A 137,098-nucleotide genomic window follows, 5' to 3' on the forward strand; every position below is an offset into this window, starting at 1 on the left:
TGAAGGAAACGTAATATCCCACTTCATGTTAACAAACCATGTGTTAAATATTCATTTTCAAGCACAAACAGTGGATAAAGTAACACTTAAATACTTTCTAACACTTTCGTAATTTAAATACTCAAACTCTCAGCCATTGTAATAGTGATGGCATCCTTAGAAAGCACCACTTACTGCCCATGCATTGAACACATAGTAAAACAATTCACAATATTGGCTTGTCATTTTATTTGCTTAATCGGAATAAAAAGTGAATTATACAGTCCTTTCTGAGTTTGTTACTATATTTCGGTTACAGGGTTAAAACAAGGGTAAACAAAAGTAAAAATGAACAATAACACGGACCAGAAACCTGCGTAACCAGATAGCACTGGACCGTCTGTAAGATGTCTTCTTAAGATCTGGAAAACACCTGCTGTGTAAAAACATCTGATAAACGTCTTAGAAAGAGCAGTCTTGCATACATTCTAAATCATTAACATCTTACAGACATCATCTAAATGTCAAAATGACATCTGACGTCTCCGAGACGTCAAAAAATGAGCAAACAATGTATTGCAGATGTAAATGCAGACATCAAAGAGATGTCAGCCAGATGTATGTGTGCTATCAGTGCATGTGAAGTTGTCATTAGGTGAATTAAAGATTTGAAGTCAACATCGATTAGTAACATTTAGGGCCCTATGTTAGCGATCTAAGCGCATGTTCTAAAGCGCATGGCGCCGAGTGTACAATAGGGCCCATAATGTGAAAACAAGACAAAACTGTAGGACATGACAAAATGAGTGGCCTATGAAAAGTGGACATTCCATATCTGACAAACGCGTCTAAGATGGTTTGAAAACATTTGCCGAAATAGCTATTGGTTAGCCAAGTTATTGGTTACTACACATAGTATTACAAAAGTATTTTAAAATATTTTTATGGAAATAATGCCTTTCCAAAGTAATTTCTGACTCTCTTTAATAAAAAACTGAAATAAGTCTCTAAACCTTTGGGGGGTTATTGAAAGGTTTTCCTAACTTAGGTAGAATTTGAGCTGCCGGGTAAATATCAGTTTGATGTAATTTGACATTAAAGGGAAACTTCACCCAAAAATAAAAAGTCTGTCATCATTTACTCACCTTCGAGTTGTTCCAAATCTGTATAAATGTATTTGTTCTCATGTACACAGAGAAAGATATTTGGAAGAATGCTTGTAACCAAACTGATTTCCCCTCCATTGACTACCATAGTAGGAAAATATAGTCAGAAGTGCCCCAGAACTGTGTTCAACAGAAAAAAAACGATAAAGTAATTTTTTCTACTATGGTAGTCAATGGTGGACAAGAACTGTTTGGTTACAAGCATTCTTCCAAATATCTTTCACTGTGTTCATCAGAACAAAGATATTTATACAGATTTGGAACAACCTGAATTTGAGTAAATGATGACAGAATGTTCATTTTTGGGTGAAGTGTCCGTTTATCCCACAGGAGGAAATGTAAATAAAGTAATATACAGAGCCAAAAGTTATGGATTCTCTGACTGAAGACATAGTGACTTCCAAGAGATTGTTCACCCAAAAATGAAAATTCTGTCATGAATTAGTCATCCTCAAGTTGTTCCAAACTTGTATACATTTCTTTGTTCAAACAGTTTTGTGGCACCTTTGACTACCATTTAATTGTTTTTAGTATGGTTGGTCAATGGTGCCACAGAAATGTCAATTTCTAACATTTCTCTAAACATCTTTGTAATCAGCCAAACAAATTCATACAGATTTTGAACTCTTTGGTTCAGTATTTCAAGACAGAATTTTCCAATTTGGCTAAGCTATTTGTTATTTTGACAAACCTTATTTAGTATTACATGGCAGTTGTGTTATATGCATTACAACTATGAAAAAGGACATATGCATATATGAATACTTAAAGAAACAGAGATGCATATTTGAATACACAATTTCCATGCCGGTAATGCCATAGACGTATTACGCTACACTGGAATATGCTATAGATAAGATATTCCTCTAACATAATCGATTGTCTATTGTGGCAGTGTAAGAGAAATGAATAATGCTACAGTAATGCTAAGATTGCTCAGTAATGTCAAATGACTACGGATCCATAGAACAATAGAAATCAAAACATTTCCATATCAAACTCCTGGTAAAAGTGCAATATTGGTTACACCCAAACGTTAAAAAACGTGCTCCTGGTAAATGGATCATGCTCAAAATCGCATGGAAATAAAAGCTCCTGAGTAAAACTGAAATGTCGGACCAGTCACGAGCCTTTACTCTGTTGGCTCCGGAGCTGAGGGTTGCGTAACAGCAGTCTGAACGCTGTCTAGCAGGAAGGCGGTGGATGAGTCGAGCGCTGCCGCGTCTTCTGAGACACTGTCTGAGAGAAAGGCGTCCAGGCAGGTGTTGGCTTGGGCTTCCCGGTCTGGTCCAGCCAGGCTGGGGGAGGCCATGGGGGTGAGGAGCACGGAGGTGGGACAGTCAGAGGAGACGTACCTGGCCAGCGCCTGCAGCTGCTCGGACTGCGGCGAGGTGTCCATGCTGAGGCTCTGACGCAGACCCGAGAGGTTCTGGCGCAGCTCCTCCATGCTGAGCCTCAGCTGGTCACGATCTTGCAGTAGCTTCTCCTTCTCGCTCACCTGACGAACCCGGAGTTAGTGTAAGCTATAGCATTTCAAAGAAATAGATTTCTGCCAGCCGCACAATAAAAAGGATATACGATTTTCAAATAAATTGTTATATAGTTAAATATTATTTTACAAACTTATCGCAATTAGCATATTACATATTTAGCAAGTTGTTGCATTTTCGATGTTCTTTTTCCTTATTCTTTCTATGGATCTGAAATAACATTTAAAAAAATGAATGTTGATTCTAGGCCATTTTAACCCATTTGTCCAGTTTAAATGTATATTTGATGAAAGACTGAACTGACATAGAATTATAATTCAACTTTATGTTTTAAGTACTAGCTGTACACAATGCACATTTCGATGAATATTAAGCCAAAAATGCGTCACCTTTGATAAGGTTTGCACGATTTTAAAATAATACCAGTCCTAAAATACAACATAATAAAAGTGTACCTGAAGTATACTTATAATATTTCCACTTTCAACACAATCAAATGTACTTAAGTATAACTTTAGTTGGACCTCGGCACTAGTTCTGCACAATTAAAGTGCATCAAGTCCAAAATAAGTTCCGATTTAGCAGACTTTAAGTATACCGATTCAGTATACCAACAGTATGATCACAGGGTTTGCACTGAGTATATAAATATGCAATTGGTTTGCAGTATACTTAGCATGAACTCAGCCTAAATGTATTTCAAATACATTTTAGCATATTTATTTTCACTAGGGTTGTTATGTACTAATGGAACAATATGTATTTTCACAGCAAAACGTTCATGCAATACGTTGATTTCATACAGCATTTGTTCTGCACAGCGGTGCATGAAGTCTAACACACTTCTCATGTCTACGGTGGAAACCGAGGATAACGGACATGACACCATTCACAGGTGTCCTTCACGTAAATTTCTCTAAATTCAATATCAGTTGATATTCTCTGGATACTGTAAGTAACACAAATACAGTCAAAAGTTTGGAAACGCTCGACTGAAATGTTTCTGATGACCTTAAAAATATTTTAATCTCAAGGTGTATGTTTAATTGTCTGAGATGACTTTTGTAGACAAAAGTTGTTTCAACCTATCAATTTATTTCATTAGAAAAAGGAAAAAGTTTGGGCGACTTAGACCAAACAAAGAGAAAGAGTGCTTCCATACTCTTTAAAAACTTTTGAGTTTGTACTGTAAATAACATTTTAATGCAAAAATCCTAAAAAAGCATCTTGTGACTTATCTGATTAGAATAATAAATAAGCTCTTGCTTAACATCTTTTAAATAAAAAATATCATAAATAATAAACACACGTACCAGTTTTTTTATGTCTCCCTCCAGCCTGTAGATGCAGTCGAGCTTCCTCTTGCGACAGCGCTGCGCGGCTACGCGGTTCTTACTGCGCCGTCTCACGTCCTGAACATACTCCAGCTGTTCTGGGGTCAGCTGTTGCTGTTTCAACATCTGCAGGAACGCTCTGCGGGTCATGCTTGAAATTTGCTCCACGGGGAACGGCAGATCCACCTGGAAAGAAGACAATGTTGTCAACACATACAGCAGAGGATTCCATCTGTTTCTAAAGACAGACAAATTGCTGAAACGTTTAACTCATGCAAGTCAGGAAATAAGTATATATTATATAAATACATTGTTCTAGTTGTGTTTTCAATGCATCAGTGAGTGCTAGCACGCACACCTCTTGTATCTGTCCGTTGGTGTCACACTGCACACTATCTCCATCCGACTCGCACTCAGAGTTCTCCCTCGAGTTAATGGGGGATATGCAGGAACTGTCTCCAGTGTCCTCTTTGGACAGACTATCTCCTCCCGACATCTGCCCTACGTTGGAGCTCAGGTCCCTCAGGAAAGGACAGTCATCGGGCGCAGCACCCAGATCCAAATGCTTCAACCAGTGGAAGTCCGAGCTGTTCCCTGCGGCCGACTGCTCGATGGAGTCCAAAGGTAGCTGCTCGGTCAGCGAAGAGCTCAAATCGGGCCAAAAGCCCTTGGCGAGATGCTCGGCCACTTCCCTCTCCACCGTGCTCCGTTCGACGACGCTGTCTTTAGGGCAGAGATCTGAGAATGCCTGTTCAGTCGTATCGAAGACCTGGTTGTTGCCAATGCCGCTTAGGTTTCCAGCGTTGGCAATGCTGTCCAACACATTTCTTGACTCTGTAGAATTGAGGGGACAGAGATGGCTGCAGTCAGCAGGTGGAATCAGGTCCCTTTCATGTTGGTCGAAGTGGCCCTCTGTGATGTTGGGTACGTTGAGGTCTTTATCGGTGGAGGGCTCAGTAGAAACACAATGCACATCCATTGCTAGTTCTTCCTCCATTGTTAGAATGTCTCCGCCACAGCGGGCTGAAGCAGAATGAAGTTTCTCATTGTCGCCGGTGCCGGACATGGACAGGAACGGACAAAGTTCAGCCTGAGCCACGGAGGCAGAGGGTAACTGAGGGCCACAGTTCTGCAAGCAAAACTGATCCTGTCCTGAGCCGATGTGGTACGAAGTGCTTTTCGTGTACAGAGGTGATAAATCTAACTGCGTTTCTTTGTCACGTGAGACATCTGGGGGACAATCTGTAGAAGGCGTTGCGCATGGAGCTTCTGCATCTTGAGGTACGTTATCTTTTCCGGTATCAGAGTTTTGGTCACCAGTTAGGATGTAGTTCCCACAAGCGGCTTGAGATTTTTCATGCGATGAGTTATTCTCATCATTTGGCTTAACTTCTTGTGCGGTCGTTCCACCATCTGACAGCTTTGGGATGAGGAACTCAAAGCAGGCTTTATCCAGGTTGCGGAATCCCAGAAGTTTAGCGCATCTGTGAATCTCCAGGATGTTCTCTTTAGTAAAGTGAAGCTTTGCCGTGTAAGCAAACTGCAGCAGAGGCTCAAATCCTTCCACGGTGACCTTAAAAGATTAATGATGTTTTCATAATTGTTGCATGACAACATTATTCACGTTTTGTGGTTATTGTTGTAACCTATTTAATGTGAATCGAAATGGTGCTCACAACCCATTTTACAGCGGTGTGCTACAACAACAACCCAATTTAAGAGGCACTTTGATAGGGACGAAAAGGACAAGTAGCTCAAACTTGAGAGCATCTCAATAAATTCTTTGCTCTTTTTGCTATTACCTTTATTTGTTAAAGGGATAATTCACGCAAAAATTATTATTCTATCATCCGTTATTTGCCCTCTTGTCATTTCAAACCTGTATGACTTTCCGCAGAACACAAAAAAAGGTATTTTGAAGAATGTTGGTAACCAAACAACGGCGGTACCCATTGTATAGACACAAAACCAATGCAAGTCATTGGTTGCCGCCGTGGCGCGATTATCGACCAACATATTTTGCATTACCTTAACAATAATCCTGGACAAACATTTAACTTTTAATAATAGGGCTGAACCATATCGAAGACAAACGTGACATGTGATACCTTGCTAAATAATGCGATTTGCAATCAGATAATGCTTTAGGTTTGTAAAATCAATTTAAATAATAAGAAATGATATACCCAACATCCATGTTTCATATTTTGTCTGAAAAAATGAAAAGTAAGGAGTCTTGGTTTGCTATTGCAGTACATACAAAATCTGCCAATATTGTGGCAAACCATTGTTATATGCACATTTTGATTATTTCGATACATCATGGCATGCAGCAATACTTTGTACTCATGTGAAGCACTGAATAGCACACAGTACGACTGGAAATGTGAATTAAAAAAACAACAAGGATTACTTTTGATTCTGACCTCAATTTTCTTGTACATAACAGCATTTTCTAAATGCTTTTATCAAAATAAGCATCATATGATCGCTCAATCGATTCTTAAAAGCGTGCAGGTTCAAGCCATCCACCCTATAAAGCATTACCTCGACTGGTAGGCTGACAGTGATGTTTGGTCGGCTGTGGTTCGCCAATCTGGTGTAAAAATAGTCGCTGCAGGAAGCCAACACCGAAGAGTGAGCACGAAAGCTTCTGCTCTCCACTTCCACCTTCAAGTCACACAAGATCCCCTTCTGCCTCAGCTCGTCCAGCGAGCGGAGAACATGATGGCTGTGTACAGCAGACTCAAAGGTGAAGACAGAGGTCCGGGGGCCATCCACAGACATGACGCAGAAGATAAGCTACAAAATAATAAACAGAAACTGAATCTATTAGCGCATTACATCTGGGTGGAGGAACATTATATTGTTGTCATGTAATTTAGGTTATACTGTCCTTGTTACAATGTAATTACACATTTAAGTAATGAGTATAATATGAAGAGTTTGTTTCCAAAATGAGATCAATCATGTTTTTATGATGTAATCTTGCTTTTATTGTGTTTTATTGTATTAGTAAGCTGTATTTCTTGAGTTTATATGGCTGTATAACTGTAGTTTGATTGATATTTATTGGAATGCACAATAAAAAAATGATGGGTTATCTCATTTTGGAACCAAACTCTTCATATATATAATAATACTGTATATGAACTTGTTATACACATTTTTAACGTTTGTTAAAATACTGTAGATCCAAGGGAAATGATTTGTGGATGTCACATTAAACTACAACTAGTGTTTCTCTAACATTTATTCATTTAAAACATAATGCGTCCCTAAATATAAATAAGCCAAATAATAACACTTTCGAAGACTTAAATAACACACTTTTAATAACCCACACTGAGCATGCCTCTGCAATTGTATACATAATACAAATGTCATGTTTTTGGTTGATAGTTAAACTCTGTGGCATATGTGATATCACTGTTTCATAACAGGGAACAGATTTGCTGGACTCAACATGAGCGTTGAGCAACTCTGTGCAAGCATTTGCTTTTGAGATGATGTCATGAACAGTCAAAAACCTACAATAACGATCACACATAGAAACCTATTGATGTGGCACAACTCTGTCCATTTAAACCGCATAACAGAACAAAAGGAGGACCGGACACTGTGTCATGGGAAACTTGACATTGCAGAACGTATGTGAACACAATCATGTCTGTATGCTACTGTAGGCTGTAATATAAAACCAACCTGACATATCACCGGAGATCACAGGCCGTCAAAAATCCCGCCGCTGCCCATCACCTGTTCCCAATGACAGGAACATCAAAGAAAAGTTTGATGGCGAAGAGGCTCCATACGTGACCGTAAGTCGCCTGTCATGTGACTGCACAGTACTGCCGCAGCAGAGATTCTGACGACACTGCGCGACACGCAACGCACTGCGTCATGCGACGGACGCCCACACGCCCACTTTTAACTCCGCAGCAAAAGTTGCTCAACCCCGCACGGGCTTCAAAATAAAAGTTGGTCAGCGCCATGCAATTATTTAAAAGGTGAATTTCTGGGACTCCCTACAGCGATGAGAAGTATATTGCATTGAAATCGCATTGAGCTAGTTAAGTTTGTACGATGGGTAAATACATCATACGCAAAGCAGGATCGTTTGAACCTTGACCTTCAAATAAATCCCTCTAATAATAATGCATTGAAAACATCGCGCATAACTGAGCAATGTCTGAGTATACTGTAATTTGTTGAATTTTTAGCAGAATACCTTATCTATATAGAAAATGTTTAAGATTAAGAATTATTTCCACAAACAACACAACAATGAAACTTTTATTAAGCAATACAGAATATAAACATTTCTGCAGTGTTCCTAACTTACAATATTAACCATTGTTACAATCATAGTTGAACTATATGATAAAAGTGTGGTTATTAAAACAGCAATAGAATTGAATTTTATTATTACTATAATAAAAAAACATTGTTCATTTTTAAAAAGCATGTTAAGTGATATGATAAGAGAAAGAAGCACTATAATAAACAGACCCAAAACTGATAGAAAAGACCTTTCTTTGTATCCGATTCACTTTTGAGGGAACCATAAATGTCTAAAACCTGAATAGGAACCCTGTTTTACCCTTCAATCTGGCATGGTTTTCCAGAAAGCAACATATTCATATTTAAACATAAGAGCAAATCTTTGCCACCAATGAGAGATGGTTAAAAGAGTCTCCAACTATTTTGAGTTTATTCCAACAGAACCCTGTCACAGTGCATGAAATGGCTTGTGTGTGAAGCTCTTTGGAGATGTGTTTGTCTGTACGTGTTCTAGTTTACAAAATGTGACTTTCACAGTAGGTGCATTTGTGCAGCTTCTCTTTCAGTGTGTTGTTAATGCTTCATGTGGGTCTAAGGACAGTTCGAATACTCGAATACCATAACCAAACATTATAATTTCTACAGACACAGACATACACTTGAAACGTCTCAGTCACGAGTAAGATGATAATACATCTAATGTATTGTAAATGTCTGAACCGGCAAGTAATTATAAGTAATGCAAGATACTGGCAATATGTTTTTAAAAACCATAATAAATATACAGATCCAAGTCCAATTGCCAATGTATTGCACTTTTATGTGTTAGACACTAGAACGGACATTAGAAAAAAGGTTGGATGAGAAAATGTGACAACCTTACACTTTCTTGAAGCTTTGGCTGTCTCTGTAACTAGCTTGAGTGTTTTTCCACAGTCCAGCAGCTGCACTGAGCACTCCTTCAACGGTGTGTGAAGTCCTTTAGAAACTTCAAATGGGCTTTCATTTTATGTAGAAGGAGTCCACCTTCAACTCTTGCAATGTCTAGTCTGCGATTCTCGTGGTGAGACATGGAGAGAGGACCCAGGTGCAGACAGCGGGTAAGGGGTTAACATTTTAATAAATAATAAAACAGACCCACGTGGGGGTAACAGAACAAAACAGGGATACAATAACATGACTAAAACTAACTACACATAAACAAGACTTAAATTAACTTTTGACATGAACTACAAATAACTAAACTGAAAAGACATGAACTCACCAAGCAAACCACAATGAACCAGCACAAGACAGAAGACACAAGGGCATTAAATAAGGGACCAAATCAAGAGGGAAACAGGTGTAGGGCATTAATCAATAACGAGGGTAACGAGAGGATGGGAACAAAGACGAGACCAGAGAGAGTGTCTCTAAGACCATAATAATTACCTCTCTCCACATTAAACATGAGGTTCTGTCATGATCCTGCCACTACACTAACGAGAAACATGACATGATGCAGCAGAATCATGACATGTACAAACACTTGAAATGTTGGGGTATAAAGCAGAATCACTGCACACAGTGCACAGTGGCTGAATCCAGAGACTCCTGCACTGGGCATTGGTCAACATTTTGACATGCATCCCCGTGATTTGGCCCAAATACACAGAAAAGAGATGAAATGAACACGTCTCTTTAAGAAATTAAGATATTATTACAATGCGGCACAAATAATCAATAAAGAAATAATTCAGATTAGTTTTAGTTTTACTGTATATACCCTTAAGATAACCATGGTTTATTATAGTAAAAGTGCAGACATGTTTTGGATACTATAGTTAAACCATGAGAGTATAACATTACATGTATGAGGATGATCAATTATAATCTGGAGCTCCACTTCTTCCTTGTGGTTGAACTTGTCTTCAATGGCAGATACCGTTCTGGATATAATCAAAGTCGTGTTTGGGTCTCTCCCACAGTCTATGGGTCTCAAGTTATATCTCAAAACGTATTTTCTTCCAATCATATAGGCTACTTAATATTATGAATATCTGTGTGATATTTACTATAAAAAGTGGAGCCAACTTTAAAGCAGCATCGAGTTAAAAAGTAATTATTTTTGCTCGTTTTATTATAATAATAAACAATATTTCTCACGTGTAAGTTACTTACACAGAGAGCTTGGGGTTTATTGCAAAGCTTTTATTTTGAAACTCTTTTCAATTTTAATTCACTTTAACGTTTTATTATCGCTGTTGTTCTTATTTAGTGGTATTTAATATTAGCGTTGAACAGTAACATATATGATCCAATATACTGTATAAGAATAATAACGCCTAGCAGTATTAGGTTAGGCGTTTTAGCTAACCTTTATTTTGAAAAATATAAATGATTCGCTCCACATCTTACCTTCTATCTAAATTCACCTTAAAGTTTTATTTATATATTTTAGTACTGTCGTGTGATCCACAAAACTATATAAAAATGTAGTGTATTCAATTATATTTTGTAATATTTTATTATTTGATGTCGAAAGTGCTGGCATGAAATTACACGACGCTGTCATTGGACGGAGCAAGACTCGCCTCTTCTTTAAACCCTTGAAAGTTGCTTTTGACTGCAGTGTGCAGTTCGGTTAGCCAGCGTTTATACGTTTTCGGTCTTGCTGTTTGTAAACATTAAAGGCAGTTAAGTATAGTTTCTATATAGTTCATAGATTTGATTGTGCTCAGTAATGTCGGTATACAGACCGCTGGTGTGTTTGCTTAAGCACGGGACAAAACTAAGAATCTGCAGGACAGTCACTACCTGGTCACCTGTAGGAGCTGCTTTCAATGCCAAAGTCCAGAGGAGACTAGACCTCTTCCAACAAAATGTGGTACGGGAATAAATCCACAACATCTATCTGTTTGATATCACCTTAAAAGAATAATAATGGTTTCCATTAGGAAGACCAGTATAGTTACCATTTAACAAATACGATTTCCATTATAGCCATTAAATCAATTAGGATGTTTAGCAGAGATTCAATGTTTAAGCATTGATGATGACATACACTGTACATGTGTTATATTGTATGATGTGTGTGCTGATCTCTCAGGGGTTGTTCGGCATCCCGGAGCTCAGCTCGGTGGATGGGTTTGAGGTGGTCCAGGACAGAGCCCTGCAGGAGACCGAGCAGTTGGTGCAGAAAGCCTGCAGCTGCCCTCCAGGAGTAGATACCGTGGAGACATTTGACAAACTATCTGACAGCCTGTGCAGAGTGGCAGACCTCGTAAACAAACTTACAGATATTCACATATTTCTAAGATATTATTAGAGCTCTCTTTAAACTTGAAGGCTGTATGATTTCAATTTAACAATATAACATGCTTTTTTAAATGTTTAGGCAGACTTCATCAAAGTGGCACACCCTGACCCATCATACAGAGAGGCTGCAGAGAAGACTTGTATAAACATCGGTACTATGGTGGAGAGGTGGGTGGAATTTATATGCAACAGCCTTAGATAGACAGTTCACCAAAACTGAGGAAGGCTGTCATCATTTATTCACTTGTGTGGTTCAAAACATGTATATGACTCCTGCTGTGTTACAAAAGAAGATAGTTTGAGAAATGTCTCTGTGGCTTTGACTTCCATTCAATGCGAGTCAATGGGCCCAATGTTGTTTGGTTACCAACATTCATCAAAATATCTTCTTTTGTGTTCTGCAGAAGAAAGAACATCATACAGGTTTGAAATGACATGAGGGAGAATCATTGAGCAAAGAATATTCATCATTGATCAAAGAATATTCATCATTAATCAAAGAATATTCATCTTTGGGTGAACTTTCCCTTTAAATCGGGAAGGTTTTTTAAGAAAGTTGATGTTTGCATCTCTTTGTCCTGTAGGCTCAATACAAATGTTGAATTGTGTAAGAGTCTGAAAGACCTTTTGGATAATGAAGATGTTATGGCCAAGCTGGACCCAGAAACAAGGTTTGGTCTCATTATTTTGTTTATGACGCACCTTAATGTGTTACCCACTCTGATCCTGAATTTAGGGTTTCACATAAAACAATAAACATTAATGTGTCACATGCTGGCAATGTGTGTCACAATGACATTCTGAGCTTTCATGTGTTTTTGTTTCATTGATACAGAAGAGTAGCTGAACTGTTCATGTTTGACTTTGAGATAAGTGGAATCCATCTGGATGAAAAAAAGGTCAGATTATTTGTATTCACGCATTTTGATTTATCCTGATTCACAGAGAATGAAAATAAGGTTGTCCCTGAATTTTAAAAGACACAGAGAAATGCATCTTCACGCATGACTTTTTCCTTTACAGAGGAAAGAAGCAGTGAACCTTAATGTTAAGCTGTTGGATCTGAGCAATCAGTTTCTCATGGGCTGTCACATGCCAAACAGAATAGAGAAGCAAGTTCTTCCCGAACACATTCACCAACACTTCACCAAGGAGGGCAAATTCATTCAGATCGGAGGCCTGCATGCTGATGTCCCAGATGACCTGGTACAGTATATCACTTGTGTCATATACAGTGCAACAGTTGACTTTATTTAAGACTTACTTACTAAATACATGGAAGCCCTCCCCTTAAAGAGATCTAAAGAACACAAAAGAAGATATTTTGAAGAATTTTGGTTGGCCAACAACACTGGCCCCCATAGACCTCCATTGTATGGACACAAAACCATTTCTCAAAATATCTTCTTTTGTGTTCCACAGAAGAACAAGTCTGAATTCATTTTTATTTTCGTTTGAATCTCTTTTCAGGAATCAGTTTATTTTCTGTGTAATGTCAAGGGAATTCCTGGTTTGTGCGCATTTGTTTCAGGTCAGAGAGGTTGCGTATAAAATTTTCCTGTACCCCAATGCAAATGTGATGCACATACTTGAAGAGCTCCTGGCATCCAGAGATAAACTCGCTCGATTGGTCGGTTATGAATCCTACGCATATAGAGCATTAAAGGGAACCATGGCTAAAAGCCCAGGTAAAAAGTTATATTTTCATGGTATCTAATCTTTTTACATTTTCAATGGAAGTGTGTCATTTCTGTACCACTAGCATCACCAAAAGAAAAATAATTTAAATAATTGAATACATGTAAAACTTCTTTAGACAGAGTTTTTTAAAGGCCTTGCTTTTTTGTGTTTCCACAGAGGCAGTTATGAACTTCTTACAGCTGATCACAGACAAGCTCTCGGACAGGTTAACTCTCTCTTCATTAATCGTCATTTGGATTATTTAGATCATAAAATAAATACACGCTGTGCTCCATTTGTGTTTTATTAAAGATTGAACCTTGTTTATGTACTGCATTATTTCCACATTTTATTATAGTGGATGTCATTTTGTCTTTCACCACTAGATGTCGTTGTCTAATTTAGGAACTAATTTTTTTTCTAATGATGTATTAAAGCTGTTTGTATTTTTTTTAAGGACAGAATGGATGTGAAAATGTTGACATTTCGGAAGAAAATGTGATGTCATGATTTTGGAGTCAGTTTTGCTTGCTTTTTTCCCATATATTGTCGTCCACATCTCAAGACTGATTCTCTTTGAAACTATTATATCCACAGTGATGGAGCGAGTTAGTATTTGCAAACATGGAGCAGATGCTGATATTACCTTCAGTTTAGGTTTAGGTTAACACCAAACTTTGATTTTGGTTAGAATGTTTATGAAATTAAAATTAATTTGTTAGACCATTAAAGACATTGTCTGATTTGCTTTAGGACGAAAAAGGATTTTGAAATGATGAAGGACATGAAGGCAAAACTCAACCCCAGGAATCCAGTAAGCCTCATTATATCTGACAACGTTATGTTTCGAATGTAAAAAATGCACAGTTTTAAAAAGGATACTTTTTTTATTAGATTACTTAATCTCAAATTGTTCCAATCTGTATAAATATCTTTATTTTGTTGAACTCAAAGAAAGATATTCAAATAGTGTTAGTAACTGAGATTTCTGGCACACCATGGACTACCATTAAATGGTTCAAAATTATTCAAAATATTTTCATTTCAACAGAACAAAAAAAATATACAATAATTCCTTCTACTATGGTGCCCCAGAAATCTCAGTTGGTAACATTCTTCCAAATATCTTTCTTTGTGTTCAACCAAACAAAGAAATGTATGCAGGTTTGGAACAACTAGAGAGTGAGCAATTCATGGGCTACTATCCATTTAATAATTGTGTATTAGGTAGAAAATAATGAAAAGGTTTGCTTTGTAGGATTTAATGCCATGGGATCATCCGTACTTCAGTGGCGTGATTCGTGCTGAAAGGTAAGAGACATGAAGCGAAGTGTGCAATTGGAAATATTATATTTATCATAGGATGACTTATGTTAAAAACTGTAAATTAGAAATAAATACTGAAGCTAGGTTTTCACAGGCTGGGTCACATTTTTCCTCCACCGAGAGAGAATAATCAAACTGTACATATACAACAGATTGACAGAAACCCTACAGGGCCGCTCGCTTTATTAATATGTGGTATGTTTATGTTTTGTCTCGGCAGGTTCAACATCGAGCCAAGTCTGTACAGTCCGTATTTCTCGCTGGGAGCGTGTATGGAAGGTCTGAACAGTGTTTTTACACATTTGTACGGTGTGTCGCTGATGGCTGAGCAGCCCGGCGCAGGGGAGGTATGGAGCGAAGACATACGCAAGCTGGTGAGTCCCGCTCAACATTTGATTATTAACCCTTAAATCACCCATAATCCTCTAAGCTTCGAATGAGAGCTCATTTTATGGCCCCAGGATGATTTGAGATCACTTCCTTCCGAATTTCACATGCCATTTTGAATTGCACCCTCAGGCTGTGGTGCACGAAACAGAGGGGTTGCTGGGATACATTTACTGTGACTTCTTCTACAGACCGGACAAACCTCCCCAGGTAGCTTCTCAATTATTTTACTTTATGCATTTATAACGAGATTTTGGGTGAGGAATACTATTTTAAGCATTAGTTACGTTATTGTGTTCTCCTTCAGGACTGTCATTTCACCATCCGCGGCGGGAGACGCTTGGACGATGGGCAGTATCAGCTGCCAGTGGTTGTTCTGATGCTAAACCTCCCTCACCCTACTCGCTCCGCTCCAACGCTTCTCAGCCCGGGCATGATGGAGAACCTCTTCCACGAGATGGGCCACGCCATGCACTCCATGTTGGGACGCACACGCTACCAACACGTGACGGGTACAGCTGTGACCACAAAGTCAACCATGTATATCGGCAATGTTTCGTTTCGGTCCTTAGTTTTCAGATCAGGGGAAAACTTGGGATTATTAGGGAGCCGCTAGTCAGGAGATATTCATAAAGTTATTGATGCATCTCTCTTATGTCTGGAATGCTTTATTTTGGTTTAGGAACACGATGCGCAACCGATTTCGCGGAGGTACCTTCTATTTTAATGGAGTACTTTGCCACAGATTATCGTGTGATCAACCAGTTTGCTCGTCACTATCAGACAGGACAGGTATTGCGATGCTTATTTACTAGCAATGTAATTGCGGAAGCTTGCTATTTATTATGTTTTTGTATCATTTCTCAGCCTTTACCACAGAGCATGGTGGCCCGCCTTTGTGAGTCCAAGAAGGTCTGTGGAGCTGCAGACATTCAACTTCAGGTACAAAAAGCAGAGTGTATGTATGAACTTCTTTCTTCCGCAGACCACAAAAGAAGATATTTTGAAGAATGTTTGTTTTGTGATTATACATTTACATTTAGTCATTTAGCAGACGCTTTTATCCAAAGCGACTTACAGAGAGTTCAGGAAGCAATAAGCGATATGTCATACAAAGAGCGATAGTACAATAGGTGCTAATACAAAGTTACTAGTTTCAACAAAAGCTAGACCGCTACCTGTTGGGAGAAGAGGGTTAGTGTACTTTTTTTTCATTTGTCTGTCAAGTATTCGCCAAAGAGATGGGTTTAAGTCGTTTTTTGAAGGTTGTGAGATATGTGTGTGGTTGACCGGACCGCATTGGGAAGAATGTTCCACCAGGAAGGAGTTGTGAATGATGGGGTGTAGGAGGGTGTGAAAGTATGCCGGCGCAGATCCAGTTATAGTCCTGTATGCAAACAAGAGTGACTTGAATCTGATACAGGCTTCAACCGGTAGCCAGTGGATCGAGATGAAAAGGGACGTCACATGAGCCCTTTTGTGCTGTTGGAAGATGAGGCGTACTGCTGCGTTTTGAACCAGCTGAAGTGGTTTGATAGCCTTTGCAGGAAGACCAGCAAGGAGAGCATTGCATTAGAATTGAATGAGTACAGCAATTGTTTGGTTACTAACATTCTTCAAAATATCTTCATTTGTGTTCTGCGGAAGAAAGAAAGTCATACAGGTTTGAAATGACAAGAGGGGCTTATACTGATAGTTTTCGTATTTTTTTATAATTATAATAAGTTTATCAGTATTGGCCATCATAAAAACAGTATAAACCAAGTACATTTCTAATTTATATATTTTTTTAAACTAGAAACTTTAGGTTTCACAAATAAAATCAGGCATAATAAGTACAATATGGAATATATCAGCCTTATAACCGTCTCATAATTATTTATACATTTATAATTTGGTACAAATGTTAGATATCACTTCAGTAAAAAATATGTGAGTTTTAATTTGCTTCCATTATTGTCAGTTTAGGCTGTTACTAATAATTCAACAACAAACAGCAATGTTATAGTTTAATTTATGTTGCACACAGCTTATATGTATTTGTAAATAATAAGCACGCATTTCTGTTTTCATAGGTTTTCTATGCGGTCCTGGATCAAGTTTATCACGGAAAGCCAGAAAATCAATCAACAACAGATATTTTGATAGACATGCAAAAGAAGTATTATGGTCTACCGTACATTACCAATACAGTAAGTGTTCTTAAATGATATCACTAAAACTTTAAGACTTCATATATTTCATAATACTTTTCTTTGATGGAAAGTGTATGGAGTTTTTCCACTCATTTCTAATGATTTATTAGTTAACAACTATCATCCACAAATGTTCAAAATGCACATCGAAGAGTACATGATGTAGGTGGTCTGGTGAGCAGAAATAAAGTGAATCATTGCAGTCGTTCAAGTTAATGAATGTTTGGGAATCGTTTCTCGGCTAATCCTTAATAACATCGTATAAGACTTTGTAAAGTACAAAAACACATCAACAAACCGAGGTAGTTAAGTTTGTTGGCGCTTTCCTGTACCGTAGTGTTATACAGTACGTAATTCACAGACGCTACACTGTTACAGGATTATAATGCTTTTCTCCTCCTCCCGTCCCTGCTTGGGGAGCTCTTCCAAAATAACAAAGCAGAGATATACTTTAAAGAATCGCTCCTCGGGGGAAATATTTGAAACTCTTCTTTCATGAAACGTTTTCTGAGGCAGAAAAATGTTTTCCTCAGTTCTTTCGCAGCTGTAGAGATGGCCGTTTGGGAGCTGGAGCGGTTTATTTCAGAATGGCCTTCATAAACCATTCCTCCTGGCCTGTAATTATGTGGAGCCAGTGGGAATCAAGCCTCCCCGACTCCAAATACTCCCCCTCTCTTTAATTGCTTCAGTTGTAATGCCTTTACCATCCTCTAAATCACCCCTCCATCCTGCCAACCTCCCACTTTTGATCCATTATAGCTCCGTCTCACGGGAACTCGGCTAATAGTGTTCGTGTGTGTCTTTCATTCCTGTAGGAGGCAAATTTGAGTGACAACTATAGAACTGAAATCTTTCTTAAAACAGTTTTTCACATGCAACTCTAATTTATTTTCTATTCATGTATAAAAGCTGTTTTAACTTTTTTAAAGTACAGAATGGATGTGAAATGTTGACATTTCGGAAGAAAATGTTGGCCTGTCAGTTTTGCTCGCTTTTTTCCATATTTTATCGTCCACATCTCAAGACTGATTGTCTTTGAAACTATTATATCAACAGTTAGTATTTGCAATTATTCAGCTTTTGTTGGCATTTCTTCGGTTTACAGAGACATTTAATAGTGTTTTGGTAGATAATGTCAACCGTTAAAAACATGGAGCAGATGTTGCTGATATTAGGGAGCATTCATTGGCTCTCAGCGTTACATTCCTCTGGTCGTACAGATGCATGATGGGACACCAAAGATGCTCTCCTTTTGCTCGGACATACTTGTTTATTAATATCGTTTATGGTTATGGTGTAACTCATGTCTTATTGTTTGTGTTACAGTCAGAAATAATACTGTAAATCACGTGTTGTTTGTTTAGCAGCATTCTTCCAAATAACAAAGAAATTCATTGAGGTTTGGAATGACATGAGGGTGAACAAATAATGGGTAAACCAACCCTTTAAAAATACAATGCAGTTACAGTGATGTCCAAAGGAAAGCATGGTTATACCATAGTACACTACTTTAAGTACGTATTGTTAATGTGAGGCTTTCATGAATCCTTTTCTAAGTGAACAGTTCTTGTTAATGTACATTGTGATGTATCTTGAGGCCAGTCAGCAGTTGAAAAATGTCCCGAACTCATTTAGCAGATTTAAGGTGAGTGTTGTTAGTATAGTAGCTGCTGTGCTTGGCTCATGTTTAACGTTCAGATGTTACGGCTCACAGAAAGAGAGCCTTACGGCTTATTGAAGACATTGGGGACCATTTGGGACCTGTCACGCTGCTACTGCGGGCTGGATCTGGATCGGAGTTATCCAGCTATAATGCAATATCCCCATACTGCTTGTTTAATCAACCCGGCTGTCTTTAGCAATCCTATACGGAACATAGATCTATAGGAGAGACCAAAGTAGATCTCAGGAAACACGTTTACTAATATTTAATTAATTATTATAATAAATAAATAGCTTGCATTAATAAATATAAGCGAGAGAGAGAGATGGTTTCAAGTCAGATTTGGATGTGTGTATCGTGGCATCAGGAGCACCATTGCTCAACACCAGATACCACTTATCACCCCAAAATATTTTTTTATGAACTATCCCTTTAAATTATTGGAACGGTAGTGATCTGAAATGTCATATCTGTTGTGAAAGCTAAAACGTTTTTTTTTTTTCATTATGATTGTTTAATGCCTAGCTAAGGCGATTCAGCATTGGCTGTGGCATTTAGTTCTGATTTAAACTGATATTATCTCATGCCAACAGGCTTTGTCGCCCCTATTTACTAGTGTTTTACGTGCAGTTCACTTGGTTTATTTCCTGCAGGGAGAAGGGTCCACGGGCATCTAAGCACGTATCTGTTTCACAACGTTGTGTTTGAACCACTTGGCTCTTTAAACATGATTCAAGTCTTTGTTTATAATCCAAAATATTTCCTGACTCGCATCCACCTAAAATATCACCTCTGTCTTTAATTTTCCTCAGAGGAAAGCCGCCCCAGGAAAAAGGGTGACTTGTTTTATAAACTAGGAAATGAATTGTACAAATGATAAACATTTCAAACAACCCCCTACTCCAAGTATTAAACTTAACCGTGTAACTGTGTCACAGATGTTACGTTTACCTGAAATTTTGGTTATTTGTTTTTCTTGAAATATTATCTTGAATGTTGTTGACCTGAAGTCATATTCTGGCATATTCCCGTACCTTGACTAACATTATACTGGCACCTGCACCTGTCTCTGCAGGCCTGGCAGCTGAGGTTCAGTCATCTCATCGGATACGGGGCCAAATATTACTCGTACCTGATGTCACGTGCCGTGGCCTCCATGGTGTGGAAGCAGTGTTTCTACAAAGACCCCTTAAACAGGTTTGTGAGATCAAGATGCGTGTGTTTTCATTCTCGGTATCACCCTGAAGTCACGTGACAAAACACATTTATCCCAAACCTTACTGCCTGTCAGAGGAAGCATATGAAAGAAATCCATGAAACATGATTTGCATTTGCTTGTCAGTGGCTGGTGGCATTTCATTTTTATTGAAGTTAGCGGACAATGTGTGTTTTAACATTTTATTAAACGTTTTATAATGGTTTCAAGCATTTAAAATGTAATTAAAATACTTTAAATATTTATCATTTTAATGTTCATTATTATTTATGAATAATACTTTGACATAAATTGATGTTTACTGTGTTCAAGACTCGAGAGTTTATTACAATGACATTTATACTCCAGCAACCGTTAACATTAGTCAGTTAATATAGAGTAAGTTAATAGTGAGTTTTGTCAATGTTTGTTATGCTATGTTTTTAAACATGTAAACTAGGTTTTTAAGTGCACTAGAATAGTCAATGGATTAAACCAACAAAGCTTTAATTGAGATGTTATGGTGTGTTTAAAAACACTTCATATCTAAACTACTCCTGTGGTTTTCTTTCCAAGCTCTCGCTTTTGTTTAGACAGTTTTGGACATGCCAAGCCGTTCGAGAAGGTTTATGGTTTGTGGGAACGATGCTGGTAGTGTAAAGTAAACCTGTGTCTGCTCACGCTGTTGCAGGGAAACCGGAGAGCGTTACCGCAGAGAGATGCTGGCGCACGGAGGAGCGAAAGAGCCCATGCTGATGGTGGAAGGTAAGCAAACAATCTGCTTTAAAATTAAGGATGCGTGGAGTTCAGGAGGAGACATAAGTCTGTTATAGGAGAGGATAAAGATTATGTTGGTGAAACTGAACTCTCCTGTTTACATTTTAAAAACACGTTCCTGGTCTTATTGGGAATGATATATCAGCGTACGACAAAAATATTCTTTGTGTGTGAACTTAACTTTTGGCCTCCATGAATCGACCGAGAATACTCAAGAGTGAGCGCAAGAAACGTTGCAATACTTTCCATTTTGGAACGGTAAACCCACATTTCATCTAGTCAGTTTCCTGATGGATTACATCACCATTCTTTCATTTCTTCATCATCTTAGACTTCAACTTTTATATGAGTATGTCCACTTGGGTTCCCACACTATTGAAAATATATATTTTTATAAATCAATTAAAATGTTGACCTAAATATTAATTGAAAAATACAATTATGAAACTGAAAAGTACAGTAAAATTGAACGAAATATAAAGTCGACCTAAATGGCAATAATAAAACATTCAACCTAAAGTCTCCAAATCGAATTATTAGTTCATGAGCATCAGTTTTATTTTAGTCATTCATTTCACTACGATTTCAATTTTCAATATGGCATTACTCAGTATTAATCATATCAAGGTTTTATTTTCACAGAATGTTTTTTTCATTATTAAGGAAGATTTTGTGCTGAAAATATTAAATAAATAAAAAAAGCTTTAAGCTGGGTTTTTACAGACTATGTTACAAATAAGTGACACACAACAATTAAAAAGCACACAACTAAATTGTCAAATGCTAAACATGAAAAATGTAAGCAAATTCAAAATATGAATAAACTCCAGTACTCGGAGTGCCTCCGTCCACCCTCTGTTCCTCTGTGCCGGGCTTCAAGAACAGGCCCGGTGGAACAGGAGTCGCCCAAGAGACGCCCTCCTCACTCGGACCTGGTCGGCTCCCAGACCTCCGGTGCTGAAAAGTTCAGACTGGATTAGATGGCGTAGTGTAGAAAGGGATGTATCGGCTATTTTAACTGAGGCCCTGTGTTCTCCAGCCACGGGGGCACAGAGACGTCTTTCATAACCCTCGGCTTTCCCAGGGACTTTTACTTAAGCACCAAAGGACCGAGTGAAAGATAATAGCACACTCGAGCACCTGGATGATGAGATATCAGCACTTCGAGACAGGAGCTGGGAGGTTTCCGATGTAAAGTTTAATTCGATTGGGTGTTAAGGTAAACACAGTTAAGTAATGTAAACACTCCAAACGTGTTTGTCAGCATGACTCAGATGATGTTGTAAATGACACGGAGGTTGATCGAACTGCTCGATCCCGGGCATTTGGGCGAACAATTGAATCAGCAAGTTTACATGTTTTTCACGGGTTTCATAAGTGCAGATAAAGCAATAACGTTTCAAAAACGTCCTCGTAAATCTTCGAAACGTTCTGCTTTTGAGGGCCTTTTACATAGTCAGCAATGAAATAATTTCAGCCTTCGGGTAGATCAGAAGGTTATTGGTTGCAACTCGTAACATGTTTCAAATAGTTACAAATGCAGGCACAGAGTTACCAGAAAATCTCTTCAGCTGTCGGCAAGGCGGCTGTAATTATCCTCTTAATCTTTAAATGTTGCTCAACCCATTGAAGCCCTGGCTGAATGAGAAGAAAAGAAACCCGAAAACCAAGACCTTCTTACTAAAACCTGTGAAATGAACGATCTCCATTGCATAATCATGATTTGATATATTTTATAGTTTAATGCACATTGTTCATTTGACCTCTCGGTTACCCTCCTTACGAGAAACCCAAAGCAGAACAACCCGAGTCGTGTTTCACCATGTCTGGCTTTGCCTGCATAACCGCACGGCTTCAAGGTGTGGCGTGTACGGCAGGAGCCAAGGAACGGTGTTTAAACTAGGATTAATCGAGGCGAGATGAGCACGGTTCACTTTGATGTCGACTATTTCATCCTCCTCCAATCAAAGTCTTCAGCTCTTTCGTCCAATCAAAGAGCCCGTTCTCATCCTCTTGTGTTCTGCCGATAAATGAACGGCAGGCGTTTGAAAAGAAATTTAGGCTATAGTTTCTGTGGTTGAATTTCAGTTGAAAGCACACACAGCTGGGTTAGTAAGGGAAACTTGTACCAAAATCTCTTTTGGTTTGTCATAAATATAGAATGCAGCTGTGTTCACGGATAGAATATTCACTCCATCCGTCTCTGTGTTTTCCCTGGCTGATGTTTGATGTTGCTCTGGTATAATTATTGTTCCTCTATGGTTGGGTTAGAAAATAATGGAGGGTTTGTACATTATGAGTTGACCTTAAAGGTATAGTTCACCCAGAAAATAAAGTCTGTCATTAATTTCTCACCCTCTAGTTGTTCCAAATCTGTGTGCATTTGTTTGTCCGGTTTGAAACCAAAGAAAGATATTAGGAAGAATGGTAAAAACTGACAGTTCTAGGGCATCATTGACTTCCACAGTAGAATTCATTTTTTGTTTGTTTGTTTGTTCTGTTCAACACAAAAATATATTTTGAGGAATGTAGAGAAATGGACAATTCTGGGGCACCATTGACTGCCATTTTGTGTTTTAACAATGTTAGTCGATGGTGCCCCAGAACTTGGTTGTTAACATTCTAACAAATATCTTTCTCTGTGTTCAACCAACCAAAGACATTTACACAGTTTTGGAACAACTTGAGGACGAGTAACTCAAAACAGAATAAAAATGTTGGGGTGAACAATGCCTTTAAGAAGAAAGAAAGAAAGAAAGTCATGCAGGTTTGACATGACAAGAGGGGGAGTAAATCTCTTTTAGAGTGATTTCAGGAAATTGCAGTCATTATGGAAAGTGCTTGTGAAGCTTCAGACGTCTTGAAAGTTTTGTTCAGTCTGCTGCGACCCACTCTAAGATTAGAGCCACAAAAGGTATTTTCGGTACGTTCACGAAATGCCCTCATGCCTTGAAACCATAACAAACTGTCTGCATGTCACCTTCACGTCTGAATAAAGCAGATCAGAGAGCAGCATGTGTGTGGCTATTTTGACAGTCATTTAATACTGATTCATTTACAACCTGCTGCTTTTTCAAAATGATCTCTTATTTCGCTACGGGATCCCAACTGAGACAGTTGCTAAATCAGTTGTTAAAGCAATAATCCCCGCGAGGCAGTGGATTACAGTGCATTTTATAACAGTTTAGGGCATGGTAAATGCACTGTAAGCCACTGCTTCACGGGGATTATTGCTTTTATAAAAGTGTTATTCCATATGTGTAGCAAGGTTTCATAAAATGAAGTATATGAAATGATTTGTAAGCTATGTCTGGAGTTTCCAAAGAAGGGGTCGGGACCCCGGGGGGGGGGGGGGGGGGGTTTGGGTTCGCAAGATGATTTCCAGACAAAAAATGTTCTATTATTAGGAATTTCGTATATGAGTAATAAGTGTAACAAAACATAGTAGTTAAGTTAAAAATAAAGCCATGCAAATAGCCTTTGGAATGTACTCCCCCTCGATCGTGACCCCTGAGGGGATTGCGTCGCATTAGCAAGTGCATTAGGTTAGGTGCAGCAAGTCAATTTACAGCACCATGTCAAACATTCCCTGTGCACACGGATTATTTTTCAGGCTTTAAATTCAGGATATTTTAATTTGTCAAAATGAAATGTTGGTTAATATCAACTAAAGACAATGCAGGGAGGGCGGAGAAGCGCCGCAGACAGAAAGGACGGCGTCCGTTTGCATAAAGAGGACATCCATTAGCACTCGAATCAGTTTGATGAAATTTGACCATCTCTAGTAATAGTTCATGGTTTATGTATAACAACAAGTAAAATAATGAGTTAATAAGTATAAAGTCATATGACGTTAGACTGTGTTCTTTTGTGTTTGGATAGACCTAATTAGCGCATGTGCACTGTTGCGCGCAATGTTAGTATATTTTAGCCACCTCCGAGGATAGTGGGGGTCTCGAGTCCCTGGCATTGTTATTTTGGGGGTCGCGGGCTGAAAAGTTTGGGAACCCCTGGGCTATATGGTGCAGTCAACTGTTATAAATCAGGGTATTTTATAACGGCTGAACTCCGCTCAGCCAATCAGAATCAGGGACCAGAACTGACCGTCTTATTATTGGCCTTTTTGTAGTCTTTGTCAGACAGTACAGTGAAGAGAGACAGGAAACGATGGGATGAGAGGATGCGGGAAAGGAGCCACTGGACCACTGGCGCTGACAGCTAAATCCGTTCAAAACTAAAACTTTTTACACCTAGAAGTTTAACTAAGCACATTCACTGCGTATTTTTGGTTTATTCAAAGTTTATTTTTAAGCAAGGAAACTTTATTTTGGATATGCTTTTTGGTGCGAAGTAGACTTTGACAGGGTGATCATTGTCTTATTTCACCACACCATTCTACAAAAACATAAAATGCAGTATGCGAACATGAAATATTGAATTAAAAACGTGTATTAGCGTGTACAGTAGAAACGGCACAAAACATTTTCCCGGGTCGGCCATTATACAGTGTTGCTGTGGACAAAGGTCATTATTTCTAGTTTAATAAGTCAGGATTATTTTATAATAATTTTTGAGTTTGTTGCGTTTTTAGTTTGTTACTTGACTAGTGTGTAAAGCCCTTGCTGTGGACTTGGACTCCTTTGTGTGTGTGTGTGTTGGAGGTGACCCATACAGGAAATGGGGGAAGGGAGGAGGGACTATTTACATTGGCAGCTCTACAAGGGGAAATGAGCGGACTTCAAAGCATCAGTGTGGAGGAAGTGTAAAATGAGCCCGCGCAGTTTAGCAACAAACACCAACTGTTGACTGAACTGCACAGATGATACGTTTCAGTGTGTGGAATATCATAGTGTTATTTTAAAATCTGATCCGGAGAAAAATTACACCTACTCACTTTCCTGACAGAAAAGTGGAGTAAATACAAGTGGTCCTACATCCTAAACTACACATTTTAATATAAAAAAAAACGTGAAATCTAAATTGGTCCATGTGTTTGAGTCTATCTAGGGTGAATTCAGGTTGATTGGTACACATTTTGACAATTATATCAATGTCAAAAAGTGTCTCAAACAACCAGAATTCACCCTACTAACACACACACATATATATATATATATATATACACACACAGTATATACTGCGTATGTATATAGTGTACAGCCATTACTATTATACTCTTAAAAATAAAGGTGCTTAATATTTTCTTCACAGTGATGCAATAGTAGAACAATTTTTGGTTCCACAAAGAACCAGTCAGTCAAGAGTTTCTGGAACCATTTCTTTCTTACCTTTTTATTATCTGAATAAATTTTTTTTTGTCAGAAATACCCTTTTCTGTATGGAACCATTAAGACAAAAAATGTTCTTCTATGGCATCGTGAAGCATCTTTATTGTTAAGAGTGTACACTGAAAGAAATAACTTCTAGAATTGATATCATCCTCAAGTACAACTTACTAACCAGGGGTGTGTTTCCAGAACACCGATATAACTCGCTGGTTAACCACCTTAGTACGATGCATCATTGGGTAAATAAGCCATGTAGTTACGACTGTTTCCTGAAGCCATAGTAACTCTGTTGGAGATCCATTTTTTTAACCAAGTCGGTTCAGCAATCTAGTTGATGACATCACAAAGGTGGTGGAGTAATGAGGTCTACCAATAATTACGTTCAGATCGGATTAATGTCAAATTCTTGCTGTGAATAACATGCATTGCATTTAAGGACTACTTTTGTTATATTATTTTTTTATCTGTTGATTTATTTCCCGATATTTCATTCATTTATAAGTGTCCTCCTACATCATTCTGCCCAGGGATTCCCCAGGGTCCTAGAGCACAAAGAGCATGAGCCTGCGCAGTTGTCAAAAACAGAGCTTCTATTTTCTTGACAAACTAAAAGATGTCAAATTTAATTTGTATATATTTAGAATGATGGGAATGGAAGGCGCTGCATGTTGCTTGCTTACAAAAGCTTGATGCATGTAAGTCTACATGTCATAATAATAAGGAACGATGCTTCTTACCGCAGCTCTAGACCTGTAGTTCCAAGTTGCTGCTTGCGACTGATCTTTTGGGGAAATTTACTTTAATCGCTGAACTATAACGTTTTTGGGAAACGCACCCCAGAATAAAGTACATTTTACTTGTTAAAATACATTTAGTTTTTGTTAAAACACAAAAATGTTGTTACTTGCAGGAAACAAAAAATGTTTTAAAACTCAAACTTCACAGATCACTTACTTTCATATTGATGAGACTGGTGGTCTCTGTACTGGCATTAGCACAGTTACTGCAAGTGAAATAACACACTTCATGACTAATATTATGTCTCCCTCTGCCTAGTCAAGCACCGCTCTTCTGAACAACAGTAACAACTTAAAATACCCAAACTTAAAAATAATACCCAAACTCTCCAAAAAATACGAAACAAGTCTTTCATTGTTACTGAAAATTAATCTCCTAATGCAGTCAGATACAAAGTATGCTGGGAACTACAGATCAACTCCCAATGTAGTATCTACAACAATTATTTATGTAATCTCAACACAAAATAAATAAGTATACTTAATTTGACCCAATTTAATGGGCTCCAACCAAATAATTAAAATCTTAAGAAACAAAATTAGTGATTTTATTCCCAAGATTTTGACATTATTGTAACTCATTTGTTTTGTTAAGAAAAGGAACATAATTATATTAAGTATATTAAAAAGAAAATCATAAAATCTAATAAGGCACATTATGATTTGGGCACAAAAACTGAAAGATAAATGTTCTAATGTTTTCCAATGTACATTTTCGAATACTTTGCACTGCGTTTGGTGTAGACCTGGGGCCCGTTTCAGAAAGGAGGTTTAGTGAAAACTCGGTATAATAACCGAGAAATGAGGGAAAATCTGGGTTTTCCGTTTCAGAAAGTGAGATATGTCAAAAGAGAGAAAGCGGGGCCGTTTCTAAAAGAGTGCAAACTAATACTCATCCATGGTTACTTTGTGAACCTAGTATGGTCAGGAGCAGGTTTTCTTTCAATTTCTTTCGATCTCATCCCCCTTTTTAAAGCGCAAGTGGTGTGTATTCATTAATACAGTCACTCATTTCACACATTTGGATCACACAGAGACCATTACAGTGACTAATCCACTGTATGCAGAGCGAAAAAAGCGGCCGCCATTTTGCTTTTTTTGGTGGCATTGCCATGGTGAATCGTGATATCGGAGCTCCATTGATCACGGCTCGTCGTAGTTGTGGCGGAAGCGCTTGACTCAAGATAAGTCAACCACGAGTTGAGGGACTAAAGCAATAAATGATTCGTTTTAAACTTGTGAGCGTGGAGTTACTGAATTTAATAGCCTTGTGTGCAGGACACTGACATATTGCCATATACTCCTCCACATCTCTCACTCTGTCCTGTCAAATAAAAGCTCCTAATATCATTTACGTCATAATTTAACATAGAAAAACTAGTACTGTTGTAAAGCTGTCAAACATCTTAAAATATATTTCACAGTGCTTAAACTTGAGCGTGTGAGGTACAGTAACTGCTGGAATTCACCGCTCTTGTTTCATGTTCAGGCATGTTGCAGAAAAGACCCTCCATAGAGGACTTTGTGAACGCACTCATCTCTGACCTGGAGCCTGACTTTGAAACCTTCATCATGGACTCAGAGGGCTGAACTGCTGTTGAAGGATGGGCTGTGGATTTCTCATGTTGGGCGGTGCAGAACCTTAAAAGACTGAACGAAGTGATTAATGTCCATGTGTTAAGAAAGGAATTGAATGGAATTGAATGTCCACGATTTCAGAAAACCAATGGGGGACATGTCTGGGGCTCACATTTAATAGCCAAGTCATAAGAAATTCTATTAGCCTATTATTAGAACTATTAAGGCTTTTTAACACCGTGGTGTTTTTCATGATAAAATATTACAGCAACATTGTAGTAACGACCATAGAAAGGAAGAATTACTAAAAGATTCCGATGAAATTGTAATTCTTGGTTTCCAGCTGCATCAAGAATGACCATATGTGTACATATGACAAGGTTTGTACAGTAAAAACTCTGAAACAAAAATGTTATACAATATTTTGTAGGGGATTACCGTTATTAGAGACCAAGGGCATCAACATTTTTATTTCTTAAATAAAGTACCAATACTTCAAGAAAGTTTGTAACATTTTATTTACAAATTGGATGACTGAATTCCTCTTGTAATGAGTTTATCAGACATCATCATCATCATCAAACGCAAGTGAAGGCACAAAATGAACTGGAATATCTACATTACAAAAATATCGTCCTTCTATTTTCTATAATACAATATCTACAAACACAGGAATGTAGTGCACAGACCACTTCAACTTCTACCCACAGTATTACCTTAACTTCCTATCCACCTCAACAGGTAGTCAATGCAAGGATTTATTAACTATAGAGACTGGTTACCCTTCTTCTTTCACCGAAACAGATTCTCCCTCGGCTTCGCAGAGCTGTTTTATCTTGTGTGGTTTTATTTACACTTATTAATGAAGTCTCTTTAAACTGTGAGCTGTAGAAAGATTTGTGTGCGTGTGGGCCGATGTAATCGCAGTTGGGATCTTCCTTTGCTCTTTTTACCTCCAGAGCGTCTCTCTGGGAGACCAACGGCAGGTGAGATAAAGCTAGGTCATCCTGAAGCAAGACAAAAAGACAGGGCATGAACAAACACGTAAATCGCTTGGCATTGGATCAATGGGAGTATATCAAAACGTGTCTGTGAATTTAATTGAACAGGATCAAGGTTTGTAATGAACTGCTCGGCTTGCCAGATTTAAAGAAAGGACTCGCACAGTAAATGTAACTGTCACCCTTGACTTAATCCCTCATCTTTATGTAGCTCTTACAATGAAGACATTTAGCAGAATGTTTTTTTGTGTCTTTTAAGAGAAAAGGGCCAAACAGCTTTGGAACAACATGAGGAATAGTAAATAATGCAAGTTGTAGGGTTAAAGTTCAATAATAAATCATAAATAAATCATTTGTTTGAATGATCATTTTTTATTGTTCTTCGATAGCTCAGGAGATTTGAGTCCTTAGTTGCATTTAATTTAAGTATCAGATGTTTCTCATAGAATAATTTGGATTTGGGTAAATTAGATGAGAAATGTTGAAATTATAATCATATTTAGTCTCATTGATGTTTGATAGCATGCATGACAAATCTGGGCTCAGTTTGTGACGTGCGAGATCTCTTCTGAAACTCTTATGGAGACATTTGTGAGTTTTCTTGGTCTTTTTCTCAGGAGAACAAACTGAGATGCAAGAGAGAAGAGTTATCGTCATCTTATTTCAAAGCTCTTTTACTTGATAAATGAACATACGCCTTCATTTTCCAGCTGAACAATAAAGAAAAGGCGTGACTTTACGAGCGTTTCACACCAGCAAAGTGTTTGATACAGTCAAAAGGCTCTTTTAAGTGTTTCTGAGGAAAATGTATTTGCTTCTTTCATGTTCGCCATTTCACTATAATGCTTTTGTGTGGTGTGTTTACACACACCGCCCTTGACTCTTGATGCCATTCATTCATTTGCTTTAGTCATTTGCAAATCATTGAGAGCTCCTCTAAAAAAAAAACGCAGTCGCACATGTTTTTCTTTTGTTAGAGTAAACAAAGATCTCTTTAATTTTCTCGTTTTCACTTACTATATTGACAAATATTTAAGCCAGGGGTCGGTAATTTGAACCCGTGACCACGCCTTACTTTCATACTGTAGTTGTACTTGCCTTCAGTTTTGGATGGCTGTTGTCTGTGATAGAAGCCGACTGTTTGACCCGTCCTCAGGAATCTTTGACGCCTGACCTGAGGTTGGCAGGTCTCGTTCCTCTCTCTCTTCACAGGAGGAAGGTCTCTGTGAGCTGGACTGGAGATGGTCAGGTGCGCATTCCAGATCTGGTTGACTGGTCCCCAGTCTGTCGGGAAAAAACATTGTATTATCTGTATATATTCCACAGCAATTTTATATTAAAATAATTGACATGATTAAAGCAGCCGTTTGAGATAAGGTAGAGTCGGCCGATCTTTATCACGAATCACCAATCTTTTTGATTGAGAATACACAAAAAACTGTTCTTGAGAAAGTAGGCTACATAAACATTTGTGTTTTATTAATATGTTAAACTAGCTTTTATTTTTAGGGTTTTAGTTTCTATGTTCAAAATTTTCATTACTTATTTGTTTATTGTAATGTTGTTCTATAAGATTAATTTATTATATTTGTTCATATTTCTTTATTTTAGTGCATTAAACTCATTTCTGAGGCAAAATGTTAATTTAAAATGTTTTTCCAATAACTTTTAGGATACTTTTTTATTTTGATTTGATAAACAGACTTGCTTTCTGAGTTTTAATTTTAGTAAACCTCAATAGCCTTGAGGTAAGTAGCTTTTGGTTAGAATTTCGTTCAAAATCATTCTGCTCTATAAATACGTGAAGTGAAATGCAATTGTGTGTTTTAAACAGAGATGGCGATAGAGAGGCAAGTTACAGATTGCAGAATGCAACACATGTTTTACCCATATTTAACATGATTAAAATTTGTCTTTTAAACTTGAATTCGTATGTTATGTAAAAAGCTACAATGCAGCTAAATTGATGATTACGATTGATACAATAAACTGGTGTAATCCCTGGTTATACATACGGTGTGATATTCTTCTATAACCTACAGTAAGCACGACTGACCAATCAAAAATCAACTATTCCCAGCCTCGAGGTTACTATTAACAACTGCAGTTTTCATGTTAACTTTTATACGGAGCTAAGCGTCCCATTTAAAGACCCACCCTTCATTGAGACTGTTTTGAGAATGAAAAGATTCCTGTTCTCGAGCACAGCCCTGGCTCAAGGTATCATCAGAGCACATTGAGGGAATCAGGTGTACAGGACCTGCAAATGAAAACAAAAAAAGAATTGTTTAATAGACATATTTGGACTCCAGAAAGGAAACAAGATTCCTCACTCCACTCCAACAATGTATCAGTGCGTTAGTGGCACTTCTGAGATGTGTGTGAAGCTCACCGCAGGTCTGTCCTGAACTGTGATGACAGTGACAACAAGGCCGCTGGGAGAATTCCAGAACTCTCCGATCGAGACAAGACAACTCCGACCCGACACACGGACCCTCGTGAGACCTCAAAGACACTGAGAAAAAGACACGCAGATAAAGCATTATAGCTCAGACCCTAAATTCTAGATTCCTAGATTCAATGTTCATGTCATTCCAAACCTGTATAAATGCTGTCATCAGTTGCTCAGCCTCATTTTATACCTCTATGAATAACTTTGTTCAGATGAACACAAAGATATTTAGAACATTGTTAGCTGTTTTCAAATTTGTGACATGACAGACTGCCATAGTAGGAAGAATTAAATGGAACTCAAAGGTGCTCTATAGAACTATTTGTGTTTGGAAATACCAACTTCAAAATGTCTCAATATGTGTTCAAGAGAATATACAATATTTTTCCTACTATGGTAGTGGATGATGTCCCCGAACTGAAAATTGCTAACAGTGTTTAACAGAACAAAGAAAGGTATATAGGTTTGAAACCTATAGGGCGAGTCAACGAAGATCCTAAAGATCCTATCCTAAGAATTTGTATTTTTGAGCGAACTATCCCTTTAAGCATTTGACATGATTTATGATACGAAAAACCAGGAGAAGGGAAGTGAATTACCAGGTTTTTTCTCCAGCAGCTGTCTCTTACAATAGATGACACAGAGGATGAAAAGAGCCAGGATGACGGTGGCCAGAGCGCTGCAGATGACCGCAGCCAAAGCCATGTCCCTCGGGCTGGTCACTGTGGTCTGCAGAGGCACCAGGTTCACTCGCCCACTGCCTGATAACACAGTAGAAAGGAAGTGATGTCACTACTTACAGTACTTCGCCCCATGATGTTCCCAAATCATGCATCTGTCTAATCCTCCAAAAAAAGGAGTCTTCGCTTCTCACTCATCTCCCATTGCTGCGGTATACGTTCAGCGACCTGTTCCGAAGAAAACTGGGTTTAAATAGAAGGAATGTCCCGGAGGTGAAGGGCGCATTCCCGGCCTGCCGATAATTTTTCACCTCTTCACCCCGGGCCAGTCGAGCCTGCGCTTGCCAGTCTCGTGAGCCCATTATTTGGGGCCAGATCAAGGCTGCGGGGAGTCACTGCTATATGTTTGAAGTTCGGCTGGGGAATGTGTAATCGGTCTGTGAAACCAGCTGCCGTGTTCCGAAGGCACCAAGGGAGCTCTGATGTCACTGTCTAGCGAAACCCTCCCTGCCCTAAAGACAGCCGTGATCTGCGAAAAAAATCCAGTGACTATCGAGTGACTGATATAGCCTGAAGAAGGGGTTTCACAACTGGTGTTCTAATGACACCGGCAATTTTCAAGATAATTAGGGTTATCACGCTACTATTGAGTACATCAATGCATCAGTCACGTACGACTGGAACAAAATGGTCACGTGACCTGCTCACGAGTTTGTGAAAACAATTTCTAGGATGCTCTCATCTTAGCTACGCATTTTCTCGTTGTACGTGCAACCCCAGGGGTTCGAACCCATGACCTTGAGCTAGAGGCTGGTAAACATTAACAGGTAGTTGAGCAGTAAAAAACGACTGCAAACTTACAAGATAAACAGGGGAAATATGTCATTTTACGGCATATTTCTGGTGCCCCAGCTGCCAGAAAAGTTCATTTTTTACTACTATTGAAATACTTCTGAAAATTGCAGTTCAACCAACCAGCTTTATGGGCAACCATTACAAATATGAGCGCATTATGAGATAAAGCCTCCAGATATTTTGTTTCATGTGGAAATATTAACTTTATATAAATAACTTAAATATGAACCAGATATTTGCTTAACATCTTTTCATTGCATGAACACAAGCCTTTTTTATTTGCTCAATGGTAAATTAATCATTAAGTAAATATAGGCTGGGCCTTCACATATCCAAGAACTCTTTATGTGAACATCAGTAAGGACTTTTCTCTGTTATGTGTGTTTGTTCGTTCCATGTGAAGACAAACAATTATTACAACCGTGCTTGAGGCTTTTATCATTCAGCTCCATGACATTTAGAGTTTATTTCGAGTGCTTCTTGTCTTTCATAAATACTTGGAGATCATTTGTCGAATCAACTCTTTCTTCTCTTGTCCTTATAGGCTCCTCTACCATAACTGTCTTGTACAAAGCATCAACCGTATACATGCATGTGCTAGTCGAATTACAGAAGAACTGTCATACAAATTCTTCACATACGCTACAGAGTTTGCTCATTAAACCTCTGTCTACAGAGTTCTGTGTCTTTGCCAGCAAATCTGAGGCAGCTGTGTGCCGTTCTCCTGCCCTCTCTCTCCATCCCCAAACTCTTATCTGCAGCCCACAGCTGCAGCAAACACAGACAAAGAGCGGCTCATAGAAAAGATCTCACCTGCTGATACTATCACTGCGCTGAGCTCTGTGAGCCAACACACTGCTCTCTTTGATATATGCGCCTGCTTGTTGACTTTAGAGAATGCCAAACTCACACACATGGCCTTGAGCCCAGAGAGCATGGGGGTGGACAGTCTAGAGAATTGTGATAGTGTACAGCCTCAACAAAAACAATTGTTTCCCAAAACTGTAGTTTAGATTTCAACATGCACTGCCAACATCATAACCGACCATATCACAATTATATAGCTATCAATTTTATGTGACGGAAAACAACTTTGTTGTCTTTATTATAAAATAACAACAAAGTTAATTATATCATCTAAATTTAAGAGAATAGCAAAGTCCACGTTTCTTTTATAACAATCGAAAATGGAGTACCGATATACTGTAGTTGGGATCACTTTAAAAGGATTTTTTCCCAGCTGGTGAACGATAAAATCAAATCATTTCAAATTTAAAGTCTTTGCACATTTAAAATGTGAAATTTCAGCCACGCAAGCTTGGAAAAAACATAACAATGTACATTGGTGTGGACACTTATATATAGTTTTTGTTATGGTTATATTTAAATATAAATATAGGGCTGTCAAACGATAAATTGCAATTAATCGCATCCAGAATTAAAATTTGTGTTTACGTAATGTGTGTCTATGTACTATGGTGTATTTACTATTGTGTATTTATAAACACAAAAGCATACATATATAGGCATACTGTATATATTTTGGAAATGTTTAGATGTATTTACTTGCAGTATATTTACCAATAATTGAAATTATGTTTAAACATTTATTATTTTTTATATTTTTCTTAAACATATGCATGTATGTGTTTATTAACAAAAAAGTACACAGAGGTATACACACATTTTTATTCTGAACGCGATTAAACGTTTGACAGCCCTAATTTACAATTTACACAGCAAAAGATGTGAGATGCCAACCTGATCTCAATGGAATTCGTAACTATTTTACAAGACGGCTAATTCCTGTGAAATTAGAATTATTAGATAAAGCAATAATGAAGCCCCTCCCCTAACCCCACCCCTGAACCTAATCGTCACTAGCATGAAAGCAAATCTTCCTAAAACATTCAAATAATCTAATCAGGTGGTACGAACTCATATGAATTAGCCACCTCGTAAAATAGTTACGTATTCCTGTGAGATTGTGTTGGAGGCGCAACGGTCAAACATGACTGTCCAGCACATGTTTACATAGAAAAACGATGTAAAAGTGACTATAAATGAAAAACACATTCTGTGTGAACGGCCCTATTGGTTACATTACCCGAACAGGAGAGTTCATAGAAAATAAGTTATTTTACTAAATGCTAACAAAGACGTTTGATCAACTGTTCAAAAGACAGAAAATGTGTGTTTAACAAACAAGGTCAAGTTTGATTTTAAGTTGACTTTTAAGGTATTACCTGTTTTAAGCAGAACTTTAAGCAGAAGAAGTTTTGTGGAGTGTTTTAGCAGAACCACCCATAACTATATATATATCAATATTTGATATGCTTTCCTTTCAGACTGGGCTGTAGTTAAAGACACAGTATCTCTCTGGTGCACCAGCAAACCACATCAGTTTCTGTTTGAAAAGACGGTTTCACGTTTACTTTTTAATATGGTTCACAGCTGGTGTGAACGTGATCTCTTCTAAATCATGAAACACTTTTTATGACATATAAATTGCATCTCCGCATGTTTGCTGACACACTTCAAGCATAATTGTACGTACAATTCTTAACAGATCTACCTGTATTTCTACCACAAGTAATTTGTGAAAAGAGACCAGACTCGTTTTTCTAACCAGGCAAACAAATCACGAGTTTGTGAAGTTTTGCAGAAGCAAAAGCGCCGTCTTACATTACTCCCAGTCATTACACATCAAGCAGCCGCCCGGCTCTCATGTGACCTCTTTATAAACTGGCTTCACATCACTTCAGATGCTAAGATGGGACAGCTGTGGGAAGCCTTGCCAAATATTTAAAGACATCCTATGACAAGAAGAGACAGCAGCAGATGAAATACATTAAAGCAGCTACAGGAATCCATTAAATGCTCTGTTTTCCCCTTGCTCTCAGGATGAGCCAAGAAGACCAGAGTGTTTTTGGATTTATGGTCCCATCTAAAGTCACACTTCCTCGCACAGCTGCGTGTTTGCCCCGGGCCGACGCAAGGTCTATTACTGAGATCTAGAGTGTTCACTACCCTCACAAAATGGGAGACGAACGGTTTGGAGTATAAACATGGCAGTGGGGCGTCATGCACCTTTTTTTGGAGAGGGCAGTCACTCTTTGTCATTATCTTGGGTTTACCCGGAGATAATATTTTTTTACATGCACAGGTCAACTTGAACCTTGACAGGACTTATTCATTTATTTTCTTTCTTGACGAAGCCGTGTTGCATCTGGCTCTAACTCTACCCAACATACAACTGCCAAATCCACACAAGCAGTCACTGATGCACTCACTCTCCGTTTGTTAGCGCCTGAAGACAGGTTCTGCAGAACCGTACTCAATGACGGGTAAAATGAGCACATTTAGCAGCCCTAAATGCTAGAGAACAATTCACTGCTTTGTGGAGCACTGCCTATGAGTTTCAAATGCTCTGTTATTTTTGTGGAAGAGCGAAACAGTGTTTCGGATAGTTAAACAGAAAATTGTTTCTAACCAACGCCCGTGTCTTGACTTAGAAAAGGAAGCATTTCTGTGAATGCAAAACAATGCAAATTTCTAGCACTCGCACTACATGTTTCTTGTCCTCTGACTTGTCAACAATTCGGTCTTTGGGTCAGGAAGATGTCACCACCAACCACGAAAAAACTTTTCTCATAAATTCACGCGATGAACGAGTTGACTTGATCAACCTTGGAAATCAGCGACAGCAACATTCGGATGAAAGTTGCATAATGTGAGCGTGCCTTAAAGTCTCCATGAAATCAAAAAAGAAGATATTTTAAACAAGCAGTGTTTATTTATCTGTGTAGGTCATGCATTATTTAAAATGTATGTTCTCTAATAATCTTTAATCACATAAATGTACTTCTAAACCAGTGTTTCTCAACTGATGGGTCGTGGAGTATTGAGTCAAAGAAACAACATCAACACGTAATTTTTTTTTTTTTCTGATGTTAGACTTTTATTTTGAAAGTCTTGTGTGTAAGCTGTTTAAGTAGAGTGCCTGAGAAAAACGTGCTGTAATAATATTTTTTAGGTTCACTATTGTTTAAGACAGCCTTTACCAAAGCTCAAATGAAAAAAACAAATGAAACCACTAGACATTATGGTTCACCCAAAAGTGAGAATTCTATCATCCTTTACTCGCCCTCTTGTCATTTCAAACCTGTATGACTTTCTTTTTTCCACAGAACACAAAAGAAGATATTTTGAAGAATGTTGGTAACCAAACAACATTGACCCTTATTGACTTCTATTGTATAGTCACAAAACCACTGAGACATTTCTCAAAATATCTCATTTTGTGATCACGTAAGAAAGAGTCATATACATGTTTGAAGTATGAAAAAATGATGTAGGTTTAGTAAATAGGAACTTACAGTGCGGTTCATATGGTGGTGGTGGGTCTCCACAAGGTATACACTCCATATCTTGAAATCCACTTAACTTTGTCTTCCTGTAAAATCTGTAAGACCAAAAGCAGTAATGATGTAATGTAGGACAATTCAGTTGTATTCATTAAAATGTAGGAAATGTTTCATTAGTTACTTAGGCCTACAGTGTTTTTTCTGAAACAGGTGTAGATGAACTTTGAAGGTGAAAACTTGCTCTTAGCAAGTCGAACCGTGCCAAAGCACTTAATGAGGGGTAATCAAACGTTATTAAGAAACCTGACTGGTGAGAGCGGGATGCTGCTCTGGGCTAACTAGATCACTCTCGCAGTGTTTGAGAGAAAACCTGACATTTTTCAGAATCATGCTATTGTCTGACATGCCACAGCATGACTTGGCCTAACTAAAGGTCTTTAGTTTGTTGACGCTAGCAGCTAGCCGTGAGTGTACATCGGTTGTACACTCGTTTTTGTGATGCATCATGGGATTGAATGAGTGCACTCAATAACGTCCACTGTGAATTCAGACACCACTAAAAATGGATGTCCCCTCAAATAGTGCACTATATTAGGGTATAGGGGCATCATCATCAGACTCTTCGTAAAAAAGACAAAAAGTGTTTACTCGTCAGCAGTGTTGGGTGTAACTAGTTACTAAGTAATATAATTACTTGTCCCTTGAAAGATTTAAGTAAATTATTACTCATATTTTTTGTAAATAAATTCGCATTATCTGACACTACCGTAACAAAACTAAATTAAATCTGAACTGGGCATATGTAATGTACATTTTGATCATGTCTATGCCATAAAAATGAAAGAAATGGACTGTTTTCAAGCATCCGAAGCACATGATAGCTTTGTGTGAGATGCTGATCAAAATGTTTTTGTTATTCTGTAATTATACGAGTTGTTCATTTCAAAATGTGAATTATTCTCATTCATTGCAATTGAATGTAAAAGAGCGAACTGTACCTTTAAAAATACTTACTGCAAGTTATTCTATGGTCTGTGGTTGGGTACACAGATAGTTTACCCATTTAATCAAGTCTACTTTTTGTTTTTGAAATCTTAAGTGACTCTCAAGCATGTGGTCTCTGACCCATCTTCCGTCTGACTCACCCGGGCAAGCAGTCTCCGCACACAGCATTGTTTGTGATGGAGCAGTTGCCCTTCTGGAAGCGGTTGAGAAGTGAACAGTCTAGACAGGGTTTGCATTTCTGCAGGCTGCGGTCCTCTTTGAAGCGACTGGCTCTGCAGGGCACACATTGGGCATCCTCTCCATAGCCAAAGCCACATTCCTGCAGGGATTAAGGGAAGATATCTCACTGGCGAGGAACAGAAGGGCGAGCAGGGCGAAATAAAAGCACCAATGTGGACTAACAAGAGGCCGAGATGAAATAATGATCCCAGTGTGTGTGTGAGATCCCCCTGCTGAACAAAGGCCAAGCTTCTTTTGAGGGAGTCTATCTTACACTGGCAATAATCTCTCTGACTCTCACGGGATCAATGGACAGCCTTCTGCTCCGGGCCCCGAAGGACTCCGCATTTGAATGAGAAAGGCCCACGGGGAAGCCCATTGTTGGTTTATTGGGAGTTTATTGCGGAGGTTTTGTCAGGCCTCTCTTTGCCTAAAGTGTGGGGAGGGTTATTGGTATTGAGAGATTTTGGCATGTGTTACACACTTTGAAACCTCTTCAAAAGTGAATGATTTTCGTGTGTGTGTATGGCCTTAAAATATGCTTGAGTTCAAACTCAAGCAAGCTTTCGGAGGCAAAATCTGAGATGAAACGAAAATATTAGGTGATGAAAACTAGATGAGGGGTCTTCAGAAGGGGTCTGTTACCCACAGGGTGTCCACAATGGCATTGCAGGGGGTGCCTATATATTATTTTATTTGAAACTATTGTTTAGTAAAAATATTATAAAATAAATAATAGTATAAGTAAATAAAATACAAATACCTTTCAGGCAAATCTAAAGTTAAAAAGCTTCAGCTTGTTTTGTAGCTAAACATTTTTTTGTTCCTTCCAAACTGAAAGATAATATTGAAATAATTATAAGCATAAATAAACAAAGAAGTTAATACAATTACATTTATAAATAAAATGTATTCTAATATGATACTGTCCTCATGCAAGGATTTATATTAAAATTCAGATAAAATGGGAAATGATTTTAGGCATTTATTGCAGTAAGGATGCGCTTTGTTGGGCCTAAATTCTTCAAGAAAATAATGAATTATTTGATTATTTTGGTTATGGGGAGCATGACTCATATGTGTACGTGTATGACAGGTTTGTGTACACACATCCAAAAGCATGTAAAGGATACTCAAGGAATGTTACTATTCTCACCCATCCTTAAATAACACAGGAACACACCCTAGGCCAGTGTTGCCAGATTGGGTGGACAATTTCCAGCCCAAAGGCTCGCTAGAACCCACTCCAACACAAAACAGCCCAAATGTTAACTGCCAAAATAATGTGATGGAAATTTAGTCAATCCGTGATGATAATGACCATTTTATATCCTTAAAACGAAGTATGACAAGATGACAAAATATAATAAAAACCAGGAAAACAGATCGGATCAAACATAGCAAATGCATTAAAGAGAGTTAGAAAATATGACTTAACGTTAATATGTCCAGAAACCACTTCGAAGCGACGATCAAGAAATGAGCCAATAACTTCGAGTCGTCTATCATCACATGTGTAATCCACATTGAGTTATTTTTCCATTGCAGTGCAACATAGAGTATATTTTGGGCCACTTTGGCATTACGATCGCTTCAGTATACAAAATCTTGTCCTTTATCGCGCCAAAACCCCGTCACTCATGAGTCATCACATCTCAACGCAGGCAGAATGATTGACAGGTAACCCTATCCCAGATCTGATTGGTTAAACAGAACCATTAAGGGCTGTGTTAAGGAATAATGTGTTTATGACTGCACTACACATTCTTTTTGAACGTTTTGACATCATTTGACTTAATAAAACCAACGAAAAGACCAGCTGTTTGAGCGGGTTTTTAATTTCATAAGCAGCCTTGATTTTGTAAACCCGCCCAATGCATTTTTCTCCGGTTTTACCCATGCAAAAGAAGCCCAATCTGGCAAGGCATTGTTCCCTAAATACTGTCCTATGTTATATCAATAAATGGTGTAAAACAGTGACGTTTTGTGTAATTATATGGGACCTATTCCACATGCACAGCCAACACAAGGCAAGGACGCCAAAAGCAAACGTCAATGAGTGCACTTGCTCTTTTAGCCGACTGAAGGACTGTAACTATTTGGTATTTGCTAAATGGCTAGCTACAAAACACAGACATTTTGCTTACAAATGATATTGAGGTAACAATGCCTTGGGCAGTGTTGCCATTTTGGGCTTCTTTTGAACGGGTTAGAACAGAGAAAATGCATTGGGCTTAAGAAATTGAAAACCCGCCCAAGCAGCTGGCCTTTTCTTTGCTTTTATTTAGTCACGTTATGTCAAAACGTTCAAAAAAGACTGTGTATTGCAGTCATCAGGTCAGGGATAGGGAGACCTGTCAATAACATTCTGCTGGAAGGGTTTTCAAATGGCTTTCCGATGATTTTCTGTTCAAACAAAACAACATATGTTAGGCATGTTCGTAAAACATGTTGGACTTTGATGTTTCGGCACATTGAGTTGGACATTAAGAAGAGAAATGTAAGCAAACGTTTTTTTCAGGCCACAAGATCTAAATGAAATCTAAAGTACCACTTAATCAGCTTCATCAGAACAGCGTTTTCCCCTGCAGGTCCACAAACATCAATAAACAATACCAGTTATTTCAAAACCACTGACGTAATCGATCTTGAAAATGGCTGTTTTTAATCCTTTTCATGTTGTTATAGTTCATGGGACCCGTGCATCTAGCACAGATATGTTTTCACTGAGGTAAATATCACAAACCATACTTGAAGCTGTATTGAATTATGCATTATGCACCATTCCAACTGAATCCACCGATAGTGAAAACAGGCATCAGTTTAGTTGTGTGTGTCTAGCATTTGAAACACCAAAAAAACACGTGTGATGTCCTGCCTAACCTTCCGTCTTCATTTAAAGGCATAATTCATCCAAAAAATACAATTCTGTCATTATTTATTCACCTTCATGACATTTAAAATCTGTAAAACACAAAAGAAGATATTTTGAGAAATGTCTTAGTGGTTTTGTGTCCATACAACGGAAGTCAAGGGGCCCCAGTGTTGTTTGGTTATTAACATTCTTCAAAATATCTTAATTTGTGTTCTTAAGAAAAAAGAAAGTCATACAGGTTTAAAATGACATAAGAGCGAGTAAAAGGATTTCAATTTTTGGGTGAACTGTCCCTCTCCCTGCAAAAATACATTAAGGTCTGTGTCAGAAAAGTTGAACATCAACAGGTAAACGTGAACATCTATTTTTGTGTGCAAAGAAAGAAATAATACAATAATAGTTTGATTTCATTTTTGGGCGAACTGTCCCTTTAAGACTGTTTCGGCCTAGTCAATTGAGTGTTTGATCTTTTTTTTTTTAGCCTCGAGTTGAGAAAAATCGGAGAAATAAGAAACATTTCACAGAAATAAATCATGCAGCCTAGTGCGCTTTACAAACCTTTACAAAAATAACCATGTTTTAACTAAAAACCATAGTGACCACAAATTAACTATGGTTTGACTGCAGCAACCATAGTTTAACAATGATATTTGTAGTAAAACTTTGGTTTTACAAATAGCAACCATTATGCAAAAATAGCATAGTTCCTACATTTTAAGATAATATTCGTCATTTAAGTAACAGTGGAATCTTTAAGCGTGATCCATTAAACAAACACATTGCTTCAAACGATCACATCACCAGCCCATTCATTGCAACACAGCAGCGTAATGCAGAGAAAAGCGAGCGGACCTCTGTGGTTTGATACCACTTGGCGCATTTTTCCCCCAGCCGCCCCATCCCCAGCAGGGCCGCTGTTCCGCGCTTGCATTTCCAGCACACTGAGCTGGATTAGAGAGAGGCTCATATATCATTAACTTGGAGATGGGCTTCAAACAGGGGCCTTCTTTCTACGCCGCGATCCTGTTTCCCACACGCAGCAGCACAAAAACACACACTGCGGGCATGGATTACTGGCCTGCGTGAGAGCAGGAATGACAGGAGCTCTCCACAAAGCTTGGCCCCGGGATCAGAGGTTTTCAGCCACTTAGAGAATGGCGACTTGGCTCTCTCAACACAGACCTTCCAAAGACTGCAAGTAGGGTGCCCGAACAGAATGACAGCTGTTGTCTGCCCGCACACCAAATAAGGCTTTTCTATCCAGCAGGGCAAAATGGGTTGGAGGGATGGCGAATAAAAGAGGTTTGGTCATTGAAGTTAGTTCACACAAAGCGCTGGGCATAAGGATATCTCAAGTACGAATCTGGCTTGCAACATTTTCTGATTTGAACAGCAAAACACAACCTAAACTATATTTGTTTGCAAAGACCTTTCTCTAACATGCTCTGAAATCTCTCTGAAGATCAGATTTGTGTGCGAATGCCAAGCAAAACAGCAAGAGGGATGTGATAGAGGATGAAGATGGATGAAACAAGCATGTTCAGACACACCAATGTTTTGAAGTCGTCTTATTCTACTAAAGTTCCCTGAACCATCTTGTCAATTAACTGAACTTTGGTTTATTTTATCTAAGCAAATAGTGAAAGTTTAACTTGATCTATTGGGAACAATTTGGGGGGAATCCTACAAACCGTCCCAAGAACATCTCTCACCACGCATTGCATTACCACAATGCCAAAATCATGGCATGGCATGATTTCGCTACTTTCAAGTGAAATTCACACTTTAAGTCATCAAAAACCTTTTGCATCAATATTTCAAACATAAAACTGCAGGTTACTTTGTGTATTTATATCTACGTGGGTTGAAGTGGACAATCAAAATGACAGTTTCTGAGAAATCATCACCGAAAGTTCAATTTATTCATCATTTTTATAAAATAACCGTTGTGAATCAGGGTAAAGTAATCCAGGGTAAAGTAATCCAGGACCAGCTCGATAGATAATATTTGTCTATTTTCAACCTTGAAATTTACGAATTGCAGCTTTTACATATTTAAATGTTTATATCTCCATACTAAAAACAAATCGGGGCCAAGGGGAGCACTGCCCCCCAGATTTTTCTTGGGCTCCTGCACAAATATCTAGCTATCAATTAAAATAATGATACATACTTATTTGTATTACCTCTTTAATAGCACTGTCAATTTAATCACAGGGAAATGTAAAAATGATGCATGCAATGGACTAGTACTGGGCCTGGACCTGGAATAAAGCAACATCTCCTAAAGACTTCTCGTTTAGCCTGACAGCACAAATGCAATCCATGACGTTAAGCACTCAGGAATGCGAAATGCTTACAAAGTCTGTTTTGAAGTATCTGCACATTTGCATGGGGTACATTTGTTGAGATGGTTCATGGTCCTTGTTTATTCCCCATTGCTGTCATGATAATTCTGTCCCTGACAGGATATTTTAACAAATAATTACAAAACACCTATTAACTAATCTAACTTTATCCCAGCCTCTTCAGTAGGAGGTTGTGGAGGTTGTAGAAGCTGTTTGACTAGTCAAGGTTCGCCAAGAATCATCAAAAAAAGCCTCATTTGATCTGTTCTTTTGCTCTTACAGAACAAACAACCGTCTGGAAGAACTTCTGAAGTGTCAGGCACTAAAAACAAAAGTGTTCAGGTGTGAGGATAGAATGAATCTTGCACATAGAGATAACAAACACAATCCTTCTCTAGATCTCATCACTGGTTCACACTTGATATTGTCCTTGGCTAAAGCGCACAGGGTAAAACCACGAGCACTTGAATGGAAAAAGAAGGCAATCATTCACTGTGGCCTCAGGCTTAATAGCCTTAATTGGCCCAAAACATCTAATGCATTGAAGCGTTAAACCAATAGTGTGTGTTTACACCGAAACACGCAACATGAAAGTCATCCAACGAAAAAATCATGTGCGCTACGAGTGTTCACATCCACCTCTCTCGTACCTGCATTTGCACGACCATGAACTGTGTAATGATCTCCAGACTGAGGCTTTGCAGACCTCTGCTTAGATTTGTATGATAAAAACGAATTCTTAACATACGATAGATACGAGGCCCAGCAATTCTCATGGGTGGTAAAGTCTCAAAAAAGAGTGACATTTGGGTGTAACTGATTAAAGCGTGGCCAGTGCGCTACAAAGAATAACAGTGGTTTAGCCCCTCTCTTTATGAAAAGAAGGAAGCAATAAATAATTGCTTAGGACAAGCTATTCAAAACATTGGCATTCTGACTCTATTGGTGAACTCAGAAGACGTACTTTGCTTTTGGCCGGTTTGGGCTAGAAATGAAACACTGTAACTGATGGTCGATGGGAACCTTTCTATCCGCTCCAAATGTGATCACACGCGTGGTTAAAACTGTCGTTTTTTAAAACAGCTTAGGACCGTCTAAATGTATTTGCACATTAATCGCAGACTGTGGTTGCGGACTGGTAAAGAAAGAGATTAGGAGGTCGTAGGTTGAGATGAAAGGGAACTACTTAAAAGAAGCACAAAGCTACAGATCTATTTATATATAATTCTCGATTTTAGGAATAAAAATGTTTACAAGCGCATCATTACTTTGAATACTAGTGCAGTATTGGCCAAACCTTTGACAACTCTTGTCCAGCATCACATTGCCGACAGGGAACGCAGTTTCCAAACGTATCCTTGTATTCCTGTTCCCTGCAACCTCTTCTCTCCTCGGCTCCTACAGCAAACTGAGAGGCACATGAGAAAAACACGTTTCAATACTTCAAGAGGTTTTTTTAAGTGTGTAATTTTTAAGGGTGCAATACTAAAACTTAAGTGTACATTTATATCATAAAACACCTGTTACCTACGTTTTTGTGACAATGTTGAAGAGTTCGCATGAGGCTTTAATGTAAATTAAACGTACCATAGCACAAAATGCAAAGACAAGTATCCTTTGAAGTGGAAACCCGCAGAGAATTACAGCCCGGAGCATATTGAAAGGTCTTTCCCACATACACTGCAAAAGCAGAAATACTTTGATGAAGTAAATGTAGGATGCAATTTTGCTTTTAGGGGGAATGGGGAAACAATAAAATGCGTTTTGCGTTGTTGGGCTACATAACATATATATATATATATATATATATATATATATATATATATATATATATATATATATATATATATACAGGCCTTTATATATAATATATGTTACATTTTGTATATATTTATCAATGGTTGATATTGTAAAACTATTTTTCTGTTATTTTTTACTGTTTAATAGTCTTCCAGTATACTGGTAGATTTTTTTATTAAATAATATGAGCAAATGTTATATAATATAACAAAGTAAAACGATTAAAAATAGAATCATGACAATAATTAAACAATGATTAGGCTAAATACAACTTAACATACAAAATTCGTGTTTGATATATTGTGCATTTAATACATACCTCTTCCCCACTATAAGTAAATGTTTATAAAAAATGACAACACCGTAGTGTATCACATGATAACATATTGACTTACGTATCCTACGATATTTAATAGAAGTCTTTGTATTTCTAGATATTTATTTGACGCACTAACTTTATATTCACGTAAACGTAAAACGCTCTTACCCAGTATGACAGTGCCGCTCCGTTTTCTAGACGTGTAGAGAGAGAGAGCCCTTCACAGGATGTGATCCAGTGCGCTCACTGCAGAGGTCTGAACCCGCCCTGAGTCCGGCACAACACTAAACAGCCCAGATCAAAGGCAAAGGGATGGCTACGATCTGATGCCTGTAATCTGATCTCCGATCAGCATGTACATCAAAGCTTCAGCCACGTCCTGGACTAAGCGCTTTAAACGTGTGTCTTTACTTACTTGCGTCCTTCCATATTGTAATCCGAATACCTGCACATGCACGAGCTCCTGTGACTACAGGAAAAGTACAACGACATGATCCCGAAACGGAACTTCGCAAACATGGAGCCCTGGAAGTTTCGTCTTGTGAGATCCGAATCCGATCTCTCCCCACTGTTGCGCTCGTTTGATGTAGGATTCCCTTTCATCCCGAAGACGTCAACTCGTGCGCAGGGATTGGTCGGATTGCGTGTATTCAATTATCTATTTGTTTACTTTCATATTTAGTTGCCTTCTTATTTATATTATTGCTGATTTTGTTGTTACTATTATATTGTATCTATTCTTTTCATTCATTTGTCAGACTTTTTAGAATTATGTAACTAAAAAAGCCTGCTTGCAGACGGGATTAACATTATTACACTGTTATTAAAGTCACCATGGCTTCAAACAGGAAAACTCTTAAGTGTTTTATACAGTGTTGCAGTGATTATATAAATGATAAAAATGTATCCGTGCACACCATTTTTTAAATTCATCTTAAATGAAAACGTAACCCCTCCCAACAACAACGCTTCACGATATGACGTCAGCAACAAAAAAGAGGTAGGATTTATACTGACTGTCCATTGGCCAGGCATTTTTTGCCCTGCCCTCCAGGCCAAATTTGCAAAATAAATCCCGACATTTTTTTCTTATTTCAGGAGCCGTTTCACTAGGATACACGATACGGAAAATAAATCAATCGCAACTATCGTTTCATGGCGATATCGTCATAAATCAGGAAACGTTTGTTTGCTTGTCTTTTGAATGAAAGTCCATAGTCTATTTTTAAGAGTATTTACTTATGCTTGTGTTTTTGGTGCATTAAACAAATAGCGTCTTGTATTTTGGCCATTAGTTTAAAATAGCCTTTTAGAGATATTTTAAACTAAACTTGTGTTTGTTTGTTTGTTTAAAAGCTATAGTGGAGAAAAACATTTCAAGCAATACATTTAATGAGGTCTGCGTTTAGTGATAAAACAGTAAATAGTTTTACATCCTGTTGCTAGAGTTTATCCTGTTAGTTCTGGGTAAAAGTCTGCATGTTTGTTTCTACACTGGTTTGATGTGGTGTAATATTTTGTGTGACAAATGTGCACCATCTAACATGCAAGATTCAAGCCCAGTTAAACGTGTATTTTTACGGATCAACACTGTTGAGCATTGCAGTTGCCTTTGAATCAACTTTATCTATTATTAATTCAAACTGGCCAATCTAATTGATCTGAACCTAACGCCAGTCAGCACTTTGTTCGATGAAAGATGCACGAGTGTCATCTAGTGTCCATTGTAAGGCATTACAGCAAAATATTTCACGGTAGTCATGCATTTATTCAGTCCTTTTTTCTTCAGGAGCATCATATTAAACATGTTTGTGTTATAATTGTAAATCCCATCGTAAATACATATGTATGACGTATGGGTGTTCGGCCTATTCAATGTCAGTGTCAGTTCATTTAACTCTGAACTCATGTTTGAAACTTGTAAGTGAATCAACACCAGAAATCACTAAATGTTGCTGTGAATTGTGCAGCATTATAGTTTCAAACAATATAAAAACGTATTGAAATCGTGTCAGATTGAACCACATTTGCCCCGATGATGTCGCAGTACTGTCGCTTTAAGAAGGCAGATTTGCTGAAACAGACGATGCAGTGATGGAACGGTGACTAGTAAATAAAAGACTGCCATGAGTTAATGAATATTGAGAGATCTACATTTACGTAAGGCACTGCACGAGTCTGCTGTGCCATAAACAACATCCCTACAAAACAGATACCGTAGCGGAAACCCGAGAGAGTGTAGTGTAGGCTATATTCTGCGGACCTAAGGGAAGTCACTTTAACCATCAGCGTGTAGGACTGTCCTGAGGAACTGCGGCAATGGATTTACACGGTGAGACCAGAAGTATTTCTGGAATAGATTACGTTCAATGTCATTGCTGTACTTTAAATAGGTTTGCATGATTTCAGACTTTTGCGAGAAAGTAAAACAATTATTGGTGCAATATAGGTTGTGTGACGTAATCCGATAATTCCAATACGCTGCGTCATAACATAACTGTTCAAACTAAATATACGGCATATGTTATTTTTTTCATTCATTTTGTCGTGTTGTGACGACATTATTCTGTGCGTACTACACGCGAAGGCCTTTATCGCAGACACCTGCTCACGCGATCCCTTCAACGATTATGTTTGTAGTTGTGTATTCGTATTATATAAATAATCTTATAAATAATCATTTAACTTCAACCTTTTCGTGTCAGTGACTACACAAATCATTATGGCTAGTGGACATTGTGTAAACTACGAGGGTGCACATTGACCTAATATTTGATTATATCAATTCATTCTGACAAACATCAGTCAAATATTTATATTGATGTTTTGAATTAGTGGCAGAACATTACATAGCGGTAAACTCCGTCAGAGCACTACATCTCCCAGCATGCAGCGCGTTCTCTCAAGTTCACCCAAAAGCCCTGCAGCCTACCGCGACATTATTTCCAACGTTGCGTTTTAGAGAGTGTCAACATAGATGTAGCTGTCCTTCTGACATTCTTCTGCTTTCTTTTTTTGCAGAATTAAAACACCGTAATACTACATCTTTGGGACAAGGATTTGTCTTAAAGCAGCGAGGCATAAATTAAACCGCATCGATCCCTCTCAGGAGGAGGCGGGTCCAAGAGCAAAACACGGCCGCATAACGCTTATAACTCGCAGGATGGGATGATTCTCTGAGTCTGTAGCCAAAGGGGTTTTACTAAACCGGTTTTAGATTTTGCTCCACAAGATAACGGCACGAGTTATGACAGAATGATTCATTCAGAGGAGTGATCGAGTGAATGTCGGCGCACGCAAATCAACGTAGTTTGGATGAAAAGCAATGGCAACAAATCACGACCCATGGTAAGTTTTGAATAAATTATTTTTAAGTTCATTAAAAAAATGACTCGAATAAGTAATTACTGGTAGATGTCTCTTATGACGGCACAGGTCTATGTATTGAGAAAAAGAACACATTCAAGGAGACATCTATTATGTACCAAATCAGATGTGTTCCCTTTGAGAGACACGAGTGTGTCACTAGATAGTGTGCGTGGTCCATATAGTGCCCCACCCTAACGCAAAGAATATGATCCAGTCAATGTCCCTGTGGACTTTCATTGGTTGCATGACAACAGGTCAAGATCTAAAACTAGAGATGTGTCCCTGCTAGTGTTCGTGTGGTGCACTTATGTCATTTTGCCTGGTGTGTAAAACAAACACGCCTCAGACTGCAGGCCTTTAACCCCGGCTTAGAAGATAGATTGTTGATCAGATCAGACAGTTCCTAACAGGTGTAATTTGATTTTTAGCTGCAGAGGCAATGACGGGGCAGGATCCAGTCAACACTACAAAAATCAAAAGCTTCATAGTGGACAATGAAAGAGAAAGAGTAGAGAGAAATCTTTGCACTGTAATAGTTGCATGTTGAATCGGACAGACACCGCTTCAGTGATGCTGGTGTGATTCTGTCATTTAAAACGTGAAAATCAAAAGGACCACTGAAAGTATAGATGTGAAGGTTTTGACGGATGTCTAACATATCTGCGTGATTTTAGGTTGCCATGGGTGATAGTCTGTCATGACTATCTAGGCAAAAGGGTCTTCCAGGTTTCCCCACCTACAGTAATCAGAGACATCAAAACCCTCATCTACGAAGAAGCAGACTACCCTGTGTCTGAACAACAGCTGTTTCATAACGGGAAACTGGTAAGAGCTTCACAAATTTTCAAATGAATGATGTTTATGATTTTGTTCAGGTTACACTGCAGTTGATATTGACGTCGTGAAACAAGTCTATGTGTTGTCCGTCCTAGTTTGACATTTCTATACATATGAAGAGCATTACGTAACACAAGCATCGTCATGTGATCATAATCACAAAGATTTATAATTCACACAAAGATTAGTTTCCAGTGTATCGTTGTGCATATTCAGCAATTTTCACAGAGTTTTCTTGTTGATACAATTTCCTGTATTTAAAATTGTCATCTAAAGTTTACTATTTGTAGTAAAAATTGTAAATCAAAGTTTGTTTGTGAAAATAAAGATGATTGAGTAGGTTATTTCATGGGTTAAATCTCATAAAAACTGTTAAAACATCAGTGTCACATTTAGACCAAAGAATATATTTCTTAGTCTAGTTTGAGGATTCGTTTTGCATTGCCACTTTTAATAGCCTACGATTTAAACCAATATGAACTGCATACATAATTTAAAAACAAAAGTAGGAGTAGAATGCAAATATATATAGTATACAATGGCCCTTTATTTCTAGAAAGTATCATTTATTTTTATTTCCTATGAATTAACCCTAAAGTTAGAAGGGCCAAACAGTTTTTTACATGGTAACAAAACCCTCATGGATTATGGGTGTTGTTTGCTGATGCTGTGGGCAAGGATAGATTTGTTCTGAAAGTCTTTCTACCAGTCAACCGGATGTGTTTCTTTAATTTGTAAAATGCTTTATTTCAAGATCCGCGCTGGTTTTAAAATGATTTATTTCATCTCCTTGATGTATTGTTTTTGTAAATAAGGTTGTTGAACCATTAGTGAGGTGAAACATTTGGATTCCGTGTAGATAAATATATTGATCTGGAAATAATAACAAGATGGTAAATGGAAGCTGCAGCATTATGCACTGCTTGGAGTCAGAATAAATTGACCCCAATGAGGTTTTCACTTTTCCATTCTCAGGTCAGGCTTCTTTCTTAGCTTGAAGGGGGAAGCGGTTATGAGTGAAGAGAGCAGGTGTGAGCTCTATGCTCTTGTATAAGTATGTCAGATTCAGAAAATAGCCTTGAGGGGACCAGCTCTCAGATCTCACCCTGACGTCCATACTGTACAACGCCAAATGATTGGACTGTTAATGTACACTTAGACATGTGCCAGCATTATGTGCTTATTTCAGATTGATCTGCTTATTAAACAATCTGTCTTTGTATTATCTGTCATCTTGGCGTGTGTCCAGCGTCTCTCATAAGTTTGGGAATTTTTAGCTTTTGGTGATATTTGCTGTGACAAGTTGGTTTATGCCAAATATCATCCAAAGGCATTCCTTTATAATTGGAGATAAACTTTATGAATAATGCATTTCAGCAAAAGCCATATTCATTTTTATTCGCTTAACTTTAAGCAGGTTGAGTTTCTAAGCAAATAATCATTAACGCCACAGCATATTTGTGCCAAATGTGTCTAAATTTCAACCAAATGTGCCTCTTTATGTGATTTATGTGACTTTTGATTTCTACACATGTTTCCACTCCTGGTCAACATTTATTGTAAATTTAAAAAGAAGTTTACTGTATATATTTCATACAATCATTCACATTATATAATTTAATAAAGCATGTATTATTATCATTTTAAATATGATTACCTTGAGATTAATTGTAGTTTGTGACATCACTGGGCAATGCCACAAAACACAGGTTAACTATCAAAACATCCCCATATTAACTTCATAACAATATTCTCAAATAGGTAAGTTTACCCCAAATGTGCTTACTATGCTGTATGTCCTTTTATTGTTTTTACTCAATATTCTTTACACCAATGAATGTTTAAAGTATATGAATTTGTTGGGAAAATCATAGTTTGTATTGAAATCAGACTTTGAAGGTACATGAGAGGGATGAGCTTCAGATGCGGTGGTCTAATTTGTCACGTACAGTACTGCTTTCGGCCAACCTCTGACACATCTCCAGAGTGTGTAAGCAGAAACTGAATCCACATCCATCAGCTGAAGACAGCAGTCTCTGCTCCTGCTGGCATGGTCCTGAACCTGTATTATCACTCCTTTAATCAACCAGAAATGGCGATATACTGTATATAACAACAATAGCAACAATTCTTTTTGTGGCAGTTGTTATTAAATCATAGTTGAGCGAACATGCAATTCACACTGAAAACACAATGAACATTGTAGTATGTCCTGAATGCACGCACACACACTGTATTGAACAAACTAATTTATCAGCCTGTCATCTTATTCAGGGCCAACTGTCAGTGAATTTCAGACGCAGGCTTGCAAGGTTTATTAATTATTTGTTTTTTGCATCCTGTGATAGGTTCACGATGCCGTTGAGATTGGAAATTTGGTGCCACACGGGAGCCATGAAATAATCATGACACTGCATGGACGAGGCCCGAGAGGCGGAGGTGAGACATTATATGCAACATTCCCAGTTGCTTTGTGTTGGGGTGCTTGTAGAATAAACCAGTCGGTTATTACGTGTATGAAAAGGTGTAACGTTTTATTCATCTGTACCAGAGATGGGGACAAGTCACATATGGTCAAGTCCAAGCAAGTCTCAAGTCTTAACCATCAAGTCTCGAGTCAAATCTCAAGTCACAGTTTAGATAAATCAAGCAAGTCAAGTCTAGGGTTCACCCTAAGCAAGTCAAGTCGAGTCCTGATAAGTTTCAAGTCAAGTCGCAGTACTAAATAAACAGGTCAATTTTTTCAATACATGTTTATTTTTGCACAGAAAAGATGAACTAATATACATACATTATGTATCTTATTCACATTGCTATATATGAATTATAAGCATATCTGTGTAACATTAATATTTGAAAATAAAAGTGTTGCTTACACAAAAGAAATCCAGTCTGAAATGTGTAAAACAATCAATTCAATTTAATTTAAATGGTCTAAAACATGTTGCATTTACAGAAAATAAGTTGTGAACGATGGGGCCGCATAATAATCCCTCCATGGCTGAACACACGCTCGACAGGTGCGCTTGAGGCAGGCACAGCTAATACCCTCATTGCTATTTGGAACAGTGAAGGCTTTGCCTCCTTGTTCATTCCCCAAAACAAAAGGCAGTTCTGGCCATTGCAATTGTCCAGGTAACGGTTGAGCTGGGCAGCAGGGCTGGAATGAGGGGATTTCTTCAGCTTTTTGTGGTATACGAACAGCCCAGTTTCATCGGCTTTGATTTGCCCTTCTTCATCCCCATGACCTGTCTGTTCCATATCGGTATGGTCTGTCTCCTGGAGAATCAGATCTAAAACACACAAAAATTACAAATTAAATTACAAATAAACCTACACATATTCTATAGCTGCATGTATCTGGATACATTGAGAATCAGGATGTTTTTTTCATGACTCCGCCACAATTCTAAATAGACGATTAAACTAAATTTCATTTAATGTTCTGACAAAATGTTAATTCTCTCTTTTAGAGTTTTGTGTGGAATTATTTCGCAGGAAAATCATTTGTGTTGTTAAATATCTGCACATTGGCTAATCAGAAAAGTTAACTAGCACACATTAGCCTGGCCATCACGTTAGCCAGATATCAGAACAGTCTTATATGATAACTAATTCATGTTAAATAACGTTGGCATTATGGCTTTATTGAATGAAAATGTATTTAACCTACCTAATTTAAGCTACGATGTGCTTCTTCATGTTGGACGGGGAGTTTTTGAATGCCAATATTTCAGTGACTCTCGGTACGAATAACAGGCATGTAATCCGGTAGGATGAATTTTCTGTCGAATGTATGAAAATATTTCTTGCAAATACGGCCACGCGTGTGTCACATTATCTTCGTCACCACCACCAAGTTCACCAAGTACCCCACTGTAGTCGGGATGCCCGTCAGTGGAAACGTTAGAGGCAGAACCTACAGCAGGTGCTCCACGATGGCAAGGCATCAATAATGTGACACGCCCGGACAAGCAGGACTTCTTCTTCGTGCTTGGCGGTTGACATGACTTCGAACAGGCAATACGTCACGTCACCAACATACATTTCTTCTAATTTGAAGTAACGAGTAACGAAGATGGTTAGGAGAAATGTATCGGAGTAAAAGTACAGGATTTAATTCGGAAATGTAGTGGAGTAAAAGTGAAAGTTGTCAGAAAAATAAATAACGAAGTAAAGTACAGATATGTGAAAATTCTACTTAAGTACAGTATTTGTACTTCGTTACATTACAACACTGCTAATTCCATTACTTTATATTAAAAGTTCAAGTCACTTGCTCTCAAGTCAAAGTCAAGTCAAGTCATTTTCTAACTTTAATCAAGCAAGTCGCGAGTCCTGAAAATTGTGATTCATGTGACTCGAGTCCCCCACCTCTGATCTGTACCGTTTCAGTCTAGAAATGTGTATGATCCATGTTGCTTTGCACTGTTATTTGCTCTCTTGCAGGAAGGTTTGGTCAGACTACACCACCTCTGGTTGATTTTCTAAAAGATATTCTGAGAAGATATCCAGAGGGTGGACAGATTCTTAAAGTAAGTGTTGGTGGTGATGAAATTCAGAAGTTATTGGCTTATCATATTGTTCTTATCAGGTGTGACGTTATTGAAATATTTCCCTCTATTCAGATATTAAAATAGGCCCGGCACATGGCCCTGGTATGTTGTTATGGTTTGGACATCAGATGTATGGAGTGACATGAAGTCAGCCATTGCAATCCTGACAGTAAGATTCAGAGCAGAGGCATCTTATATCACCCAGAAGTGGTTTTCTAGGGCTATAAATATTTAATTACTTGTTATTTTATTACATTAAACATTTAAGGAAAACCAGTGTAAAGTAGCCCAGATGAGCGGTCCAATATCTCTCCAGATATGTGTTAATTGTTGAGGAATACCAGACTGCCGACTGGCACACGATCAGAATCAAGTGTTCAAAAGAGCCACTAAGCTAGGAGTTAGCGTCACTTCTTACAGGATTGAAAAAAGAAATGTAGAGGCACTTTTGTCAACTAAAGAAACTATAGAACGCTGTTTACGGTATATTTGGGTCACGTTTGCATTGCATTGTTCTTCATCCTCTAAACACGTGTCTAAACACATTCTGCTAGTTGTGAAGGATCTGACCTGAAGCAATGTCTGATGTGTCTGTCGAGTAGGAGCTGATTCAGAATGCAGAGGATGCTGGGGCCACAGAGGTTAAGTTTCTATATGATGAGACTGAGTATGGAGTGGAATCACTGTGGTCACATGATATGGCTCAGTACCAGGGTAATACAAATACCACATGCTTATCTATTGAACCAAAATATCCCTTAATTGTTATACTTAAATTGTATTTATAATAATAATAAAATAAATAAACTTGTAACATTGAGAGATTTTAATTAGGAATAAACACGTTCTGTAACATGTTAAGATAAGGTTGTATTTGTTAAGAATTAGTTAATGCATTAACTTACATGAACTAAAAATGAACAATACTTCTACAACATCTATTAATATTAGATCATGTTAATTTCACCATTTACTTATACATGTTTAAAATCAAATCACTTTTAACATTAGTTAATGCAAAATTTACTAACATGAATAATTGAATTGACATTAATTATTATTAACAAAGATTAATAAATGCTATGCAAGTTACAAATATATATATATATGTATATATATTTTCTTAGGGACAGCACTGTATGTCTATAATGATGCCGTCTTCACGCCTGTGGACTGGAACGGTATTCAGGAGATAGCACGAAGCAGAAAAAGAGAAGACCCTCTTAAAGTGGGGAGATTTGGTATTGGATTTAACTCAGTCTACCACATTACAGGTGAGATTACTACAGCGTCAATAATTTTCTTTTACTGAATACATTCAAATGTATTATGGACTTGACCGGAAAAATACAGACCAAAAGACATTTACTCACCCTCATGCCATCTCAGATGTATATGACTTCCATTCTTCAGTTAAACATAATTTTATATACTGAAAATCCATCATTTTACCGTCTTTAATAGTACTCAAAACAGTGAGGCTGTCTGAATCTATCAATAAAGTAATCCAGTAACTCAGTGGGTTAATAAATGTAAACGCACAGAACTAATTTTAGAATTCAGTATCAATACTTTATTTTCTCATTGTCTCAATGCAGGACATATTTATGTTTTGCTTTATTAAAAAGTTGCCGTCTTTTTGCAGATGTTCCTAGCATATTCAGCGGGGATCAAATTGCGATGCTGGACCCTCATCAGATGTTGTTTGGAGTTCATGAGTCTGGCCAGTGCTGGAATTTGAAATCAGATATAAAGGAAATAATCGAGCTGAATGATCAGTTTGCCCCTTATTTTGGACTTCTCGGCAGCTCAGAGAAAACCATTAAAGATGGCAATTTTCCAGGAACCCTTTTTCGTTTTCCACTCCGAATGAAACCATCTCAATTGAGTCACAACATATACAACAAAGAGAAGGTTCTGGAACTTTTTGAATCCTTCAAAGTGGACGCAGACACTGTGTTGCTCTTCCTCAAGAGTGTCCAGAAGGTCTCGCTGCACGTACGTGAATCAGACGGAACCGAGCGGATGCTCTTCCAGGTCACGGCAAGCAATAGCCAAGAAGATAAGATGGAGCGGCCCAACTCTCTAAAGACCCTCGGGCAGGCTATAGATAGCTTCAGCAATGGCGTATTGAGCAGTTCAGTCACCTGCGCCACCTACCAACTCTCCATCGAACTGCAGGATGAGACTACAAAGGAGACCAAGAAGACCACCTGGTTGGTGTGTAATGGTGTGGGAGGGCGAGGCATGTGCGGTGAACTGGATTCTCTCGCTGATGATCTCAAGTTCATCCCAACCATTGGTATTGCCTTGCCCCTCACCCTTATTGATGAAGACAAGGGGGCAACTTCCAGCTTCTCAGGGCGTGCTTTCTGCTTCCTCCCGCTTCCCCTCGGAGAAGAAAGTATGACAGGATTACCTGTCCATGTGAGCGGCTTTTTCGGACTGACGGACAACCGGAGGAGCATCAAATGGCGGGAGGTGGACCAGTGGAGGGACCCAGCTGCTCTTTGGAATGAGCTTCTAATAGTCACAGTCATCCCAAGGGCTTACTTCACACTGATCATGGAGACAATCAAGCGAATCCAAAATAAGAAGGACCAAGATTTCCCGCTTTCACCCAGAGGTATTTACAGGGCCTGGCCTGATCCGAATAGAATACGATCACGCTGGAAACCAATTCTGGAACCGCTCTTCAACGACTTGCTCCGACAGCAGGTCATTTATTCACACAACGCCAGCTGGGTCCAGTTGGATGAAGCAGTGTTCTCAGGGCTGGACACCAGCATGGTCGCTACAGAAACAGTTATTAAATACCTCCAGAGCTCAGGGATGATGCTGGCCCAGGTGCCAGCCTACATCGATGCAGTACTTACAATGTTCGTCACCAAACCGAGGAGCCTGAAGAGAGTCACCCCCGCTTTTGTGCGTCAGACTTTGAGGAAATCTCGCCATAAAGGGTCATCCGATGAAAAGCTTCTCCTGCTGGAGTTTATTCTTAGTGATGCTTGCTACAATGACCTAATTGGACTGGAACTTCTGCCTTTGCAGGATGAGACATTTACAGTGTTCTCCTCTTCTGTGAATGACAAAGATGCAGTGTACATCGCATCACAGGAGTTCCCGAGGTGTGGAGTTTAATATTTACATTGACATTCTTGGTAATTGGTGGTGGTATGGTTCATTGATGATATTATGTTACTGTTCACAGGGGTGGGCAAAATTGAGAACTTTTACAGGTTTTGTCAAATATCTTCAAATTCTAACATTAATTTTAACACTAACTTGAGAAGAAAAATGAAAGATATTAAAAATTACAAATCTGTCATCATTAATTCACCCTCATGTGGTTCATGTTGTAAATGACTAGGGATGCACCAGTATCGGTATCGGGCCCGATACCAAGCTCATGTACTCGTACTCGTAAAAATTCCCCGATACCAATTGACAGAACGATCCAGTGCACACAGAGACACCTGCCGTAGCAGACATAATGTCATAGAGTGTTCACACCTAAATCGCGCTATTCGTGTGTAGTTGGACGCTTGAACATTTTGAGTTTACTCGCTTCATTCGCGCGTGGAATTCACTTCATTCGCGTCATGGGAGGGGCTTCTGGCAGGCGGCTCCAGTCTTGTTGCGAAATGGCGGACATGGATTTTGTTGAGCAGGTAGCTGCGCATAATGTGCTATGGAAGGCTGAAGATAGACGTAGACTTGTTCGCCGCCGTGTCTGGGTCCATCAGATCATTCAGAGGCGCAGTCCTTCATTTTTGTTTCAGATTTCTGCCACCACTCGCTATGTCATAATCACAAAGTTCAGGTTTTTCAACTCGCGAACGCTCAATTTGCGCCGCCTCATTCGCGTGAATCGCACCGCAAGTAGGTCTATCGCGTCTTTGCATTGACTTAACATGTAAATCACTCTCTCTTAACGCTTCATTTATGCTTAGCTGTGTGGAAATATTTCAAAATCAATGATGACGACCCACGCATGGCAATCTGCACCCTTATGTCCTTGGTTTTGCCCTTTGGAGGTTATTGGACACTTTGAATTTTTGGCTTTGGAATTTTTTGATAAGCACATAAGATTGATTTAATTTTTCATAATATGAGTTGAAGTTGTTAAAAATAAAGATGCTGATATGTTCATTAGTCTCATTGTGTTGTTCTTAGAAAATTGCCACAGACAAATCGGTATCGGTGCATCCCTATAAATGACTTTTACAGTACTTCTGTGGAAAACAAAAGCATTTTGAGAAATGTCTTTTTGTGTCCATACAATAGAAGTCAATAGGGGTGAGTGTTGTTTGGTTACCAAAATGTCGTCTTTTGTGTTCTGCAGAAGAAAGAAAGAATGTTTATATTTTATTTTTGGGTGAACTGTCCCTTTAAGCATTTAAGCATGGCTACAATCTGCAGGAAGTTTGATTATAATAGTAAAAAATCATTATATTCTGAAGTGAAGATATAATTACTTGACAGGCGAAATAACCCAAGAGACTGAGTTTTAAAAATGTTAAAAATAATAATAAAAAAGACACATTGTGAATTTATATAATCTCTAATTTATCATGGTTCATGCGTCCTCTTAAGTATGTAACTGCATTTTATATTCATTTATAAGTGTTACATTTTTCATTTTTCTTACTAGATCACTTTATCCTGGACTGGAGGGCAGATTTGTCCTGGAAAGCATTCCCTCACATGTCATGACTAGCCTGAAGGAAGCAGCTAAAAGCAGAGGTAGGTAATCACCTGACGCTCAGAATCCTACTCAGGATTGATAGAGCATCTGCTCTCAATGACCTTCTGTGGTGAAACTTTATTTAGTTTATGCATATTTTGCTGCAGGGAATCAGTCTTTTTCATTTCACGCTTGTTTAATTCTGTCAGACTCTTGAGTTACACATTCTCATATTTAACCCAGTGTATGCCAACAATTGGTTGGTCAATGCTGACAAACACATGTGCACATTCCTGTTGAAGACATTGCAGGATCAAATGTGTTTGAATTACATTTAAGATTTGGTAGATGCTTATCCATAAGATTCCAAAGCATTCAGTGTATGTATTTGATCAGGTTGTGTATTCTCTTACAATCAAAACCAATGCTTTGACACGACAAACACTATGCTTTAGGTCTAGATATGTTTTTAATATTTGCCTTATTCAAGCCATACACATAAATATGTTACATAAACTAGACTCTCATTGTTTGCATGATTTGCTTTATATTTAGTTAATTTATTTTAACTTTTTCCACCTTTTATCCTGATTTTTCTAAATTTGAATTCCAGTTCAACAATATCTTTGGGGTTGTTCAGGTAAGAACACCATGTGTCACCTAATCTGTGTAAAACTAAGGCTGTCAAGATCATACTTTTTCAATACTAACATCTCTTTATGTACATAACCCATTAATATTAAAAACAATAGATACTGATTGCTTGAGTAGTTTAAATGCTTGAGTGATAAGCACATAGATGTGTGAGATACACAACTATTGTTATACTGTAGATAGTTGCGTATCTCTCATAACTATCTAAACCAACTAGTTATCTACTAACATATCCATATTCTTAATATGCACAAAATTTTTTATAATTTTATTATGTAATCAACCAATTTATTCCTTGTGGTAATGAAAAAAACTATTCAGTCTAAAAGATAGACATAAATACACACATGATCATGTATGCACAAATGTTTATTAACTTGATATTTGTTTTTTCCTGTTTTGGAATAAGAGCGCTATTTATGTATTTGATCAACTTCTAATTAGCATTTTTTGAGTACTTCTAACATGAGCCATTTCAGCACCCACAATTTCGTGCATGCGTTGTTGTGTTTTATTTATTTTGTGAACATTGACTGTTTGTGGTAGCTGTTAGTGTATTCTCTTTTTGTCTAAAATGATGTAATTTCAAGTTTTGTGTTTTTAGGGAGGCCCTGCACTCAGGTTCAAGTGTTAACCTCGGAGAGATCGGCTCGCCTGATCAAAGAAGTCCTTACTACAGCCTGGCCCACTAGAGATTTTGCTGTACAGTGGTACCCTGGTGATCAAGAGAAGAAGCACCCCACAGTATCTTGGCTCAGAATGGTTTGGAAACATCTGTACATAAACTTTGCTGAGGACCTTGGTGTCTTTGAAGATATGCCTTTAATTCCGAATGTGCCACTCACTGACAACTTGGATTCCTTAGAGCTGCTGCGCCTCAAAACTCCATCTCCCATCATTCTTGTAAATGAGGAGGAGGGCCCTCCCTCTGAACATTTACTTGAAGTTATAAAGCTGGGATGTGTTATTTTGAAGCAGCTTGATCCCTGTTTGCAGCATCCGCTTCTGAAAAATTACATTCATCCATCATCCCCAAGCAACCTACTGCAGATTATGGAGAGGTTTTCATCCCAGAGATTATCCAGCCAGGTTTCTTCTTTGTCTGTCAAACAAAAGATTGCCCTCAGAAGCTTTTTAGCTGGTCTTACGGATGTCACAGAAAAAGAGAAACGCATCATTCAAGACCTTCCAATTTTTAACAAGATTGGGCAGAAGTCAAAGACCGACCCTTCACTATTTACTTCATTGAAAGGAGCCAGGGTATTACATTATACTGCCAAGCATCCACTAGATGTCAAATTGTCTATAAATGTAGTTGACAGCAGTGATGAGGCAACAATCCGCCTGATAAAGCTGTTGAATATTGAGCAGGTCAAAAGCACTGAATGTCTGAAAGTGATTATTCAAGACGTTGAGAGGGGATTCTACACCAAAGAGGAAGTGTACAAAATCATGCTCTGGGCTCTTACTAATTTGTCTTTCCTAAAGAATGAAAACAAGGCAGTAATAAATTGGCTTTCTTCTTTGAAGTTTATTCACAGCTCTTCAGAAAAACCTGGTTCACCAACAGACTTTTTCGATCCTGAGCTGGAGATTTTGCAGAACCTCTTCTTCATGGAGGAGGAGACGAGATTTCCCCCAAAAGACTATACATCATCTCCTGATGTCCTTCATTCTCTGAGACAACTGGGGTTAAAAAACGAGGTGCAGCTCAGTGAAAAAGATGTTCTTCAGGTTGCCAGAAAAATTGAAGAAATGCAAGGGAATGACAAACCAGAATGGGATCCCATTATAATGAAGACAAAAACACTCCTTACTATTCTGAACAAACAGACAAAGTTAGTGAAGTCCTCAGAGGTTCAGACAAACCTGCAAAAATTAAAATGGGTCCCCGTTTGCAAAGACAGACCTTTAAACTACCCAAAGTCACTTGCTTGGAGAGGCGATTCCTGTAATATTTCATCTCTTTCTGAAATGTGTGATATTTCTCACGCCGTACTTGTTGGTTCTTCGGTTGCCTTGGTGGAACGTACCTCTGCTGGCATGAAAAAATCCTTAAAGTTATCACTAGAGCCTCATGTTGATCAAGTTCTCCAGCATTTGAAGGCAGTAAATGACTGGCACAGATCGCAAGCATTCACCACTGAGGACTGGTATCAATTTCAGCAGATATTGTTTGAAATTTATGAATTTATGCAAGCTCATTTGGAGGATGCAAGAGAAGCAATGAAGTCTCTGCCCTTTGATTGGGTTTGGACTGGGAAAACATTCGCTTCCCCTGGACAAACGGTTTTAAAGCCCATACCAGATTTGGACCTCCAGCCGTACTTGTACTCTTTACCAAAGACCATCGCTAAATTCCGCAAGCTTTTTAAGTTCTGCGGCTCTGTTGAAGAAGTGGATTCCAGCCATGTGTTTGAAGTGGTCAAAACAATCAGACAAAGGTGTGAGCAAGAGATGACAAAACTGGAGAGCAAACATAATCTCCTACTTTTGATAAACATTTTACGATGGCTTTACAACAGTCAGATATCTGTAGATACTGACATGCATTTGCCCATTCTTTACCACAAAGATCCAAGCAAACTGGTTATGAAACCCATCCACGAATGCACGTACTGTGATATCAAAGTAGAAGACTTGAATGACTTGCTAGATGATGTTTCAGAGCCCATCATCCTTGTCCATGATGATATTCCAATGAAAACAGCTGAATGGTTGAAAGTCCCATGTTTGAGCACAAGATTGATAAACCCAGAAAACCTTGGATTTGAACAGTCAGGTCAAAGAGAGCCTCTAACGGTTAGAATAAAGAACATTTTAGAGGAGTATCCATCGGTTGCAGATATCTTCAAAGAGCTTTTGCAGAATGCTGATGATGCAAATGCCACCGAGTGTAGTTTCCTGATTGACACACGAAAGAACCTTGAAATCCGAGAGAATCTACTTGACCCTGGTATGATTGTTTGTCATGGCCCAGCTTTGTGGTCCTTCAACAATTCCGTTTTTTCTGATACAGACTTCCTCAATATAACCAGGCTGGGTGGCTCTATAAAAAGATGTGAAGCGGACAAAGTTGGCAAATTCGGTCTGGGGTTCAACTCTGTTTATCATGTCACTGATATACCCATTATCATGAGCAGAGAATTTATGATCATGTTTGATCCTAACATCAATCACATCGGTAAACACATCAGAGACAAATCCAACCCCGGCATCAAAATCAACTGGAGCAAACAACAGAAACGACTAAGAAAGTTTCCTAACCAGTTCAAACCTTTCATCAATGTATTTAATTGTCAGCTCCCCCTGTCACTGGAGTCCCCTTACAAGTATGATGGTACCCTCTTTAGACTCCCTTTCAGAACTGAGCAGGAAGCATCATTAAGTGAAATCAGCAGCATTTACTACAACACCACTGACATCTACTCACTTGTAGATGAATTCAGCATCTGTGGGCATCGTCTCATTCTGTTCACACAACATGTTGGAACAATGGTCTTGAAATATCTGAAATGTGAGGAGCCAAACCCTGCAGCGGCACAGGATGTTGTCACGATAAACAAAAGTGTGTGGTCCTCCAAAGCATCATACGGTCCACTGAGTATTCTGAAATCTGCTGCCAAACTCATGAAAAAAGTAGCAGGGACAAACCGTGTGCCATCTGAGGTTCCAAAGTCTGGCTGCATTATCAGAATCGTAGTGGAAGAGTTTCACAATATCTTTAGACGAATCGTGGATCTCCACTCACCACTTTTCAGAGGTTCTGAAGAGGATCCATCGTCCTACTTTGAAATGGCAACTAAAGGCAATCAAACCAAGAGACTTACAGATGACATGCCACAGAAGGGAGTAGAAAATACCAGCTGGCTTATCTGCTCATGCATGGACGTGACAGAAGCTCTAAAGTTCTCCTTAAGTGATAGCGGGAAACGCCTTGGTCTCGTACCTTGTGGAGGTGTAGCTGTGTTGCTTACCGAAGAAGACAACAGAAAATGGACTGTAAAGACAAGTGCAACAGCAATTGGTGAAGTGTTCTGCTACTTACCCCTTAGAATCAAAACTGGCTTGCCCGTCCACATCAACGGTTGCTTTGCTGTCACATCAAATCGCAAAGAGATCTGGAAGACAGACACAAAGGGACAATGGAACTCTATTTTTATGAGACATGTGATTGTTCAAGCATACTTGGCTGCCCTTAACATGCTGAGGTCAATGGCAGAAAGTGGAGAACTATTAGACTACAACTATTATGCAGCATGGCCTGACCCTGGGGTTGTCCACGATGACTTCAATTTGATTTGCCAGGGAGTTTATCAAGAAATAGCTAAAGGCGACGATGATCATGCAAAAGTATTTTCCGATGGGAATACCTGGGTGTCAATCAAGAATGTTCGCTTTTTGGATGATTCTTTGCTTTGCAGACCAGACATCGGATCTGCTGCCTTCAAGATATTCTTGAAATATCTCAAAAAGTGTGGTTCCCATGAATTCTGTGCCGTTGATTTACCAGACTGGGTCAAGGAAGGCTTTGATGATTCTGGTTGTAAAGGGAAATTAATGGAGAACACCCTGACAGAGACACAGTTCTTCACAGATGTTTTCTTCCCTCATATCCAAGACATAGACAAGGAACTGCGTGACCCTCTAATGTATTATGTCCTCAATGAAAAACTAGAGGATTTTGCATCTATACTGAGGGAAACCCCATGCATTCCATGTTCAGGACCCTCACAGAAGCTTGTTGTGCCTTCTCGACTCATTCATCCTGAGGGCAGAGTAGCAAAGCTGTATAACAGTGAAGATGGAAGGTTCCCTGAAGGAAGTCTGAAAGACTATGTCAATCCAGTATGCCTAGTCAAGTTATTGCAGCTGGGTATGGTCAAGGATGACCTGTCAGAGGAAGATTTGATTGAACGTGCTGAGTCTGTATTGGCTCTGAATGAAAATGACCACACAATTGCGTGCCACAGGAGCAGCATCATCCTTAGTCTCATCGATGAAAAGCTTAAAATGAGAGATCCAGCAGCAAATCAATATCTTGTCAAATTACAAATTATAAAGTTTCTTCCCTTTTTGACCAAACCTGCTGGATTTTCACTTCCATGGCATGGAAACAATTTTCCCCAGTCCACCATGTTCTCTGCAAAAGAGCTTTTTACAACAGACCATCAGGACACTGTTTGCTTAATGAAGCCCATCCTCAATGAAAATTCCCCGTCTTTCAAAGGATGTGGCCCTATCTCACTGGCTGTGAAAGACTTTCTTGGATTGATAAAAAAGCCATCTGTTGCCTTAGTCATCAGCCAGCTGAAAGAGCTCTCTAAATCCTTTGATGGTGTTACATTGTATCAGGAGAACATAACAAATGCATGTTACAAATATCTCCACGAAGAGTTGCTACAGTCTGATGCGGCGAACGAGGAAATCATGGAGGAGCTGAAAACATTTAGCTCAATTCTAGTGGAGAATACATATGTTGAGCCATCCAAAGTGGCATTTCATTTAAACTTTGATGCTGCACCATATCTTTACCAGCTTCCTAACAAGTACAGAAATAGTTGTCGGGAACTCTTTGAAAATGTGGGAGTTCGGGGGAGCTTCACTGTTGAAACATTCTCAGATGTTTTACAACAGATTAAGAATGAATGTGGAAGAAAGACCCTAACCGAAGAGAACTTTCAGCTGTGTCGTAGAATCATTAGCGAGGGCATATGGAGCTTGATCCGGGACAAAAGTCAGGAATTCTGCCAAAGCAACTATGGGGAGATACTCCTTTCTGACAGCGATTTTACACTACAGCCGTCCAAATCCCTTTGCTATAATGACTGTCCTTGGATTAAAGTCAGAGACACAACTGTTAAATACTGTCACAGTGATATTCCAAGAGAGGTGGCAGTAAAGTTGGGGACAATTCCAAAAAGACACAAAGCCTTAGAAAGATATGCCTCCAACATCTGCTTTACTACCCTTGGGAGTGAATTTGGTCAAAAGGAGAAGCTCACAAGCAGAATCAAAAGTATACTCAATGCATATCCATCAGAAAAGGAAATGCTGAAAGAGCTCCTGCAAAATGCAGATGATGCAAAAGCCACAGAAATATACTTTGTGTTTGATCCCAGGAACCATCCAACAGATAGAATCTTTGATGACAAATGGGTGCCCATGCAAGGCCCATCACTCTGTGTGTACAACAATCAACCATTTACAGAAGATGATATAAGAGGGATCCAGAATCTTGGAAGAGGCACCAAAGAGGCAAACCCGGGAAAAACGGGGCAATATGGCATTGGGTTTAACTCTGTGTATCACATTACTGACTGTCCTTCCTTTATCTCAAATAATGACATTCTTTGCATCTTTGATCCTCATGCACGTTTTGCACCCGGAGCAACATCTGTCAGTCCTGGAAGAATGTTTAGAGATTTAGATTCAGACTTCAGATCACAATTTTCTGATGTATTAAGCTTATACCTAGGGAATCATTTCAAGCTGGAACGCAGCACAATGTTCAGGTTTCCAATACGAACCACAGAAATGGCCAAAATCTCAGAGATCAGCTCAGTACCAGCTTCAGACAGAATGGTTCAAAATTTTCTCGATAAAATCAGAACGGATGGTGCAGAACTTCTCATGTTTTTGAATCACATGGAGAAAATTTCTATATGTGAAATTGAGAATGGGTCTGGGGATTTAAAAACTCTTTATTCTGTCAGAGCAAAAATCACAGATGGGGATCGCTTGAAGCGAAAACAATTTCACAGCTCCGTTATAGACAGCGTTACCAAGAAAAAACAGCTGGCCCAAATTCCTATCCAACAGATTACGTACACGATGGACATAGAGGATACAGATGGAAATTCCACAACATGGATGATATGTAACAGATCTGGATTTTCTGACATGGAGAAGGTCACGAAGAGTGTAATTTCAGCGCACAAAAATGAGGATATAACACTTTATCCACGTGGTGGTGTTGCAGCATGCACCAGCCATAACTACAAAAAGCCTCACAGAGCCTTCTGTTTCCTTCCTCTGTCTCTGGAAACAGGCCTGCCATTCCATGTAAATGGCCACTTTGCTTTAGATTCTGCAAGAAGAAATCTGTGGAGGGATGACAATGGAGTTGGAGTGAGGAGTGACTGGAACAATAACCTGATGAAAGCACTAATTGCTCCAGCATGCGTAGAGCTGTTAATTCAGTTGAAACGTCAGCTATTTCCAGGCCCAGACCCCACAATGACAATATTTCAAGGAATGTCAATTCATGTTGTCAAGGATATTTTGAGAAAATTCTTGTCCTTCTTTCCAGTGAACAGACTTGAGATTCAACCAGATTGGTATTGTTTGGTAAGAGCAATCTACAAATGCATTCATTTAGAACTGAAAAGACTACTCCCTGTTTTAAGAGCACCCCACATCGATAATACAGATATTCATTCTGCAATTTACATCTCCTGGGTGAACACATCTAACTCAAGCAAAGGTCAGGCATTCTTTGACAACTTACTGCAGGATGAGTTGCAGCATCTTAAAAACACAGAGTATAACATAATAACACGGAAATCTGTGGCAGAAAATGTTTACAGATTGAAGGCCATGCTCCTGGATGTTGGATTCAACTTAATCCACAGCTGTGACGAAACAGCCAGTCTGTACTTCTGTCTGGAAGATGCCGGGATTCTGATCAACTATGTGTCACCAGAGGATGTTCGCAGGTTCCTTTTGACATTCTCACTCCCAGACACATCTTGCAAAGTTGGAAAATTACCTTGTCGGCTGCAGCAGTCTAATTTCAAGCTATTCCATGGTCTTAAACTGCTTGTTGATTTCTGTTTCAAAGATGTGGAGGAAAATGACATTAACATAGAAGGGTTGCCACTGCTGATGACAATGGACAACATTTTGCAAGTGTTTGACTCCAGACATCCAACTTTTCTGACCAATCATCATGAACTCATTTCACCGAGGAAAGAGCTTTTCATGCATACCTTATACCTGAGGTACAGCAAAATCCTTCTGAAAGCAGGTGTGGCAAAGATTTTTGACATAAGCAGTTTTGGAGAACTGCTAGGATCTGTTCTTCCCAGAGAGTGCAGAACAAAGATGTCAGTCAAATGGAAAGAGGGGTGTCCTACTGAATCCTGGCTTAAGAGTGTATGGCACTTCATCAGTGAACAACTTTCATCCAAAGACGAAGAGGCAGACATCAGGTCTAAATTTGAGACAGTTCTAGACATCTTGAAAGATTGGGCACTTCTTCCAGGAATCAAATTCATGGTTTCAGGGAACAAATTAGTTGTGCCAGAGTATGATGTTTTGTTACCCCCAAGTCTAATCTTTGCAGCCATCTTCCCAAATGGGCAAAATGACAAAGTATTTCACACTCTCATGAGGGGAGGATGCTTTCAGTTGGCTGTAAATAAACTGTGCGCCAAAGAGAGTCCTGTCTTTCCACTTTTATCTCAGCATACTGCTAATATAGACAATCCGTCCAGTGTACTCCGAGCACTTGAGTACATGATCCAGATATCAGCTTTCAAAACAGGAAGCTTGACAGACAAAGACTTTGAAGCACTTTTGTTGTACTTCAACTGCAATCTGACAAATTTGACTCAAGATGATGTTCAGAGTTTAAAACTGTTGCCTTGTTACAAAGCTGTCAGTGGCCGATACATTTGCCTTTCAAACTTCAGGGCATGCCATGTTCTAACAAAAAGCCTTCCCTCTGCCGACATTGAAAAGTGGGCACACAATACATCTTCAGCCTTTCTTTCTGACAACCCACAGCTCAAAGAACTCCACAGCTTTCTTGGCTGCACACCAATTGATGACCTTGAGGTTTACCTGAATCATGTTTTACCAAAATTTGACATTTTGTCACATGATGCCAAAATCCAGCATGTTATCTTTCTGAAGGAGAGGTTGTTGGCAATGGAAGAGTCAAGTTGCATCAAGGATCAACTCTATGAAAAACTAGAGAGTTTGTCTTTCATTTTTGACTCCAACAATAGGCTAAAACCCGCCAAAGCCTTCTTCGATCAAACAGTTAAAGTGTTTGAGGTGATGCTCCCACCAAAATCTTTCATCCCCAAGGATTTTTTCAAAAAAATTGAGCAAGTATCAAAGCCAAAACAAGGGACAACTTATCTATCCTCATGGGTAACATTCTTACGCAACATTGGTTTAAAACATGTTCTGTCTCAACAGCAAGTTTTACAGTTTGCAAAAGAGATCAGCATCAAAGCTCACACAGAGAACTGGTCCAAAGAAAAAGTTCAGACTATTGTTGATATTCTCCTGAATCACATTTTCAATGAAAGAACAGATATGTTTGATGGAACATTCCTCAAAGAACTCTCTATGATACCATTCCTATGTCCAGAACGAGCTCCAGCTGAACTTGTTCGCCTCCATTGTCAGTACCAGGAAATTAATGGAAATCTCCCTCTAATTCGTTTCAATGGGTCTCAAGTAAATCCAAAATTCAAACAAACCGATATCATGCAGTTGTTGTGGACATCCTGCCCTATTCTACCAGAGAGGGCCACCCCAGCAAGCATAAAAGACCAAGAAGGTAATACACTTACCGGCCAAGAGCAACTTGATCTCATTTTGACCATGTTAAATGTCAATGTGGATCCTCCACTGGAAAAAGTCATTAGCAGTTGCAAAAACATATGCAGCATAACTAACATGGATGATGACACAGTTAAAACACGAAACAAAGTCTTAAGGAGCATTTATGAATTTCTAAACGCAGATAAACGTGAATTTCGTTTTCAGTTACGAGGAGTGGCCTTTGTTATGGTGGAGGAGGGTTGGAAACTCCTCAAACCAGAGGAGGTTGTCATTAATTTGGACAATGAATCTGACTTTAAACCCTACTTGTACAAACTTCCTCTTGAGCTTGGTACATTCCACCAACTATTCAAACTGTTGGGAACTGAGGATGTTGTCTCAACTAAACAATACATTGAAGTTTTGGGTCGAATATATAGAAATTCTGAAGGAAAGCAGCTTGACCCCAATGAAATGAGAACTGTAAAAAGAACAGTGTCTGGGCTATTTAAAAGTCTCCAGAATGATCCGGTACAGGTCCGAAAAGACCTTGAGAATCTCAGAGATTTTACATTTTACCTTCCAAGTCATGATGGACGCTTGGCTAAATCAAACACGTTAGTCTTTGATGATGCACCGCATTATAAGAGTCGAATTCATGGTAATGTTGGTGTCCAGATGCTAGTTGACATGAGTCAGTGTTACCTCGGCAAAGACCATGCCTTTCACACAAAGCTGATCATGTTGCTTCCACAGAAACTGAGACCCAGGCTTCTGAGTGGTATCCTTGAAGAACAACTTGACGAAGATTCTCCAAGAATGTGCCAATTCGGTGCTCTCTGCTCACTTCAGGGCCGGCTTCAACTGCTCCTGTCATCAGAGCAGTTTATTACTGGACTAATTCGGATCATGAAACATGAGAATGAGAATGCATACATGGTGAATGAGGAAAAAGCAATACGATTATGCAAAGCTCTGTGTGAGGGCTTAAAGGTGTCTTGTTTTGAGAAACTACAGACAACATTGCGAGTAAAAGGCTGTAGCCCGATTCCCCACAGCCGTAGTGAAACTCTTGCCTTTCTTAAAAGGTACGGAACAGCAGTCATTCATCTCTACATTCAGCATTCTGACAGCAAAGACATTAATTTTCTTCTCGCTTTGGCAATGACTCTAAAGTCAGCTACAGACAACCTAATATCTGACACCTCCTATCTTATTGCTATGTTGGGTTGCAATGACATCTACAGAATAACAGAGAAACTGGACAATCTTGGTGTCAAGTATGACACAACCGAGCCCTCAAAGCTGGAACTTCCACTTCCTGGTACACCCATACCTGGAGAGATTCATCATTTACTTCTCATGGACCCCATGAATGTTTTCTACCCTGGAGAATATGTTGGTTACCTGGTAGATTCAGAGGGAGGTGATATTTTAGGCTCCTATCAGCCAACCTACACATACGCAATCATTGTTCAAGAGGTAGACCGAGAAGAAGACAATCCAAGCGTCCTTGGAAAATGCTTCCAAATTGACATTGGTTACAGTGAGTACAAAATTGTCAGCTCTCTTGATTTGTACAAGTTTTCCAGACAAGATGATAGCACCAATATTCGAGATGGCACACCAACTCCAACAAGCCCCTCAGAGAGTCATTCTCCTAGTGCCAGAATGGTACCTCCCATATTTCCAGGCAAGGAAAATCGCAGAGCTCCACCAGCAGAGTCGGCCCCCAAAAAGATAAAACTCAATGCACTACCTGGAATACTTAAAGAAGTTACTTCGGTCATAGAACAAGCTTGGAAACTTCAGGAAACCGAACGCAAGAAGATTATCCGGCGCTTGTATTTAAAATGGCACCCTGACAAAAATGCTGAGAATCTTGACATTGCCACAGAAGTCTTCAAGCACCTGCAAAATGAGATCAACCGGATGGAGAAGCAAACGCAGGCAGAACAGGCTGCAGATCGGGGATCAAGGAGACCTTTCTCTGCATCTTCCACTCGATTCCAGTCAGAGAAATTCTCATTTCAGCGATTCTACACATCATGGAACCAAGAAGCAACAAGCCATAAGTCGGAAAAGCAGCATTTCCGAGAGAAGTTTACTAGCTATGCAGGAACATCTCACTCGAATCGCTTCTTTGTACCACCGTCATTCAAATCTGTTGGGAACCCTGTGGAAGCTCGTCGGTGGCTCAGACAAGCCAGAGCCAACTTTTCTGCAGCGAGAAATGACCTTCACAAAAATGCAAACGAATGGGTGTGTTTTAAGTGCTATCTGGCAACAAAGCTTGCATTAATTGCTGCAGATTATGCAGTTCGAGGGAAATCAGACAAAGATGTGAAGCCCACAGCACTTGCACAGAAGGTGGAGGAGTACAACACCCAACTAACAGGACTGGCAAAGGATGTGCACATTTTGGAGGGATATGGTGTGGACAGTTTGAGAACACGCTACCCTGACCTTCTACCCTTTCCTCAGATTCCCAATGACAGATTTACTTCAGAAGTAGCCATGAGAGTGATGGAATGTACAGCTCGGATAATCATCAAACTTGAGACGTTTGTCCAACAAAAAATCTGAACTGTTTCCATTAGACCATGCAAAACACAGGGGAACCAACCAGTACATATTCAAATAGACTTTTTAGGGAAAAATCAAAAGCATATCTAGCTAGCTTTTTTTTAAGAGCGCCCTGATGCTGTGACTCATGCTTATTGTGTCCATAGTTGCTGTATTTCTTTGAAATACCGCCTGAGCCTGTATGTAATATATTACTTATCCAGCGATACCTTTATTATTTTAAATATGTTGATTATTGTTGTTCCTTTATTCATAATGAAAACCAAATGCTGCTTTTTTATCTTTTCTAGAAAAGTATTTTTCCTGCCGTAGTCAATGACAGCATTGTGATTTATTAGCACGAGTTTGCACTGCACTTTTATGTAAATATCAAAAAATTAAAGGTGTTGTGTTGTAATGACAGGTTAATCCTAAAAGGTCCATTATGGAGCCTGTATCAGTCATTTGCCCGTAGATCATTCTAAAATGAAAACATAAGGTTGTATTATGCAATGAAATCAATAACAACATAAATCCCTTGACTGCTGACAAGACAATTTTACGTATCACTGCATTATCAAGACATTAAAGCAGTGAAATGAAAATACTCTTTTTAAAAATGAATTACATCCTATGATGTAATGTTACAGTGAGTTCATAACTGTTTACCAGTTGGTTTATTTGTCACATCTATATTGTGACAGAATTTTTATTTTTAAATTTCACATCTTTGTCTCGGCTAAACGATCAATTGTTGATTATTGTGTAGGGCGCAAATAGCGCCACCATTTTATATCATGTTAAAAATGTTACCATTTTAAATGTTTTAGGTACCTTCCTGTTTACTGCTGTGGCTATACACACACATCATACATAGTTCTTTAGGAACACATCAAATGTGTACTTTCTGTTATGGACGATGGAAACCTCTTGTCTTCTACTACTGAGAGTTTTTGCATGAAATTCTCAGAAACGTGTGTAAGAGGAAGCTCATACTCATGGTGCTCAATGTCAATAATGTTTTTCATCTGTTTTCTTTATTTAACTGTAAGAAACACTGTAATTAAACACTGGATACTAAATTGTTTTAACAAATAGCTTTCGTGTCATCTCATTACAGCTTTGTTTATGACTCACAACTTGTGTTTGTGTTTTTAATGCTATTGAAATATTCCAATATTGTGCCAGATATGTGAATTTCAGTATTGAAGTGAAAGCTGAATGGTTTAGGTATAGAGGTGAAATTATGGCGAACTAATCCAACAAACAGCAACATCTTGAAGACTAGTTCCCAACTTAACAAATATCTAACAAAGCAATCAAACAAGTTTGTTGTGAATTAGCCGGTCATCCAGATTTTAAATGTTGTAATTATTTTCATTGGCTCTTATAACATTGAAGCATTTGAGTTGGGATGTGGAAAACAAAATGTAGCTACTTTATACCATGCATGCTTGGTAATTAAATGATAACTTCATCTTTGACTGCAAAGCTTTAAAATACAGCACGTACTGCAGAATACTCCTCTTCAAATATATACATAGAAAAGAAAACACAAAAGCCAATGTTTCAAGCTGCCATAAAGATTGCTTGGTATTAAAGTTAAAAGATGACATGCCAAATGTATAGATCCTTATGCATAGTTAAAATTTCAACAGTGCAGAATATAACAGAACTTTTATAAATTCAGTACTGTAAACCATTTACAAAATGGTCATGTATGTTTCTCCAATTCCTTATGCAGAACATGGTAACTCAAATACACCTTTGATTTTGGCACAAACACATAGCAGTTATCATCTTTGACAAACAAAATGACAATGACTTTCCTGTTTTGTGTTTTTTAACAACAACTAGCCTATATATTAAACACTTTTATTGCACCTTAGAAATTATATTGCATAGGATGTAAGCTGGTGACCAGCCCCTTTACTGCCCAGCCTAATAAAAGATCTCTACTATAAAATAACTTTGTTCCACATACCATATAAACAACAGAGCGTACACTGTGTTGAATTGTGGAGATTTCTTCCTTGCCCAGAAACACTGTTTCAAGTAAGATATCAGACAACATCTCCTGAAGCTATGGCTGACTTGGTTCTTTCGATGTTTTGGCCAGACACACATTCAGCAGTCCTGATGTTCACTACATGTAGAGGAGACTCCCGCTCTAGAGAGAAAGAGCTTTCCACTGGGGCAAACGCACACCTCAAACATGTTATACATTCCCTGAGACTCGCCTGAAGTCCTGGCTTCACCCACAGGTAAGGTGGGCATGCGGACAGATTCAGCATCAAGAACCAGCTGAAACACCACAGAGCAAATAATCAAGTACACCTTAATAATATAGTACCTGAGAGAAACATTTACAGTACACTTAAAACCTTAATAATGTTGCCAGAATATATTAGTGATAATATCTGATATGTTTACTCACCAGGCCTGCAGATGAATGTAGCACAATATCAAAATGTGCGGCCACATCAACATTACCAGCCAAGGCTTTGACATGAACCCCTTTGGGTGCATCCATGCTGAGAGAGCGTGTCGGAGACTCCAGTCTTAAAACGATAGGAATGTATGTTATTGCACATTGAAATGCACTGTTAGACCACAGGATGGATATAAAAACCATTCAATCAAATACTGTTTAATTCACACAGGTATTGAATAACAAAATGGATGACTGTGATGTGAATCATTAGAGACTGTGCACACAGCTTCTTAAAGCCCTGTTGGGAACTTCTATCAAAGTTATTTACAGAATACACTCAGCGCACCCATTACTTTTTTAACTGGCTGACATTTTAAACAAAAATGCTTTAAAGGGATAGTTCATTCAAAAATGAAAAATCTGTCATTATTTACTCTCCCTCAGGTTGATTCAAACCTGTATAAATGTAAAGATATACCGACTCTCCCATCCTCAATACAAGATCTTGGTGGAAAATGTATGTAACTCTGGATGGGAATAAATGTTGTGACATTGCAGGACCTTATCGAAACGATGCCAAAGTGAATGCATGCCGTAATCAAAGCTAAAGGCGGTCCAACGAAATATTAAGACTTTTTGGAAGAATGTTCCAATGTTGAGGCATATCATCCACTACTAGTAGGAAAAATAATATTGTATTTTTTTGTTTTGTTGAACACATAATGAGATATTTTGGAGAATTTAGGAAAACAAACAGTTCTCGGGCACCTTTGACTATACCATTGAATTATTCTTATTGTATTCGATGATGTCCCGGAACTGATCATTACAAACATTCCTCCAAATATCTTCCTATGTGTTCGTCGTAAAAAAGTCCTTTATACAGGTGAGCAAATGATGACAGAATTAAAATTTTTGGATTAACTTTAAAGGAAATCCTTAAATAAACCACAGAACAGATGTTTTTGTGATGTGGCGGCAAGTTGAGCACCACAAAAATGGCAAAAATAAAGAGAACATTTACATATATCTAAACTACTTATATGGAAGACATGTACTGTACAGTGTGTGCGTTACTGAGAGTACAATTAATTAATTTATTATATAGCCACAGAAAAATTAAGAGAGCATTTCAATTGGATATTTTCATTTCATTGTATATTATTATTTTATCATTCATTCTTTTTCTCATTTGTATTGTTTAAGCCTATGTTGGGTGCTACAGTCTCCACAGGTAGATATTTGTCTCATAAGGTCTCTATCTCAAGGTTCTTAATGTTAATCTTCGCTGTATTTGTCTTGTATAACAATACATGTTGAATCTGTTTCTAGTCACACAAAGTCAGATTGAGCATTGAAGTGTAAGAAAGATTATTCAATAATCTCTGTTTATTTATTCAATTGTTACTTCATCTCCTGCTTTCTGTTCTTGTCTGTAGGATCTACAGACTCATTGTCATAGATGGATTTACTTATCACATACCTTAATTCTTTATTAAGTACTGCTTTGACCAGAGGAGTCCTAACAGATTGCTCAAACAGCGCCCCTTCTGCACCTGTGCACACAATAACAGATTCCTAAAATGACATGGTGTGGTACAATACAGCACATTAAAGGTGTTATGTCCCATCAACCGAATTTTGCACATGCTTTTGTTAAAAGCGTTTAACAATGCATTACAAGGTATATACCGTATAAGGTTCTACCAATTGGGCATTTTTGTATGAGATCATGATTTAAAAGTAACGGTTGCATTAACCGGACAATATTTAATGCTAAGAGTTGTTTTGGCACAGAAGAAGGCCTGTGTGTACTCACCTGTTACACGGAGTCTTCCCTTTCCCACAACAGCTCCATTTCCATCAGCATAAAATAAATTTACATCATGATTCGAGGTGATGTTAAAGTGTTGGCCGAAGACGCTGGCCTGACCTGGACCTGAGAATACAGATGATTTAGGTTCTAATTTAATTATGGCAGAAGCAATTCTGCACAATAATCTGATTCCTCATGGGAAAATTATGATAGCATTATTTTGTATTGTCCACATATACTCCACAGTACAATAATAGACGTTTTATTGACAATACATAGTTTAGTGAAGTCATTTATGTTTATAAAACGTCATAGCTTACAAACAATTCCTTTCAGTTCTTTCAAATGTAGGCTTTTGTTTATTGTTAAAAAGTTGCTTTATAATGATTTAGCTACTGTTTTAGAAAAGTCACGTTCGGTCATGTCTACCTCCCTTCTTTTATGTCACAATACAAAATGTAGATTCATTAAATGAGTTGTGAATGCCACTTCACATCGACTTTGAGTCCAAATTTATGTTCAGCTCCAACCCACTTAAACAGAATAAAATGTAAGGAATGATAACAATTAATGAAAAAATGTTTGGTATCTCGTACCTACAGACACACTGCCTGTTACATCACCATTTTCATTGCGAGCATTGATAGTGACATTCTCAGAAGAGTCAACCAAAAGAGCTGAATCCTGTTATCAAGAGAACAACAACAGACATTCGCATGAGAGAAAATCATCTGCACATCATGGGGTTTTAAACATTGCACAAATTCTAAATAAAAAACTGTTAATATGTGGTCTGACAATCAACACTTTCTGAAAGTTAAGTGTAAATTTGACGATAGAGACATTTGACATTTAATTTGAAGCATTCGTCAGAAAAGATTAAAAAAATAATCTGTGTGCATTTATTCTCACCTCTCTTGAATCGATTTCCTGGGCATAGAGAGGAAATAGAAACTCAGATTCTCCCTCCAGTCGGAGTCCATCTTCTTTGACCTGCAGGTGTCCCATGCCTTCCTGAAACCCACAGAAAGCTGTTTCAGGATCAGCCTTTATGCATTTCTCGCTACTGAGACTGAAAGGACCCGATTTAAATTCAAATTTGGATATATATTTCTATGACAGCTTGCTAAAATGTATTTGCTCACCGAATTGAACCACATAACTCGCAGGATCCAGATCATAAGAGCAAGGTTCACTACCATGACGATGAGGAGAATGAGAATAAACAGATAGAGGCAGCGCTTTCGCCAGCCATAGATCCCGATCATGTAGATGTACTCATTGACCGGAGCCAGAAGCCCGGACTCCTCTGTGGTGGTGATATATTGTTCACGTACCATCTGCAAACCAACACAATCAAGAGCACAATTAAAACACACAAAAACACATTAATTGACTGTGAGAATTTAGAGCGTTGGTGTTTATTAACTTTGTTGGTGTTTGTTGGCTGTGAATTAGGCTTTAAAAACTTTTAAAATGTATTTCAAATTGCTAGTGTACATTTTGGATATACACACTCATACAGTGCATGGTGTTTGTTTGAAGAAAAACCATTCAATGAATCAATATGCTTAATCAGCGACTTTAATGATGTTCTCAAAGTAATATTGATCCACAGATACAACGTATTAAATCCCTTATTTATACAATGATCTATATTGCTTGAGATGATGAGAAGCACAACTCATTACCTTCTGCGGCAAACTGGATACTCTGATAAACCAGAGATGAAATGATGTCAGTTCAATTTATAGCTAGCCCAGAAAAGGTCCATCTAAGAGTGTTTTAATATGTACTTAAATGTATTAACTTCACAGCTGCTTTGCGACAAAGCAAAATAATGTCAAAAGCGCTGTAGTGCTGTAAGTGTGATAAAGTGCTATGTGTTTAGAAGTCGTTTTTCCAAAGCTTTTACAAATAAAGAAGGTATCATTCTTTCGCTTTATGTGATGTAAAAATGATGATTAAGGATTTGAATTATTGGCATTAAATTGTTTTGCAGTAACCTGTTCCATAATGTAAAGTATACTTATTTACAGTCATTTTTGATTGGATGATAAAACAGACAAAAATATCCCATAAACTCACACTGAACCAGACACCACGTCATAGAAAGTCGGTTTTGACTTGATTGTGGAAAAGTACTAAGTATAGTGCATATTCATCTTACATCACATACTAAGCGGATTATAAAATGAAGGAAAAACTGAAAAGCAGTCTGCAAGTATCTGTTCCTAAACTGAACTCCCCATGGCAACCCATCCAAACATTCCTCGGTTCTGGACTTCAGGATCCAATTTCCCTTTCTTCCAAATTCCTTTCTACAGCTTTATTACCAGCCGGTAATTAAACGTTTATATTATATCTGCAGAAGATCATTAAAGTTTTGAAAGAAAGTCAAACATCTTGACTCCACAAGTTGCGAAGAGACAGACTATTATAAGCCTGTGTTCCCCTCAGGATCTTTTTCCATTAACCCACCCTGCCGATACTCTTTCACTGTTTCTAGTTTCATCTAAGCTGCCAAGAAAAGAAATTACAGCAGTGCACTGTACACTGTGCTTCCGAACCACTGGGGTTTGACTTTTTAACAGCGACTCCAGACCGCTCAAGCAGTCAAAACTAGTCCTGATCATATATCAAAAGATCTTACATTGTAAAAAAAAGTGTTTGTTTAACCTAGGAAACTACTACATTTGGAAAATGTATGGAAATGTTTGCATGGCACATCACTAAGGACGACACAGAACAGTTGAAACGCAGAAAAACATAGCATGATGGACATGCAGGACTTTAAACCATCTTGAACAACATGGCTAGGCTGGTCTAACTAGCCAGCATTAAAAAAAACTAAACCATTCTAAACCATGAATGTCCAAGTTGATCTTTTCTGAGGGGGATTTATTATGTTATATGATTATTAGCATTTACTACACACTGCAAAACAGGGACTTGCTAAATGTGACAAATTCAAGAAAAACAACAATATTTTGTATAAAATGTGCCAACTATCAAACAATTCAATCAAATGCAAACAATTAAATAATAATATTTCATGAGAAACCATTGTTCATTCTAGTCAAAATGTAATTAATTATTATATTAACATTACTATATTATATTAATAAACAATTATTATATTAAAACATTATTATTATTATTATTATTGTTGTTGTTAGTAATAATATCAATGTATTATTATACTTTTTTGTGTAAAGATGGTTTCATCGGATGCACGCCACTGGCCCAATGTTAACTTCAAGTCTGTGTTAGATTTCATTTATATGAATAATGATTCATATTAATATTTGATTGTATATTAATTGTATTTAATTATATTAGGACTACTTAACAGTTATTGATTATTTGCAGAAGTCTACCAGAAGTCAAGTTTGGGCCATGATGTTAGTCTGCTGAAAGTCTTTAAGTATGGAGTGTTTCGCACTAAAACATATGCCTATTAATTCATATCCACTACATTTGTGTTCTCAAAGGTTGAAAGTTGTTGGACTGGAAAAAGTCAAAAGAAGAAAAACCATAATAATAAGGTAAATCTATCATACTATCTTAAAAATCTCCTCGAATCATTTGAACAATGCTCTGCTGATGCTGGATAATCAACTGTTTTGAGACAAGAAACTGAGGACTTCAGATAAAAGTCTGTGCTGAGAAACTGTGGGCAAACACAACATGCTGTACGAAGTTTTCCCACTCCTAATCTTGCCGTCTGCATAACTCCAGTGCGCCGTAATGCCCCTGCTCTCTAAAAATAGGTCCCAGTAATATGCACCCCATTTAAAGAGGAAAAACAGCAATAGTCTTTGAAGTAAAGAGTTAGTATTTTGATGGGGATGCAACACAAACTGAGACTCTTCATTCCAATGGCTGATATTGTTATTTTGACAAAATGAAGAATGCATCTCAAAATTACCACCATAAAAAGAGCGCAATACATAACAAATAAATACATTTACTGGTCATACAAACATTAGTCGTGAGGAAACACTATTTGACCAATCCAGAGTGAAATAAGAAGTGACTTACCCTGCTGTTTAAGTGTGATGTGAGGCAGCAGTGGCTCAGATCTGCTTCTATTACGCAGCAATGCTGGTTCTCCGACCCGCCTGTCTGTCAAAGCCTCAACAGCTGCCTTCCATAAATCTGATTCTGGATCAGTCTCAACTAAACACCATGGGCTACCCCTAAACTTCCTCGCTGTATATCACATACCGCACACTGTTTTCAATACCTCTCGGTAGCATTACACAGATCCAATACTTTAGAGCCAGACACATAAACAGCAGCAGCTGGTTGTTATGTTTCTCTCTGAGGGACGGGTTGAGGGAGGGGAAGAAGGAAAAAAATGACTGAAGATTGGAAAGGGTTGGGAAGAGTTTTCTGCGTTTGTTTGTCATGCAAGCATGGGACTCACTTGAGAAGCGTGTGAGTGTCGGTGGCTTCTCTTATTGAGTATCTGATGTTCTGTATGACAGCGAGCACTTTATAAAGACGGGTCATTCTAAAACAGGATGAAGTATTAATAGATGTGTCTGTTCCAGGAGGCGTGGCTTCGAGATATTTGTTTGACAGAGAGTTTTGTGTTGTTATTTTTACATAGTTTAAACAGTAAGAAAAAATATTTATAATAAGTATGGTTATAAAAGAAATAAACACAGAAAGCAGTGGACTACATTCCATCTTGGGACAAAAGTGAGAGACTTAATGCCCTAGCAATAGCCCATAACACCTATTGTTTCAATCTATCATTTATTGTGGTATTATTCTACATTTAAAAAGTAAAAATTATATTATTATTTGAATGCATATTCTTTGTTAATTGTTATATCTGTGTTTTTCCCAATTCAAATTTTGAGTAACAAGGTGAACTGCAGATTCATCAAAGTCTTCAGTGAACATTCTGTGGTTCTTTGTCTGTTTAGGCAGGGGCTGCATGATAAAACAGACAGCTGACCACATCCATCAATATCCGACCTCTGACTTTTCCCTGTGCCAGCAAAGCCAGCGCCAGGTTTTATCTCTCATCCATTCACAGTTAAAGCAGTGTATAGAAGGTACTGTTACAAATGCAATGTACTGTATAATAAAAACATGTGTGTGCCTCCATTAATGGAAAATGTAGCTCATTTTAAACAAGGGGAAAAGCTGCCAATCACACGTGAACTACTAAATAGACATATTCTCAACACAAGCGCAACAAAACACATCATCACAAAATAATGACGTAAGGTTTCATATGCATCCGTGTGTGGCACAAGCTGTTCATTTACTGTATTTTATTATTACAATCTCATTTTACACTGCTGCCTTTTCTAGCCTTAAAATCCTCGGGTTCATCTTATATTTATTCACCAACATGGCGTTGTTTTTAAAAATAGATAAAAAGAAAACCAATGTAAAATACGAAAAATAGGCCTATCTGAGAACTTTACAGTAACTTTTAGTAAGGGCATTAAATACAAATGTTACATTATAGCCTATGTGTAACGCTTCAGTGGTTAATGCTAATTCATAAGTACGCATGATGTTGTACATCATATGGTATTAACTGCAAATATTGATCAATACAACCATTATGCTTCAAAACAATTTAAAGTTTAAAAACGATTAAAACGTCCACGTATCGCGCGCGACAGTAATTGGTCAAACTTCAGAAGCGCTGAGAAAAACTACAAATACCACATGATATTATATGATATTATATTAAGTTACATTTAAAACTACTTTTAAAAAAAACGATTAAAATAATATATTTTATATCAATAAAATGATATAAAATGATATATAATTGTCCGAATGTATTATGTTTGCAATCATTTTAAAGGCTTCACAAAAAGGTCACGTGACAAGATCACATGGCTCTGCCGCGTCACACCTGTTTGATAGGAGCAGGAAACATGGCGATCTTCAGTGTGTATGTTGTCAATAAGGCAGGTGGACTCATCTATCAGTACGATAATTATGTCACTCGGGCCGAAGTGGAGAAAACATTTAGTTTTCCTCTCGATTTAGTGTTAAAGATTCACGATGAGAAGGTAGTCGTTTCATTCGGACAGCGGGACGGCATCAGAGGTGCGTGTGCTTAGCCGCCTTCTAGTGAAGTGAATGGACGGCTAGAGACACATTGACATTAGTTCCCTGTTTGTTTCTGTGAATGATGTGTTTCTCGTGTGCAGTGGGTCATGGCGTTTTATCGATTAACGGGGTGAATGTGAACGGCAAGTACACGGCGGAAGGGAAGGAGATACTGGAGTATCTTAAAGACCCTGCAAACTATCCGGTGTCCATCAAATTCGGCCGACCTCGACTCAGCTCTAACGAGAAACTCATGCTGGCTTCAATGTTTCACTCGTGAGTATAAGAGAATCAGTATCGGATCAGAGTAACGACCCCCCAACCCAGTCACAGCAGGGGGGTAGCAACATTTGATGGGTGGCTAAACTGACAGAACTCCTGTGTGCTGATGACATACTCTGATAACGCACAGATCGGCCTTAAAAAGAGCTGATAACTTCACTGTTATTAGTCACTTATTAACAAGTTTTGATTTATGCTTCGCTTACAATGTACAATTGTTGCATCAAAGTATTTAATGCCACGATACATGAATATGAAATTGTGGTATTACCATTTGATAGTGCCAATGTACAAAACACATGAAATTGCATGAAACCAAACATTCGTGTCATTGCTTATAAAGGAAGAGTTTGGTTCCAGAATGAGATCACTCTGTTTTTCAGAGTTTTACAGTGCGGTCCAGTTAATATCTTTCAAACTACAGTTGGTTGGTTTTGATTTAAGCCATTATATCAATATATACACCTAACTCGCACAATTAAACACAACAAAAACACGATAACATAATAAAAACTCATTTTGGAACCAAACTCTTCGAATACTTTTGAGTACCAATAAGCAGTGATTACAATGAAATGTAAATGTCAAAAATGTTACGTAAAAAAACATGTGTTGGATGTTTACTTTCTTTCTCTTGAAGACTTTTTGCTATTGGATCACAGTTATCACCTGAGGTTGGCAGCTCTGGTATTGAGATGTTGGAGACTGATGTGTTTAAATTACATTGCTTTCAGACCCTCACAGGTATGATCAAATTTTAAAAAGTATATATTTCTTTATATGTGGACGTGATGGTAAATTCCTAGTTCGTTTCTTATTTATACATTTTTTTGCAGGAATAAAGTTCATTGTATTAGCAGATCCTCGGCAGACTGGTATCGATGGACTATTAAGAAAGATTTATGAAATCTACTCAGATTTTGCACTCAAGAATCCTTTCTACTCTTTAGAGATGCCTATCAGGTATGTAATGTTTGCATGAGCTTTGCACATACTGTCACTTCCACATACTTTCCTCGAAACCGTTTCTTTTTACAGATGTGAGCTTTTTGACCAGAATCTAAAAAGTGCCCTGGAAATAGCGGAGAAGGCTGGAACATTTGGACCAGGCTCCTGATCTTCATAATGAATATTTACCCGACAGCATTTCTAGATGTTCAGCCATGTCTTTAAAATGGTTGTGGTGCTGGCACAAGGACACTTCTTTACAGGAAGAGAAAAAAGACTTTCCTTCAGCTTCTTTTCAAATCTCTACAACCTAAACATGTAGTGAGATGAAATTCTTGATAAACCTTTATATAATCTACATTGACACCACTTAAGTTTCTTCTACAAGCTTTTTCAAAAAAGTTTTTTTAAGATTGCGGCTCACCATGGGACTACAACATGACGTTTATTTATTTGCTATGTTTACTGGAATCTGTCTAAATGTGTCTTTTTTAATTTCATATAATTTGCTTTACGTCAGCAGAATATAATGGTGTGGTTTGGAGTACAGTGTACCTTGGACTTTAGTCTCCTTTGTTTGGGTCAAAAACAAAGTAAGTCAAGTTCAAATGTTGGTAAAATAAAGGCAATAATATCCTGGACATGTAAATGAATACAGCGTAATGTGATTTAAATGTTTTTATTTATATAAAGGTACAATTTAAAATTAATGTGGTAACACATTGCCACAAATGTCACATTGTACATAATGTAATGCAGATAGAGGTAGAACCAGTTCAAAACGTGTGTTAATACCAAGAAAATGTCTTTAAAAATTATAGAATTCATTCATGTCAGCTTTTAATGATCAGAACCTCTTAAAATACAGTCTTCCGGTTTTAATGTAATACAAAATAAATAACACTTTTCTGAATGGAATGTTTAGAGACTAAATATCTCATAGATCCTAATGAACATTTCATAGGCCCAAAAGGTTGCTGATATTTTTTCAATATTTTCATTAATATTAGTGAAAAGAATATGAATATATTTTACAAACACCAAAGTTAATCCATAGAAAAATGACATTTTCTGTAATTACAGATCGCGCCCTTACAAAAAGGAAAACTAGTTAAAATACATTTAAATAATAAGCTAACTTTAGTCAGCTTTCTTTGGTATGTTTCCCATCTTGGTGCGAATATTCCGGAGAAAGAAATATCCAACTGTTGTGACTGTGCAGGTTATCTCAGCTACCCAGAATGCCTTGTTCCAGCCGTAGTGTTTAGCAATGGTACCAAATGGCAACCCTGAGAGGAAACCGCCAACTTCAAAGAAAACAGACAGAAAGAGACTACTTTACACTATATTTCCATAATTTAGGAGTACAAAAAAAAACACATTCTGAGATGGGCATTTAAGTCAGCAAAAATGATCTTTTGCATTGAATGATTATATAAATTATGCTTTTTAAATAAAAAAATTAAAAGAACATTATTACCGTTTGCCATCAAAGCAACAATGGCATGAGAGGTTCCACAGTAGTTTGAAGGTGCGCTCTCATTCGCAAGAACTCCAAATAAAGCAATCGGTCCATATGAAGAGAAGCCAAATGCTGCCCCCAACAAAAGAATCCAGACCTGTCCGTCAATGACAACCGTGTATTAAAAGCACAGGTATTGCTGTCATGGTAAAATAATGTGAGAAAAAGATAATGCAGAGTACGTTTGAGCTGTGTGCCGTGACAGTAGTGCGGAAGAGATACATGGAGATGCACATTCCAGCCATCATGGAGAGCAGGAGACCATGGCGAGGGTTTCCATATAAGCCCAGCCCTTGCTGTGAATAAAAAAAATTATAAACTAGATTTGAACGTTTTTTAAGAAGCTTAACCCTATATATACAGTATATATTGGGTTATATGTATATCCCATAAAGTCTATGGGAATTTTCACCAGTTGTGTCCACCACCACTTAACACATGAAAACATGCTTACAAAAGCAATTGCACAGGTATTGCGTATAGATATGCTTGTGTTATTAAACACCATCAAATATGTATTACATAGTATAGTATAAGTAGTTATTGTAGCTGTGATTTGCAGCGTGGAAAAACTGGATTAACCAAAATATGGTTATTAGTGGTACAAACTTGCCTTTGCCACGGCCCTGTCTGATAGGTATCCTGCCGTTAAACTTCCCATCAGTCCTCCGATCTCCAGAGCGCTCATGAAAGAGCTACCTGTGGATATTTTAGCAGAAATACACAGTTTTCGAGTCATATAATGAGATATTTAGGAAACAGTTCACCCCAAAAGGATTTTTTTTTCAAAACATGTATAAATGTCTTTGTTCTGTTGAACACATCAATATCAGATCACATCAAATAGTAAATGATGCGAGAATGTTCATTTTTGGGTTGAACTATCCGTTTAAATTTTTTGGTGTGGTTACAGTTCAAAGTACTAAAAAACAAACTGTACAGAAGGATTTAAAACTAAAAATTTAAGTAATAAGAATTCTATAATGCATTTTGCTCAGTACCCATGAATGTTGAGTGGCCCTTGTCCTGAATAAGGAACAGTTGTCCCCAGTCTGTGTAAGCAGTCTTTACCCCAAACACTACCAGGTAGCCCAACGATAACACCCACAGATATGGAGAAAGGATGAAGTCTTTGAATGTGCTTTCATCTCTGCTAGAGCCTAGAATTCAGAGGTAGATAACGGATCAGAATCTGTAAATCTGTCGGAGGACAAACAAGACTGAAAAACAATGTTGTCTCAGGAGGGTCCATTAGTTCAGTGCAGTGACCTTCAACAGAAAACACATGAATGAACACACACCGCATGCACTCAGTCCAAAAGTTCACAGAATCAGGGGAGAAACTTTTTATCTGATGCACACCTTAACCACCTCACAGAACAGCAATGACCTAGATAAACAAAACTACACTACACTAATGTCAAGTATGCAGATTAAAAATCAACTCCATTTACTTTCATTATGTGATGTTTGAGTAAATCAGAATATTAAACATGAAAATGGTGGATGAGGCTGACTGTAAAAAGTGAGAGGACCCCTCTCTTAAAGGTATAGTTCTTCAGGTATAGAAGATACTTTGAAAAACGTCTCAGTGGTTTTGTGTCCATTTAATGGAAGTCAATGGGCAGCAACATTGTCTGGAACTAACATTCTTCAAAATATCTTATTTTGTGTTCTGAAGATAAAGGTTTGAAATGACAATTAATGATCAAATAATTCTCAGTGTATCTTTGTGTATTAAGTGATAACTTATGTTAACATAAAAGTCATTTTACAGATGATCACATATTTCTTATATTATTCATATTTATACTGTATTAGGCCTACATGAATAATATGCACATCTGCAACAAAACCAAGAATATTTTATTCTTAATTGTAATTACAACGTTTGATTTTTACTTTTTTTTTTAAATCATCTATGAATGTGAATACTTATGGCATCATACCTCCTTTGCCTTTCTTTGGACCAGCCTCAATATTGGGCAGGCCCACTTCGCTTGGCTCATTGCGGATAATCAGCAGACAGAAGACGGACGTGATCACACAGGTCAGGCCAGAGATGGACAGCGTGGACCTCCAGCTGTAGCTCTGAGCCATTACTGTGGCAATGATGGGCCCCAGACCCCCTGCCAAATTCATACTGCAGGACAGCACCGCCCACCAGGTGCCAAACTGAGATGGCTCAAACCACTGTTTAAACAGAAAATATATACAGGAAACAATATATCATACGCACGTTAAAGGGACAGTTTACCCAAAATTATAAATTATCATCATTTACTCGTCCTTAAGTTGTTCCAAACCTGTATAAATGTCTTTGTTTGGTTGAACACAGAGAAACATATTTTAGAAGAATGCTTGTAAATATTTCAATGAGGTCCAAGAACTGTTTGGTTATAAGCATTTTTTCAAATATCTTCCTTTGTGTTCATTTTGACAGATAAATGTATACAGATTTGGTACAACTTGAAGGTGAACAAATGATGACAGAATATTTATTTTTGGGTAAAATGTTCCTTTCATTTCTTTAAAAATGCGGAAAAGACAACAACTGGACAGCTGAAACATCTGTTTATTTCTATATACAGTCGAATGCAAGTCGATGAAGGAACGGATCCATACCTTGCGTAGTACTTTTGCACATGGTGGCCAGCCCAGACCCTGACCCAGCCCATTCAGAAACCACAGGCCTGCGAACACAGACACCGAGGAGGACCAGGAGAAAACCACATTGATGCCACCGACCGTAAAGAGACCGATGGAGAAAAGCCATCGGGCACTGATTTGGTCAGAAAGAATACCGCTTATAAATTTGCTGATGGCGTAAGCCAGTGACTGACTGCTAGTGATAAGACCTGCAGAGCAGAAAGATGACAGAATATTTCATTAGACCGAGCGCATGATGAGAAAAACCTGTATAAATGTCTTTGTTCTGATGAACACAAAGAAAGATATTTGGAAGAAAGTTAGCAACTGACATTCCTGGGGCACCATTGACTACCATAGAAAATATTTGTATATATTGTTTGTTCTGTTAAACATAAAAGATCATCTTTTGAAGAATTTAGGAAACCAAACAGTTCTGGGGCACCTTTGATTACAATTTTTTTGACAACCCCTGAAATCTCAGTTGCTAACGTTCTTCTAAAGATCTTTCTTTGTGTTCAACAGAACAAATAAATATATACAAGTTTGGAATTACTTTAGGGTGAGTGAATGATGACAGAATTTTCATTTTTAGGTGAACTGTCCCTTTAAAATCACTTAAGAAACTAGGACTGTAGACTGTGCACAAGAATAATTCAATGACAGTGCTGATAAATCTGATGTTGAAATCACACTTCAAAATGTGGTGGGACAGATGAGTCCTAAATATTAATTTTCAAGTGGCTTTACCATAAAAAGTCACCATAATTCAAGATTGTTCTATAAAACGAGTGCGTTTTCGCATATAAAGTCACCATAATTCAAGATTATATTATAAAACGAGTGCTTTTCACATAAAAAGTCACCATAGTTCAAGATTATTCTATAAAACGAGTGTTTCGTTCAGTGCAAACAACAGCAAAATGTCAGATTTTCTTTTCTTATACATTGGGATTAAAGATACTTATGCTATGAACCATGCAGAAATGGACATTCCTTATCGGAAGATATGTTGAAATAAAACCACTTGAAAAAAAAACAATATGTAACTTTATATTGCTTTTAAATAAAGACAATCTTTGTCCGAGTCAGATTATTTAAAATACAACAGATAATTCCCTGAAACGGAAAGTGAACCCAACTGAGGCAATGCATGTAGGTTACTAAACGTGTGAGCACATGACAGAGAACTACGACCAGGCCGCTAAAGCCGCACACGCTCACCCAGGTCATCCTTATCCAGCGGGATCTCCTGCATAACAGAGGGCATGACAAAAGAAAACGTCTTCCTGTTGAAGTAATACAACGTGTAGCCCACAAACATGGCAAGGAAGATAGTAGCCCGGTAATAGCCATATCCAGACTTCGCCATGATTGGCACGGTGTAAAAAAGGATCAAAAGTCAATGCAAGTTACTGTACAGTTCAGCAGGGCCCTTCTTCAGCGGAGCGGAGACACCGGGAGCATCTGAAATGAAACGTACAGATCTAGCTGGGTCAGAGAAAAGAGCTGTAATCAATGGCAGGGTTAATGGTCAACCTGGCTGAGATCTTTGGAGTGTTCTTTAGCAAACGAAAGCTTTCCAGCGAACAGATTGCGATGTCCTTCATTGACCTGTTGTTTTTAATAACAGAGCAAGGAAAACAACATCACACGGATGCCTCGTGTTCAGGATATGTTGGCATCGTGCTTTGTTCTGGTCTTACACTTGTGTTCTTGAAGATCCAGCGATCAGAGGAGTTTAATGATTGACACGAGGGTCTATATGTGGCAGTTTAGCGGTTGAACCATAGAGGGCGTTGTAGCTCAACGAATCACTGCGCATTACAACAAAAATGTCTGTGGTCCTGTATTTGCATCTGCCGACCTCGGTGACGCGGTTTTATGGTGTTATTGCTCAGCCCATTAAACGCACAAACGTGTTTTAAATTTCTCGAATCGATACTTCGACGTTTGGTCTGCGCCGCAGTTTCGCAGACGTGGCAGCGTCATGAGAGATGATCATGTATTTCCTAACTTGAGGTCGACGCCGTCATTCGGGTTATCTGTACACTACGTTGAGGAATTGTTACTGTGTTCAAACAAATTGCGATATAATGCGGGTTTTGTGAAATGACAACGTGCCTACTTCCGTGTACAAGAAGTTACCTCTCGGATGTCTATTGCAGCAAGCATTTCCTTTATTATTTCATCCACGTCTTAACCATGTCGATTTCACACGCGATGCTTGATCGATATTGATGCTACTCCTGATTTCCATGTGGTCCTCGTCTAGATGCTGTAAATGTAAAACACTGAACTACAGTCAATGTCAGGGTGGTTGAATTTGAAATAGTCCGCGATTCTTTTCTGCCACCTACCGGATGAGTTGGAGTAAAGCACAAAAATTCTCACTCGAGCCTCTAGCGTGAGATCTGAGATTTATACTTAAAGATAAAAGTGATGTACATATAAACGCAAAACTGCCTTATCGTTTTTGTCTGTACTTGTCCGTTTGATTTACAATTAAATCGTTTATTTAATAAAGCAATATCACACTTCCAATGACTGTCAAGTATCAGGGTAAGGCCTACGTGAATATTCTGATGTTCTGTAACATTTACTTTTTTATTTCAGAAGTAAAAACTGAGAAACACAAGCAACCACATCTATAAATATTAAAGGCTTCATTAAAAAAGTGTTTAAATAAAGTGCTTTGTCAAGAACATGTTTACAGTGAATGCCTTAAAAGAGCTGGGGCTGTAATTTATCATAAAACATAAGTAATGTGCTCCTCCTCCTCTTGGCCCTATAGACCAGTGGTCCCAAAGTGGATGGCGCGTGCCGCACTGTAATGCATTACATTACATTACAACAGACGGTTCATCTGAATGAGTTGTTTCACCTCATATAATGTACGTTGTAATGCATTTCTAATAAATTCGTGCAGCTATTTATACATAATTTGTTATTTGGCAATCTGGATTTAATTTTATACATGTAAGTACGCATGTACTGTACATTTAGTTAAATCAGGGTTTGGGTGCCGTGGGAAAAGAAACTCTACAAAGGGGTGCCTTGCTTTCAAAATGTTTGGGAACCAGTGCTATAGACTATACGACGTGTAACGTTAGGCCTGTAGTCAATGGAAGTTGCGTTAGATCAACGACTGCCTGTCGTCATGTAATTTATGTATTTCCAGTGTAGGGTAAGCACAATTTACCTCTGATACTTTATAGGGGGATGTGAACACGTAAGACTGGGTCTCGCTATATCGCTCAAGCTGCACTGCAGTGTCTATTCACAGACGCGATCCCACTGCTGATCGGCATGGGGGCTTAAAAAGTCATAGCACACCAATTCTCAATGGGGCGCTCGATTTGAACCCTCATGTTTCTATGAAATCCTCGCTCGGGGCTACGCTCCTTCAAAGTTCAGCGCAATGTTAAGTCAATGGGATTTTTCGGGTGGTCCTTTGTCCCCCTATCGAAAACCTCCCACTCGATCGCTTAAAAAAGTCATAGCACACCATTCCTCAATGTTCCGATGTTCTTCCGATCGGGTTCAATCACGTTTAACACACATCAAACCACAGGGAAATCCGATAAGATTATCTTTAGAGCGGTTTAAGATCATCAGGACTTTACCTATACTGTCGGAAGGGGAGAAATCAGTTCGATTATCTTTTGGTGTGGCCCCAGCATAAGTCAACATGTGACATTAATGTGCTTACTAACACATAAAAACGAAATCCCAATACATTATAAACAGGTCTGTGATAATGTAAATTCACACGATTGTCAACAACATTTTTAAAGTCAACCATATACAAGAGTCATAAATGCAGAGCAATAAAACGTGATTTTCTGGTGTGGACATAAGCTGTGGGAGGCCATGTTCCCTTTAGTTTGCCTGACTGCATGTTATCCTAATGACAACAGTAACAAGCATTTAGTGCTTCTGAGGATCAATATAGCTTTCACAGTAATATGATGTGAAAAAGTCTGCGATTCTAACCTGTTATTTAAATTGAACTATTTTTTCGATTCATATTAATGGCGCAATCAGATTATTCCAGAGAGACCAAGAATGCTTGTGGATGCATTTGGCCTAACTTCAATGTGGGCATGGCCCGAATATTGCTGTTATGGTTAGTCATTGTCCTCTACACTTTATTTGGGGCTGCAGTTTTTTCGGCCCTCGAGAGACCATCAGAACTGGAGGCTCATTGCAAATGGAACAAACAGCTAGCAGAATTCATTCAGGATCATCAGATTCCAGCCGAGGAGTTACATCAGCTGCTGGGAAACTATGAGGTGGCCGTTGCCACTGGGATTCGTATGGAACCACGGAGACCACGATGGGATTTCTCTGGAGCTTTATACTTTGTGGCTACTGTGGTCAGCACTATAGGTAAGTCTGCACACGAGATCGGTACAGTGAATCTTATTGGACGAGATTGCATAATAATCACATATTTTGGGTTTAGTATCTTTTAAATCAAATGCAAATTCTTGTGTTCTTTTTATGAAGTTTCCATCCATGCAAATGAAGAATTAAAGGTACATTAATGCCCTGCTTTTATTGATATGACCTTATTTGATACAATCCCAAACATACCCTCTTAAAAATAAAGGTGCTTAAAAGGTTTTTCACAGCGATGTTTGTTTCCACAAGGAACCATTTGTGAAACAGAAAGGTTATTCAGATGTAAAAGGTTCTTTATGGAACCAATTGTTCTTTTAAGGCATCAAAGAAGCACCTTTTTTATGAGGATCTCAATGTGACTCCATGTGCAAATTGTAGAATTGCACCCAGTCAAAACGCAAATGTGGGTCACTTTGTGTAGCTCTTGCTAATTGCTGATACTCATTTTTAAAGCTTTTTTTTCATAATTTGTAATACATTCTATTTTAAAAGTATTATGATTGAGTATTTATCTAAATAAAAAAATGTCTGATTTGTGAACAATTTCTTGTCTGCACTATGTTGTCTTTTTTCAATTCGTAAAATAAAATAAGTAAAAAGCATAAAATGTAATAAACTTGTGTATATAAAACTACACCTGCAACAAACTTTTTATTAAAAAACAAGTTCATTTAGTGTTAATTCACTGAATGTGTCTGGGTGTGTCATATCTAGCCTTGGATAATTGACTTTTTTGTGGCACACATCTGTCCATGTATTTGAAGAAGCTTCAACCAATATTTTCCCAGATTCCATTAGCTTAAAAAGCTTTGGATATTCAAACATTTCAGGGTTGACAAGCTGTTTACATAGCAATCTTTTTTATCTGCTTCGATCTAATCTTTTAGCTGGGAGTTCACATTATAATAGCTTTGTAATCATGGATACATTTAAAAAGCACCTAAAATATACAACGTCCAACAGTAATGTGTCAATACACATAGTGGAATCTGTAAATAAACCAAATATTACAACAATTTAGAATTAAGGACTGATTTTTTTATATGATCAATTTTAAATGAATACATTTTGTGCAGTTATATAACATATGTGACTCTTAAATTATTGTTTATTTCTGTGTGGATATACAGGCTTTGGAATGGCAGCACCCGCCACTCTCAATGGAAAAATCTTTCTCATCTTCTACGGGCTGATAGGCTGTGCCACCACTATTCTCTTCTTCAACCTCTTTCTGGAACACATGATAAGCCTGATTACCGTCCTCACACGCCGGTGCCACAAGCAGAGGAGGTTGAAAACACATCTAAACACAGAACCGAGAGACGGGCAGGAGAATTGGAAACCATCTGTTTACTATGTGACCCTGATTTTGGCAGCAGTTGCATTTCTGGTTAGCTGCGTGGCATCTGGTTTGTACTCAGCTATGGAGGATTGGCCCTACCTAGAGTCGATGTACTTCTGCTTTGTGGCTTTCAGCACCATGGGCTTTGGAGACATGGTGAGCGTGCAGAGGGCCTGTTATGAAGCACGATGGGTTTATCAGATAGCTAACTCTTTAATGATCATTCTTGGTGTCAGCTGTACCTACTCGCTTTTCAATGTCACCTCCATCCTCATCAGACAGATGTTGAATTGGATTTTGGCCAAGCTGTTCATTCTGCGTTGCTGCTCGGCTGAGAGTGAAAAGGGTGGAGCAGATCGATTCTGCTGCTGCTCCGTCGCAGGTCTGAACGTTACAAAAACGTCCAATCAGCAGATCCAGAATCATGGGCAGCCACACGGGACCTGCCATGGAGTCAAGAACTCTCTTAGCTCCATGTGTAGGTGCACCAGCGCTGGAGTAGACAATGTCTGCGAGAGCAAAACTTGGGGGAAAGTTGACGTCAGGCCTGCGTTTGGATGTGGGTCTTTAAGAGAAGGGTTAGGGGATGGGACATTGAGACTTGTCAGCAAGGCCTGCACCACTAGGGAACATAATAGTGTACACTACGAAGTATGCACTTCTGTTGTGTCAAATCATCACCTGTATGAAACAAACATTAGTCTGGAAGAACATCACAAGCTAAATGAAACCACTTAACATGTGTAAAGTGTATACTAAATTATAAAACATCTGAAATGTAAACCTTTTTCTGTTGATAGTATTTGTCAAAAATATGTTTATTTGATCAATTATTTTAAAATACATTTTGTGTTTCCCCACATGAATGAATGCTGTATTGAATAAAAATGTATATTCACGAGCATTATATACCAGAAGGGTGAATATTGGTGCGCTGCGCAGGCCGATCATCAAGGTACCGCGAGAGCAGACATCTCCCTATAATATAAAACGCTCTCGCGAGACTACCCTGTAATTACGTCCCAGAGCAGCATCACACCGAACAGCTCAGCGCGGAGGGATACAGCTTAGTGCACTGCGGCGCATTACTACACCGTAATCTGCGCTGCGGGCTGATCCAAGACCTCTCATCCACACACACACACACACGCGCATATATCATATCCTGCGTTATATACTATCGCATTCTTTAAAACGCACTCTCTGCTCTCTGCTGCTGATTTGAGACACGGCTTCTCGGACGGGCTTTGATTAAATAACTCCAGCAACATGGTGAGTAAAGCTGTTCTCAACGTGAGGTTTCTTCACGGCTAACGGTTTAGCCGCTTTAGCATCCTGTCAAGACGGAGCGTGACAGACAAATTGCAAGACGTATTAGAACGACAATTTAAACGTGGGTTTTGCCGTCTTGTGTGTGTTTTGAACATAGAAAGATCTACACACGCGTCGATGATTTTGTGCAGCACAGAGAGCCAGCTAGCTCAAACAGAGGTGTGATTCCACAATTGTGTTAACTTGTGTTATAGGAAATGACATCACTTTGCTCTATTTATGTACTTGTTTTGACAACCAATGGATGTTAAAAGGGCTAAATGAATGGTTTCGTTACAGTTTTCGACCTCTTGCAGCATTCCTGCTTTAATGTTAAATTTGTATTTGTTTATTTTTATGCACACTTTAACTCCAGACGGCTGACCGCTTGTATTATAGACGCTTTAATGTTGCGCGTTAAAAACGCATGCAGCACATCACGCGTGCGGCGTCCACGCACGCAGCGCTTCATCTCGGCGTGTGAACACTCACTGGCTGCTAATTTTACACGGGCTGAGCTCATTGCCTTAACAGAAGGATAAGTGTGGGCGTGGTGGTGTAAAAATAACCGTAACCATCGGCAAAGCAAATGCGCTCAAGTTCCTCATTTCTGGATGAGTGTTCCTCTTCGATGGCTTTGCCAGACCCAGTGCAAAGTTTGCAAAGTCACCCTGTCCTCACAGACCCCGCAGGCACGGCCAAGGTTGTCTGTCGAGAGTGCATGAGCCAAAGTTGTCTAGGGTAGCTGTTGCGCACTGTGTGAGAAATCTGCAATTCAGCATCTCCACCAAGCTGTATAAGGCACAAACATGAATGGACTGAGATCGCATAATGCAGCAGGCTGAACTGCAGTGACGGATCCTGGATGTCCCCCCTCCCAGATCCATCTCTACCCCTCCCCCTTTCCCCCTGCATTGAACCAAATCATAGCTGGTGCAGTAACACGCTGACACAGGATCTGCAGTGCAGACGCACACGCTCATCGAAATGGAATGCAACACGGGGAGGACTCTTGTTGCACGGCAAACATTTTTCCCCCCATGCACCGCGTAATCCGCCGTAATTGCTGCAGCCGTTGAAATGCGGTCGGAGGACTGAAAGGCAGCGCAGAATATGTTAGCCATGCAGCGGAGACAGAAGTGTGGGTCCACCTGCACCCGAATCAGGTGTTAAGCATCTTTTTAGCATCTATGCTGCTGGTTTCTGGTATGTTGGGCTTTTCCATGTGATGGCATTGGGTGGCAGATATCCATGTCTATGTTACACCTATAGCAGGAGCGGAATATCATACTTGGGCCTGTCAACAACCACACATGCATAAAAACGGCCTGGCAAACACTCATTTTTATAAACATCAAATGCGAAATATATTATTTCCTGATTCCTCCTTAACCGTACAAAATTGGATAAAAATCTTGTATCTAGCTCTATCATCACATTATTGTTATAAACATGTATCAGCTGTTTTCTCATCCCTCAAATGGCAAGCCAAATGGATTGATGCTCAAGTTATTGCCTCGTGGATGAGTCAGGCCGATCTCAAATTGATTCTGTTATAGATCTTGTTCCACCGTATTCATTTTAAGCTCAAGGCTTTGTGAACCGCCAGCCTTTGGATCCTCAAAAAAAGCACAGCTGAATCACGGCAAATGAATCTTATTGAATATGATGCCTGTGCAGATGGATCCTTTCCGGTTTAGTAATTGAGTAATGAACTTCGTGTCAGAGAGAAGTGCAATCATTTTAAGTGTGCCGCATTCATGAGCCCACAAGTGGCACTGTCTAATTATATCTGCCAGAAATATTTTTGTACATGTCCTTCATTTAGTGTAACATTGATGTGTGTGTGCGTGAATACTGCAGAAGTGAAACTCGTCTGATAGTGATGTGGCATGCAGGCGATTGATTTTCTTTCACTTTCTTCATATACAGGCAGACCAGCTGACCGAGGAACAGATCGCTGGTGAGTGCATTCCCATGTTAGGCTTCATAACTGGCTATGCCCACATTATTCTCCATAAATGCGAAACATCTTTTTTACAGCTTTACTTTATGTCCAGCAAAACAGGCATATGACTCGTACTTCTGTGAACAGACATGTGTATATGACCCGTACTTCTGTGAAAGATATTTTGAGAAATGTCTCTGTACTCGGTTTCTGTACATGCAATGGGGGTCAATGTTGTTTGGGCACCAACATTTTCAAAATCTATACTTTTGTGTTCTGCAGAAGAAAGTAAGTCAAACAGGTTTGAAATAAGAATAAATGATTAGAGAATTTCTTGGATGAACTATTGTATAGTATTGGATCTAAATATTCTGTTTGTAAAAAAGATTTTTGTCTGTATCATGTATGTTTTACAACAACTGTAATGTCTACGTAGTAAATCATGTACAACCAAACACTGTGCTTGCCTTAACTATCCATTTTTTCTGTTTGAAATAACTTTTTCTTTATGAGATAACTGGATAACATGCATTCATATAAATTGTGGCCATTATCATTTTTGGTTTAACTATACCTTGCAGGGATTAAATGCATGCGTTATGTCTTTTGATTTAAAACAGAGTTCAAGGAGGCATTCTCACTCTTTGACAAAGATGGCGATGGCACCATTACCACTAAAGAGTTGGGCACAGTGATGCGTTCTCTGGGTCAGAACCCCACTGAAGCTGAGCTGCAAGATATGATCAATGAGGTTGATGCTGATGGTAAGACTCCTTTACAATTTCACAACAGCATGAATAAAGTTTCAAACTTTATTAAACACCCGAACCAGCTAAACATCGCGTTATGAATTATTTGAAAATTGTAGACGTTGCGGTGGTGGAGGATTCAAACCAATGTCCTCTGCAGGAAGTTTGCTGGAAATTGACACATCTGCTTAAAGCATGTCTTCACTACTGCTGACATGTATTAAAGGGACAGTTTACCCCAAAATACAGATCCTGTCATCATTTGCTCACCATCGAGTTGTTCCACATTGTATAAATATAAAGATATATGGAAGAATGCTTCTAACCAAACAGATCTTGGCCACCATTGACTATAAAGTATAGAATGTACAAAGTATATGATATCCTACTATGGTTATTTTCTTTGTTCTGTTGTGCACAAAATAAGACATTTTGAAGAATGTAGTAAAGCAAACAATTCTGAGGTAGTTTTGACGAGCATTGTTATTTTTCCTACTATGGTAGTCAATGGTGTCCAAGATCCGTTTGGATACAAGCATTCCTCCAAATATCTTATTGTGTTCAACCAAACATAGATATTTAAAGGTTTGGAACAACTTGAGGTTGAGTAAATAATGACAGAAATTTCATTTTTTGGTGAACTATCCCTTTAATATACAAGACATACATTTGCATTATTGCTAAGAAAGCAGTGTTATGAAAGCAATCCTTTATAATCCTATGGCAGTTTTGCATTTATTTATCATCCTTGTCATGGTAATATATCATTTCCCAACTCTCTCTATATATTTATCTGTTTTTTCTCTTCGTGTACTGCTTTTGTTGCTCAAAATATTTTCTGGAAGTCTGCTTTCCATCACTGCACAACCGCTACATAAAATTGAATTGCAGTGTTTTAACACCTTTCAGTTTTACACTAGTGTCAAGTTAAGCCCTATTAACACTGGGTATGATTAAGGAATGCAAATACACGTTGCCGGTTTTAAATTTCAGTACAACAGTGATGCTAAAGCTAATAAAACCACTACTGATTGAACTTTAGTAGTACTCAGTCCAGAAGATTTGTATTGTAATACAGCGTTTTTATATCAGTCTGTGGAACCCTTTAACCATGACTACAATAGGTCTGCCTTTAGCCTGTGATTCTGTGTTCGCTTACAAGGTTTTACAGTAAAAGTTGGACGGCAGATGGTTGCAGATCATCATCATCACTTATTGCACAAGTGTAAATTAACTGACGCAGATCGATCATGTCACGAAGTTCTTCTGCACTTGCATTGCGTCTGGTGTGAAGGCAGGATGTTAACATAGTTGTTTCTTTACTCGGGTTCATTTAATGTTGTGTTAAAAACATGGTACTCTCTGTCCACAGGCAATGGAACTATAGACTTCCCAGAGTTCCTAACCATGATGGCGAGGAAAATGAAAGACACGGACAGCGAAGAGGAAATCCGAGAAGCTTTCAGAGTCTTCGACAAGGTGAGAAAACGTCACGGTTAACTGCAGCTGCCAAACACATGAAACTTGAAGACCCAGTAAACCGGGTTGTTGACGTGCTGCAAATGCTGTTGACATGTGCTGTGTTTATAGAAAAACTGTACAGGTGTGTGGGATCGCGATTATTTACAATGTTTTTGCATCACGTCATTGGTGTGACAGTGGGCTTGACAGAGGATTACCATTGATAAGTGTTCTTCCAATGTAAATACAGTTTGACCGTGATGTCTGTATGTTAAGCCACGGATGTTCTCTTGCCCTCAGGATGGAAATGGCTACATCAGTGCTGCCGAGCTACGTCACGTCATGACTAACCTTGGCGAGAAATTGACAGATGAGGAAGTGGACGAGATGATACGAGAGGCAGATATTGATGGAGATGGTCAGGTCAACTATGAAGGTGAGTTGATGTGGATGGCTGCTTTTTGGATGAATTGCTTTCAATAATTTGGTTATATACTGTATATGTAGCATTTCCTGTCTTGTTCATATTCACTGTTGTGCGAATTAGTTTCCAGATGTTTTTGATGAACCCAGCAGAGAGAATGTTTTGATGTGTTAATTATTGCACCTACATTTAACATTCTGTCCATCAGATCTGGAAGGTCTTTATATTATTAGTGTGCTGTTGTACCTGTTCGTTGGAAGTGTTTGCTGAAGAAAAGCAGCACTACTATTCAAGCTTATGATAAAGAAAAATAGATTTCTCACCCTCGTGCCATCCTAGATGTGTGTGACTTCCTTATTTTAGTGTTGTATAAAATAGCCACCACTAACCGTCATAGGTCCAACATGTTAAAACTCAAAAAAGCACAAATCTTTATCAAATGTCCTGTGAAGCGAAATAGTGTGTGAGATAACATTGGTTTCAATTTCACAAAATATGCTTAAAGAACTCAAAACAAGTGCCAAATTGCACATTGATAATCATAATAAGTCTTAAAATCATTTGAATAAAAAGTAATATTTTAAAGTTGCATGTGTCATTTCATTTAGTCATTATCATTAGTCCATCGCTTATCTATTTTCTATTAAATATAAGTATCTATTTCCTTTTTCTTGTTTTTGCAGAGTTTGTCCAGATGATGACCGCAAAGTGAAGGATTGTCCTATCCTTTAACCTCTCTCTCTCTCTTACATTGCTTGTCCTACTAAGATCACTCTGTCTTTAAAAAGAAAAAAATCAAGTTTACTTCAGAGAGTATACAAATTCTGTGATCTCTTACCAAAATCGTCAATTTTAGAAGCAATTTGTGGAAAAACAATCGCGGACTTGTCCCTGCAGAAGTGAATGGACCAAGCATAACTGCATGAGCCCTTTCGGAGCAAACGTCTCCAGACCTGACAAACATTTTGAGGACAGAACGTCACTTTAGTCGCAAATGAGTTGAAGTCTTTTAAATGCAGAGAACATCTTCCATGAGTGTTCTGTCAATGCGTCAAAAAATTGATTAAATAACAAACTACAATAATGCTAAGCAATTGTGGAATATAGTCCAGGGCCACAGCGCTGCCTTTACTACAAACTGAGCAAAACCAACTGCGTGCGACCTTTGTGGTGAAGTCATGCTTTTCTGTATTGCCTTCTCCCGTTTAAGACTCGAAACTGGATGTTTATTGTTAAAACCCGACATCATACTTCTAATATGTATAACTGAGGTTTATTGGCAGTGACTTTAAGAGTGTGTCTTATGAGCTATAAGGTTACCAGTGTTTACCATTGACTGGTTGATTGACTTTATTTCGATGTGGGTTTTGTCCTGTGCTATGACGGCTTCAATCTTTGTGGGCACACCGAGATGCAAAGTATGTACAGCAGAATCAAAACGTGATCGCTAACTGTAAAAAAACATAGTTACACAGAGAATCATAATGCTATCAGTGTTATGCTCTATAAATGTACCGTTCTCCAATATTAACGTCTGGTAAACTTTGCATTGCCTATTGTTAATCTGCAGTAGTTAGGTCTGTGACTTTAGTTTGAACCATGGTCTTGAAACGTGCCATAATACTCGTACGCCTCAACTCTCTTGCAAGATATCTTGTAGTCAATTAAGATGTATATTATCAATATATAAATATACACACATACTTATAAAATCTATATATATATATATACAGTATATTTGCACTTCGGTGTAGATTATACATTGAGTGACGGAGGAGGAACCCGCTGCTGCTGCTGCTTCTACAGATCATACGTTTTTTGCTCTCGTGGGTTTGTCACAACCTTGTCAATTGCTCCGGATTTTGTTTGCGCTTCGCTTGCAAGAAGATCAACGAAGGAAGGTTTTTTGTGGGGTGACTAGAATATGTATTAAATTGTATTGCTAGCAAAACTCGGGTTACATTGAAGGGCTTGTTGTTGGTCTAATAATTGGATTTCTTAAACGTATTACTTCTGTGGTGAAGAGCTTTACATGGCTTCTCTTACCCTGTTCAGGACTGTCCAGACAGTTTAACGTCAGGGTTAGAAAATAAGCGACTGGATAGGAGATAATCAAACGTGAAAAATGTACAGATAATGTGTGATGCATCTGTGTTTTCCAATAAAAATAAATGTATACGGTTATGCATACGCGTCTGTGTTTCATGTGGAGATGTGTTTGATTAATTGCTTTCAGGGTAAGAGTCTTAGTCACCCGAGCGGTAATTGTCTCAGTCTCTTTAAACTATTTTTGTATAGTGCTTGTGCAGGATAGACTGTATTCAGATGTTGATCTTGAGTACACTTTCTGATGTCACACCTCATAGGGGTTAAATGTCACAAATGGGAACACGAGCTGCCACACACATGGGGTTTACTTAGGAAAGAGGAAGCCTTTATTTTACGTTGTAAATCATAAGGTTACAATTTTAGGACAAAACCGTTCTATTACCTGGAAAATTGACTGAATTTCATTCAGCTCTGAGAATTACAGCAGTTATACAAATTGGACTGTAGGGTGCACTGTTGGGTCAACTTTTTCAGAAACGATAGCACTTCTGTAGGTATGACTTTCAAAATCTTTTAAAAGGGAAATAGATGAGGGAAGTGAAAAACAGAACTACCACGTGTTGTCTTACAACTACAGTTGACACTTTGAAACGGGGTGTTTTGTCTTTTTCTCAAAACACAAGCAGGCCTTGCTTGCACCTGTTTTTTTACCTGATTTAAAAATATTTTGGGCCTATACTCAACAAGAAAGCATGAGAATGTGGTTTGTGTAGAAATACATTTTATAAACACAAGGAAGTTTTATTCTAAATTTATTTATAAAATTGGCAGCCATAATATTTGTGTAACACTGTTGACAGCCAATTAATAGTTCACACAAAAAAGATGATAATTTGAAAAGTGCTGTTTAGCGAACAACACAATCCCATTGACTTGCATTGGGTCTGTCTCAATACAATAGAAGTTTGGTCCGCAAGTCAGCATTGTTTGGTCCCCAACATCAAAATATATTTTGTGATCTGCAGAAGAAAGAAAGTGGTGCTGATTTGAAATGACAAGTGGCTGAGTAAGCGAAGACGGTTTTCATTAATGGGTGATCTATTACTTGCATCCACTCTTGTGCTTTCATGACATCACACTATGCAATATAAAAATATTTTGTGAGATTGGGTCAAACTGAACCTGAATTGCTTCACATGCAATATAATGCCAAATCTGATACCTGTGACTGAAATTGGTTGTGGGGAAGAAATGTCCGATAATAGTTAATAAAAATTGCAGAGGCGGTTCTTAGATCGTGTGATGTAGTTTTTCCACTGTGAGACTGTGGGATTGTGGAAAATGCCTGTCTCGCACAATGTTGAAGCTGACGTCTGTTTATTGATCCAAATTGCAAATGGAGGAGAAAATTACCTGGTTTTCTCTTCCTCTCTGCACAATTCCTCCTTCCCTCACATCATGGTGTGTGGCATTGATTGTAAACTGAGAAAAGTAGTTTGACCTCATGTACTATTTACATGAGAGTAAACTCGGTTTCATATTTTTTACAGAAATGAGAGATGCAACGATACTAATACCACCAATTATTCAGAGTGATGTCAGTCAATACCGACACGGAAGATTAAATAAATATTTAATTTTACCTTCAGTAGCATAAAATGCCCACATAAAAAATAATAGTATAGTATAGAACGTAGTATTTTTACTTTAGTAAGAATACCAAGACAAAAGGACCTTGAAGATCTTAATATGTTTGAAATTCTTTATAATATAATATTGTGAGGCCTAAAATCAATGTTGAGGCCATAGTACCACACGTCTCCTTTCAGAAGCCCTAATAAAAAACAAACCAATCCATTACATCTGATGCAGACCACTGAAACTGTCCCGGGGAAAATCTTTGACCTTTCGTAGATTTCAAATAAACAAATAAGATTGCAAATACCAACTGTTTTCGCTGGTGTCGAAATGTTAACAAAGTTTGATTCCTGGCTCTATAAAAAGCTCTGCCATCTGTTGCCTGTCTGTTGCCAAAGGGATTCTCACTTCCCATTAAACACGTTAGCACACTATAATCATAAATTCTCTTGTTTGGCATCACACTCAACATTTACCTCTTCTATGGGAAACAAGTAGCACAACGATGAGGTGAACGGATCCTGAGATAAAAAGCACAGAAAATAGTATCTACAGCACGATGCCATAATTTGTGTGATATTAAGTTTTAGGATGACGTGCTTAATCTGTCATTCCTTGTTGATACAGAAATAAAGCGGAACCTTGTTTAATTGTTAAATGCATTAATCATTTGACTTGTTGAGTCTCCGCTGCTTAAGAACTACTTAAAATGATTAAGATCATGAGATTTTCCAAGAGCATTTAGCTTGGCACATATGCCAAACTTACTGTAAATAAATAAATATTACAGTGCAGCATGACGTATGTTGCATGAAACATGATAACATAGATACACAATAAACCATTATTTTGTAAGTTTCCATAAATCTCACCATGGAGAGATGTGACATTTACTGTATAGCATAACAATGCGAAAAACGTGTTTAGAGTTTTGGTGTAATTATGTTTATCTCATTGTGTGCTTTATGCAACAAGATACAACTGTTTGTTTTCATGCAGGTTGTAACTGTGGCTAAAACACAAATACAGGGCTCCATCATTGACAAGTTTACAGACAACGCGAATGCATTACTACGATTCGCTTTTTGCTGTGACGCATTTTGTGAGCCTGAGGATGAACGATTTGATATTTGAGGCGTTTAAAACTAAACTAACCGTTCAGAATACACCTTTTATCTGTTACTCGAGACAGCACTGAATCATTTCCAATCCGTTCACGACAAAAATGAACGACAGGCGAATGCCCTTGTTAAGTTATTGTGAAGTTATCTTTACATTGTGTTGTGAACATGATGAAAAGTGTACACAATATACACAATTAATTCATCATAAGAATGTAAGATGAACCCTTTCGATTTTCTTTAAGTCCATAAACCATATAAACTTTTTCATGCAAAATGACATGAACGTGTATTCAGAGTTTAAACAGTCTCTTTACTGTAGCTCTTAAAGCTTCTCTGAAGGCTCTGCCTCTTTTTAAATGATGTCACCGTCACCTGCAGTTAAATGCATAGACAGATAGAATTTACTATTTATTTTACTATTTAAACACATTTACACATATTTACGTTTCTGTACAAATGTAAACACATTTAATACTTTTTCCAGAGGATTCGGAATATGTTTGCAATATTTTAGCACAGAATTAACCAAAAAGTCTGCAGATTCCCCTGGCACTGAGTAATGACATATCCCTCTGAAATGAAAGTAAAATTGCACACTGTAATTTCTATGAGCTGAGTCTTTTTCAAGAGTTTGGTTCCAAAATGAGTTGACTCCGTTCAAAAAATATATTCAAAATCATGTTTTTATTGTGTTAACATGTTTTTGTGTTTTATTGTGTTAGTTTTTAGTGTTTTATTGTTGTATGTTTTTTGTTATTATGGCTCAAAACAAACAAACCAACTGCACTTTGATTTATATTATTTGGACTGCACAGTAAAAAAGCATTTTTGAATTCATTTATTATCAAAGTCTTTGTCAATAATACAGCTATTTTGGGGAAAATGTCAATAATTGCATTGCAGTGTGATTTAAGGTGTTCTGCTTGCGCTTCTAAAAAATTCTGTCAGGGGCTACAGTGCTCCTAGTAAGAAACGTTAGTCTGGAGCCCTGAAATACAATCAGTGAATCATCACTCTCTAATAAAACTGTAATTACCACAAGCTTTGATTCTTGTATTCCGGTTAACTTCCTATAATTTGTGTCTTATTAAGTATAATCAGATTAGATTTATTCACTTTCTGCTGCCAAGAATCGTTTATCTGAACCTTCCAGGTGCATGAAGTGATGCAATGGTTTGTTTTGCTTTATCCAGAAAAGCTTTCTTTACCTAAAGTACGATTGTAACATTACTGGGACATCATTGACTACCATATTTTTTTACCGTTTTTTTGTATTTTGAAGAATTTAGAAAGCCAACAGTTGTAGTGCACCTTTGACTACCATTTACATTTTTCCTACTGTGGTGGTCAAGAATGTCCCAGAAATCTCAGTTGCTAACTTTTTATTAAACATGTGTTCAACAGAACAAAGAAATGTATACAGGTTTGGAACAACTTGGTGGTGGGTAATTCACGACAGAAGTGGACTATCCCTTTAACTATCGAGAGATAATGGAGTCATTCTGTTATCGCAGAAGAAACCCTGACTGGTTTCTCAGGATGCAAAACGGGGTAATGATTAAATTATTGGTCACGAGAATATTATTGGACACATCGTTTTATATGAAATATTTTGTTGCATTAGAGCGACCAACATTTGTCACACATTTGAAACTTACTGAAGCATTGCTGCTCGATCTATTGTACAATTGCTTCGACTGACAGCACAGAGCAAACACACAATCACACTGGGTCTCATTCACTTATCATTGCGCAGATTTTTCACGCACATTTGAACCTTCCACGAAAACCTTCCGTCTAATTCACAACACGTGCATACGCACATGAATTTATGCTTGAGCTCGTCCTAAGATGCCTCTGAGACCCATTTGTTCTCACATTATGTCACCATTATATACGTAAGGCTGTTAAGAGTAGGGTGAGATAGATTAGATAATAGAAAAAGATTATTCAGTGTTATACTACATGTATATTTATCTTGTGTTGTCTGTTGTGTTTGGGAGAATGGTTAGGGAACAGAATAATCTGTATGAAAGTCATATGGGAAGTTTCCTTTTAAAACATGGAAACCCAACATGTGTGTATGTACTTGTATTCTGAGAAACAGATAAAGACGCGTGGTTGTTTGGAGAGGGTGTTGTTTCTTTACTCATTTTCCATGAACAGGCATCGCAACTCTTCGGGTCAACACGACTCAAGCTGCAGAGTGCAATTGAACAGTATCTGTTGCATGATGTACCGTGCGAAGAAACCAAGTTCAACAACGCATCAATTGACAAAATATCATATCACATTCACATTATAGTGCGTCCCGTTCATAGCACGCATACAGACAGCACACTTTCAGCAAATATGATGGGAATGAGCGGAAAGGCACTGCACACACATGTCAAACCTGTTATGTGCGTGAATGACAGCAATCACTTAGTTTGTTTATTTTGTAACAGAATCTTAAGTAATAACTTCCCTCTTAACGGCAGTTTTGAACACGGCACTTTTAGTGTTTAGTCTCACAGAAAACAATGTCCTTTTTGTTCCTATGATAAAGTCCCAGCTTCAGCTCAGGCTATTCCATCCCCAACCAGTCAGTTACATTATGCCATTACTATTTTCCCTGCTCATAACATTTCTCCGTTGTCTGATATCGATCACAAAATAAGATTAAATGAGACCTAAACAGTTTCAACAAATGAAATTCCCTTAATCACAACTAAAAAGCTCTCCCTATTATTATTTCATAAAGATTTTCTCAGTCACTGAGTGCAGCTGTGACAAGTCAGAGGAGATCTGGCCCTCCCGGCTGAGACTGGTTTCTCCCAAGGTTTTTCTCTCCATTTATTTATCATTGGAGTTTGGCTTGCTCACCGGGAGACTACATTTATTAGATATAATTTATTAGAATGATCTCGCTTGTTCTACAAACACCATGCACTGTGCTGTGCTTTTCTTTGTTTTTCTTATTTTCTCCTGTAAACCGGCTTTGGAACAATGCACATTGTGAAAATCGCTATATAAGTACAATTGAATTTGTAATAATAAATATCACTTACCTTATTTTTAGGAATGGGGTGATAGTTTACATTGGAAAATATTACTTTTAAGCTTGAAGTATGAATGTCTGGTAGGTAAAGCTCTGAAAATATGATGTCTTGAAGGTTTAATGGTTACTTTTAAAACAAAATAAACAAACTTTCCATTCTTGTACAAATAGCATGACAATGTCTCTATGTGTTCACACAGTCTATAAATATCAGCAGAATATTGCACAGCTTCATTACAATACCCAGCAAATATGTTCGACAGCAGCAAGTATATCTAAAGTCAGATTTTTACAGTTTTGTAATAAATATTTAGGATTTTGAGAGCAGGCATGCAGTGCTATGGAGGGGATAGTCTCAACTTTCAGCTGAAAACTAAACACATGGTCAGAGCTTTGTACACCACAGAAGCCCTACCTATTATAGTCTTTTCTTTATATTATTTGAATAATTGAAATTATTTGAAACCATAATAATTCAATTAGGTTATTTGTACTAACATACCATGATTTGATTACATTTAATGCAATTTTTCACAAAATGCCCACTTTTAAAACACATTTTATGATGTAAAACACATCACACATTTTAAGATTCTAGGTCTGACAATTATTGGGCAGTTTATCAGATATGACCACTTATGTACCAAACAAAATGATCAAGTACAGCATGATGTACATTTGAAAAAAGAAAATATCTTTGAGAAATGTCTTTTGGATCAATGATGGAAGTCAATGGGGGCCAATGCTGTTTTGTTCTTCAAAATATCTCCTTTTGTGTTCTGCAAAAGAAAGTCATACAGGTTTGAAATGACATGGGGTTGAGTGAATGATGACAGACTTTTTATTTTTTAAGTGATTTTGAAATGACCTTAACTCAGTGTTGTTTAAAAAAAGTTGCTAATTCCCTATCATATTAAAGTGGGAAACGTTGCATAATCCATGGATAAAAGTGGCTACTACCCCATAATAATAATAAATCCCTGGGCTAAACATAATGTGGAAGCCTTAAAATGCTTTGTCACAACATTTACATTTGATGTATCACATGTATCACATTCAAAAGTACTGCAGTAAATTAGGACTTCCCCCTTCTCTTAAAGGGGCAGTTCACTTTAAAATGAAAATCCTACCATCATTTACTCACATTCATGTTGTTTTTACACTCACAAGCTGTGGTTTACATGCCTTGAAAAGTTTGCTTAAGCGTAAACCTTTGTTCACAAACGTACAAAGTCTTTCGCTCTCCATTTCATGACATTTTGGCCAGACACTGTTGTCCATTTTTCGTCCGTAGAAACATTCATACCGTCTTTTTTACACGTTTACCAAGTCTCCTTCCCTCCTGATATAACTTAGTGCACAACGTCTTAAGTATTCTGCCCAGAAATGCTCCTGTTCTTCAAGATCTCATTGTGGGAGACTGCAGTAGATCTTGCTTTGAATGCTGGTACTGTGGTTGGGGTCTCCGCCTTCCAGGGGGAAGGACAGGGCGCTTTGAGCTGTGGTTTTGACGGCATCTCGGGGGAAACAGCAGCAGAAGAACGCTCGGAGGTGGCGAAAGACCGCCTTACGAAAGATGATGAAGATCCATGGGTCCAGGATAGGGTTAAAGGCAGAGAAGCGGAAAGCCATGAGGTTCTGCTGGTCGTTCCCTACCGGACTAATGGCATTCACAAAACCACAAATCTGAGAGAGAGACAAAGAGAAAGTGAGATTAGCTTGGTGGGAGAGGCAAAAAAAACAGAACATCCTCTGTCTAAACTTCAATCTATCTTTGTCTAGTCTGCAAACATTTGACAGATAAGCTGTGTTTTTCTTAAATAAGTACACTTGAGTACACTGACGGTAGATGAGGATGTACGCACTGTACACTATTAAAATCTATAATAACTGTACAAATGTAATGTGAAAGATGAGGATAAGATGTTAGACAACACAAATGTCAGTTTTTTTCTAAGACAGGTTTGTCGATTTCAAGACAAAACAACCTCGGTCTTAAAATTACTTCTTTCACTCATCCTCACGTGGTTTCAATCCATTTGATTTAGAGGGCATTATCTATAGGAATGTCAAAGCTGGTGAAGGCGGATGAAGACTGCTCATTGAACACCAAAAAGAAAGGCATACGGCTTTAGTACTTATTGTGTAAATGTCTAAGTGTTAGTAATAAAACATGAGTAGTAAACAAAACGTTGGCTTTTTTTGTCGTGTGGTTATGGTAACCTGGTGGTTCACAAGGGAATTGCAGGAGGTTCACTCTAAAAAAGAACGAATGTGGCTTAGTAAATTTCACAAAAAAAATAAACAAGTTATATTGACCTTATAAAATCTACATATAAATAAAACATAAATATTATTTAAGTTTATTTCATAAACAAATATGCATTTAATTTACAAATTATTCATTTAATATGCAATTCACAATTTTGGTGAATTGAATTCTAATAGAAATATTTGAGTTAATCAGATTTACTTCATTTTAACACTTAAACTCACATTTACATAATTCAAACAGTATATTTCTTTGATTTCACAGCTTTAAAATCCAGTCACAATTTGTTTGAGTGTTAATTGTTTAACGTTAAATAACGGGGTGTTCGGAAAACTGGATGTCTACCAGTGCTTTGAAATGTTTTTAATTAGAAAGATATGTTAAGAATAACAAAAGTTATACTCCTAATAAAAACCTCAAAACAGACCAAAAAAATGAAGTTAAAAGTGCAAATGTGCTATTAAATTGAAATATTTACTTCCTCGGGGGGTACTTCAAGAAAATATTGTCAAAGATGTTCGCCTGGTACAAAAGTTTAAAACCCCTGCTTTAAACCAGGTTGAGGACCAGCACAAGATACCTGCCCAAAATATCTCCCTATTTGACTGTAGTATTATTATCAGTTCCAGATTTCCTGCAATAAATAATCAACAGATCTGTTGTGCGATTAAGGCTGTGCTCTGGAAAAAAACAAGTATACACGTTAGTATGCTTTGTGCATCACAATTGTTTGAAGTTAAGATCAGAAACCAAGACCGTAGCCGCAGTAAGGAGGAAACAGCAGATGTAGGGCGTCTAATTTCACTGTTCTTAAATTCCCCCAATTTCCTATTTCATAGACTTCCACATGGTTGCTAAATGATAGTTATTCTAGCTTTTGGGCCGGAGCTTGTTTTGCATTGGTTCAGAAAGTTCTCCAAATCTGAGGAACACGTTGTTCTAAAGAGGTAAGACATCGGTCATGGTTTCAATTCCTAATCTCTTTACTCAATTGTTTCTATTTCACATCCTGATTTTCCAATTATTCTACTTTTGCATCAAGCAAAACCAAATATATGACACCAGAAACAACCTTCTGGAAACCAAAGTTAATGTAGTTTTACACTGATCTAAAGATAAAAGCTTCAACATGCTGTGAATAAGAGGTATAGTTTTGATTTGAGCGTAATTCATATTTTTAATTCGCTTTTAATTTTAGAATTTTTAGTTGTGAGTTTTAGCAATTTTTTGTTGTTTATTGGTTTATTTTGAATGTTGCTAGATAAGATGAATACATTGTTTATTATAATTGAACTGCTTTAAACTTTCTTCAATTCATTTGAGGCAACATTTAGCTTTTTCCAATCATTTTAGGTCAGTATTTTATTTTAATGAACAGGAAAGTTTTATAAGTTTTAATTTGAGTAAACTAAAAGCTGTGTCATGAAATATCAGGAACAGAACCCAAGTGCAGACAGCTCTTCAACAAAATACATTTATTTACTGTGGACAAAAAACATAACTCAAAATCCCTGGAGGGGGAAAACAAGAACAAAACATGAACATAATTTAAACCTTGACTTAACATAACCTAGAGACCAGAGGCAACAGCACAAGACAGGGATGAAGACAAATGAACCAGCACAGGACAGCTAACCAATGGCATTAAATAGGAGAGGAACAAAAGAGGCATACCGAGGGCAACAGGTGAAGGGCGTAAACTGATAACGGGATAATGGATAAGGAAACAAGGGGCGGGGCTAAGACCAAAAACATGGAACTGTTTTGATCCTGTCCTCGCTGTAGTGGTTCTAGTTCAGGCTGACAGGATCAAAACAGTTCCATGTTTTTTGTTTTAGCCCCGCCCCTTGTTTCCTTATCCATGACATGACAGTACCCCTTCACCAAGGGACACCACCTGTCGACCCCAAGGGGGAACACTACATGAAAAAAATCAAAACACTGCAAAATGATAACTAAAGTCCAAACCACAATCTGGTGGGCCACCAACAGTCTTTGGCCCAGAGACAACACCCAGCGGGGGACCATAGACAGGAACATGCCAGTAGGCCCGCACACAGGAGCATCCCCTGTAGGGCCCGCAGACAGGAATACCGTTTAGGCCCAGTGACAGGAACACAGGTGGTCGCAGACAGAAACATACTAGCGACCCAAAGACAGGAACACCGACAGGTGGGCCGCAGACAGGAAAATAAGCCAGTAGTCCTCACCCAGGAACATCTCCTGGGGGGCCCGCTGACAGGAATAAAGTTTAGGCCCAGTAACCGGAACACAGGTGGTCGCAGACAGAAACATATAAGGCGACCCAAAGACAGGAACACTGACAGGTGGGCCGCAGACAGGAAAATTAGCCAGTAGACCTCACCCAGGAACATCTCCTGGGGGGCCCGCTGACAGGAACACAAGAGGGATGGCCACGGATAGGGCAGATCCTGGCGTGGATTCAGGCGGCATAAACCTTGGATGGAATCTCAACGGCATTAACTCCTGAGGGGAACCTAGCGATGTCGATCCTAGAGGGGAACCCGGTAGCATCGACCTCTGGCAGGTACCTCGACCCTGGTGAGGGACCCCTACAGCCTCGACCCTTAAAGGGGACCCCGATGACCTCGACCCTCGAGAGGGAATCAGAGGAGATGAACCCTGGAGGGGACCCTGGGGAGATCAACACCGGAGAGGTGCCCAGCTGGCTGTCTGCTGGGTCTTCGCGGCTGGTTCGTTCTGTCATGAAACTGACAGGAACAGAACCCAAGTGCAGACAGCTCTTCAACAAGAGACATTTATTTAACTTAAAATATCTTGAGGGGAAAACAAGAACAAAAACTTCAAAAGAGGCATAACAAGGGCAACAGGTGAAGGGTGTGAACTGATAACGGGATAATGAATAAGGAACAATAAATGTCAGCAATAAATGTCAGTTAGCCTTGTGAAAACTTGATTTATTTAATGTGATTTATTGGGATTGATAAAGTTATTTCTTTTCTGTGTAGGGTTGGCACTGATGAAATATCAAGATTTAAGGGCAGTTAAAAGGGCACCAAATATTAGCTCATATTTATTATCCAGATGCTGCGCTCCTCTTGACAGCTTCTCACTCCACAGCTTTGATATATGATTGAGTTAGACTGAAAATGTCGTAAAGATTTTGTGTGTCTTTGCCTGAAATGCGGATGTTCTATCAGGTACACTTTTTATTTTGCTTATGAAGTTCTAGTTTTCATGACACACTGCCACATGCGTACTGCACTGGTCAGGACCACTTTGATGGTCTGCTAAGCATCTGATTTTTAGCTATTTAATAAGTGCACACACTATTTTTACAAATGCAATGAATTAAATGTGTCTCAGCCTGGAGCGTATAGCAAACAACCTTAAGCAACTCAGAAGCCTACCCTGCTCATTGTAAAACGCCACCTGCACGTTAAAAAGCGACTCTAAGGTCCGCTGTCCAAATGTCAATATGTGATGAGTCAGGAGTGACAGTGTTGTATTTTCAAAACAACATTGGGTGAAAAAGGAGCAAACCCACCTGTTGGTTTGACATAGGTTAAATTATAACCCAGTGGTTGGCTTTTTCCCATTTTGACCCAACATTGGAATGAGTGGAATACTTCTGCTGGTATTGTGACAATGCTACCGGGAAGACCTGTGTAGTGTCTCTTACTGACAAGAAGTGCTGTTGCGCTTTGTGTTTACATTTACATTAAGTCATTTAGCAGACGCTTTTTTATGCAACCGCAGCTATGTGGTATTGTCATTGTTTATATTCCATCACCAGATGCAACATTTATATCAAATACATTGACTACTGTAACTATGCTGAATGCTGTGTGTGCCAAAAATAATTTGTGTTTTATCAGACAGATTTGTGTAAATGTTGCTGTTTGAGGCTTAATACCCAACTTCAATAATGTAAAAGTTAATATTAAGCTACATGAATGGCATTAATGCTGCTATGATGAGTCATTCCTGCAAGGTTCTCAATCATCAGCTTTGGCAAATAAATTGACGTCCAGTGCCACCAGCTCTGTAGTGAGTCTGCGATCGCATGTTTCAACAGCTGTCAAAACACCTTAAGCAAACACACCCCAAATCATTTCCCTACATGTCCATAAGACCTCATATGGTCCTACAGTGCTGTTATTTTCTCGCCGGTGGGCTGCAAATCAAGTTGTGACAGGACACCAAAGATGGCCCATCAGTATCTCTTAGAGATTAAGACACTTGAGGTGATCAATTGGTCCAAAGCAAAGTTTGGCTTCCTCACCACGTGCTGGTACAGCCCGGTCTAATGGAAATTCGTAATTAAGAGAACGTTTACATAATGGAAAAACTGAAAGGTTTTTCCTTTGCGTTTTTAAAAAGTACACATGACGGCGTTATCAAAGCGATCTGCATTTACACGGATCCGGGAAACAAATACAAACGCTGTATTATTCATGCCAGGTCAGTGGATGGTGATGTTGAGCTGTAACTGCACACATACGCATTCCCTATTTTTATCTAGAATCGTAATTTTTTTTTGATTTTTAGGAAAAAAAAACATTAGCAGCATCTAACCACACCCCTGAACCTAATGTAGGCGTATGAATTGGCTGCCTTTAAAAAAATGTTGCTGTGAAATTGCGTTGAGTCAAAATAAACATGTTATCATGTCAATTTTCTTGTAAATTTGTTGTTTATTTGCACTATTTTAAAATGGAAAATCTGTACAATATAATGTTTTTATAACCAATTCTTAAATAAAAATGTATAGTATGATTAAAAGATAGCATTGCAATACCTAAATACAAAATTAAGATTTCAAAACTACGGTCATTGCTACTCATTATATAGACTAAACTCTGTCATTTACCTCAACAGCCGAGTGGTTTCACATATTTCTGTGTCTCAGTGGTTAAAGCATGACGCTAGCAACGCCAAGGTCATGGGTTCTATCCCAGGGGATTGCACAAAGTGAGAAACAAATGTATGGTACAATGCAATGTAAATCGCTTTGGATAAAAGTGTCTGTCTAAATGTAAATGTAATTTTATTATTTATTACTGTGCGACCCACAAATGGGTCCCGAATTAAAGCTTCACATCAGAAAAATGCATTACAGCTGCTGTTACTACAAACCCTACAGCATCATTTTTGGGCCACTTTAATTAAAAGCGATAGTAGAGATATGACAGGAAATGATGTGTTGAAGAGGGAGTGATTAGATCAGGAAATAATCGAGCCGGACTGGAACCACACATCTAGTGAACGCTAACCGCAAATGCATTGACCCCCATGGCCCTGCTCGTCATCTGCTCATTTGGAGTACTGACAACTTTACCTAAAACCATTTATCCATTATAAATTCTGTAATCGGTACAAGACGCACGTCTATTCGCTTTGAGGCCAAGCTACTGTAGTGTACATAGATATAGACAACATTAACCTTTGGCAGATATGTGCATTTAAAATGTACAATCTCTCTTCACGGAAATTGGACCACAAATGTGAATGAAAGTCCTTCCTGTTAATTCCACCAGCGCTGTTCATGACTACGATGTAACTAAAGCTTATCGACAATAAAAAAGACAAGAATGACATATGTCTCTCTTGGTATGGTGACATTTCCCTTTACCATTGAATCTAATGAACACAAGCAAAAAATGTTGCAATAAAGCCCTTGTTGAGATCCATGAGGTGAATAGCTGCCACATTTTACTCTGTCACAGCATATGTAATTTTTTGCACTTGACAGACTTCAGCTGAAGTTTTAAGGAAATCAAATGTCACTTAAAAGAACAAACAAAATGGTTTGACTTCCTCAGCAGAAATGAAACTGAATCGGTCATTGATGCAACCTATTCCCTCCTGCCTTAAGAACACTTCTAGACTTTATTTCCTGTTTTCACATGCAAGTTTGGCCTATTTGAAACAGATGTGTGGTTTTTACCGCACCTACAGACTATAACTAAGAGGTTTTCGATAAACGTGTCACCAGTATTACGGCAAAATGTTGTAAGGGTGACTGTTACAAAGTGTGGCCATTAAAAGACTTGTGCTACATACTCCAGTGAACTATGAATACCTCTAAATATATTATCTTCATCCATTTTGCTTGGGGTTTTATAACTCATCTCCATTTTGATAGTCATCCTTCATCAAATTGCTGACGAGCATTTTCCGACACTCATCAGATTTCATCATTTCCCTCCACTCTGTGTCTACTGCCGCCTTTCAGCCGTTCAGAGACATCTGCGTACTTTCCCTCCAACCATTGAAAATATGTCTTGATACTGTATCTAACCTGACCACACACAGCAGCAGCAGTTTGAGACTCTGTATGCTCTGACACAGTTTTTCTCAGTGATGGGCGTGAAATGCAACACGTACAAAAAAAAGTGTTGCTTGCTGACTGAACGACGTGAAGGGGAAGAACAAGTGGAGTACATTAAGATCCTTTAATTAGATTTTTAAATCCTTTAAAGCGGCCCTTACTCTCATGTTAATCTTGAGTACTTACAATAGTATCGCACGTAATAATTTTTCATGTTCGAAAATAACTTTCCAAAACTTGTACGAAGACTGGGGGAGTGTATCGAGCACAGAAATACTACGTAATACGTATAACTAGTTTTTTGACAGGTTGACCATGTGCAGACAGCTCTTCAACCAAAGACATTTATTTAACATGGACAAATAACCTAACTCAAAATCCCTTGACTTTCATACTGAGGTTTAACATTGCAAAAAACAGACTTATCAACTCCGGTCCTGGATGGCCAGTGATCTGCATAGTGTAGTTCCAACCCATATTCAACACACCTGGTCATCATTTTCAAGCAGTCCTGAACATAAGTTAAAATTGTAACTGTTGCTGAGTTTTGTTTTATCCACGGGTTAGGAGTGGAAGAATTGGTATAGTTAAATAAAGATGCTCCACCCATGCATTTAAAATCGAAATGCAACAGCACCCTAGAAACAAGCCAGAACACCCTAACAACCACTTAACATTGCACTAAAAAAACACCAACCACACAGAAAAGTTTATTGTTGTGGTAAATTCTACATAGGCAGATTGTCTTGTTAACAGTCGGTAATGATTATTAGTACATCAAAGAATGTAACCTAACAGGACAGGTGCTACCACCTGATCAAAGTGACAATACATGAGTTGATAGAATAATAAATCTATTTTGGGAAAGCCTCAGGCTTTAAAAGAAAAACATTTCACATACACTCTAAAAAAGGTGCTTCAAAAAAAGCTTTTCAATACCATAGAAGAACCTTTTGGTTCAATAAAGATTTATAAAAAAGTAAGAAAGAGATGGTTCTTTGAAGAACCTTTGACTGAATGGTTTTTCTGAATTCTTCTATGGCATCACTGTGAAGAACCTTCTAAGCACCTTTATTTTAAAGAGTGTAAATCCCAAAGCGCTGTAAGTTTCAACATCTCGCCATATTGTCTGGAAGTGTACGAATGCTGCTCTGTTGCACAGAGGTTCATTAGATCATCTGCTGTTTCGCAAGTTTAATACGGTGACATCTCAGCCTCCCTGTGCATTTACAGCTGCCTAAAATAGCAGCAGGCTGGTAACACATCAAGCTTTCCCCACATCCACGCTTATATTGTGTTTCACTGTAAGGGCTTTAAACAAGCTGAAAGGCTTTTGCCGTAGATCAAAATTCAGGTCAATACTAGTTGGATAAGTGAATAAAGGGGTGTGTCGAAAACAGGCACACACAAACCCATCTTAACAATAGCTAACGCCAAAATATTAACACAGAAAGTTCTGACATCCGCTTTGTCTCAGCAACTCAATATAAGAGGCATCAATATGTTGTATAAGCCGTGTGACTGCTTGCACAATGCTGACCAGCTCTCCTTTGTTTCTTTAAGGGTCAGAGTTCTACTCATACAGGAATGAAGTATTTAGAAACGCATTTGTCTCCCATGTAGGGATGTTCATATTGACCATTTAACCTATAACCGATAGTAAAAGATTTGACCAATTAATGCTATCAGTTAAACGATCTAAAAGGTATGGTGATTTTTTTAAGTTCAATAATATTGATAATCGTTTTTAATAAGAATAAGTTTTAAATAACTATTAAATACATGTTTTTTTAGTTTTCTGTATGGTGGAAGAATTTTTTTTTTAAGATTCAAGATTTGTATTTGTCACATACACATTTTAGAATATACAACCAGCAGTGAAATGTAGGTCAGGTCAGCACCAAAGACAGTTACCCAAGTCTTTTATTTTTTTGCAGCTCTGCTTTTGCAGCATTTGAGGTAGATGTCTTGCAGGGATGGTAGAGCAGACCCTGAGATGCACTCAGCTAAGCGCACAACTCCTTGCAGGGCTTTGCAGTCTTGGCTGGAGCTGTTTCCATACAACACTGTTCTATGGATAAAACACTTTCTATGGCCCCTGAAAGCTTTGAGGATTGTTGGTGAAAGCCTGAATTTCCTCAGCTGCCGCAGTCTTTGGTACAGTCTTTGCCTGGCTTTATTAATCTGTGTCTGAATGTGTGAAGTCCAAGTCAGGTCCTCAGCGATGTTCACACCAAGGTACTTGTAGCTGCTCTCCCTCTCCACAGGGGTCCCTTTGATCATAAGAGGAGCTGGCTCTTCCTGAAGTCCACAATCAGCTCTTTGGTTTTGGTCACGTTCAGAGAGAGACTGTTGTCCTGGCACCAAGATATTAAATTCTATACCTCATCCAAGTATGCGGTCTCGTTATTGTTGGAAATAAGGCCCAGAACCACCGTATCATCAGCAAATTTGATAATAGCAGTGGAGCTGTGAGAAGACACGCAGTCATGTGCATAGAGAAAGTAGAGTAGGGGACTCAGGACGCAGCCCTGTGGCACGCCTACGCTCAGGGTGATGAAGTTGAAGGTGAACTGGCCTACTTTCACTACCTAAGGTCTGTCAGTGAGAATATCTTGGATCCAATCGCAGAGTGAAGGATTCAGACCAAGATTCAGGAGTTTGAAAGTAAGCTTACATGGAACTATAGTATTTAAAGCTGAGCAGTAGTCAATGAATAGCAGCCTTACATTGGCTATTCACATTTACATTTATCAGCGCTCACTGGTAGCCTTGCTCATGGACAAGTTTGTTTCAAATGTAGACGCACAACAATCGCGCTCACATATCTGTCCTTTCCGGGGACATCCGTGCAATTGGAAAGGGTGTTTTCTGCCAAGGTTCTAACTGTCAACAGGCTCCAGACTGTCCCCACAACACGTTTACATGTTACTTTATTTAACAAAAAACTAGCTAAGCTTTGCTGATTCTCAGTTAGGGAAATTAACCGAAATCATGTCACGTTTCTCTTGGTTTAGTGGCAGGTTCTGAAAGATCATGTATCCATCATATTAAAGGGGGTTCCTCTCTCACAAAACGTTAGGAGTTTAACAATGACCCGAGCAACTTTAAGGCCATTGTATACACATGGGACAAATCAAACAGAAAAACAGAAATCAAAAAAATTCCCAGAATATGTGCAGGCACACGCAAGTCTAAGTGCATTACAAGACAGCAATATACAAAAATCATAAACATGCAGCAGAGCAGGTCTGCACACAAACATCGTTTGTGAACCATTTCTTCAATCACTGAAATAAACATTGATGATGCTCGTTTGTCTTGTGGACCTTTGACTGACCTTACATGTGGTTTGTGTGGGATATCAGGAACGCAAACCAGAACGGAGCATGCATACTGATGCCCACCAACAGACAGATTTGACCTGGAGGTATTTCATGTCAAAACTTAAACAATGTTCTCAATGTGTGTCAGACGTTTGGTGTTTCCATTTCATATTTGCATGTACATGAAAGCTCATTTCCATGTGGTTTCTTTGTTCTCTCTCTTCTGAGCCATACAAACTACTCCGAGCGACAACAACAACTCTGTGCAATATGATATTAAGTGCTCACTGCTAAGAAAACAAAATTACTAAAGCAGTTGTTTCATTGTGCACATCAGAAAGCGTGTGGTTTTCTGACATTTGTTAAGAGATACAAAGAGACCTAAAGCAAGAACAAGATTCTTATCTTTGCACCATTATTTTTTTGGCACACTTAACAACACATCTGCAAAGCAGCAATATTTTATTCTTAAATAAGCTAGACGAGCCCCTTCCCTAACCTCACTCTTAAATCCAACGCCACTGGTGCTATATAGCGTTTATACTAAAAAACAATTATATTGGTTATTAAAAAACCAATAATTGGTCATAAGTGTAATTAAACCTTTCAGATCAATGAATCTCAACTCATTCTGTATGTCTTGTGACTTGTGATTAGGACTTCTTCAATGGTTGAATTCTGCATCTCAAGTACCTGGAAATGTTTTGTGGGTAGGGAAGGAGAGCGCTTGAAGTAGTGACCTAAATTCGACTTTATATTTTAACCACAAAGTGTATCAGATAAACATTAGCCGGCGCTCACGTTAGGGAACCGACTGTGTTTTACCACAAAGGGAGGACATTTGCAAGATACACTCGACTCTATCAAACAAAACAGCTCATATCAAGCCAAGACGACTCGCTGACTGCAAAATGTCCATAACCAAGGAAAAACATTATAAACGAGACAGCAGGAAAAAACTATGGAAAAGATTCTAATAGTATGTTCTCACCATTTAGAGAAATGAAGTAGTGGCATAGTAAGTCTGGGAATTAATGGGAATGTATTATGTAGATAAAGGCCATATAATGTAAGAAAACACTTTCTGGCAGTGGTTGAAATGAAAGATGTTCTGGACATAAGTTTTAACAGAATGAGATGTGCTGGAACAGTTTGTATACGATATATCAATTTGTTCATATTTGCGTTGTATTTTTTACATACGCGAGTACAAGAAATGCACAACACAAATGACCACTGTACTTTCCGGTTAGGCGTCTTAAAAGAACGTTCATTAAATGATAAATCAATGTCAAGATGTCCTCTCTCAATAACAATTTCCATCAAAGGCTTCATTGAGGAGAAAGTATGAATATCTGTGGTTTTAAAGAGAACAGGATCCGTTATTTTGTATGTACTGTACATCTGCTCAAAAAATACAACGCATAAGATACAAAACAGGCAGACTCTTTCAATAGAACTGACCTTACTCAAACAACCCCAATGGTATTTTGCTATTCCCATCGAACACCCATTTTAGATTTTCTAACTGAAAAACATCTTTGGGTTTTAAGGGAAATGTTTCATTTTGGAAAACTGTGAATTCACAACAATGTTTCATCACTCCAGAAAACAAAGGCAGGATTATCCCATACATATGCTTTGGGAGTTAATTTACCCACTTTGACGCACAAGAAACATTCATAAACCTCAGTAAAAACAAAAGTCTCAGAAACACAGAGCGTGGGCCATTGGTGACCTCAAACCACAGACCCCAATTCTGTAGAGATGCTTTGAGCTGTTCCATTGAAATAGTCAAAACATTTAAGAGCATTACTTAAAATGTTTTGTATTTCATCTATTGAGATTAATAGTTATGCATTATGCCATTTTAATAAATTGTGACATGCATGTTATTGCCTATTTAAGACCATTGCACAACATAGGGCCCAGATACAAAACATGCCATTTTAACAATTGATTAACTTTAAAAGATGTATTATCTGAGATGATATGACAGTAGTACAATGTTATTTTGTATTTTAGTCTAACAAGGTTTGGGGGTTATTCTTTAGGGCAAATATTCACACAAGGATGGTAAAACCTGAGATCCATCTACATTGTTGGACCCAGCCAATGTTCCAAATGAGAAAACATTATAATAAACATACTAAATGATGCTTATTTAAGGAAAAACAACAGTCTGTATGATAATTCAGGTGTACAGTATAGCTAGCTGTATATTAATACAGAGATTTGAAAGCAACTCAATAGGCAGGTCCTTATTGAGATGCTCTAACCACACCCAACAGGGGGAGACTGGGGCTAGTTGTCACACATTTTACAGTGTTGAATATTTTTAGCGTCAGCTAAATTTTGAAAGTGAAATGTAGGGTCAGCTAAATTTTTTGAAAGTGTATATTTGACCCGTAGTTGAAAAGATGGAAAGAATATGAAGAGCAGGGCATGTTGTCATACTGTCTGGGGTAAGATGTCACAATGGAAGCTGTACAATAAAGGTTTATTGCGTAAAAGGTATAGTTCACCCAAAAAAGAAAATTCTATCATCATTTACTCAACCTCTTGTAATTTCAAACCTGTATGAATGACTTCCGTCATGAAGTTTGAAGAAAGTTGGTAGCCGAACAGCGACGGTACGCATTCACTTCAATTGTATGGACACAAAACCAATGCAAGTGAATGGGTGCCGACGCTGTTTGGTTAACAGCATTCTTCAAAATATCTTCTTTTGTGTTCTGGCGAAGGAAGAAAGTCAACAGTATCTATTGTCAACTGGATATAATAAGGGGCCCAATAAAAAATGTGCGATTACAAAGAGAAAGTTACTTTGGATATAAAAAGTTGATCGTGTCACGTTACATTCTGAAGTATTTTTCTGAAAGTGCTCTTGAAATCCAGACCTTTCCCCAAAGGAGACTAGCTAGTTTCTTTGGCTCACCAATCCGACAAAGGTTTGTATCAATACTCTTGATACAGGCTTGTGTAATATATCACTGGGTCCTCGTCAACGATTCCATCTCCAACGTGGTCAAATATCCCAAAATGTCCACGGCAGAGTGGGTTTCACATGACCCTATTCAGCATGCGTGTGCACCTAGATATTGTTTGGTCTCTAGAAGTTACTACAGAGGGTTTCAGATATCATTGTGTCAGCAGTCTTTCAGTAATGTGCAAACTTACCACAGTATTGATCTCAGTATTGATCAATGCCTTAATGCGGCCATTACTTACTTTCAGATAAACATAGTGGAGAGACATCAGATATGGCAATTAGGAAAGTGTTCCGCGTCAGTGAAGCTTTGATATATACAGCCACTGGAGAATTAAGAGACCATTTTAATTGAATTATAATTTCTAGATGTATTGTGGTCATTCCAGTCCACTTTCTGTTGAAATTTAATGAAATCAAACCTCAGGAGTGACAAAAAGTCATCCAACAGCAATGTAATGTGAACTTTCCTTAATATAAAAATATTACTGTTGTATTGCTTAAAAGTGCACATGAACTTGTTTCCTTTGCAGTATTTGAGGTCTGAAAAATAGAGAGCATCGCGCTCTTCTGGTATTTTCACCTGTTTCTCCAGTTCTCTTTTTCTGCAAATAAATGCTAATAAAAACAAGATTTTTATTAAAAATTTGGCAGAAATATTGTTAGTGGTGTAGGCAATCTAGGCATTTTGAGCAGTTACATCCATAGACGCCTCCTAAGTGAGATATTAAAAATATATTTGAATAGAAAATATTTTTAAATAATTATATGAAATTCTCATTAATGGAAGACAACTAAAATGATTTAAAAGTAATTTAAAAGATAAAATGTCTGGCTTCTTTTAGGGCCTCGAGAGCTTATTATTGGTCAGGGTAAAAATGACCCAGTCCTGTTGTTTAACCTTGTGACATTTTAACACCCAATAAAACTGATCACTATAATAAATGTTGCACAATAAAAGGGAAATTAAAGGATATGCGAGTCCAATAGCTCATAAACAGGCACCCTTTATAACCCTTATGGCAGCTCGAGACCATTGAATTAACCATGCTGAAATACACCTGGCAAGTGGATTCAAGGTTAATGGCTGTATCTGAGCAAACAGTTACGTCTGACAGCAGTCCAACAATAAATTAAATTTAGATGACAGAGCGTTTACAGGTTTCGTGTCATTTCCTCGTGTGTGTGATGCGGCAGACATCCGGGTCTGGCAAATGGCCAGTGCCAAGACTACAGCTGACAAAACTTACGGTTTACATCTTCTTGACATCGAAACTTCTAAAACATGGCCTTTGTATTTAACTTTACCGGACCGGTCTCATCAAATGTTGTCACACAAGGCTGGACATATACGGCCTCTGTAACATGAAAGGCACAAGCTGTATATTTTGCAGGATTAAGTGCATAAAGCGTCATGGTTTATTGTTACACAGGTCATATATAACATTTGGGTGGGTGAGTATGCATGTAAATCGCTTTCATTGTGAGTCTGTGTGTATATGGAAAAAAAATCACAATGGTTTTGTTATGTAAACTATTTGCTTTGGAAAAAGTATCTAGTGTTCATTTCCATGTGGCCAGCATGAAGCTCTCATGAGACCACTCATGTCATCTGTCATTTTCCAGAGGAAATCTGCATCTCTGGGGTGTTTTTAACAGATATAGAATATCATTTAATGCATGTTTCCACATACAATCTGTCAGCCTTTCCCACTGTTTGTAATTTGTCCAACTATTACACATGGATTCCTGTGCATTTAAAAAAAGCAAGAATGACCTGTGCGTATTTATGTTTTTGTTACCCAGCCGTTGTTCAGGGGTCTTGTGGACCAACAGCATTATTCATTTTAAACATGGATACAGCCATTAAAATGTATATAAAATACTTTACAGATGTTTATTTTAATCCAATTACAAATGTATTTTAGTCAAAATGTAATAAAAATTAAAATGGTAACACTTAACAAGGTTGTATTTGTTAACAATAAGATGATGCATTAGCTAACATGAACTACCAATAATAAATACTTCCACGGCATTTATTAATCTTAGCTCATGTTTGTTTCAGCATTATGAAAAAGCGTAACAAAGATTAATAAATGCTGAAAACTAACTATATTGCTCATTGTAAGTTCATGTTTGCCTCGCAGAACCTTTGAATGGCCAAGGATCAGCCAAGAAGCCATTTACAGTATGACTAAATTAAGTGAAATGAACCAATCACATTTTATTTGTGACACATTGTGTATAGGGGTGTGGAAATGCCCCCTCAGTTACAGACCAGTGTGCAATTACGAATGAGTTTATGCTGTGAACCTTGAACTATTTAGCGTTTGTTCGATTGTGATGAATTCTCATTGTAACCGAAGTAAACATCGTTCTCGAAAACATATAGATGTCTGAAGTTGAAAAGAAAATCTTTTATTAAATGCATTAACAAATAATCAACCATAAAATCAAATAACTGATTATTAAAACATGCAATTAAACATCATATGTGCCAGTGGTTACTGTTTTATTAGTCTCGCATAGCCAGCCCTTCATACTGAAGGTCTGGGAACTTTGGCTGCTTTCTTTGGTCAAGGCCCGACCAAGAGGCCTTATGACTGACACGTAAAGCAACAAATCATGTTTTTTTTTCGAGTGTTGTGTGGCGTGGAAATGTCCCCACAAAAACAGACTGGTGTACATTCAAGAACGTGTGAAAAGTTAACAGCAAAAACAATGTTTATGAGTTTATGCCGTGATCTTCGCATACTTTTAACAATGTATCATTTAGTCGATCGTGATTGAATTCTTATTGCAACCGATGTAAACGTATAAACTTCTTCATTCAGATGGCTTTGTGTACGTCTCCCGGAAATCCTGTAAAGTTCAACCAATCAGATGACGACTTGAAAAGTGTTCAGAGAAACCTTTTTTTTAATAGAAAGCGCTCCATAGACATGTTAAAGACACCACACTTCATCTAAAATGTCTCCTCGTGTTGTTAAAGAAGCATGTGACATAATAATCATAATCGAATGGAATCGTGAGACCAGTGACGATTCACACCCCTAATTGAAACCGCTGATCTATATGTTCATGACGTCATAAAACTGAAGCCCCAGCACCGCCGTATTATCTACATTATCTAATGTAAACATTGCCCATCCTTTTACCCTTTTTATCCGCTAAATCTGTCTGTTCAGTGTTACAATGCAAATGTCCTTTGTTTGTGCTGTGATTGTTTGGATGTGTCTATATGTGTGTTGCTTTTCAGTTGGGATTGGCTGCCAGAATGCTGTTAGGTGATAATTGATTTGCACAATAGTGTTACAATAGGCAGTTTAAAATGCTTTGAAAATTTCCACATACCACAAGCATAATTATTAAATTTTTTCTGAAATGTGATTAATTTTCTATCAACAGGTGATGATTAAGAATGCTCTAACACAACTCTTGCTTATGGAGAGCAAGTGTAAACAAAACCAATGATGGGTGAAATGTATATATCTTGCCGATGTATAGCAGTGAGTTCCTATATATGCTTGTTTGCTTATATCGGAAAATCGTAAACCTAATGTATTGGAAACGTATTACCACACCTTTCCTCAAAATCTGCACATTTTTGAGAGTCATTCATCTCTGTAAGAAAAATAGTACAAGGATAAGTCATGTGTCAAACTGTAATATTTAGATTAGGGGTTGGTGCACATTTAATAGTAATGCTTGCCTCAACAAACATGATAAATAATTAGATTAAGCATCAAGCTGTTATACACAAACATAACGTTTCTCTTCATTTATTCCACCTGTTTTAAAATATGCCCAATTGAGATCAAAACTCCAACAACAAAAACACCACGGTTCTATTTTTGTTTGGAACTGTTACATGAAAAGCAGGGTTGGTCTAATCCAGTTACCCAGGGTTGTCAGGTTTGTCACGCCTCTACATTAAAAACCAATACTGACGGTGTGCTAAATCAACACATCAACTGACATATGGAGTTATCATTCAGAAATAATAGCCTTTGTTATGCAATTCAGGACTGAAAAGCAGAGTTGATCCCAGATCCCTCTGGGGGAGGTACACGCCTAGTGACTACACGTAACAAAAACATTTGACCTTCAGATCACTGAGTAGGCAGCAGGTAAATATAAGAGTTTACAAACGCTATTTTGGTCCACAGCTGACTTATTCGTGTTTTGTGAATCATATGAACTGTGGTTTCGTTCGGGCGATGCAAACTAAAATGTTTAGTTTTAGATTTAAAGAATTACTTAGAAATACAGAAATGACTGAGTGCTTGTCAACGTTGGCAACAAGGTATTTAATAATTTAAAAATCTCAGTGTTCATTTTCCTTTTCTGAAAAACTCAACTCAAAGTTTATTTATAGAGCACTTTCAAAGCCATTAAAATGGACCAAAGTGCTGTCCATAGATAGTAAATAACTAAAAATACATAGAAACATAAAATACATAAAAAAATAGGACTAAAATAATCAATCATCGAGTCACTCACAATTCTCAAACCTGATCAAACACCAAAAGTTTGATAAAATAAATAGGTCTTCAAGTCCTTTTTAAAAATATCCAGGCTTGACAAGGATTTTAAAGATATTGGCGCCCAATTCCAAAGTGCTGGAGCCGCAACGGAAAAAGTGTGATCACCACTTAGCTTCTGAGCAGAATCATTCTATCATGTTTTCTCACAGATACAACCCCAACTGGGAAACTCGAGATGGGAAATGTTTCCCAGTCGTAACTACGTATTTCCAACGTGACTTGAACGGACCATCAATACGTCCCTGCTAAGGCAAAAGTCAGTAACTTCATCTTTGGTCAAAAATATTTTTGAGACATTCAAGACCTCCTTTAACATCTTGATCAGGAACTTGAGTATATAATGCTGTTTTTTTAGAAAATAATGGGTTGTAAAATATTGCATTAAAAAGGAGAGGAAAATAACAAATACAAATATTTAAAGGGATCCTTCACCAAAAATGAACAATCTGTCATCATTTCCTCACCTACAAGTTGTTCCAAATCTGAAAACATTTCTTGTAATAACCAGACAGATTTTACTCCCCGTTGACCCCCATAGTAGGAAAATTTGCTTTATCGTGTTTTTTTTCTGTTGAACACAAAAGAAGACATTTTAGAGAATGTAGGACAACAAACAGTTCTGCAGCACTTTTGACTCCCATTGTATTTTTTCCCACTGTGGTAGTCAATAGGGGGCAAAATCTGTCAGGGTATAAGCATTCTTCCAAATATCTTTCTCTGTGTTCATCAGAACAAGGAAATGTATACAGATTTGGAACAACTTGAAGGTGAGGTAATGATGACAGAATTTAAATTTTTGCGTGAAGTTTCCCTCTAAAGCAGTGGTTCTTAACCTTGTTGGAGGTACTGAACCCCACAAGTTTCCTATGCGCATTCACCGAACCCTTCTTAATTGGAAAAATAAAATACGATTTTTTTCAAATTCAAAACATAAGTATATATTTTACTGGTCCACAAAATGAACCGTGCATCAACATCACTGTGTTTTAAAGAACAAAACCATAAAAACAATTTCCATCTGCATGCAGCTTAAGGAAGTGTTCTCTTAGTTTTGTCGGTGCTCGACTAGAATTGCTCAACTTGGCATTGCAAATCATGCAGTTAGGACGCTGACTCCCATCACGTTCCGTTATACACGTGAATTCATATTGTACATATTCGTCCGACCAAATTCTTTTTTTGCTCGACATAGTTAGTATGAAAGGATTAAAATATTAAGAAAGAAATCACACGACATACCACAAGTCGACTACTGGGCTCACCAAATTCCCTGCAGCACAGATAGGCCAAGCAATGTTGTGTGATCACCTGCCGCCAATGATGGCCAATCGGGGTGTGTCATCACGAATCATATGAGTGTGTCTTGACCTCCACCGAACCCCTGAGACTGACTCACCGAACCCCTGGGGTTCGATCGAACCCAGGTTAAGAACCACTGCTCTAGAGTTATTTTTCTCAGTTCCATACTAGCGAGTGGTCTCTGGCAATAAGGTATTTTGCCTTTGTAAAGAAGAATACACGAGGTAAACAAATTAAGAGAATAAAAGAATACTTCTTTTTGGCAGAGTGCAATGAAGATGTAAAACATTGGATGACCTGTAATTCCTTCTTTTAAATTCAAATTAAACAGAAATATTACTTATCAGACCAAAGACATGCAAACCGAATATTTCTGATTATATACTGCAAGTTGAAGGATGTACTGTTACTCCGACAAATACTGTAAAGGCGTTATATTAGACAGCAACCTGTCATTTCGAAATCACATCTCAAATGTCACAAAAACAGCCTTTTTCCACCTTTGAAATGTTGCCAAATGACGAAATATTCTGTGTGTTGCTGACCCGGAGAAGCTTATTCATGCATTTATGACCTCAAGACTTGACTACTGTAATGCGCTACTTAGTGGTTGTCCTGCATCATCAATAAACAAACTACAGTTAGTTCAGAACGCAGCTGCCAGAGTTCTAACCAGGTCCAGAAAATACCATCACATAACCCCAATGTTATCAACCCTTCACTGGCTACCCATTAAGTATCGTATTGACTTTAAAGTTCTTTTAATCACTTATAAAGCCTTAAAGGGTTTAGCCCCTACCTATATAACAGAGCTTCATCACACTACAACCCACCACGCTCTCTAAGATCTCAAAACGCACGACTTTTGATAATACCTAGAATAACTAAATCCACCAAAGGGGGTCGAGCTTTCTCATACATAGCACCTAAACTCTGGAATAGCCTTCCTGATACTATTAGAGGATCAGACACACTCGCCCAATTTAAATCTAGATTAAAGACGCATCTTTTCAGCCAAGCATTCAAAATATGCAAAATAAACCACCGGGAGACTGCTGACGTTAGATATTATTTACTAGGTTTTTATATAACAAGTTAAACTATTCATGTACTGTGTTTTACCTTTTTTGTTTTTTCTTATTCTCCCCATGTAAAGCTGCTTTGGAACAATGCAAATTGTGAAAAGCGCTATATAAATAAAATTCAATTCAATTCAATCTGGGTGAGAGGAAGCATTTCAGAGCGTAAAACCAGTACTCACAGTCAGAGGCAATGAGCAAATGACGAAAATGAAGGTCATAGAGGCCAACAGCAGCAGATGGTCCATCTCTTCTTCTCCCTGTCCAAACCAGGTGCTCATCCTCCTCTTGCGTCCGGCCGACACCACCGAACCCCGGCGAGTCAACTGACTCCGGTGCATGCGGCACAGGCTAACAATGACCGAACCATTACACAAGAAAACAATGGCGATGAGGAGTGCCATCAGCATTGCATAGGACAGCGAAAAGGCCAGAGTTCTTCTCTTCTCATCTTCACCTTCATCCTCCGCTTCCATCTTGATAAAACACCATGTTCCTGGACAGTACTGCTTGTGTCGTCCGTATCCAAAAAAAGGCAGCAAGCAGAAAGCAAACGTGAAGAGATATATGAGGAACAGGCCGATCTTTGCGAAGCTTCGCCGTACATGTTTGGAGTAAAAATATGGGTGGCTTATAGCGAGGCATCGTTCGACAGCCATCGCGCACAGTATGAGCATAGAAGCCAGGCCGAAGAATGTCATGGCGAAGGCGAAGAGTCCGCACAGCCAACGATTTCCCGTAAGGCCCACCAGGGATGTGCTTTGAGCATAGCAAACGAAAACAGGTGGGCTGAGTAAACACGTTCCCAACAGATCTGTGAGAGCGAGTCCCGTCACGAGAATGCAGAAGACCGAGGACTTGGTGCGACGGTCCTTCTGGTGGACCCCGAGGATAGCCAGAGCAACCAGGTTGCCAACTACCCCGGCAATGAACATGATAGTGCTCATCACCGGGTTCCCGTTCACGTCTATTCGAGTGATGTTCTCACAGGACTTGTTTGAAAGCATGTTCGGACTGCTTTGCCCTTATACCCGACCCCTCAGGCTGGGATCTGGCAAGAGGCCAGATTTTTCTGTCTATTGGGCAGTTTTTCTTCTTTGAGAATACAAAGAATCTGTAAGGGAAAATATATATTTTGTTAAGATTCAATTATTTCTATCACACTTGCTTATAGCAGATGTTTACTGTTAAGACACAAATGAGGAAATATTCAGTTTTGTTATTGTCTTATATTGAATATAACCCCAAATACGTTGGTCTAGTCATTAGGGGAAAACAAATGGTATTTTATCATTTATTCACCCCATGATTATTTCTTCTGGGAACACAAAAGAAGATATTTTGAGAAATATCTCAGTGGTTTTGAGTTCATAACATGGAAGTCAACCAACATTCTTCAAAATGTATTTTTTGGTGTTTTGTGAAAGAAAGTCTGATTGGAAAAACATGAGGTTGAGTAATGATGAATGATTTTTTCGGGAGAGTGTGAACTGTCCCTTTAAGGCAACAGTGTATCGGTATGTAACTGTAGTCGTGTAGTGATTGTTTTTGTTATAGCCTATGTAACGTATACAGAAGACTGAAACCACATGGAAAACTATTTGTTTTGCTTGAACATAAAAGCAAACGGCAATTTTCATGTGAAATGTGAAAAGGGACAAATGGAAAGGAAAACATAAGTCATTCAGTATGACATACGAAATATTTAAAGTAAAATGCAAGCAAATTCGTGAGATCATGTTCAGAATTCTTTGCACAAGATGCATTTTGTAACAAATAATACCGGATAAACATAGATTATACTTTTTTTATCAGCATGTGTGTTCCTGGGAGTAGGCTAGATGAAATCAGTAAATAAAGTACTTATGGGCTATTCCATGAAAAGAGCAAAACCAAACATCTAGTGACATCACGTTGAACAGTAAAGTATGCGCGTACCTGTCCGCGTAATGCCCATGTCACTGATGCGCTGCGTCCATTAAACTTCTGAACTCATGTCAGTCACTCCAAACACAACGTTTTAATGCGAACTTCATGTGCCATGTCGTCGGGCTTCCGTTTCTTATGTATCGTCACTTCTATACGATCACAAACAGTTGTAAGTTGGATTACTTGCCCGTCTAGTTCCTGCCGCCCACTGGTTTTACAACTTTCAATTACAAAGCAACTCCAGAGTGCATTACGGAGACAACAGTTAAACCTATATTCGCCTCTTAGGTAATCATTTTCTTCTTGCTTTCTACAGTTTCGTGAAGTCCCTGCAGCTCGATGTGAGCGTACAATGACTCAATAACCCTCCTGTGGCTGATAGATAAACCAGAGAGAGAGAGAGAGAGAGAGAGAGAGCGAGAGCGAGAGAGAGAGAGAGAGAGAGAGAGAGAGAGAGAGAGAGAGAGAGAGAGAGGAGGGGCAGTGCGCATCTGACAGCCTTCACTTACAGTATGTGTTCAGTTATTCAACATTTTATGGATTTGCACGAGATACAAATGTTTTATGGCACTGACCTCACAACTGAATATTGCTACAACATCCAAACCTGGTGATTTTTGGTCGAAATGTCAAGAGAGAAATCTAAGTGTTTACTTTAACTTCATATTTTGATGTAAACAGACGCACTTCTAGCCCATGCTTCAAAGGACCTGTTTTGTCTCCAGATACCAGCAGAAAGCAGGATAAACGTGTGTTTGTTTTGTGAAGGCAAAGATATTATTGTGGTCTGAGATTAAATTAACTCGCTTATTGCTTTCCATAACTCTTCTGCTTAACCATAGACAGCCAAAATCAGCACATTGACTGTGTTATCCAGCCATTAATGTAAAAGAATACAAGATCCATGTCTGAAATTAGATAGACACAGTGTGTGTGTGTGTGTGTGTGTGTGTGTGTGTGTGTGTGTGTGTGTGTGTGTTCAGTGTGTATATATAGCTCATATAGACATTGATTGTTTTTGTCCATCAGCATGCATTATAAATCTTCGAAAAGTACACTGGAGCCATGGGAAATAACTTACAGCACTTTTCTACAGGAAACAGACGCAATTCTTTCCTTTTAGACTTAATGGGCTAAAACTTTAATGCGTCCTGCCATCTTTACCTGCATGGCCCACCTTAACATTTCAAATAAGTGGAGAGACTTTAAGAACAGTGTGCTTAAGAAAAGCAAATCGACCCTGAGACGCAACATCATTGAAAGTCCCAAACGCTGATACATTCAATACAAAAGCAATTTCCGCGGCTTATAACGATATACTGACGTCTGATAAAGCGATTTGATCGGTCTTTCCAAGAAACGTAATTATTAACAACATTATAATCGACAATCCCCAGCAACAAGCAAAAACGCGTCTCGTGCCCTTGAATGGAACTGCAGGAGGAAGGGTAGACAACGTGACGTGAACGGTTGTCTCAGAAAAGGGAAAACTGCGTTGTTTTTATTTCTGCATTCATTATGTATGATTTAAACAGCTTAATTTACCCAAAAAATGTACAAAAACAACCCGTCAGAACTCCCACTGCACATGAATGCGATTGGGATTCACCCGAAGATGCGAGCGTTCAGTTTCTTTGCGCACGTCATTGATTCTCCCGTTTAACGTTACAAGGGGCAGGGATTACCTTGTGCTGAATGTGTAACGTTTTTGACTTTCATTTGTCTTTTGTCTTATTCATGTAGTATGTCCTTTTGACTTTCATTAAATCAACCAGATACCTTCATAATTATCTTCTTGAAAAACAAAGCCACCCACATCTTGGATGGACAGGGGACTGATGGGGGTGAGTAAATTAACAGCGATTTTATTTTTGAGTAAACCAACTCATCGAGGAATATAAGAAAAAATGTATAAAGGCAATATCTCTTTTAAATATCACTGGATGCAATATTTGTGTGCACAGTTTAATATATGTGACCCTGGACAACTAAACCAGTCTTATGGGTCAATTTTTCGAAATTGAGATTTTTACAATATCTGGTGGAGATTCAAGAGTGTAAAACTCTGGAAGTAAAGGGTGCAAAAAATCTAAATATTGAGAAAATCGCCTTTGAAGTTGTTAATCCGAGGCACTGTAGCAGGCCATCCACTCACAAAAATAAAGTTTTTATATATTTTGGGTTGAAAATTTACAAAATATCTTTATGGGACATGATCTTTACTTAATAATGATTTTTGGCATAAAATAAAAATCTATCATTTTGACCCACACAATGTATTTTGGGCTTTTACTAAAAATGTCCCCGTGCAACTTAAGACTGGTTTTGTGATTCTGGGTCACATATGACCTATAAGTAACAGCAACAATAACAGTATAAAATGAACAAAATGCAATAAATAACGGATGAGGATATGGTAACAACTGGCCCGCATCCTATATTGTTTTGGAATCTGGCCCTCAAAGAAAAGTAGTTGAAGACCCCTGTTTTACGGCATGGATAATAGAAAAGAAATATCTAAATAATAAAACGACTGGTTAAGTCACAACTGTATTATAAGCATGTATGTTATGATGCAACGTATCAGAAGGCTTTTATCGTATGTTGTCGTATTTCTCTCTCTCACCTCAGTTCCGATAACTGCTTTCACACTTCAGCTCTTGGCAATGCACACTATTTTTACTGGAAGCATTTCATGTTTTTAGGTATGTGTATGCAAAGTGAGTAAAGGAAAACGAATAGCTGTTCTGAAGAAGGCTTCAAAGAACGTTGGTTTACCAGAGAAGATTCTTTAAACTAAAACACAGAAGGGATTTTAAATAAACAGAACAGCAGCTGGCGACACTGTGCTGGAAGCCTCGGGAAACAATAAATATATCAAAATATCCTGTAATATATCAAAAGAAGTGATACATAAGTTGGGGTAGTAAGTTTACATGCCATGCAGATATGCAGTTTGTTTTTTTATTTTATATTCGGCCACAAACAAGCTATTTTAAATGCTCTAGAATAGAACATAATACAGAGCGTTTATGTAAACAGGATGATCCGTGTCAGTTGTTATTATTTTCAGAAGCTACTATAGATATTTACATTTCCAAGATAAGTACATGTAGTTTCCCAGAAGACAGTTCAAATATTATGAAGATTCTGCAAAATTAAGCCTATTTTGGGGTGGGGCTTCAGTCATTTGCTTCAGCCATTTTTTTGTTCGACTGGTTCCCTCGACCGAAAGCTATGCACTTTTCCCATAGACGTTTGGAAGATCGCAAAAATAAGATTTGTGATAAACAATCAGCAGAAGTAAAATGCTTAAATGAGGCTATAAATAAACAACAGTAAGGACGCTTGATATCAACGTCAACACCACCACAAAGCCTCCTATAACTTGTTCCCTGGTAAGTTATTACTCCATTAATGAATCTTGGTTTACGTTTTTAGTGATTTGTGCCCATGTTTGTGAGATTTATGTAAGCGATGACATTTAATGTCCCCATACACGCAACCGCCGTTTTAAGACTAAACAAAGGTTGAAAAAATCACAAAAACTGGTGTATTTTATGTCATAGAATAAAACTGGAAAATAGGTTTTGTTTACCACAGAGCTGATATCAGCCGATTTACCAAAAACCCATTTAGAAAACCCATAGACTTTGGGGGCAATGCTCACTTGCTTTCGGGGTTTGCATACTAGGAATACGTCATCTCTGAGGTACTCTGTGGCAAACTACAAAAATCGTGTTGCCACACCCCCTTTTAATAACATCTTGTAACTTACTAAAATCAAACTTATTAGATAAATATCTAACTAAAATGACATATTTTAGACAACATTAGAAGTGTAATTTAATTTCCGATTCCCGTTTGTTAACATACAGAGGGCAGGGATTATGACAAATACTGCAGCCAGCCACTACGGGCAATGGTTTATTACTAATAAACAATAGTTTTCTTTTCTGGTCATACAAAATATTCCAGCAGTTAAAAATATTTTAATGGCTCAAGTACTACAGAGAGGCGATTGATCTGATCTACATGCGCTTTGTACAAACGTCATTAGTCTGTAATGTCTGTGGAAAGCCAAATTCAATTTAAGGTAATATTGATTTGAAGGGCGAATCTGGATTGATGTTGAGTCTGAAACAGATATGACAGAATTTTGTTTAGGATTGTTCCGGAATTACATTTTCTTAGTACATTCATTCCATGGGATCAAACCCATGACCTTGGTGTTAGTAGTGCAATATAAGTATTAAAAATGCTTTAAATGAAGGCAAAACTAACAGGAATGTAGTTTGACTTGTTAGATCATTACTCAACTATTTAAAAATTAAAGGAGATATTTTGGAGGACACTATATACAGCGGGTAAAATAAATATTGAACACGTCACCATTTTTCTCAGTAAATATATTTCTCAAGGTGCTGTTGACATGAAATATTCACCAGATGTCGGTAACATTCCAAATAGTTCATACATACAAAGAAAACAAAACAAATAAGTTCACAAATTAAGTTTAATGTAATAAATAGAATGGCACAGTGGAAAAGTATTGAACATGCTTACTGAAATTGATGAAATACTTTGTACAAAAGCCAATTTTGGTAATGACAGCTTCATGACGCCTCCTGTATGGAGCACTTAGTCGCATGCATTGCTCTGCTGTGATTTTGTCCCATTCCTCGGCACAAACAGTCTTCAAATCTTGAAGCTCCGTGGGCCTCTTCTATGAACTCTGATCTTTAGTTCTTTCCATAGATTTTCTATTAGTCAGGTGATTGGCTGGGCCATTCTAGCAGCTTTATTCTCTTTCTCTGAATTGAGAGTTTCCTTGGCTCAGTGTTCGGGATTATTGTTCTGCTGAAATGGCCACCCTCATCTTCATCATTCTGAAAATAATAATTTCCATTGACAAGGGCCAGGATTGCTTTCTTATTACTGATAGATTTGAGCTGGTGTCTTGGCTTTCCATGCCTTTTTGCACCTCCCGTTCTTCATGTGTACAATACTTTTCCCCTGTCTCATTCCATTTAATTATAATTTGTGAACTTATTGATTGATTATGTGGATTGTTACCGACATCTGGTAAAAATTTCATTTCAACAGCACCTTGAGCAATATATTTACTTGGAAAAATGGTGATGTGTTCAATACATATTTTACCCACTGTAGGAACATCCAGATGCATTGCACATTTCATTTGATTGATTCATTTTATTTCCCTTGTGCTCAATCATGTGAAGTTATTGAATCGTGTTTGTAAACATCTGCAGATGAGAAACGCTGGAGTTGATTGTCACAGATAAATTGCTTCCCACCACAACATTTGACGTTATTAAATAGATGTTGGACAGCCTGTCAACTCCAGCGAAAAATTAAAACACTAAACCACAATGCCAGAACGTTCTGATATCCACTGATGATGACCCAATGCCTATATCAAAAACGTAAGACTGAATGTTTTTGATCTATGATTGCGTATATGTAGACTGTTTTGAATAATGTATTATTGAAG

The 137,098-nt window shown here is 38.2% G+C and overlaps 10 protein-coding genes across 15 annotated transcripts; 5 read left to right on the top strand and 5 right to left on the bottom strand.

Annotated features, from left to right (window-relative positions):
• Positions 1-206: 206 nt before the first annotated feature.
• bach1a (BTB and CNC homology 1, basic leucine zipper transcription factor 1 a) lies at positions 207-7,848 on the bottom strand. Of its 2 annotated transcripts, none has more exons than XM_079480963.1 (5): positions 7,675-7,848; positions 6,517-6,771; positions 4,328-5,542; positions 3,949-4,155; positions 207-2,643 (listed from the first exon to the last, which is right to left on the bottom strand). In XM_079480963.1, the coding sequence occupies exons 2-5, from the start codon at positions 6,754-6,756 to the stop codon at positions 2,278-2,280; spliced, it is 2,028 nt and encodes a 675-aa protein (XP_079337089.1). In that variant the 5' UTR covers positions 6,757-6,771; positions 7,675-7,848; the 3' UTR covers positions 207-2,277. The 2 variants fall into 2 exon arrangements, with proteins under 2 accessions (XP_079337089.1, XP_079337090.1); XM_079480964.1 differs by having other exon boundaries at positions 207-2,668.
• A 2,791-nt stretch (positions 7,849-10,639) lies between these two features.
• On the top strand, positions 10,640-28,984 carry mipepa (mitochondrial intermediate peptidase a). The gene is made up of 19 exons (XM_079481663.1): positions 10,640-11,119; positions 11,342-11,515; positions 11,630-11,718; positions 12,135-12,221; positions 12,386-12,449; positions 12,574-12,756; positions 13,082-13,238; positions 13,408-13,456; positions 13,984-14,044; positions 14,489-14,541; positions 14,777-14,930; positions 15,076-15,153; positions 15,251-15,455; positions 15,626-15,735; positions 15,811-15,885; positions 17,019-17,135; positions 19,877-19,998; positions 20,688-20,761; positions 28,348-28,984. Exons 1-19 carry the CDS (start codon positions 10,976-10,978, stop codon positions 28,446-28,448), a joined length of 2,097 nt encoding a protein of 698 aa, XP_079337789.1. The 5' UTR covers positions 10,640-10,975; the 3' UTR covers positions 28,449-28,984.
• tnfrsf19 (tumor necrosis factor receptor superfamily, member 19) lies at positions 28,883-46,963 on the bottom strand. Its single transcript, XM_079481664.1, has 10 exons — positions 46,526-46,963; positions 45,826-45,918; positions 45,536-45,646; positions 38,937-39,115; positions 37,804-37,889; positions 32,489-32,650; positions 31,830-31,952; positions 31,595-31,697; positions 30,536-30,721; positions 28,883-29,443 (listed from the first exon to the last, which is right to left on the bottom strand). Exons 2-9 carry the CDS (start codon positions 45,913-45,915, stop codon positions 30,538-30,540), a joined length of 1,038 nt encoding a protein of 345 aa, XP_079337790.1. The 5' UTR covers positions 45,916-45,918; positions 46,526-46,963; the 3' UTR covers positions 28,883-29,443; positions 30,536-30,537.
• A 1,470-nt stretch (positions 46,964-48,433) lies between these two features.
• Positions 48,434-73,717, top strand: sacs (sacsin molecular chaperone). Its single transcript, XM_079481339.1, has 11 exons — positions 48,434-48,689; positions 49,379-49,705; positions 50,401-50,551; positions 52,912-53,002; positions 55,013-55,098; positions 55,722-55,833; positions 56,247-56,393; positions 56,765-58,247; positions 59,774-59,865; positions 60,420-60,446; positions 61,065-73,717. Exons 2-11 carry the CDS (start codon positions 49,683-49,685, stop codon positions 72,605-72,607), a joined length of 13,755 nt encoding a protein of 4,584 aa, XP_079337465.1. The 5' UTR covers positions 48,434-48,689; positions 49,379-49,682; the 3' UTR covers positions 72,608-73,717.
• Positions 73,630-81,168, bottom strand: sgcg (sarcoglycan, gamma). Its single transcript, XM_079481340.1, has 8 exons — positions 80,881-81,168; positions 77,982-78,176; positions 77,749-77,850; positions 77,433-77,520; positions 76,840-76,959; positions 76,504-76,576; positions 75,024-75,147; positions 73,630-74,890 (listed from the first exon to the last, which is right to left on the bottom strand). Exons 2-8 carry the CDS (start codon positions 78,174-78,176, stop codon positions 74,714-74,716), a joined length of 879 nt encoding a protein of 292 aa, XP_079337466.1. The 5' UTR covers positions 80,881-81,168; the 3' UTR covers positions 73,630-74,713.
• Positions 81,169-82,693: 1,525 nt separating this feature from the next.
• On the top strand, positions 82,694-84,800 carry trappc4 (trafficking protein particle complex subunit 4). Its single transcript, XM_079481586.1, has 5 exons — positions 82,694-82,926; positions 83,031-83,205; positions 83,852-83,955; positions 84,048-84,174; positions 84,250-84,800. The coding sequence occupies exons 1-5, from the start codon at positions 82,710-82,712 to the stop codon at positions 84,326-84,328; spliced, it is 702 nt and encodes a 233-aa protein (XP_079337712.1). The 5' UTR covers positions 82,694-82,709; the 3' UTR covers positions 84,329-84,800.
• Positions 84,801-84,822: 22 nt separating this feature from the next.
• Positions 84,823-90,726, bottom strand: slc37a4a (solute carrier family 37 member 4a). Of its 3 annotated transcripts, XM_079481585.1 has the most exons (10): positions 90,037-90,681; positions 89,870-89,944; positions 89,555-89,797; positions 88,307-88,539; positions 87,631-87,874; positions 86,683-86,841; positions 86,295-86,380; positions 85,864-85,977; positions 85,640-85,778; positions 84,823-85,466 (listed from the first exon to the last, which is right to left on the bottom strand). In XM_079481585.1, the coding sequence occupies exons 3-10, from the start codon at positions 89,700-89,702 to the stop codon at positions 85,300-85,302; spliced, it is 1,290 nt and encodes a 429-aa protein (XP_079337711.1). In that variant the 5' UTR covers positions 89,703-89,797; positions 89,870-89,944; positions 90,037-90,681; the 3' UTR covers positions 84,823-85,299. The 3 variants fall into 3 exon arrangements, with proteins under 3 accessions (XP_079337711.1, XP_079337710.1, XP_079337709.1); XM_079481584.1 differs by lacking the exon at positions 89,870-89,944 and having other exon boundaries at positions 90,479-90,726; XM_079481583.1 differs by having other exon boundaries at positions 89,870-90,187.
• Positions 90,727-92,436: 1,710 nt separating this feature from the next.
• Positions 92,437-94,581, top strand: LOC306908807 (potassium channel subfamily K member 13; the record flags this gene model as incomplete). The annotated part of the gene is made up of 3 exons (XM_079482003.1): positions 92,437-92,722; positions 93,868-94,461; positions 94,562-94,581. The coding sequence occupies 3 exons, from the start codon at positions 92,437-92,439 to the stop codon at positions 94,579-94,581; spliced, it is 900 nt and encodes a 299-aa protein (XP_079338129.1).
• A 540-nt stretch (positions 94,582-95,121) lies between these two features.
• On the top strand, positions 95,122-102,161 carry calm3a (calmodulin 3a (phosphorylase kinase, delta)). Its single transcript, XM_079482364.1, has 6 exons — positions 95,122-95,351; positions 97,323-97,353; positions 97,959-98,102; positions 99,460-99,566; positions 99,849-99,984; positions 100,656-102,161. Exons 1-6 carry the CDS (start codon positions 95,349-95,351, stop codon positions 100,682-100,684), a joined length of 450 nt encoding a protein of 149 aa, XP_079338490.1. The 5' UTR covers positions 95,122-95,348; the 3' UTR covers positions 100,685-102,161.
• A 5,763-nt stretch (positions 102,162-107,924) lies between these two features.
• On the bottom strand, positions 107,925-131,982 carry ptgir (prostaglandin I2 receptor). 3 transcript variants are annotated; one of them, XR_013788021.1, is made up of 4 exons: positions 131,593-131,942; positions 129,837-130,768; positions 108,991-109,509; positions 107,925-108,602 (listed from the first exon to the last, which is right to left on the bottom strand). XR_013788021.1 is itself a non-coding variant. In XM_079481527.1 (3 exons), the coding sequence occupies exons 2-3, from the start codon at positions 130,659-130,661 to the stop codon at positions 109,231-109,233; spliced, it is 1,104 nt and encodes a 367-aa protein (XP_079337653.1). In that variant the 5' UTR covers positions 130,662-130,768; positions 131,593-131,982; the 3' UTR covers positions 107,925-109,230. The 3 variants fall into 3 exon arrangements, 1 of the variants encoding a protein (XP_079337653.1); XR_013788022.1 differs by having other exon boundaries at positions 108,968-109,509; XM_079481527.1 differs by having other exon boundaries at positions 107,925-109,509; positions 131,593-131,982.
• Between the last annotated feature and the right edge of the window lie 5,116 nt (positions 131,983-137,098).

This window comes from Barbatula barbatula (assembly GCF_947034865.1).
Source record: "Barbatula barbatula genome assembly, chromosome: 19".
Taxonomy (NCBI): domain Eukaryota; kingdom Metazoa; phylum Chordata; class Actinopteri; order Cypriniformes; family Nemacheilidae; genus Barbatula; species Barbatula barbatula.

What these genes read in the sequence shown, in the direction of transcription:
- sacs (XM_079481339.1), top strand. Translation starts at nt 49,683, where the DNA reads ATGGCAACAAATCACGACCCATG. An exon ending in TGATATGGCTCAGTACCAGG is followed by an intron (nt 55,834 to 56,246) that starts GTAATACAAATA and finishes ATATTTTCTTAG; the next exon opens with GGACAGCACTGTATGTCTAT. An exon ending in CTCAGTCTACCACATTACAG is followed by an intron (nt 56,394 to 56,764) that starts GTGAGATTACTA and finishes GTCTTTTTGCAG; the next exon opens with ATGTTCCTAGCATATTCAGC.
- slc37a4a (XM_079481584.1), bottom strand. Translation starts at nt 89,702, where the DNA reads ATGGCGAAGTCTGGATATGGCTATTACCGGGCTACTATCTTCCTTGCC. An exon ending in GCTGGATAAGGATGACCTGG is followed by an intron (nt 88,540 to 89,554) that starts GTGAGCGTGTGC and finishes TCTGCTCTGCAG; the next exon opens with GTCTTATCACTAGCAGTCAG. An exon ending in GTGCAAAAGTACTACGCAAG is followed by an intron (nt 87,875 to 88,306) that starts GTATGGATCCGT and finishes CTGTTTAAACAG; the next exon opens with TGGTTTGAGCCATCTCAGTT.
- tnfrsf19 (XM_079481664.1), bottom strand. Translation starts at nt 45,915, where the DNA reads ATGTGGGAAAGACCTTTCAATATGCTCCGGGCTGTAATTCTCTGCGGG. An exon ending in CTGGACAAGAGTTGTCAAAG is followed by an intron (nt 39,116 to 45,535) that starts GTTTGGCCAATA and finishes TAATCCCTGCAG; the next exon opens with GAATGTGGCTTTGGCTATGG. An exon ending in TGCGGAGACTGCTTGCCCGG is followed by an intron (nt 37,890 to 38,936) that starts GTGAGTCAGACG and finishes TTGGTCTTACAG; the next exon opens with ATTTTACAGGAAGACAAAGT.
- calm3a (XM_079482364.1), top strand. An exon ending in GACCGAGGAACAGATCGCTG is followed by an intron (nt 97,354 to 97,958) that starts GTGAGTGCATTC and finishes GATTTAAAACAG; the next exon opens with AGTTCAAGGAGGCATTCTCA. An exon ending in CAATGAGGTTGATGCTGATG is followed by an intron (nt 98,103 to 99,459) that starts GTAAGACTCCTT and finishes CTCTGTCCACAG; the next exon opens with GCAATGGAACTATAGACTTC.
- bach1a (XM_079480963.1), bottom strand. Translation starts at nt 6,756, where the DNA reads ATGTCTGTGGATGGCCCCCGGACCTCTGTCTTCACCTTTGAGTCTGCT. An exon ending in CCAACGGACAGATACAAGAG is followed by an intron (nt 4,156 to 4,327) that starts GTGTGCGTGCTA and finishes TCTTCTTTCCAG; the next exon opens with GTGGATCTGCCGTTCCCCGT. An exon ending in AGGGAGACATAAAAAAACTG is followed by an intron (nt 2,644 to 3,948) that starts GTACGTGTGTTT and finishes CGGGTTCGTCAG; the next exon opens with GTGAGCGAGAAGGAGAAGCT.
- mipepa (XM_079481663.1), top strand. Translation starts at nt 10,976, where the DNA reads ATGTCGGTATACAGACCGCTGGTGTGTTTGCTTAAGCACGGGACAAAA. An exon ending in ACCTCTTCCAACAAAATGTG is followed by an intron (nt 11,120 to 11,341) that starts GTACGGGAATAA and finishes CTGATCTCTCAG; the next exon opens with GGGTTGTTCGGCATCCCGGA. An exon ending in ACAGACAAGCTCTCGGACAG is followed by an intron (nt 13,457 to 13,983) that starts GTTAACTCTCTC and finishes GATTTGCTTTAG; the next exon opens with GACGAAAAAGGATTTTGAAA.
- trappc4 (XM_079481586.1), top strand. Translation starts at nt 82,710, where the DNA reads ATGGCTCTGCCGCGTCACACCTGTTTGATAGGAGCAGGAAACATGGCG. An exon ending in CTGGCTTCAATGTTTCACTC is followed by an intron (nt 83,206 to 83,851) that starts GTGAGTATAAGA and finishes TTTCTCTTGAAG; the next exon opens with ACTTTTTGCTATTGGATCAC. An exon ending in TTGCTTTCAGACCCTCACAG is followed by an intron (nt 83,956 to 84,047) that starts GTATGATCAAAT and finishes ATTTTTTTGCAG; the next exon opens with GAATAAAGTTCATTGTATTA.
- sgcg (XM_079481340.1), bottom strand. Translation starts at nt 78,176, where the DNA reads ATGGTACGTGAACAATATATCACCACCACAGAGGAGTCCGGGCTTCTG. An exon ending in GGGAAGACTCCGTGTAACAG is followed by an intron (nt 76,577 to 76,839) that starts GTGAGTACACAC and finishes TTGTGTGCACAG; the next exon opens with GTGCAGAAGGGGCGCTGTTT. An exon ending in TACATTCATCTGCAGGCCTG is followed by an intron (nt 74,891 to 75,023) that starts GTGAGTAAACAT and finishes GTGGTGTTTCAG; the next exon opens with CTGGTTCTTGATGCTGAATC.
- ptgir (XM_079481527.1), bottom strand. Translation starts at nt 130,661, where the DNA reads ATGCTTTCAAACAAGTCCTGTGAGAACATCACTCGAATAGACGTGAAC. An exon ending in TTTGCTCATTGCCTCTGACT is followed by an intron (nt 109,510 to 129,836) that starts GTGAGTACTGGT and finishes TCTCTCTCTCAG; the next exon opens with ATTTGTGGTTTTGTGAATGC.